This window comes from Bubalus bubalis, chromosome 6, assembly GCF_019923935.1.
Source record: "Bubalus bubalis isolate 160015118507 breed Murrah chromosome 6, NDDB_SH_1, whole genome shotgun sequence".
NCBI classification, from domain to species: Eukaryota; Metazoa; Chordata; class Mammalia; order Artiodactyla; family Bovidae; genus Bubalus; species Bubalus bubalis.
The window spans coordinates 28,340,962-28,462,857 of record NC_059162.1 but is presented as its reverse complement, the minus strand read 5'-3'; the positions used below and the strand labels follow the sequence as shown (position 1 = coordinate 28,462,857).

Genomic DNA, 121,896 nt, shown 5'->3' with positions numbered 1-121,896 from the left:
ATGTATACATATATTCAAGTTATGCATGTATATTCTATATATAGAGAGAGTCAAGATATATATGTATGTAAGTCTACTCTCACTCAGAGGTTAAATTCTGTACTTTTACTCACGGCACATATTTTAGAAAAATTACTCCCAAAAGGTGCACTTTAATCATATATGGAAAAAATCTCTACTCTTCCACTTTTAACTAGACTTCTTTAAGGTTAATTCAGATATAGAATGAAACTCACTTTTGTTGAATCCCAGAGGAATCTGAGCTGGAAGAAACCTAAGTATACCCTGAGGCTTGTTTCTTGTCTTTAGGCAGACAAATGAAGTAAAGCCAGCAAGAGAGATGGACTGCTTGTTCTTTACTTTCAGAGCTCTATTTCTCAACTACCAGCACAGAAACATCTATTTCATGAAATGATTTTCTTAAAATAATCTTTTTGTTACCTATGGACACAGCGAAGTAACCATGCACAATTAAATTTTTAGCTTGCCTCCAACTGGACTTTTTTTCTAGAAATCTTCCTCCATGGTTATTAGCATTAGCAAGTATGGCAGGAGAAACACGGTTCTCCAAGGGAGTGAGATTATTTAAAACGGATTGGCCTTTTCAGCAAAATGTTTTGTGAAAGTTTCTTGAAGTATACACTTTCCTTTAGTGCAGACCCAAAGACTTGTGTTCTCACACGAGTATAAACTTATTTGGGGGTTTCAAAAGTCCCCCATACTTTCATTTTTGTATGGCCTTTTAAAATGTAAATTTTAAAAAATCTATGTTTTACTAGATGCAGCAAGTTGTTAAAAATGTACATACATGTCAATTTAAATTATAAATTTGGGATTACAATGAAGCATCAAGACCATAAAGAACACAAACATTTTATTTTTATAAAGAGACTTGCACAGAAGGAACATGTTTCTGTTGTGTGTGTATTTTTATTTCCTTAGCTTGTTTCTGTTGTGTGCACAAAACTAGGAGAGGATGTTTTCCTTTATTTTGGTTTAGCTAAGGATGCTCATGATATAATCTATTTTAAGTGGTGAAAACTTGTAGTTCTTAATCTATAAAGAAGAATTCTCTAGGTGAATAAATAAGAAAAATACAAAAAATTAGGAAAATATGTAAACTCAAGTTATGAGGTATTTCAAAGATGCAGTGCCAGTAAAAAGTTTCTTTCCCACAATTTGCAACTGCCAGATCTCTTGCTTTAGTCTTTCTATGCTTCCATCTGAAGAAACACAGAAAAGTTTGAGATCAAAGCCCTTTTGTGGATGTGAGGGTGGCAGTGGTTCAGAGAAGAGTCAGAAAAGGAAAGTTATAAAGCAATATTTAAATGTCTTTATATAAGAACAAAAATATTTCCTTAAAAAGTTGTTAAAAGGTTTTCCTTTTAGTCCTGAAAACACTCAGTTTTATAGAGCATGTGATTGTCTGTGTGACACTCTTTCCAGAGTGAGGTTTTTTTTTTTAATACTAGGAAAGTATGACCTATTCAAATTAGATTTTCCATGCTATATTTAGTTTTACAGGTGTATTTAATCCTAAATTCTGGAGAGATTACATATATAAAAATAAATCCCAGGAAACCCTTACACCTAACCCAAACACAGTCGTTTTTACCATTGCACCATGATCTCTCAATTTCTGTGGCTTATTGCTTCCATAAGTTAGAAATCCCTGAATTCTCTATATCTTACTTCCTATGGCTAGAGTCTGAGAAACTGACCTACTATCATTTTTCTTCTAAACAACCAAGTTTCTTTTTTCAAAGCTTTTTGATCTTTTTCTTAGAGTTAAATATGCTCACATACCAAGATTCAGGAATTCCCAGCAACCAGATTTCATTATCCATATACCAGAAACACACAGATCACACATGAACATGCTCTCAGTCAGCATACATAGGCATTCATTAAAGGTGCAAACCAGTCTTGAGCCAAACACACATACATGTGCAAATGTACAGTTAACAGCAAATTATTTTAGATCCTAATGTCCTTTGAATATTAAAAATGAGCCAGGAGACAGCCCCTGTGACATTTGTATATTCTAGATTACACTTTTCATGTAGAAGTAGCTTCATATCACATCTCGTGAATTTCGTATCGCACAGCAAAGGACCATGCTGAATACCATGCCAAAGATCTGAAACAGAAGAAACCACTTGTTAATGACTTCCAAATGATGAAAATTGATTTTAAAAAAAGGCCAGCAAACTGCCTGCATGTTTAACTCAAGTTAACAAGTAATTATAACCAATAATTACTGGTTATAAGTGGCACTTTTATGTGTGATACATAATTATGGCTACTGGTGAAGACTTCCATTAACTGCTTAAAATACATTCCTATTTTATTATTTTAAAAATAACAAGACTCTGCTCTAAGAAAAGGCATCTATTTCTAGCTTATAGGACTGTTCTTAATAATTATAAAAGACTTAATACACTACCAGTTTTGGAATTTTATATTTCAGGTTAACCCCAGATCTCATTTTTATTTTTACTTTGGAAAATGTGTTTGTAACCATTTGTTGTTTAAATACACTTGTGGTCTAAATAGTTTTCTATTGCTGGCAAAGCTTTGAATTTTTGCAACACTGACCACATATTAAAAAATGGAGCATTTTGGGACTTTGCTAGTAATCCAGTGGTTAATACTCAAGGCTTCCACTGCAGGGGGTGTGGGTTCATTCCCTGATCTGAGAGCTACGATTAAGATCCTGCATGACATGCAGCATGGCAAAAAAAAAAAAAAAAAAAAAAGCCATTGATTCATTCAAGAAGTGGAGCATCTCTTCATTTCCAGTCCATTTTTAATTGCAAATGATTCTTAATAAAGCATCATTATTTAACTCAATAGTTTCACCAAAGCATAAACTGAGGTGTGTGAACTATGGCATTACTGACATCTTTTATGTCTTGGATAATTCTTTGAGAAGCTAAATATCTGGCAAAATCAATAGCTACTTAAATGGTTTGAACAGAAGGATGCCAAAAAATCATTTTTGTCCTCAATAACTTCTACAATTTTGTAGAGTCTATGAAACGCTATGTGTAGGTGTGATATTTCTAAACTGCTACCAATGTTTGTTCAAAGAAATTAGAATCATAACTCTCTGACTCTCTCCTCAATCTCATCCTACATCAGACTAAGATCTATAAATGCTGGATTTAAAAAGGCACATGTTAAAAATAAATAAATCAATAAAAAGGCACGTGTTATCAGTTTTTGGAAGGGAAAAGATAAACTTAAGGGAATAACTGGGATCGAGACTCCAAGCTTCTGACAGAATTCAGCAGCAGGGTGTGGCAGGGGAGACACCTAATGGCTATTTTGTTAACTGATTATACGGTAAAACTTACCTTATGAAGAAAAGAATTAAAGAAGGAACTTTAGGGGTGCTGAGTCAAGATGGCCAGCAGAGGGCATTCCCCCTTTTCCGTGGTTGTGAGGCTGGGTGCAACCCATACTTAAGCCACAATGTACCCTCAGAGAGAAACTTCTTCAGTCTCCCCCTGCCACTGTCCTGAGTCAGGGGTGACCACTTTCAGAATGGGCAATCCTTGAGACTGTAAAATGGTTGGCAGGGTCTATTTGATACTTCTGTTAATGCAGATCTTTTTCAAATCTTCTGCTTCAGAACTGTCCTTGGGAAGCCACAGACTAGTCATCAGGCTAGCCCCAGGGTGGGTGGGGAGGGCCCTGAGAGAGGTCCCCAGATAGGGATGTGTTCAGCATAGTATTTTCACCCATTGCCCCAGCCCTCTGTGCTCTAAATACAAGAAAGGAGCAAAGATGACTGCGTGTCCCCTGAGAACTGCCAATTCATTCATTTCCTCACAATTCCATTGCCCTTGCCTTAGCTTAGACCATGAATTAATCTACATAGGAGGACTAGAGGGTAAGTCTATCTTGTCTGCTTATTTGTTCAGTCATGCCTGATTCTTTGTGACCCTATGGCCCACCAGGCTCCTCTGTCCATGGGATTTTCCAGGCAAGACTACTGGAGTGGGTTGCCATTTCCTCCTCCAAGGGATCTTCCTGACCCACGGATTGAACCCACATCTCCTGTGTCTCCTGCACTGGCAGGTGGATTCTTTACCACTGAGCCACCTGGGAAGCCTAAGTCTATCTTGAAGTGAAAGTGAAAGTCGCTCAGCTGTGTCCAACTCCTTACGACCCCCATGGACTATACAGTCCATGAAATTCTCCAGGCCAGAATACTGGAGTGTGTAGCCTTTCCTTTCTCCAGGGGGTCTTTCCAACCCAGGGATCGAACCAGGGTCTCCCACATTGCAGGTGGATTCTTCACCAACTGAGCTCCCAGGGAAGCCCAAGTCTATCCTAGCATTAGCTGTTAGTAATAACTCAACCCCTGGACAGTGGAAATCACCTTTTTAGGGGCCTACCTAAATCTTACTTCCCTCCAACTTTATCTCCACATTGAACTACATGTCCTTCCAAACCTGGGTGGCTCCCCTCTACCTTAAAGGATAAAGCCTGACCTATCAAAAAGTAACACAAAGAACTCAATTATATGGACCCTGCTAAACCATTCCAGTGTCGTCTCTTGCTACATGTACCATAGCTTTCTGACCCTATCGACTCTTGTACATTCTTCTTTTGGGCTTTAGAGGTACTGAGCTCAGTGCATGGGTGCAGTATGCTTCAGTTCACACGTCTATATATGCTTTGCCTGGGTCCTGGGTTTGGGAACACTCATTACATGTAGATCTAGCATTTATCGACTGTTGCATTCCAGACACTTTATATGAATTAATTTCTAATTATTCTTTACATCTATTATCCCACTTAATCGTCACAACAATTTTATGAGGTTGGTATATTAAGATCCCCATTCTGCTGATGAAGGAATTAAGACATAGAGAAATTAAGAAAACTTCCAGTGACCCCAGGGCTTGTAAGTAGTGGGGCTAGCAGTTGAATCCAGGGAGTGGGATGCCAGAGAGCACATTGTTAATCACCACATGGTGCTGCCTCTGAAGATCATAGGTGAGAGAGTTTAACCTATGTTACCTTCTTCTAACAAAGGAAGAGACTCGGAATTAAAAATCACTTGTCTAGTTTAAGCTTGATGGGCTTAAAATGGGAAGCTATTGCAACAATAAACTCAAAGTCATAATTCGTTTAAAATGGAAATTTGTATCACATTTTTAGAGAATTAAGTATTGATGGGTCTAATTAGCTTTGTTCTTAGATATCTTGTCAAAAAGTCTTTGTCTTTTATGAGAAATCTCTCTGAAGACACAGCCACATCACACTTGAAGAGAAGATGCAAAGGTTCAAAGGTTTCTTAGGGGTCAAAGAAGGTACATTCTAGAACTTGCTCACCGTGAGACCTGCGATTCCAATACCGACAATTCCGATGAGCTGGAGCTTAACACTGATTATGCTCTCAATTTCGTCAATGCAATTCTGTTTTGGAAAAGAAAAGGTCAGGAATAACAACTGATGGTATGTGTGAATCATCCAGTTCCAATCCATTCCTGTGAGAGCTGACCTATGTCAGCTTCTGGTCATATTTAAACCATTCCTCCTAGGTACTTAAAATCTCCTTTAGGTTCTGATAAACCAAAAATGTAGTTGGGAGAAAAAGAATAATACTCTCCTTTTGGTGGAATTTTCCTATTTAGGCCAATGGCTGCTTCAAAGCCCTGAAACCTGGCTGGAGGAAGCTATTCTGGAACATGAGGCGTTTAAAAATTTGCAGCTTCTCTTTCCTTTCAGCAAATAAGTAAAATACACCCAGAATAATAGCCCCTTGTTTTGGGTTGCCATTTACAGTTTAAATGATTTTACATACTTTTTAAAAATACTTGGTCCAATTCACTATGCAAGGTAGGTATCACCTAGTGGTAGGTATGTCAGTAAGAAGCTATAAAGTCTGTATAGGTTCAAATTTAACAAAGGAAAGCCAAGTGCTGGGGGCTGGAGGATTGTTTTCTTCTTGGGTGGCTGAGATGGATGGCATTATTTTTCCATCTGTGTCCCACAGAGACTGGGCAGGGCAGGTCCAAAGAAACTTCACAGATGGGGGAATATTGGACAGGGGCAGAATAGATCACTTGTATAATAATTGTAATTACTTTCTCCAACTTCTGTTTGGTCCTCTTAAATACAGAGGTATTCTTGCAACCCAAATTTGCCCTTAGGCTGCCCAGGTCCTTTTACTTGTCAATGATCAGCTCTCTCTGATACTTGCATAAGCTATATGAAACTCTTACCTCTATCTTCACATTTCCTATCATACTTCATTCATTCATGGTTAATTCATTCAACAAACATTTCTCAGCATCTGCCTTACATGCCATGCCACTGGAATGGCATGATGGATTTGGAGAAAATAAGACATGGTTTCTTTCACTCTCAGGGAGCTAATAGTTTAGAGAAGGCCATAGACTCACAAAAATAATTACATTGCATTCTGGTAAAAGTTCGAGAACCACTGCTTTAGATAATGACTTCTTTACTTACTGGAGTCAAGCCATAGAAATTCTTCAAACCTTCCTCACCTGCACCTATAAACTTACACACCCCATTCATCCAGTGCCAGGTACTGCTCTCTGCAGGGAGCATGCAAGGTGAGCAAGGCACACCGCTTCTTGTCACTGCCCTTCTCTGTGGAAAGTTAACCCCTTTCCTGACTCTGGGTCTTATTCTCTCATCACTTCTGGAAGCTTGTACTGCCATATATCTCCCTTCCTTCCTACACATGCAGCCTCTCCTTCTGCCCTGACACTGTCACCCATCATGTAACAGCATGCACATGATCTGCAGTCTAAAGCAAAAATCCCCTCTAATCGTGTCCTCCAGCTCTGCCCGTGTCCCCTCCTTTCTTTCACAGAAAGTTTCTTTCTATGAAAAAGAAACTAAGAGGTAAAGTGAGGAGATAGGATAATGTGAGGACCATGATACAGATGCTTCTAGAAACATCCTCATACTTCCCTCATTTCCTACATTGTTCTTGTGCATTCCAAACTGCTTCACCAAAACTGCATGGCAAATGTCATGAAGAATCTTCTAAGCATCAAATCCCAACACATTATTTCCAGCCTTTATTTCCTTGTCCTCTTCTCAGCATTTGACTTTATGGATAAGCCACCACCTCCCTCACTCTACAGGAGCATTGTCTTTGAACTCTCCCTCATTCTGACTCTTTCTACACAGTCTCATTCTGGCTACTTGTCCTCACGTGTGTGCATGCTCAGTCATTGAGTTGTGTTCAACTCTTTGTGATTCCATGGAATGGACTGTAGCCCACCAGGCTGCTCTCTCCATGGAATTTTCCAGTCAAGAATACTGGAGTGGGTTCCATTTCTTTCTCCAGGGGATCTTCCTGACCCTAGGATCAAACCCACATCTCCCATGTCTCCTGCATTTCAGGCAGATTCTTTACCACTGAGCCACCAGGGAAGCCCACTTGTCCTTAGCTTACCCCTTAAATGATAGTACTTTTGCCCACCTCATTCCTTATTCTACATGCTCTCCTGGGCATTTCCGTCCACTCCTAGGCTTTAGCTATCACCAGCTCGCTGGCTTCTGACACCTGTGTCTTCAGCTCAGATTACCTGCAAATGTCACAGGTACCTAGTGTGCAAACTTGACTGAAACTGAAGCTGTCAACTGCTCCTTTCCCTCTGTTCACCTCTCTTAGTGAGTGAGCCTCTGTCTACCCAGCAGGAGTCCAAAGTCTCAGCTTCTTCCCTTTCACTCCCCATCCACATCTAGTCAGTAACCTAGGGCTGCGGATTCTACCCCTGGACATCTCTGAGTCTGTCACGTCCTCTCCCTCCCCTCTGTCTGTAACTTGCTCTAAGCCCTCATCCTCTCTTACCAGGGTGAAAACAAGCGTCACTTCCATGGCCTCCCTCCATGAATCTCCAGCCTTCTGTTCTACCAGTCACACCCCCAGTCACCTGAGTGCTTTCTACAATGTGAAACCGATTATGTTCATCCTCTACCAAAAGCAACGGCTTCCCTCAAGTTCCAGGTATAAAATCAAGCCTATGTTAGCCTTTCCAAAAATGTCCCCTGCCATTCCCTGTGGGCTCCCTACACTCTTGCAGTCCTGGAATTTCACACTGTCATGTTTTCTGTTCCGGCTACTTTCAGGACCTGGAATGACCTCCCCTTGTTCAAACCTGGCTCAAGAATCCCATCCATAGTCAAGCTTTCCTGACTCCACTGTGTCTCCACTGTATACTGGGCAGATACTGTACTCTGCACGGCACCAGCTCCCTTGACTAGACTGTGAGGCCATTGAGACAGGGACCATCTGTTTTTCATCTTAGAGTTTTCAGAACCTGGCATAGTGCCTGTCATGTAGCATTTAATAAAGGAAGCATTTATCAGTGCCATGACATCCATGGAAGACACTCATGGGGCAACATTCTTAAGAGTGCAAACCCCTGGCCTTGGTGAGCTTAATTAAGGCCACTCTATTTGCATTATTACCGGCAAGTTAGCACACTGTTATTCCCCAGGGTACCAGGAGACTGGGACTCAGCATTGCTTCACTTGTTCTATATAGAATAAAACTGAGACTAGAAGCCACTGTGAGAGGGCCTCCTAGAATCACACCCTCCATCTTGAGAGCAAGAACCATCTTAACACCACAGGCAGGATAGGAATCTGGTAGAGACGCTTACCTTGTGTCCTAGGAGCTCCTTTGGACAGGTGGGTTGGACCTGTTCAGGGCTTTCTTTTCCACAGCACTGAAACTAGAAAGTCAGAAAAGAGCTTTTAGGGAAGGTAATGAGAGGACACAGACGGAGAAGCAGCAGTTACAAGCCCGGGTCTCTCTGTAAAGGACTGGGATTGCTGAGGCCGCAAAACATCTTTGTCGCCTGACATTGCAATCCAACAGCCATTCTGGGGAGAGTGTGGTCATATGGTCATGCTGGCAGAGCAGAAAAATGACTTCACCAAAGTGTCCACCTTTTATGACAGGAGGTGACTAAAGGCAATCCAAACAAGGCAAGAGGCTGACAGTGCCTGTGTAAACTGCTGTTTTTAGACAGGAGTTGGGTCTTTAGATTTTTCCTTTTGGCTTTGCCAAGTAGCTAATGTTTTATGACCTTCAGGAAAGGCTCATTAACTGAAGAGAGCCCGGAATAGAGAGCAGAAGTGACCACAGAGTACCCCAGGGGCTAAAAGACTGGTGCTCAAAGACTGGCCAGCCAACAGGTATCCTGCCTTAGGGCTGCCCTTCAAAGACAAAGGAACCTGTGTGCTGTTTGACGTCCTTAGGGCGGCTGTGGCTGAACAGGATAAATGGTTGGCAACTTCCAGGACAGACCTGTGACATACAAGAACTAGGCTATCTGAAAACACCTGGCCAGGAGTTCACTGCTGCTTCTCTGTATCACGTGGTTGAGAAATCAGGACACCACTGGCCTGGCCCATCTCCCCCGGCAGTCTTTCTCGATTAAACGCTGGCAGCTGAAGAGTGCTGAGCCGACAGCGCGTTCCCACAGGACGTCCTGGGAGAAACGGCACATGCCTCCCTCACGTACCCCTTTGTCTCACACCTGGGGGAGCTGAGTGAGGATCAGGGAGGCAAGGAACTTGCTCCAGGTCATGAAGCTGTTCTGCGGCAGAGCTGCAGCTAGAGATAAGCTTTTCTGACATGAAGGTCACGGTTGTTTCTGTTACACCGCAGGGCCACTCTTGATAGAAGCTGGTATTTACTTGGGCAGCTTTGCCTCTCTGGGTGCATGTCCAGACTTCCTCTTGTCAACTCCGTGTTAGACCTTTTTCTCTTCTAGATTCTGCATATAACGCAAATGGTGACTCCCACGAAGGGAGAAATACAATGCTGCTGCCTGGCTTCACTCAATTTATTCTTATTTTTAATCTAGGTGATTAGAGAGAACCTAGCTTGTGCATAATATTTGTTGCTGTTCAGTCGCTCAGTCATGTCCAACTGTTTGTGACCCCATGGACTGCAGCATGCCAGGCTTCCCTGTCTTTCACTGTCTCCCTGAGTTTGCTCAAATTTACGTCCATTAAGTCGGTGACTCAGTAATCTTTAGAGGATGAAATTTGAAGGAAGAAGTCACTTACCGTTGAGTGGAAGGTGATGAGAGTCCCATTTCCCTTTTCCTTGTCTCTAAGGTAATCATTATAAGCTTCTTCATACATGGTCTGAACATGTCGTATTGCCTGAAAAAAATATCAGGAAAACAAAGGGACATGAGTGGCAAGTTCCAAATGTTCTCCTTTCATCAAGAAAAAAGCCCTCTTCCCCATCCTTCAAGAATATGGCCTTTTCATGTGTTTATTTGGACTTGAGGGTAATTCTATATATATGGACCAGATTGCAGGTTCTGGAATTTCTAAGATGCTTCTGATGGAAGGATAGACTAACCAAAAATAATTTTCACAGAATAGAAAGATTTCTTAGAGTGGAGGTTCTTAGCCCTGAATGGACAGCAGCAAAAACTGAACGCCAGGTTCCTGGGCCCCACCCAGGTGATTCTGATGCACAGCCAGGGTAGAAACCTATGCATTCTTGGGACTCCCTTGGTAACAAGTACTCAAATCTTTTCATGACGTGGTTTAAAAGGTGTTCATGACCAGGGAAAACTGTTTCAGCATTTAAATACCATAGAAAATGCAGAGAATGCTTTTTCTAGTGTAACAGCATGTGACCCCCAAATCCATAGGCTCTCAAGAAGTCATAAGATCCAAGTCCTCTAACTTACATATTTGAGGTTAAAGGAGTTTGAGTAAACTCCAGGAGGTGGTGAAGGACAGAGGAGCCTGGTGTGCTACAGTCCATGGGGTCCCAAAGAGTCGGATATGACTTAGCAACTGAACAACAACAACTTTAGAAAAATTCCAGAGGAGGATATTTACTCATTCTACATATTTACCATTTTTAAAATCTAAAATAAATTCATAAACAGAATTGATAGCATGTGAATTTATAGGAAATACAGCAAAACTTAAGATTCCATTCTTCCTCCTCTTCCATTTCACTCCTCTTTGCATGTTTAAGCCTAAAAAGTTCCCCTCGTCTGTGGGTTCTTCTGATAATCTATCCTGCATACCTACAGTTTGAGCACAAATCTAAACTGGCTTCATGGGCACCCAGAAGGCAGACTGTAGTCTTTGAGGTTGACCTGTCCTCTGCCCAGGCCAAACCCTAAGAACAAAGGACAAGTGAACAGGGGTGCAAATGTGTGTTCTTCCCCATTCCTACTTCTCACACCTGTAATCTAGCTCCTCCCACATTCAAACGGGATCACCTTAAATTAGAGATCCTTTTGTTACAAAAACCCATAGATTCCTTCATGTATCTAATGAAAGCAATTAACTACCTCCCCAGGAATATATGTGCACTTACATGTATGCGCACGCACACACACACACACACACACACACACACACACACACATGCCTGCTTAAGTCTGCACCACATTTCTAGGTTAAAAATTCTGCATAAAAGATAATTCTGGGGTTTATTTGGCTTTGGAATGTCACTGTGGTTGTCAATATTCTCATGTCTTTTGCCATAAAGAGAACACTTTAACCATCATTAAAGAACATTTATAAGTAACATTTACTTACTACATCCTTGCCTATGAAAGCAAATACTCCAGTGGTTATTTCAGCAGCAAATATCACCAATAGGCAGATAAAAAACTGTGAAGGAGAGAAAATACTACCTTCATTAATTCAATAACCTTTTCAATTTATTTAACCTCTTTAATTCTAATTCCATTTGAAAAACAAGGTTATTAGTTTGAACAGAAATATTACAGAAGGAAGCATCTGATCCCTTGGTCCACGTGCAGCTTGTTTGCTCAGTAATTCATTCAGCAATCATTTATTGAGCATTTGCTCTGGGCCAGGAACTGCCCTGGGCACTGGGTATACAGTGGTGAATAAGATAAGATCTCAGTGTCTCTGCTCTTCTGGACATAATATTAATAATAGAAAGAGCAGGAGATGATGAATGAGTAAGCAATAGAAGAGTAAGATCATTTCAGAGTGATATAGAAATCCTACCACCTAGAACAGTGCCTGGCACCCATATGTTCAGTGACTGCTTGATGAACAAAAGAGGTTCTATAAAGATATAAAATCAGACCAGGAGATAGACAGTGACTGGAAGTGCTGGATTTGGGGAGGAGGTGACCTGAGACTGCACGCTCTAGATGGATTCTCTGAGGAGGAGGGAGTGGAGGTGAAGGGTGTCCTTCCGGACAGATTTCTGCTCTGATCTCGTGGGTCTGCTCTGATTAAACTAAGCTCAGTGATAAACAAGACACAGGATGCTCCACAACAGAGGAAAAAGAAAGAGTGGAGAACTAAGGAAGTGAGTTAGAAACCTTACATGGCAAGAGATCAGGAGAAGTGGCCACAGTTCAAACATCAAAGATTGCAGAGAGCAAGCAGAGGCCGCCTAATAAACCTGCTGTTTCTGATGCCTCGTGGAGAAATACAAAAACTTCCTTCCTGCTCCTCTTTTTCCTTTGGTCACACTGGCATTGGATGGATAGCAGTTAACTGCAGTTTTTCTTTTTTTTCTAAACAGAGGCTGCTTGTTAAAACAAACCACAAGAGGGATGTTTGCTTAAATTATTGATCTCAAACAGCAGTACTTTTCTTGTAGATAAGTGTTTCCCTGACTACAGGAATCTTGTAGCTGCCTCAGTCACTATGAGGTGTCATCAGGCACTTTTCCTCCCCAAACATCTTCACACTAACGAACTAATTTTTTTTTTTCATGCTTTCCGTAGACATAGGGACAAAGATAATGCCCAGCTCCAGGCCAAGTCCCTCCCCATCTCTCCCCACTTACAGATCCAAGAACACACTGCGACTCCCTCGTGGCCCCACAGCACCCGAAGAAGCCCACGGCCATCATCAGGGCCCCTGCTCCAACCAGCACATACAGCCCTGTGGGGAGAGGACAGAGAAGATGCTGACCAGTCACGACGGGCTCTCCCCAGCTCCAATGCTGCCAGCCTGGCCTCCGTCACCACCACCCCAGACATCCTGCCTGGCAGAGCCTTCAGTTGTTAATAGATAAAGGTTAACCCTTGGGGAGTGCTTCCTGCTGAGCGCTTGGAACACCTGCACAAGGATCCTGAGAGGGAGGGGCTGCTATAATCCCCAGGGAACAAAGAAAGCTTGTGTTTACAGAGGTGAAGGAAGCCTCTCAGGTCACACAACGAGCAAAGACTGGCCGGTGCATCTGTTCCACAACTCTTAGTCACCTCCAAGTGCCTCCTATCTGCCTGGCACTGTACCTTCCAGCCTCCACTACCCCTGTGAAGTGAGTGTTAGTGCCATTCATATAAACTGGTAACAATGAATCCAAGGGTGGTGAGGAGCCAGTGCCAGAGCTTGGACAAGAACCCACATCTTCCTAGGAGCCCGTGGTCTCTCGTGGCACTCTGGAATTAGTAGCTGTTCCCCCACCTTGTAAAGGCCCTGAGGACAAAGTGTCTGGGAGGGGAGAGGGCTGTTGATCTGCCCAGGCAGAGACAGGGAAGCAGGGAGGAGGTGGGACAGATGAGGGAGGCTTTTAATTAAGGAGAGGGGCGGAAGACACAGTGATGAGGCAGTAAGGCTCTGTGTGAATGATAAACTTTACAGGGCAATACCACATACACAGGACACATGCTAGGTTATACATGTCACAAGAAAAAAGCTGGTGAGGGGAGGCGATAAGGTAATATGCACCAGCAGGGTTATTGTTAATAGACTATTAGCTACATTTGCTTTAAGGGCTTCTTTTCTCCAGGAACTGTTCTAAGCACTTGGCACCAATTTATTCATTTAATCTTCATGAAGCAGATACCATTATTATCTTCATCTTTTTTTTTTTTTTTTTAGGCAGAGGAGCTGGGTCCCGAAAGTTAAGTGATTTGCCCAAGATCACAGAGCTGGGATAAAAATACCCATCTGCCTCTAAAGCCAGCTCATGGCCATCAGCCCATCCTGCCTCCCCAGCAATAACAGAGGCCTCAATTTGAGTGATAATTTTGCTCAGTTCTGAAGTCAAGCCACAGGAACAGCTGTTCTCACAGAGAAAGAAAAGGGCAGAAATGTTCTCGTTGTGAGAGAAAGAAGGGCAAGCCAGGTTCTGACTTCCTTTTCTGATCCTGAGATAAGTTAGAATACAATATGGGGTCTGGAACTTGGCTTGCTTAGAATAATGCCCATTGCCTCAACTCTATTTTCTGCATTTTATTCATGTGAGTCACCTGGAAACCACGCCCATCCCTGAGGGGGTGGGGAGTTGGCACGCCATCCCTGTGGGGAAACCCTGAGGCTGGCCTGCAGGGAGCCTCTGGGGCCCCTCTGGGTGCTGTCGGTGGTTTGTGGGCAGACCTCGCTGCTCCCTGAGAGCTGAGCAGCAGGCGGGCCACCTCCTGCACCACCCAGGCTGTTCTCGGGCCCCTTTCAGAGTCGGGGAAGCCCTGTTCTTCCAAGGTCCCCAGACAGGTATTTATGTATTTCCTGCTAGGCAGGCTCAGCCACTTCCTCTTTTTTCCTTTTCCCTAAAAAAATAATTTCATGGAGAATGGATGTGGTAATGAGAGAAATGAAAACATATTAAAAATAATACTACTGTTGGCCCCACTGCCTAATTACCTTATTGTTCTAAAGAATTTCTTCACTTTTCAAAGCTCGTTTATTTCCGTCTCCTAAAAGCAGTAAGTAAGGCAAGTATTTTACATATTTCTATTTCTATAATGGGGGTCAGGGCAGCAAGAGGGCTCCAGGCAGGACACACAGGTCCGTAGCCCTGATTCCACCCCCATTGAAACAGTTCCCTCACAGAACATTTCCTGGTTGGGCCACCTTATTGGATGGATTTCCTGCTTATGGTGTCCGTTGCCTCATCATTGCTGCATGATACTGTCTACAGATCCTGCTTGGAGTCACAGCCTAGAGACTGGACCCTCTGGGATCTTATCCATCCTACACTCCAGTCACATAGGAATTCATCATGATGAAACTCAGCCTGTGGGTTCCCATATATGTCTTTCTCATCTATAGATGTTAAATCCTTGAACAAACGTTATTCACCCTACCTAGAATACGCCAGGAACAAGATAGAATTCCCAGTCAGTGTTTGTTGGATATGAGGATAAAGGGAGAGCAAATCAGATTGGAAGTTTTGGATGGACTGTCTACCATCACCCATCTTTGCTTAGAGATACATGCTGGGGCTACATTCCAACAAGCATCCAAGAAGCCACCACATGGCTGGGCTCTCCTGAGTCAGGCAGATGAGGACTGGCTGCACAGCCTGCAGAGGCTCCTGAGAGTGTGCAGCCTCGCAGGGAGGGGTGCTCCTGAGGAGGCTCGGGTACAGTGGACAGAGGCACCTGAGTCTGAGGAGGACAGAGCCGCTCCCCACTGTGAACAAGCTCGCTCAGCCCCTTGCCCTTCCGAAATAAGAGCTCCCTTAGAAAATGTGCTTATTTGTACAATATTCCATTCTTCCAGTGGTAAAGAATCTGCCTGCCGATGCAGGAGATGTGGGAGACATGGGTTCAAGCCATGGGTCAGGAAGGTTCCCCTGGAGTAGGAAATGGCAACCTACTCTAGAATTCTTGCCTGGAGAATCCCATTGACAGAGGAATCTGGTGGGCTACAGTCCATGGGGTCTCAAAGAGTCGGACATGACTGAGCACATACACATACTCCATACTCCATTCTTAGGCTATCAGAATCAGAGCTCAGAGCAAACCCCCTGAAACTAACCCAGCAGCTCCAGTTCCTGAGGCCTCTCCCTGACAAACCTCTCCCCAGCACACCTCCTGTGCATGTGTGGCCACGTGACTCAGCCCCATGCCAAACAAGCACTGCTGGTTGGAGTTGATGTGAAAAATCAGAAGAAATTCTACTCGTGGCAAAGGTCTTGGGCCTGCTGAATCCAGTTTCAAATCTGACTGTAATACTCTGAACACCATGGGGCCACTTGTAGCTTCCAAGGATACCTTTTCCTTTTTCTGATCTGGCCCTCAAAACACAGCTATTGAATAGATAGATTGATCGGCAGGCACACTTTAATTCCAAGATGCTTTCTGTAGGTCGGGAAGATCCCTTGGCGAAGGGATAGGCTACCTACTCCAGTATTCTTGGGTTTCACTTGTGGCTCAGCTGGTAAAGAATCCGCCTGCAATGCAGGGAGACCTGGGTTCAGTCTCTGGGTTGGGAAGATGCCCTGGAGAAGGGAAAGGCTACTCACTCCAGTATTCTGGCCTGGAGAATTTCATGGACTATATAGTCCATGGGGTTGCAAAGAGTCGAACATGACTGAGTGACTTTTACTCACTATCTGAGTGTGGGGGCCCTCTTGCTCCCACAGCAGCTTTGTGACAAGGGGATAACCTATACCCAATCCCCTATGCTTCCTGAGTCCTGTTTCCCTTAGTTTGAGAAAGAAAAAACATTTTGATATTGCATTTTTAGCATTAACAGCTGGGCCTTGCCACGCCAATGATCTCCAGGTGACATGCTACCACCAGTTTCCTGACAGTTCCATCACTTGTCTCTGGTTTCAGATCCTTCTTTCTAAGCTAGAAGCATCATCCCAAGTAACACAGAAAGGAGACAGTGACCTCCTAAATGCCTGTCTGAGTCAACTCATTTTTAAATGGCTCACCTTTTAGGGACTGAATAGTGGCATGGTCATCAATTTCAGTGACTTTTTGGCAGCAGATGATTTTACATATCCATCTAATGACCATTTTTCATCAAAAAATATTTTTCTCTGCTTCTGTGCAACTTTCCCTCCCTCCTAGCTTGTTGTGGACACACACAATTATATATTAATTTGGAATACTGGATGGGACTTAATTCATGGAGAAAGTTAGGACTTGTGTGCTCAGTTGCCCAGCTGTGTCCGACTCTTTATGACCCCATGGACTGTAGACTGCCAGGCTCCTCTGTCCGTGGGATTCTCCAGGCAAGAATACTGGAGTGGGTTGTCATTTCCTTCTCCAGGGGATCTTCCTGACCCAGGGATGGAACTTGTCTCCTGAATTGGCAGGCGGGTTCTTTATCACTGAGCCACTTGGAAAGCCAGGTGAGACCTTGGGTCCTCACTAAATAACCATAGCAGCTGTTAGTTACTGAATGTTGTTGTAGGAATTTAACATGCATGAGTCATGGAGTCATTCAACACTAAGAGTGACCCCACCACTCCAGTGCCTCAGGGTCTCTGAGTCTGTACTGTGCCCTTTACGGGCATTATCTCAGGAGTCTGGTGCCCGAGAAGCCTCAGTGCTATCAGCTAGTTTCTTGGCCTGACTATCTGGCATCTAAACCACTCCAACATCTCCCCTTCTCCTCCTCTCCCATGCAGTTGTGCCACCTGCGGCGGACTCCTCCCTTGGCCTGCCCTGCAGTAAGAACAGCCGCTAATACTTATTGAGGGCTCACTGCACTCAAGTACACTCATAGGTTAAATCACCTCCTGCTCACATCAGCCCTGTGAGGTATGTAGAAGTGGTATTCATATTTCAGAGGGGAGGAATCTGAGACACAGAGAGGTAACTTACCGAAGACTGCACAGCTAGTAAGGCTCGAAACTGGAACCAAACCCGGGACTCCACTCCAAGGTGCGCACCCTAACTCCTATGCTGCACTTGCAGTAGGAACCAGAAGAAAGGTGATTTTCTTAACTAGAAATCTGTAACTTTTCATTGGAAGGACTGATGCTGAAACTGAAACGCCAATACTTTGGCCACCTGATGCGAAGAGCCAACTCATTGGAAAAGACCCTGATGCTGGGAAAGATTTAAGGCAGGAGGAGAAGGGGAGGACAGAAGATGGGATGGTTGGATGGCATCACCAACTCAATGGACATGAGTTTGAGCAGCCTCTGGGAGATCATGAAGGAAAGGGAAGTCACGGGGTTGCAGTCCATGACAAAACAACAACAAGAAACAGCAGGAGGGTTCTTTTCCTCCGTCCTTGAGAAAAGTGCCCAAGGAATCTAACACTGATGATTTCTGGGGTTTCCCCTCAAAGCATTTTCTGGGGCGGGAGCCAGAAATCTGGGTCTGCCAACTGTGTCTTTAGGTAAGTCCTCTTATTTCTCAGTTTTGTTATTTGCAATATGGCAATAATGATCTATACTTAAGTTCTTGTAAAAATGCTTTGGAGAAATTGTGTCAACAGTGTAAGCTATATCACATGTCTGTTTTGCAACTACTATGAATCTCAGGTACAACTAAAAATGGAGAAGTGAAAAATATTACCAGAGTGAGTCAGAGTCTTTAAAAAGCCCCAGAACACTCAGCACTGGAACGCTTACCTTACACATGACATTTAGCCACAATCAAAGCCAGGCTCTGCAGCTCTGTATTCACGGAGGGACAGCCACAGACAACCTGGGATTCCAGAGAGTGAGTGGCTGAGTCTGAGCAGGCAGCTCCTTCCCCTTGGGGAGGAACCTGCTGATGCCCTCCATCCTTTACTCATAGACATGACTTCATGTGTTCCAGCCTTCTGAGGGCCCAGGGAATCTCTGCCCACCCTGTGCCTCTGGAAGGAAGACCCCTATGTTGTCTGTACCCCTAACGGGCAGCCCCAGAGAAAAACTGTAACGGGAGAGCAGAGTGGCATGTTAGTGGAACTTGGAAGACATTGGGGGTCTCTCCCAAGAGTGAAGGAGACCAACATAAAGAGGGTCTGGGAAACATCAAGTCACCCCAGCCTTTCCTGTTGCCAGTTCCACTCTTGGTAAGGTCTCCCTTCTCCACCCTAGCAACCAGTGGTCGTGATACCCTAGGTCAGCCTCCAAGTCTTGACCTGAACTCAGAAGTCCTTGAGAAGAGGTGATAGGTGTAGTCAGTCTGACTGCCCTGGCTCCCTGGCCTCATTTCTAACTCTCCTCACAGCTGGATCCTCTCCACACTGGTTCCTCACTATGAAGTCAATCCCAGATCTTTATTATATGAGGGGACATTCTCTCCACCACCAAGGAGGAAGACACAAGGGTCCCAGAAAGGAAAGTATCCCCCTAGAGGAGGAAGTGTGTGTGTGCTGTGCTAAGTAGTGTCCGACTCTTTGCGACCCCATGGACTATAGCCCGCCAGGCTCCTCTGTCCTTGGGGATTCTCCAGCCAAGAATACTGGAGTGGGTTGCCATTCCCTTCTCTAGGGGATCTTCCTGACCCAGGGATGGAACTTGTGTCTCCTGCATTGGCAGTTGGGTTTTTTTTTTTTTTTTTCCACTAGCACCTTTTGAACTGTGATGTTCAAGAAGAGTCTTGAGAGTCCCTTGGACTGAAAGGAGACCAAACCAGTCAATCCTAAAGGAAATCAACCCTGAATATTCACTGGAAGGACTGATGCTGAAGCTCCAATACTTTGGCCACCTGATGCGAAGAGCCAACTCATTGGAAAAGACCTTGATGCTGGGAAAGATTGAAGGTGGGAGAAGGGGGTGACAGGACAAGATGGTTGGATAGTATCATCGACTCAATGGACATGAGTTTGAGCAAACTCCAGGAGATGGCGAAGGACAGGGAAGCCTGGTATGCTGTAGTCCATGGAGTCTCAAAGAGTCAGACACAACTGAGCGAATGGACAGCAACAGCCACTTGGGTAGCCCCAGAGGAAGAAAGATTTCCTATAAAGGGTGGCAGTCATCTGCCCGGAAGCAGGGAGTTACACCACGTGCCTTCCTGAGGTCCCTCTCAGGGGAGGGTTGTGTTTCTTTAAGAGCACTTTAATGGGCCAAGCTTGTTCTCCAGGGCTCTTTAACAAAGTGGTGATAAGAGTTTAATGTGCTGATTGCTCTGGAACCTATTCTGAAAAGAAAATACACAGTTCAGTGCACAGCCTAGGGACATGAAGTGAGATTTTCCAAAAACTGGGCCTGCTTCTTCTTTAAAGTCCTATTACCTCATACTGTTTGCTATGCAAGTCCATAAAATGGTATCCTGGTACATTTTTTCTTCTCATTTTATTACTAGAGATCTGGTGTCTTTCCTATTTGGAAAATTATTTATTGAGGAAAGAAATATCAACCTCTGTAAACACATATATTGCTCTTTCTATTTATAAGAAATATTTGAAGTGGAGAGAAGGTTCCTGACTTCACAAGGACTTTTTCTTGTTGGCACTCACCAGAGAGACAACACAGGGAAACAAACAGAACAAGCACAGGCCTGGGTATTGGCAAACCTGGACCGAGGGCTGAGCCCCACTGTGCAAAGCTGGAAAACCACAGCTGACCACCAGCCCCCTTTCCTGTCTGTTTCACCCCCTGGTCCTTAGTCTCCTTATTCTGTTCAGTGCTAAGACTCTGTGCTCTCTTCTCTGAACTTTGAGCACTGACCATAAGCATTCTCACCCCCAGCCCTTCATGGGTGACTTAGAGAGGGGAGCTGAGGAAGAACCAAGGGTGGCAGACCCAAGCCCACATCCCAGGCCACCAGGAACAAGCGCAAAGGGTTCAGGCCTTGTCGTGGGGGCTGTTGTTTTTCCCACCCTGAGTTCACCTCCTCTTCTTCTCTATTAGACAAAGAGCATCCTTAACTCTCAGTCCATGTGGTCTGAGAGGACTGACTTGCCTCAGCTCCATGGCAGGTATGAGGCCCAGGCTTCAGCCAACAAGCCCATCTCAAGCAGCTGGCCACAATGACTGGTGTGGGAAGGGGCACTGGACCCAAGACCGCCAATGACAGTGAGACCCAGGACTTTGGTTGAATCAGCTGGAAGAAGAGCACACTGTTGCCAGGGTTACTTGGGCGGTGGCACCTGGAGCTGTGGGTGGCCGATTTATCAGAGCTAGGGGGAATCTGCCCCAGACTGGAGGCACAGGAAAACAGAGCTAAGAGATGGCTACAGACTGGATTCTGATCATATCACTTGTGTGCCTAAGATGAGTATTAATCCTGATGTTTCCGTTATGAGTCAAGAAATTTCCATTTTGCTCAAAAGAGTTTGAGTCTAGTTTCTGTGATTTGCAATTGAGAGAGTCCTGACAAATACGTCCACAAATATGTGACATTTCTTGAATCTTGGGCAGTTCATATGGCTTTAGTTTAGATTTGGAAATAGGATCAGGAATGTTTGTTTGGAGCTAGTTCACCCTCCTACTCAGCACAGGAATCTCCTGTATGGATAGAAGATCCATTTGGATTTTTGGTTAAATACCAACGTATCAGAGGGGTCACTTTCTATAGAAGTCTGTTCAGCTTCTTTGATTTATCAAACCATTGAAAAGTTTTTCTTTTTTTGGACCCAAATCTACACCTGTAAACTGCTATCAGTGCTTCATTTCTGGAGAAATACAGACAGAAGCTGCTCCCAGACTGGCCTCCATCCTTCTTTCCACCCGCATCCCTTCTCTAACCCAGCAGGGTCCCTGACTTCTGTAACTCAGGTTTCCATCTGAAAATCATGAGTTGTGACTTCTATGCTTGACTCTATCACTGATACCTTTTTTTGTTTTGATTCCTCTGTCCCTGAGTTAAACAGTGTTTAATAATAACATTTAATAATGCTTAATAAAGTTTCTTGCCTTTCTGTCCTTTTCTTCACAATTCCTACTACCACCACCATGGGTTATGCCCTTATTCCTTCAGGTCTGACTGTATCAGTAATATAGCATAGTCTTTTTTGTCCTCCCCTCTCATTCCAGAATAATCTCTTTAAAATGCAGTGTAGATTGATTGTGAAAGTGAAAGTCACTCAGTCGTGTCTGACTCTTTGTGAGCCCATGACTATACAGTCCATGGAATTCTCTAGGCCAGAATACTGGAGTGGGTAGCCTATCCATTCTCCGTGGATCTTCCCTACCCAGAAATCAAACCAGGGTCTCCTGCATTGCAGGTGGATCCTTTACCAACTGAGCTATCAGGGAAGCCCTGTAGATTGATTGTACCCTCCCCCAAAGTCTAAACTATCCTTCTATTGTTTATTTTGTTCTTTAAAATTGTATTATTTATTTACTTTAGGCTGTGCTGTGTGGGGCTAGTTATGGACCTTCTTTTGTTTATTTTGTTTTTTAAAAATTGTATTATTTTTTTACTTTTGGCTGTGCAGTGTCTTCATTGCTGTGTGGGGCTTTTCTCTAGTTGTGGAGAAGGAGGGTTACTCTCTAGCTGCCATGCACAGGCTTCTCTTGTGGTGGACCACAGGCTCTAGGGCACACGGGGTTCAGCATTTGTGGCACTTGGGCTCTAGAGCACAGGCTCAGTAGTTGTGGTGCAAGGGCTTAGTTGCTCAGAGGCATGTGCTATCTTCCTGGATCAGGGATGGAACCCATGCTTCTGCATTGGCAGGTAGATTCTTTACCACTGAGCCATGAGAGAAGCCCCCCTTCTATTGTTTATTAAATTAACTAGCACTGACATTCAAGGCGCTCTGTATCTGTCTTCCCTCCCTGCTCAACTTTTCTAATTGTAATTCCTTCCATGCCCATATGCTTTACATTCTGGTAAGAGTTATCTGCCCAACCTAGGCTTGCTAATCACTGTCCCATAGGCATGCCTTGGTCCCAAACCTCTTCAGTCCCTAGTTGTCCCCTTCTCTATTGATTAAGGTTGGTCTTTCATACCTAACTCAAATCCGTCTTGCCTCACCAGTTTAGAATGACCCCTGATGCACCAACTGCAAACACCACTAAGCTGGCACTTAGTTACACACTAGTTTCTCAGCCTCAACTCTTCACATGGTCTACATCAGCTTCCCACTCCTCACCCCTTTCCCACTGCTGGAAGAAGGCTGCACTACCCCTCCCATGCTGAGGCCTCTGCCCAGGGAAGCTCTCCTGCCCCTACTCCCTTCCCTACCCTCCCCACCCCACTCTGCTCCACTTCCCCTCCCCTCTGCAGTCCCTAATCATGGAGGGACTCAGAGTAGCCCCTCCACACCTTGAGCTGTCTCTCTTTATTTTGAATTAGGTGTCTCTCCCAGACAATTTAAAATATACAAGATCACAAATACACAAAACCAGAGCTTGACTGGGCAGGGCTCCCCTGTCACCCCAGGGATGAGCAAAGGACTGACTTTGCCGTGTACCCACTTCACTCAGGGGGTGCAGGGGGGGTTTTCCAGTTCTTTGGACATGAATTGTGGTTACGTGCTGGGCTTCTTCCTTGAAGTGGCAGAAAGAAGTGCAACCGTTCAGTCCCACCTGGTCGTCCTCGGTTTTGGAAGCAGAGGGATGAGCCAGGTGTCGGGTAGCAGGGCCCTCTCCCCGCTGCCTGGCTTGGGTGGGCATCTGGGGCTCTGATTTGCCTCCTTTCTTTCCCTCCGTTCCCCTCCCATGGAAGTCTAGCTGCAGGCTCCCCTCTAAGCCCGGGCAACCCCGTCTAAAGAAGGGGAGGCTGCGGTCACTCACCCATGTAGAAGTACTCTGGGGACTTGTCCTCCGAGGAGAAATCCTTCATGGAGCCTCCAAACCGAAACCATAGTCCAAAAGCAATGACCGCAGACCCTGCCAGCTGAAAGGTAAAGAGCCTGTGTTGGCAAGGGAGGGCAACGTGTGTGTGTGAGCTGGGAGACTGGGGGCTGGCAGAGTGGCCCCTGAAAATCCAGCTGGACCCCTCTTCATGTTTCATACAGTGGGCGTGGAATGATGTGCTCAGAGTCCCCACCCCCAGCCCAGGTCCCCGATGGGATGTTAAAGCTGGGCTCTCCTGATTCCAAGCTCAGAGTTTCTCCCTTCTGTCAGGCTGCCCTGCGATTATGGGGCAGGCACAGCCTAGCCCAGGATGCCTCTCAAAAAGAGTTCCCACAACAGTCCCCCTGGAAGCTATCTGCTCCTAGTCCTATTGTTCTCTGCTGGGTACTCTGGACTTCCTCACCAGCACCACAGAGAGAGGTCACCAAGAGCAAGATGAACTCCCAGACCTGGGGGAAACTCACTTTCTAAATAGGAAGAGAACATGCCAACCTCAGAACCCACCCACACCTCCTGAGTGCGCAGTGCCCAGTTAGAAAGCTGCTTTAGAAGCATCTAGAACCTGTCCTGCCCCCAAGGCCACCATGGTCACTGCCCTGCCCTGCCTGAGGATGGTTGTCCAGGAGGGAAACTGGCCGGGGTTTTTTTTGTTTCTTTCTTTCTTTTTTTTTTTTTTTGGTTGCTATTTTGGGTTTCCATGGAAAGCAAGAAAGGAAAAAATAATTTTCTGAAAAAGCCTGGTCTGTGTGTTGTGAGGCTCATGGAGAGGCTGAGTGGCTGGCACAGGTGGTGGCTGGGCAGGCTGGCGGCTTCTGGACTCATTGCCTGCCTCTCTGCTGCTGTGAGGGCCTCTGTGAGGGTCCGCACTGGCTCTGAACGCCTTCCCTACCACTGCAGAGCTGTCCCAGCGGGCTCCCGCCTTGGCGTCCTCTCTCTCTACAACCATCTCGAATTTGATTTCATCAGTTCAACAGTTACTCACCGACACCTTCTGGACTCAAAGCACCACAGGAAAGTGAGCAGAGATGTAAAAAGAGCCCCCTGGTTCAGCCAACCCATCCGGTTAGAACTGGGCTGCCTAAGCCATCCCCGAACCACTAGTTCAGAGGCTGCCCTGGCCCCAGTAGCGAAGAGCAGACACGGAGGCTGGCGACAAGGAGACAGAAGCATGAAAGTCAGATACGTAGAGGTTTAATAAGGAAAATGATGTCAAAGTCGGGGTCAGAGCCCTGTGTATACAGGATCCTTCTTTGGGTATCTGTGAAGGGCTGGGGCTCTCTGACTGCATTTATATGAAGACTTTATCTCTTTTCACCCTTTATTCCCCCAAGGCCCATTCCCTTGGTGGCCAGCTTCTTCAGTAGAGGAGCATGATGTCTGCAGGAGGAACTGGAGGCACAGAGTTCTACCAGCGGACTCTCTGAGGCGGAACAACTAAAAGTTTCCAGTACTTAGAGGAAAGCACTAATTGGATAATGTGAGGGACAGCTAAAGGAACTGGGCTGCTCGACCAGCTTTAAAAGATTTTTGCAGTTTAAAAAACATTAACAAGGCATGGAAAAATATTTAAAGAAGTACTGTTAAAACATTAAGGATATTTTCTTTGAAAGGTAAAATTACAGGTGACTTTTCTCTTTGCACGATCCTCTCGAAGTTTTGTGGGTGAAGCAGGTATATTATAAGCTTAAAAGCCTGATATGGTAGTTTATCTCATTAATCCAAAAAAAGTGGGGTGAGTTTTCTTGGGCTGGGCTTTAGTTTGGGAGGAAACTGGCTTTGAAGGTCATTACTGTTTCTCGTACAGGGAAGAGAGTGATGTCCTTTGGGACAGCCCTGTCCTCGGGGTGCTGCCTGGATGGCTGTGTCCAGCAGAACCTCACAGGCAGCCCTGCCCGCCCCGCCTCTGCAGCCACTCGGTGGAAAGAGTTTCCAAACACAAAGCGAAAATCTATTGACAGAGGCATCAGGCCAAGGCTTGCAGCCACCGAGCAGACGGTGGAGGAGGTGACTGGTCCCAGGGACACCGTACCACGAGGCCACATTTTTGGCATCTCTGTACACAGGCTCTAATTTATAGCCGTCTGGGATCATCCTCCCAGACGGAATACATTTGTCCGCTTCTGGCACAGATGTGTCTGATGCATAATGGAAAATTAAAAGAGAGGTTGCAATTTAAAGCCCCAGGGCCAATGAGGAAAAAAATCTGAGCATGCTCATCCACGGCCCCCCACCCCCAACCCCAAACCTAGGGTTTCCTCCTGGGTCCAGGAAACTGTGGGGGAGCTGGGTGTCGTCACTGTGGAGGGAATCCTCCCAGCATGCCGCCAGGTTGGGAACACTGTGGGTGTGGACCAGGTCAAGCCCAAGGCTGCCGCAGATGACAGCCATGCCTGCTTTGGAAAGTGGTATCAGCTGAGGTGACATAGTCCTTTGGTCCTTTATAACTCACCATTCTTGCAAGACTCTTAAAATACTCTATGTTCACTGGGCTTTGGTTGATCTACCACACACCTGAAGTTGCATGAAAATAATTCCCATCAAGTTCAGTGCAGTCAGGGACAAAGTGAGCAAGTCTAGGGTCAGTAAGACCCATTGCTCTGTGCCCCCCAAACCTAGGAAGAGACGTCTCACTGAGTGAGCATCTAGGCCTATACTTTAACCCTCCTAGACAAACCCACCACCCCTCACGCAATGCCCCCATCCTCAGTCCGTCTTTTGCATTCAGTCACAACCCTGCACCTCAGCCAACATGGGAACAAAGGCTGCCCAGCCATGGTGCTTTCCTTCTCACGCTGCTGCTGCCCTCATCTCCTTTCCTTTCTACATATCTTTCAAAGGTAACTATGGTCCTGACTGGGTACTAGGCTAAGCATCAAAGAAGCAACAATGAAGAAGACAGTCTGGCTTCCAGGGGGTGCTGGTGGTAAAGAATCTGCTTGCCAGTGCAGGAGATGTGGGTTCGACCCCTGGGTCAGGAAGAAGATCCTTTTGCAGGAGGGCAACCCAATCCAGTATTCCTACCTGAAGAATCCCATGGACAGAGGAGCCTGGCAGGCCATGGTCCATAGGGTCACAAAGAGTCAGACATGACTGAAGTGACTTAACACACATGTACAGGCTGACATGGAAGATAATCCCATAAGCTAATAAACGTCACAGGACGCAGGAAGTGTGCTCCATGGGACGGCATCACCACCCAGGGATTAGACCAAACTATGACGACCGGCTGTCAGCAGAAGACATTCCATTTTGATTTACATCTTGAAGAATGAGTTAGAGGAGCAGAGAGGGATGGCAGAAAGAGGGAACAGCATGGGTAAGGGCTTCCTTATGTGGAACCCTGTGCTGGGGAGAGAGAAGCATCTGGGAGAAGTCAGAGTCTGGAGCTTGAAACTGGATTTACAGCACGTGGCTCATGGCTTCTGCTAAGCTTGCTACCATTGTGTAAAGCCCATGGCAGGGTCTTGAGGGGAGGAGGAAGTGGAAGCCTTCACTTTAATGGGGATGAGTGCTGTGTGATGTCAGACAGTGAGGAGCCACAGGTAATGACCTGAGTGGCTGGAGATCAGATTGGGGTTGCTACAGGATGGATGCGGTGATGGGCAAGGACCATGAAGGATCCTCTCTATCAACCAGAGAACTTTGCTGAGAGCTGCTCTGCATCCAGGACCAGTATCATTCCCCATGCCTTTGGAACAATTGCCATTAGGAATATTGTTTTTCCAGGAATGGACATTTTCATACAACAGCATGAGTAGGGCTTTGATGTTAATCATTTAATAAGTATTTATTGGACATCTATTGTGAGCCAGGAGGCAAATATTCACAGATAAGGAAGATCTAGTTCCTTCTCCAGAGGATCTCAGGGGCTTGTGAGAAGCTGATCTCTGTGGCCCAAGAGAGACTCTTAACGCTGTGGGCAAGAATTCCATCAGAGAACCAGCCCCTGAGAAGACACCGGATGTCATCATTCCTTGTGTCACCATTTCTTTTCTGAGTACCTGTTGCGCATTAAGCACTCAGAATGTTATGCAACAGGATTTTGAGGGCAAAAGTGTGTGCACTATTTAAAAAGAGGACAGAAGTAAAATAGAGAAGATAGAAGTGAAAGAAACAGACAATGACATATAAATCCTCGCCATTAGATCGGGGATCACCCGGTACAATTACATTGTGCATTTTCACGGACAAGTTATTTCAGCAGCCAACTATATTCTGTAGAGTCTGCAGGACAAAGTTGCAAACTGTAAGCATATGTCTGTGGAGAAAGTGTGTGTTTTAAAACTAAAGTAGCAGGGGACAGGACTACAGATTTGATTAGAAAATTTTTAATGCAAAGTGGATGGACAAAAAGTTTTCTTTTAAGTAATGCCCATTTGCCAGAAACACGTCATTTAACATGAAGCAAAGCTTGTTAGTGGATTTCAACTGTATTGTACTGTATTTATTTCCACTTTCCTGTGATTGTTGATGAAAGGTTCTATCTTGAGGATATATATTTTTACTTCAGAAATTATTTTTTCATGAATCAAAAACATGGTTCTTAGGAAGGTGCTAATTGAAGGGAAGGGCAGTGCCGAGACAGAAAAATGCAAATATTACTCCCCAGGCCTGGGTCCTCCATTTTGCTCAGCTCCCCCCAACCCCCACCCCCAGCAGAAGGTAGCCATGCTGACCACAAAGAGCAAATACATGCTACTCTATTATCTGATGACTAAACTCTCCAGATAAAAAGCATCACTTAGGGGTTTTCTCAGACAGTTCATGTGCTTTTCCCTAGATAGGTGTGTGTGCTTAGTCATTCAGTTGTGTCCACTCTTTGCAACCCCATGGGCTGTAGCCCGCCAGGCTCCTCTGTCCATGGGGATTCCCCAGGCAAGAATACTGGAGTGGGTTGCCATGCCCTCCTCCAGGGGATCTTCCCAAACCAGGGATGGAACCCAGGTCTCCCGCATTGCAGGTGGATTCTTTACTGTCTGAGCCACCAGGGAAGCCCAAGAACACTGGAGTGGTTATCCTATCCTTCTCCAGGGGATCTTCCCGACCCAGGAATTGAACCAGGGTCTCCTGCATTGCAGGCAGATTCTTTACCAGCTGAGCTACCAGGGAAGCCCCTAGATGGGAGACACAGTAAATTGTCCTCAGATGCTCTCTCTAGTCACACACAGTTCCTCCTCTCACCTGGGGACCCTGCTCTTGCTATTTTCCTCTTCACTCCACCTGGCTCACAGCTTTCAGCTTTGACGTCACTTCCTCTCGGAAGCTTACCGTGGCCGACGTATGTGCCTTCCTCCATGTCTTATATAACCATTTCTGTTTAAATATTTTTGTAACTTAAAGAAAATTAAGGCCTGAGCTGTGTGAGGGCAAGCACAGGGTCTACACTGCTGTGTTCCAAGCTCCTAACCCCTCTCCCTTGAACAACCAGTTCCAAACAGACATCTGTTGAGTGAATGAATGGAGGGCCTTCTTCACAAAAGTGTCATTTAGGCTGTGCTGTGGACTGAATTGTGTCTCCCCCTAATTAATACATCACTGAAGTCTTAACTGGCCCTCACTGTGATGGTGTTTGGAGGTGGGGCTTTGGGGAGGTGATAGGTTAGATGAGGTCATGAGGTGGGGATTCCCTATAAGAGACATCAGAGCCCTCTCCTTGCCATGGAGGACGCAGGGAGAGGCAGCCATCTGCAAGCCAGGAAGAAAGCTTTCATCAGGAACTGAACTGGCAGATACCTTGAACTTGACTTTCCAGCCTCCAGAACTATGAGAAATAAATTCCTGTTGTTTAAGCCACTCAATCTATAGTTTTTTTTCTTTATGGTGACCTGACCTAAGACAGGGTGATAGGAGCAACTGTGAACAACCTCCTTCACAGCCCTCCAAGGGAATACTTTCAGAGTACTAATTTTAAATTCATCTGCACCTGGGAAACACAGGGCAGACACCTCAGATGGCACTGTGTGAAGACACTGTTGAGTCTACTCAGCATAACACTTGCCCACAGAAAAATAATTAGAGCAGCTAGTATCAGGTCTGTGTTTTTCCAGCCTGTAAGGATGCATGCCAGGCATCAGGCATGCACACAAAGAATAAATCTATATACACCTTTTGCAGGCAGAACATATGAAGACTTAACACAATCATGGCAACACACACACTCAGTGCCCTTAAAGGAAAGAATAAACAAACTGAATTCTGTATTTCTAGCTCTTCCAGGGTGAATGCCATTGTGTATATACATACCCAACTCGCTGGCAATTTTCTTTTTCGGGATGACGTCACACAAAGCGGAAAATGACACTTCAACCCTAGAGACTTCATTAAAAGCTTTTAAGCTAATACTTGCTCTTGGAGGCAATTCTCAGCCCAGATGGAATCATGTAATGAACACTCATAATTCTTCATCTGATTGCAAACCACATTAGGAAACCATAAGGGTAATGGAGTTTCATCCTTTTAGCAGGCAAAAGTCAGAAGCACATTTGCTCCAGAAGATGATACTAGTTTTCTCAAAGAGGAAAGCCAGCTCCCAAGATTTTCATCCTACTATGCAGTGAAAGCAAGGCAAGGATTCAGATGGCACGTTCTCAAAATGAAGGATTTTGTCAGAAGAAATTCAAGAGCCAAATACCATATGACATTCAGGTGAAACCACCTCGGAGGAAGGTTGGTGTCCTTGCTTCCACATCAGGACCAGGTGAGGTGGAATTGGGATGCAGGATTGTGGCAGCAGACGAAGACATGGCTGTTAGCTTGGAAATGCATGGCTGTCAGTCTGGAAATACACTGGTTAGATCCCAGTGTTTCTGATTTCCCACATTAGTTTCCTTATAACGATTTCATGAGAGCAAGCTCATGCTAAGAAATTCCTGAAAGACTTCCTTCAGGTAAGGATAGATTTTAAAATCAATGCTTAATTCTCGGTACCATGGAAGGGTATCTGTGTGTGCTTAGTCACTCAGTCGTGTCCGACTGTTTGCAACCCCATGGACTGTAGCCTGCCAGGCCCCTCTGTCCATGGAATTCTCCAGGCAAGAATACTGGAGTGGGTTGTCATTCCCTTCTCCAGGGAATCTTTAAGACCCAGGGATTGAACCTGGGTCTCCTGTGTAGCAGGCAGATTTTTTACCATCTGGGCCACCAGGGAAGCCCATTGGAAGGATTCTGCCATCCAAACCGCGACAGATTGGGACATTATCTATCTATCTAGAAAGACAATCAGGCGATATATTTGTGTTAAACACACCTTCTTCTGTTTGTTTAGGTTGTTATAGGGTTAACTGGTATGGATCAACTGACATTGCTGAGGTTGGGGGGATGCTTTACACAAAAGAACTGGGGAGACACTAAATTCAGGGGAGGAAGTTGAGCCAGGATGAAAAGCTTCCTCTGAATGATAAAGCAGGTAACTTAAATACAGATAGGCAAAGTGTCTGTGTTTATTCAGTGGTTGTACATACTGCATTTTTCTAAAGAAGTACAAGGAAAGGGAGAAGAGAGATCTGTAAGAATTAGGAGACAGATGATGGTTATATGGTTTTCTTCACACATTAAAACAAATGCCACAGACTACTGGCTAATGATTCCAATGAGCAGATGGCTTTATCAAATGAAAATCAAGTACAACTAAAGTAAAAGCCAAACTACCAAGCTACCAAATTGATTTAAACCCAATGTCCGTCTCACATGACCTGGAGGACCAGCTCCAGGAGGACAAAAGTGGTCTTTTGGATGTTGTCTGAACTTCCTCCTAGCAGCATCTAGCTAGCTTCATCCCAGGCTTGCCTCTGAGTAAACATGTGACATCTCATCTGTATGGAACTTTACACAAGCAAATTGAATATTTGCTTATTGAATACTCCACAAATGGAATATTAAACATTACTTATTTTATGGCCTAATATTTTACAAGGTAGTCTGAGAGAACTACTTTTGAGCGGATAGACAGGTTTCTGGAATATCAACCAATAATATCAATCTTCGCCCAGTTTTCGTTGTTGCAGAAAGACAATGGGAGGGGAGAAAAAATGTTTCAGGTAAAACTCACATTAGATTGGAACAAGACAAAACACTTTTTTAGTTAAAAAGTTAGCTTGAATGGAACCCAGTAAGAATCATGAGTCTTGTACTCTAGAGAGATTTTTCTTAACAGCTATTTAACCAGAAATTATTTGGGGTCAGGAAGGCAGACAGCACGAGGCCATTACAGGGGGCTAGACAGATACAGCTAGGGCAAGGAGAGACCACATGGGCTTCCTGGAGGAGTGGCAGCAGCTTCCAGGCCCTGTCCCTGCCCCACTGGGGGGCTCTGTTGTCTCTCCCCATTCCCTTGGCCTAGTTTATAAGCTGACGCTTTCCCAATCACAATTACAACGGAGAGGACAGGGCTTGGCACACACTTTGGAACATTCGTCAACTGCTCTTGTAGAGAACTTCACCTCTTCTGAGCTTTCAGACTGAATAATGATGCACTTGGACAGGTTAGTAATAAAAACACCCACTTGTATATGCTGGGTTGTCAAGGAGCTGCAGCAGATAAAAATGAGGGTTCTAGGCATCCTGGGTTTGAATCAAGCTCTGTCACTTACTAGTCCTGTGACCTCAGGCAAGTCTCTTAACCTCTCTAATCCTCAGCTTCCTCATCTGCAAAGTGGAGGTAATAATAGTGCCTCCCTGAGAGAATTAAATGACTTCATCTTACACACTTAGAACAGTGAGTGCCAGCACTTATGATTATTATGGAGGTAGACAGACTAATGTTACATTCAAACTGAAAACTTAATCCTACTCAAGATAGGAAATACTGTGGCCATGATTCTAATGACTTAGACCTCTGCTGTCTTCTTCTACTAATTTTTACTTTAGCTCTGTCTGTAATAGATGGGAGTTTTCTAAACCTCTACGCTAAGTATGTCATGGCGCCTTTCCAGAAGCTATGTTCCCCCTCTCTCTTTAGTTTAGTTAAGATCCAATAGAGAAAAGCAGGAGAAGAGGACTTATGAGAGAAAGAATAAATTAGGCTCCTGCTGCTGCTGCTGCTAAGTCGCTTCAGTCGTGTCCGACTCTGTGCGACCCCATAGACGGCAGCCCACCAGGCTCCCCCGTCCCTGGGAATCTCCAGGCAAGAACACTGGAGTGGGTTGCCACTTCCTTCTGCAATGCAGAAAAGTGAAAGTGAAGTCGCTCAGTTGTGTCCAACTCTTAGCAACCCCATGGACTGCAGCCTACCAGGCTCCTCCATCCATGGGGTTTTCCAGGCAAGAGTACTGGAGTGGGTTGCCATTGCCTTCTCTGAAATTAGGCTAGAGCTATCCAATAGAACTTTCTCCAATGATGTAAATATAAATGTTCTGCTGTCCAATACTGCAGCCATTGGTGACCCATCGTCATTGAGCACTTGAGATGTGGCTAGTGTGACTGAGAAGCTGAATGTTAAATTCCTTTTAATGCTGGTTAATTTAAATGTGAAAAGCCACATGTGGTAGTACAGCCACCATATTGGAGAGTGCAGAATTAACATGCTCATCCCAGCTTCAAACTTCTCTCCTTATCAGTCTGTAGACTTGGAGTTGTTAAGAGGGTAGAAAGCACACACAGAAAGCCAGCTCTGCCTCTAGTCAGCTCTGAGGCCCTGGAAAAGGCTCTGAACTCTCTGTCCCTGTTCCCTCATATGTAAACTAGGGGTGACAATAGCTGCTATTTTAGAAGGTCATTGTGAGCATTCAAGAAGTTAACATAGAAAAAATGCATGGGAAAGCAGATATCACCTAGCTTCCATTTATATTTTGTTGTTCAGTTGCTCAGTCGTGTCCAGCTCTTTGCAACCCCCGGGACTGCAGCACGCCAGGCTTCCCTGTCATTTATGTAATGTTTCATATTCTTCTTCAATTTTTGCTTATTGAAATTAATTTTAAACACAGTCTCTTGATATCAATATATACCCTTGATCAATTCCCATCTTGCTTTTCCTCTGCCTTAAGCTGATCAGAGGTATTCTCAACTTCTCCCTCTCTCTCTCATATGCCAGAGTGTTTTATGCATCTTTTTTGTACCTGCATTTCTGGAATGCATCAAGATAATATAATCTCTCTGGTCATAGACTTCACATTTGCCAAGTCTGCAGCATTTATTATACCTTACATTCCATGTGCCTTCATAAGTATGTGTGGTGAAAACAGCCCAGTGTTTAAAATCAGAAGACCTGAGTGTGAATCTTGGTTTTGTTCCTCTTTAACTCTTTGATCCTAGACACACCATCTACTGATCCTGCCTTCCAGCTTCCACATCTGTAAAATCGGGGTTACATTATTTCATGGGACTGTTGTGATTCACGATCAAATGGGATCATGTATGTAAGAGCATTTTGTAAGCCAAGGCATCATGTGAAAGTTATTTTTGCCCATAAAAAAATTCAAACAGGATAAAAAAAAAGCAAGCCAAGGTAACCCCTATTCATATCTGTATGATGTGCTCTCAACCCATCAGGTCATCCCATCTTACCCACTTCTTTCTCAATTCCTTCTCATTAATTCCCTAGCAAGAATGACATGATGGTTAGTGTCATGTCACTTGCTCTAGGAGAACAGCCTTGTTGTGATATAAACTGCAGTGGTAAGGTGGGGGTTAGAAGTTATGTTCCTTTTTGTCACGCATGACTGCAGACTCAAAGATACTGCATTTTCTCAGATAACACAGTGAAATGCCATGGACTATGGGCAGATGACCTCCTGGTAATTGTAGAAACCATCAACCCTCAATGTAAAAGAAAAATCTTAAAACAATAATGGTAGAGAGGTAACTGGAAAAAGAACTGCCACATGGAAGCCAGATAAGCAGGTCAAAAGGGAGGACACTCCCTGCTCCATTCAGAAATGAGAGCCACAGGGGCACTTTGATCTCTTAGGGCCACATCTAAACCAGTTCTCAAAATGTGTTTCCTGGACCAGCAGCAGCAGCAACATCTGGGGGCTTCTTAGAAATGCAGACCTACTGAATCAGAATATTTGTTTGAACAAGATTCCCTGGTGATCTGTATGCACATTGAAGTGTGAGAGGCACTGATCGTGGGGTTTTCCTAATTCCACCCAGAGGGCTCTGCTTGGTTGCACAGAAGCATGACAGGCAACAAACAAACAGCCGCCAAGCTGGTGTGTATTAACCAGAGCCATGTCAGTGACTGCTGAAGCTCCTCTAGGTGCTGAGGGATGGGAGGAGGAGGAGACCGGCACAGCGCACTCACACCCTCGAGGAGCAAAGACATTAGAGACATAATGAACTACACTCAAAGGCACACGGGAGTGTGGTTCATTATCTTACTAATAAAATAGGTAACTAATGAGAACCTGCTGTACAGCACAGGGAACTCTACTCAGTGTTCTGTGGTGACCTAAATGGGAAGGAAACCCAAAAAAGAGGGAATATGTGTATACGTATAGCTGATTCACTTTGCTGTACAGAAGAAACTAACACAACATTGTCAAGCAACTATACTCCAAGAGAAAGTTAATTTAAAAAAAGGGCTCAATGAAGCACCAAATAAAGGCCTCTTGAGTGTCTCAAGATCAAGGACTGTATCTTAATCATTTCTGAATGCTCAGGACTTGGCAGGGTGCTGGGCACATGCCAGGTGGTCAGCACATATTTGCTGAGTGACTAATTGCAGGGGAAAGAATCTGTCATTTTGACTCCAGGCCTTCAATAAGCTACAAGACTGTTGCCACTTTGCTTGATTGGTTGGACTTAGGACACCTGTTTCCCACTTTTCCTTACTTTCACGGATCTCTTAGATTCTGGATTCCACTTTCCTACTTGTCTTCTAGTGTTTAAATTGGATTACCACTAATATCTTGTGTTAGTGTTTACTATGCACATGTACCATACTTAATACTTTACATTTATTTACTCTTTTATCAGCACCAAAATCATAGATTGATGTTGGTACTTGATTAAGTCCATTATATAGATAAGAAAAGCCTCAAAGAGGTTAAACAGCTTACTCATTAAGCTTCCCTAGTTAGTAAATACTATGGCCAGGAATAAACTGAATGAGATGCAAGTATCCACTTTCCAGGCTTCGAATCCGGGGATGTGAACGGCCATGCTGCCTAGACCTGGCTGCGGTCTGTAAGACTACTGGGATGATAGCTCTTGCTTCTGCAGGCTGGCCCCTATTATAGGGTCCTTGCCTCTCCCAGCAACACTGAGCGCCCCCTGTCATCCACAACAGGGGAGGCTGGCAGCTGGCGCTCTCTTCTCACCTTGACAGAAATCAAACGTGGAGAGCAGGACTTCCCTAGTGGCACAGTGGATAAGAATCTGCCCACCAATGCGGGGGACACAGGTTTGATCCCTGGTTTTGGAAGATTCCACATGCAGGGCAACTAAGCCTGTGTGCTGCAAGTACCGAAGCCCAAGTGCCTAGAGCCTGTGCTCTACAACGAGAAGCCTGTGCTTTGCAACTGAAGAGTAGTCCCTGCTCACCACAACTAGAGAAAAGTCCGCACAAAGCAATGAAGACTCAACACAGCCAAAGAAAAAAAAAAATTATAAAAACATTAAAGATTAAAAAAAGCAGAGACCATCCAACAACAGGGCTGAGGAAATTCCTAATCGCCTTCTGGGGTGGTCTAACTTAGGGGTGGACCCCAGAGAATACTTTCTTCAGGTTTGTTTCTATAAAACAGTTTTTCTGATAGGTGGTACCTCTGAAGTTACTATTTGAAATAAGTTTGGGAAAGAGGAGGAGGCAACCTCTGTGAGCTTTGGTGGAGTCAAACATCTTTGACTCTCAAGCCCACAAGACACAGCCCTTCTTAAAAGGACCCATTAGACATCACCATGTGAAACCCCAAAGCTGCATTAACAACAGTGAGAAGGAAAGGAGAGCAACTTCAAACAAGCCATATATGGCATCGGACTTTCGACAATGAGCGGTCTTGCTTCCTGTTGGTCGGCAACCCTGAGCAGCTCACACAGCACAATGATAGGAAAATGCTGAACACACAACAAACCAAGGAATAAACAGCGCCCAGGTTTTTTTTTTTTCGTTAAACCAACACAAGTGGCTTGTTAGATGGTGGTGTTTTATTTATATTGCTATGCAACAGAGGGAAAAAAATAAAGGTGATTTCAGTGAAATGCATGGAACTATGCCATGCTATCTGATTGTAGTGGCCGAATTTAGACACGACAGATGTTGGGAAGGGTTACGTGTTAGACATCAACTGTGATAACAAATTAAATTAGTGGGGTTCGGGGCTAGGCTTTACTTGTGTTTTGTTAAAATTCAAGGGTGAACAGAGTCAGCAGCCCTTGGCCAGGCTCTGGTGGGATCTAGTTGAATGTTTATAAAATCAGGAGCATGACCTAGGGAAACTTCAGCCAAGCAGCCAGAAGGAGGTTGCAAATCCATTTGTCAAATTGCAGATCACAGAATATGCCGCACCCCCGCTTGCCTCTGCGCCCGCCTTTGGGCGAGTTCCTGACAGGAAAAGAGGTGCTGCCACCCAGGGGGACCTCAGCCGGGCAGACACACGAGCATCTAAGAGTGTGTGTAAATATTACGCTTCAAGTCCCGGCAAAAGCCAGTCCTTCCAGGAAAATTCTCCCCTGCTCTCTCCCCCTTCCCCAAACTTCCCACAAATTCTCCAGCCAGGAAAAAACAACATAAGAAGCTAGGGTGGGGCTTTTCTGCAGTCAGGTTCCCTTGGTTACAGTGAAGGTAGGTACTTAGACTATGTATCCCAAACAATCGCTTTCCTCTAAATCATTAGGCACTGGTTTCAAGCCCCTCCATTCCCTTTAGTTGTACAGGTATAGACATGAGAGAGCCGCCCGTCCCTGGTCCCCATCCTTGTGGAACTGAGAGTGAGCAAGGCCCTGCTTCCCCTCCTGGGCCCAATCTGTGCAAAGAATCCATCAACAAGTAATAAATAGAAAGAGTCCTCTGGATAAAATTGACAATTGATTATCTGTGCAAATAGCGAAGGCCATGTATATCAAGTTCTCTAGATTCATTAATTTTTTCTACGGGTGCTTTCTGTGTGCTGAGTACTATTAGGCACTAAAGATATATTTGTGAACAAGGCAGAAAAAAATTTTCTGCTCTCAGAATATTCTAAGTTCTAGTGGGGAAAACCCACAAGTACAAACTGAGAAGCTAACGTGTAAATGAAGACAAGCTGCAAGCTCCTTGGCAGCAAACATACACACTTTTCCCAGATATTAAGGGACTCTGGGGAAAGAGGGCTAACTTTCATTAATGCTTTCTGTGTGCCAGGCACTTAATAATAATTTTAAAAAATTGAGCACTTACTGTATAGTGGGCTTGTGGGAAGGCGAAATCAAATACTTTATGCCTTTCCTTTTAATCCTCTCAGCAACTCTTACCCCAATTGTTCAGCTGAGAAAACAAGGCTAGAAATAAGAATAACTTGCTCGAGCACACTCTGCTTGGGGTCTCTGTGCTTGAACCTGATCCCTTTGTCAGATGGCACTCTCACTCTTGCTGTTCTGCTGGGGATGGTGGTGGTGTATCACCCCCTCACCCTCGTCCACCTCCAGTCTTCCAGTCCTTCTAAATTCAGTTTAAACATCACCTTCTTCATGAGAACTGTTTCACCTCATCACTAATGCTATGGACTTTTAAAAAAATTGCTTACTTATTTATTTATTGTGTGTGTGTTTCTATTTATTTATTTGACTGTGTGGCATGTGGGATCTTAGTTCCCTGACCAGGGATCAAATCCGTGTCCTGCAAGACCCTGCATTGGAAGCATGGAGTCTTAACCACTGGACCACCAGGGAAGTCCCTCCTGTGAACTCCTTAATTAGATAAGATATATAAAAGGCCATGCCTAACCCTAGTGGCTAACACATGGTAGGCATTCAAGCATTGCTGGTTTCTACCTCCCTTCCTTCCTGTGTCAGAGGTGTGAAATTAGTCACTTGATTATACACTGTTGTGTTTGTTCTTGCTCTATATGCCTTGGTCATTTCCTCAACTAGATTAGCAGCTCAGGGCACAGTATTTTTATTTACAAATATATATGTGTGATTGTGTGTGCATATAGATATTTATATTTACATATATGCTGCTTTTACAAGTCTCATGTAATGATGGTTTAACAGAATGGTTCTCAAACTTGAACATGCATCAGCATTTCCTGGACTTGTTTAAAAAGATTGCTGGGTCTCTCCTCCAGAATTTCTGATTCAGCAGGACTGTGTTGGAACTTAGAATGTGCCTCTCTGACAACTTTCCCGGAGGTGCTCTGGCTCAGGACTCCCTTTGAGAACAGCTGGTTAACTACATGTACCACAGTGCTCAGAAGCATGAAGGCTGAGCTGGAGGCCCACCTCTGCCTCTCATTAGCTGTGTGACCTTGGGAAAGTGGACCTATTTGTGCCTCTGTTTTTCCTTATTTGTATAAATGGGGATAATAATAGTATGCATATCCAGAGTGTTGTGAGGATTAAGTTAATAATGAATGCAATGTGCTTAGCACTCTCCCTGACACAATGAAAATGCTCAATAAATGTTGCCTATTATCCCTGGAAAGGCTGGCATGACATCAAGCACTAAAGAAGCTGAACCCAGTCTAACAATTCCTTCTCAGACTTAGATAAGACCTCTTTTAAGCAGTGAGAGTGTCACTGAAGCATAACACTTACAATTAACAGCTTTGAAATTAAGCCAGACTATTACAAAGCACAACATAAAAGGCCTTTAGGAATGCCCCCCCCCCCCCTACTATGCTGGATGCAAATGACCAAGGGTACAATAGCCATGTGTATTTTTAAAATTCAGGACTGTCTACGGGGTACCTGCTTCACACCTTACCCTGCTAAAGGATGCTGAGGATGGCCACTTGGCCTCTGAGAGCTTGGAACTGCTGGAGTCACCCAGGCCTCTGGGCTTATGGGTTGGCAGACACCAGTGGAGATCATCCTTCAGTAATTAGTTGGTGTCACAGATGAAAAGCTCCCCAGAGTAGTCAGGACAGCCACCAACCTCCTCTATCCTAATTGTTTGAAAGCCCTTGGCCCCCTGCTGCTCCCTCCCAGCTCTAAGAACTTCTTCACCCAAAGCAGGATCTGTATTTCCTTCAGGGTCTATCTGAGCAGTTAGTGGCTGGCAGTCCCTGGAGGAAGCCCAAGAAGGAATGTGCACAAGAGACAATTCTCAGACCTTGTTTCCCAGTCCTTCAGGGCCTCAGACAGAATATCTAGGAATTCAGGGATGGTCTAGCCTTAATTTTGTTCCAGTAGTACGGGAGACAAGGGTCCTGGCCGTATCAGTCAGCGAACCACTAATCCCTGGAATGTTGTTCATTCAATGCAAAGTTGAATGAGATCATCTCTGGGAGCAGTAGTATTTTGCAGAGCCTGCTGGCAGGGTGTTGTGGGGTGGTGCTGCCGCCCCTTGGAAGCCCTTCCCTTCCTCCCATTCCCTGACAGAAGAACACAACCCCTTCCTTCCATTCCAGCGGTACCCTCCCCTAATATTCAGAAAAAGGATGACCCCGCCAATATCACTTCCACTGCTACCCCCGATTTCCCACATAAGCCCACCACAGCCAGGTGCTGTCTTCACACACTCTGGATGGGGCACCACCTCTGGCAGTCCCGGCGCCCTGGCCAGGCCCAGGCTCCAACGGAAAGGCAGAGCGAGAAGGGGGTGTGTGCACTGGAGGGGGTGGGGGTGGGGGTGATGGTGCGGGGTGCGGGAGAGAATCTGGAGGTAAGGAGAGGCTGGTGTCCCCGCATCTGGTGTCATCAGGCTCCAGATGAAAAGCAAGGCAGAGAGGTTCTTCAACGGGAAGAGCCACACGCACGGGGTCTCCCCGCTTTTCACCATTTTTCGTTGCTCGATCTCTCTCTTGGTTCTCTCCCCCTCCATCCCTCTCTCCCACCCCCCACCCCCTTTTGTCTGCCTTTTTCTCACCTCCGCATTTTTGAACACCCAGCCTTCTGGAGCCGGGATCGGACGCCGCAGCGGTCAGCTCCCTGGGGACCCCAGCCCTGCGCCCCCGCCCGGCCCCCTCCCCTGCCCGGCCCTCTCCGCTCCGGGTCTCACCCAGAAGAGCAGGTTGAAGCCGAGCAGCAGGTACTTGATGCACCGCAGGCCCCCGCGAAAGCGCCCCATGCTGCGGCCCCGGCGGCGGGATCCGGAGTCCCCAGGCCCGGGCTCGGAGCGCCGGGAGCCGGCGGGGAGGGGGCGGAGCGCGATGGACCGTGGGCGGGGCCTGCGGCGGGCGGGGTCGGTGGTGGGCGGGGCGGCGGGCGGGGCGGGAGCCCGCACCGGGTGAGAGAGGATCAGGGATGACCCGAAGTCCCTAGGCGGGCGATGGGTGGGGGCGCCGCGGGCCGGGGGTCGAAAGGACAGAAAGCGGATACCCGGCTCTCCCCCGGAACGAGGAAAGGCTGCCTCCTTCCCTTCCCAGGCCGGGGGACGCGCCCCGCAGGTGCCCGGCTCGCGGTGATTATCGGAGCATCTGCGAGAAAGGAGCGTCCACTGGGAATCCGAGACCCATTTAATCAGCGCTCTGTGCAGACTCATTTGAGGCCTGCGGTGATGGTTGAGAATAAGGACATGGCCCTGGTGGTTATGGAAACCTGGGAAGGTGGCCTCGGGTAGAAGAGATAAGTAGGACCCAAGGCTGCCCAGAAACTATCAGTACCCATCGCGGGACACCCGGCCCGGGGCACCCGGGTCCCCAGTTGTGGTTTCCCAGCGCCTTGCCAGCGCACAGGCCGCGCGGAAGCAGATTCTAGGGGACCCTCCCTCGGCTCCTCCCGCGCTTCTCCAGAACTCTTACCTTAATAGGCAAGAACTGGGAGAAGGCGCGGGATGCGGCTTTGCTGTGTCCAGAAGGCTGTTCCCCGCGCTGCACGGCCTGGCCTGCGGAGGGGTGTCGGACAACCCGGGTCCTGATGGATTGACAATGGAAACCCTTGGAAAGGAATGCAAAACCTCAGGGATTATTGTGATATGGTGATGGTAGAAAAGCGGGAGCAGGTTTTGTTTTGCTTTGTTTTATTAATATAAAACCGCTGGTGGGGAAACCAGGCTCCCACTTCCATTGACTAAGTGTCTGCAATATGTGGTGCCAGACAGTACGGCGGGGGCGACAAGAAAGTGTGAAATCCAGGGAGCCTATGCATTAATTCAGTAAAACTCCAAGTGCCTCTTATAGACCAGGGATAGTAGCAAAGCCTCAGGGACTCGACAATGAGAAGACAGCCAGGCCTGGCGCGATGACTCTGGTGATAGAGACAGATCTGTGAACAAATGTTATAGCAAGACGAGGGCAAGGCTCTGGTAGGCACCTCCTGGTCTCCTGGCATCGGGAAGGGAAGGCATTGCTGGGGAGAGTGGGCCTGAGCAGGTCCTGAATGAGTCTGAATAGAGAGGAAGAGCAGATGGGGCAGCTTGGGCAAAAGTACAGGCTGGAGAGGCAAGGGCCTTCTGTGGGGACTGTGAGAAGTGAGGGAGCCCAAATGGAGCAGGGGGAGGTGAGAGGGGATGGTGCTAGGGCGCAGCTTTCAGTCAGTTCCCCAAAGTGCAAAACTATGCTGGAGTCTCCGTTTCCTCATCTGCAACATGGAGATAATAGTACATACGTCATAGAGTTGTGAAGATTAATAAGTTAATATTTGTAAAGTGCCTAGAACAATGCATGGCACAGAGTAAGAACTGTAAGGGTTAGCTTTTACTGTGTTTTAGTCTTTCAGTCAGTTTCTAACATTTTTGGTACCAGTCAGTTGCCATCTTTGCCTACCTCTGTGTCTTTGGACATTTGTTTGAATATTTCATGCACTTTACTTATGAAAATGAATAGAAGGCAGAAAAATGAGTGTGCAGATTTGACTAATAAGTGTAAGCCCAAAATAGTAAAATAGTTAATTAGGTATGCAGAAAGAGGCACATCTCTAGCTTCAGTCAGACAACTTGACATCTCTGATCTATTAAAACAGAAAAATACTAAATTAAAAAATAATGTCTAGTACATAGTAGATATTAAATAAGTCTCTGAAGTAAATGAAAAACAATATCATTCTTTATATTGTTGAATATTATGTCTCTAAGTAAGACAAACTACATTTAGAGACTATTATAGGCTCTTTAGGAAAGAATCCCTATTATAAATCTATTGTTCTTTCGTATTACAATTTTAGTACACATGTATTAGAGACAGATCATTGCCTACTAACATAACAGATACAGATTTTGAGTGTAGACTTCCCCAGTCACTCCCTCCAACAAAGCTGCGTCTTAGGGGAGCTGACTCTTTATAGGACTAGGGCATTCTAACTGGTAACACATGTTCAAGAGTAGATTATTATATGAAAGCAGAAAAAATCCATTAAATAAGGAAGTTAGCCTTTAAACTAGACGTTATGCAAAGCTGGAGACAGAAACTAAGCAAGGGTAAGATGGTTAGATTTCTATTTTTAGTCAAGTTGGGACTGTGTGGAGGATGCTTTGAAGTGAAGACTTGAAGCTAATTAAAAGACTATTAGAGCAATGCATGGATTCCCTGGTGGCTCAGTAGTAAAGAATCTGCCTGCAATACAGGAGACAGGGTTCGATCCCTGGATCAGGAAGATCCCCTAGAGAAGGAAATGGCAACTTGCTCCAGTATTCTTCCCTGGGAAATCCCATGGACAGAGGAGCCTAGAGGCATGACCAGCAACTAAACCACCACCCATAGCAATTCAGATAAGAAATGAGAACCTGAACCAAGACAGGGGTAGTGGGTCTAGGAAAGAGGCTCAGATTTGAGAGATATTCAGACTTGATGAAAGATTAAGACAGATTGGATATGAGGTGTAGAGGGGAAAGAGAAGAAAGGATGACTGCTGGTTTCTTACTTGGGTAAGTAACCAGACAGATCATGGAATCATTAACAGAGATAGCACTTTTAGAAGGTGGAGCAGGTTTGGGGGAGAATGTTACAGACATTGTAGGTGGACTCACCTGTCACCCAATCCTACATCCCATTTAGAGGATAGGAATGCTAAGAACTTGCTTCCTGGTATCCTTTCCAGCTAGGCATGGTCGTATAACATATTTCTGATTAATGGAATTTATATGAAAGTCTGTTGGAAGGTTTCTGAAAAACCTGAAATTGTCTTGAAAAAAAGGTTCAGCTATTGCTGGCATTGCTCCCTTCCCTTTTTTCCTGTCTTGAACTAAGACATGATGCCTAGAGCTGTAGAACATTTTGTGACTGTGAGGAAAGGCCAAGAGATTGCAGACTTGCTAGCCAGGAGATCACTGAACTGTGGAACCAACACCAGTAGCCACTTATCTCCAGATTTCTTCTTATGTAAGAAAAATAACCCTCATTTTGTTTGATGCATATATTCTGTTATTTGTGGCTGATGATATTTTAACTGACATAGGGAAATAATACGTTCGTATTTAGATCTGTTGAGTTTTAGAGCTGATGGGAATTCCAGATGATGTGGTCCAGGAGACAGATGGAAATATGATTGGGATTCTGGAGAGAGGTTTGGACTGTAAGTTTAGGTTGAAGATTCATCAGCAAATGCTAATAGAAGCCAATGTTCTCCAAACTTTTGTCCACACATTCCCTAAAATAATTATGAAAAATTATATCCTTCTTTGCACATTTCTCCCAATATTTTATTATGAATATTTTCAAACATACAAAAAGTTGAAATAATTGAGCTGTAAACACCATATACTCACTGCCTAGATTCTACATTTTGCTTTAGTTACGTTACTTACCTCTACATCTATCCATTCATCAACTTATCTTATTTTTTATGGACTTATAGGTAAATTTTAGACATTAATGCACTTTACTTCTAAACTCTTTGGAATGAATAACAGTAAGTAGAGTTCTAATATTGGTTTATACTTTTTAAAGATGAAATTTATCTGAATGAACTGTTCACATTTTAAGCATACCAGTCAATGATTTTTGACAACTATGTTTGCCTTTCTAACTCCAAAGCCTGTTAAGGTATAGGATATTACTGTCACCACTGGAAAGTTTCCTTGTACCATTTCCTGGCCAGTCCATGGCCCCATGTCTCTTGGGGAAAACTACTGTTTTAATGTTTTTACTATAGATTAGTTTCTCTTGTTACATAATATCATATAAATAGAATTGTACAGTATTTATTCTCATGCATTAAATTGATGCATAAGATTATGTGTTATAAACTTGAGTGTATGCAAAAGATGTCATTATGATGTATTTTAAATATTTTGAAAGAAAATGATCACGTCCCTCATTTTAATGCATTCAGTAGAAACTAGTGTGATCTGCTACCTACCATCATCCAAGTTTTCTTTTTCAGATTTAATATCTGAAATGACAACATGAAATTTTTGATCAAAACTTTCAGATGATGTTCTCTTCAATTTTTAAACATTTATATTTATGAGCAGCTTAATTCAAAATAATTTCTTAAATTGAGATATAATTAACATGCAACATTAATTTTTGGTGTAAAAACATCATGATTTATCATTTATATATTCATCATCTGTTAAAAATACATGCACAAGCTCCTTGAAAGTTTTACGTCTTTCTTTTTTCTTCTTGAACTTGTATTTTATTTCAATGAAATGTAATCCTAAAGCAATGCATTTTTATGCTTGAAAGATTTTTCTTGAATATTCTTTTATACTTGTCTGAACAAATATTTCTATATGTTTATTAAAAGAGATTAAATGTTTCCTCCTGAGACCATAAAGCTTCAAGTTTTAATTAATTTATTCTAGACTATTATTAAAATTATTCTTAGTATACAGTTGACTACAATAATAAATACATCTTAAATAAGCAATCATTAAACATAGAAGTAAAATATTCCTGGAAGTGTATCTGTTAATGAGATTGGTGGGGTTGGGATTTTTTTCTACTAGTTCATGTATCCATGAATGAGAATATTCCTTATTGCTAGAACAACACAGGTCCCAGTGTAAATCCCCTTAACATTTTTTTATTGCTTTGATATTAATGCTGAGAAACTTTGTTTAGATAAATGAATAGATGAGGATGGAAGGAGTTGTTATAGCAATGCCAATCAACTCTTTAAACCCCTTCTGAATTATATGCCCCAATTTGCATACTGATCTATCATCAAAAACTATTTCTAATGATCAATAGCTGACATCTTCATTTAGTGTTTCTTCAAATTTTTTGAAAGCATAGTTGGAACTCTTCTAACTTACAAGAGCATTTGTTGCCCATATTATAGTCATTCACTATATTAATGTCATTGTTAGTGGTCTCAGTACCTACATGAGGTTTTCAAGATGCTGGCCCAGAGAATTTTATATAAACTCTGGGGAAATGTACTGTGATTAGATTTAGGAGGAGTGAGCAGTAGCTTGTGAGGGAAGACACCTTGATTACAGACATATTCTCAGACACATCGATTCTAGGAAAGAGTACGTGTGGAAACTGAGGATCTGGAAATGGAGTCTTTAAAAACTATTCGTGTTGGAGTAGCCCTGGAAAGATTTCTTATACTGCCAGGATATGCATGCCCGAGACAAAAGGCTGTTTTAGGCCACCAGAATGGATAATATGGCCAGGGAGAATGTGAGAAGGGTTGAGAACAGAAACTTTAGAACAACAGCATTTTAGAAAGTGGGCTTCCCTGGTGGCTCAGACAATAAAGAATCTGCCTGCAATGCGAGAGACCCGGGTTCGATTCCTGGGTTAGGAAGATCCCCTAGAGGAGGAAATGGCAACCCACTCCAGTATTCTCACCTGGAGTCTATTAGGAGACAAGTACATGGACAAGTACAGAGGAGCCTTGTGGGCTACAGTCCATGGGGTGGGAAAAAGTTGGATACGATGGAGAAACTAACATACACACAAGAACATACAGAGATGTAACACTCAAAGGAGACTGGAAAGAAATGACCAGAGAGGTAAGAGAAAACTCAAAAAAAGTGATGTCACAGAAGCCGAGGGAGCAAAGGGCTGCTGAGGAGGGAATGGCCACTGTACAAATACCTCAGCAATAACAGGCGAGATTATAGTTCCCTGGAATTGGTGTTATTGAAATTTAGGGCCTTGACAACTGGATAAGAGCCATTTCAGAATAGCAGGGCGGTGTTCCTCCAGAATAGGTATACTTTGACTTCTGCAAATTATCTCAAGGTACTACCACAGTGTATTAAATCAGATGACAAGTGCATTTAAAGGTTGGTTTTACAAGTTGCCAGGGGAGTTCCTCACTAATCACCATGATCAAAATATGTACATCTCCTTTTGCATGATGGTTATTTCCTGTATACTCCTACCTTGAAGGTGTAGCCCTTGGGAGGGGGGACCAGGTTTGGGTGGGGTCTCCCAAAGACTCCTTACCTTAATGGGATTTCAGGCTTTACTTCATGAGCCCCAAGTCTTTGCAGCTGTTGAAACAGAAACTAGGGGCCAAAGATGGCCTTGGTACCTGCTTAATTTCGAGGGTTCTTGCTTTTATTTCATTATGGGCTTTGTAGATTCTCTTGCTTTTGTGCTAGCTAAGCAATGTGTTTTTAAAAAGATGCTTATATATTTCTAGTGTTTAATTTCAATGGAGAATGTAGTTTAGGGTATCAAGTCTGCCCTAGTGCTAGAAAAAGAAGCCTGGTGTGCCCGCTGTCGTGACTTTCGTTTTGATAAGCAGGACACGGGCAGTGTTTTGACTGCTAGGTTTGCAGCATATTAATCCTGTTGCTATGCAGTTGTTGCTGGAAAATAGTCTGTGGGCGCAGGGTTTCTAAACCAACCATGTCTTGGATGCCCAGAGAAGGAAGGAAGGCGAGGGCCTTGGCTTGCTGATTACAAACCATCTCCATGGTCACAGGTTGCTGAGCTCTCCTGTCATGACGTTTTCCCAGCAGCATGCAGGCATCTGTGGCTTCCTCTCATTATTTTTCTGCTTCTGGTGTTTGCTGGTGAGAGGAAGGAGTGTATACCTGCTTGTGTAGGCATGTAGGACGCAAGAGAAGGGGCTATGAGACAGGAGCAGAGCACACTCAAAAGACAGTTGTCTTCACAACCTTAGGAGTTGGGGAATAACCTAGGCATTTTAATTTTCCCTTCTGTAGGAGGTTGGGGAAAGGAGAGGAACATAACCCATTCAGGTCTAAGTTCTAAGTCTGAATATTTACTGTGTCTTCTAGATGATCCTCATTTGAATGATCTGAATTAGGACATTAATTAGATTAATTAAAAATTACAGAATAGGTAGGTAAAAAAAAAATTACAGAATAATAATCTGGTGTTATTTTAATGTGATTTTTCCTTTTGTTCCTAAGTTTCAGCAGAGGCCCCAAACACTGAGAACAAAATCATAGCTACCTAAGGACCTTTATAGTCTAAGGCAAAGTGCAAGACTGTCTGCATAGGCAGGGTTCTCTAGAGAAACAAAACCAATAAGATGTACTTGTATACATACTAAAGGGATTACTCATGTGATTATGGAGGTTGAAAAGCCCCACAGTCCAACGTCCACATGCCAGAGACCCAGGAGAGCCAATGGTATAGTTCCAGTCCAATAGCTGGCAGGCTCCAGATCCAAGTAGAGCTGATTTTTCAGTTGGTTCTGATTTTTCGGTTCCTGAAGGCAGAAAAAGACCAATGTCCCAGCTCAAGGAAGTCAGGCAGAAGGAATTCTCTCTTACTCAGCCTTTTTGTTCTATTCCAGTCTTCAGCTGATTGTGTGAGGCTCACTCACATTAGGAAGGCAATCTGTTTTACTCAGTCTACCCATTCAAATGTTAATCTCATAACAGACATATTCTCAAAGACACGTCCAAATAATGTTGGGCCAGATGTCTAGGTCCCCTCAGTCAAGGTGACATGTAAAGTCAATCATCACACAGTCTATATAGGACTTGCAAAAGATGGAATGAAACATGATTCTGCCAGCCAAGGGCACCCCTTATCATCTTGGCTAAGAGAAGGCTAAGAGTACATTGACAGATTAAAAAGAGAGGGTCAGTCTCACCCCACCAAGGAGAGGGGTGATGGATGGGATGCTGTCCCTTCCCAACTTCAAGTCACCTGTAAGAGGCTTCAAGAAAACCCCTGGAGGGGTGACAGATGTCCCCGGAGTTTTGGGGACAGAAGAACTGGTACTGGATTCATGTCTGGCCCTGTCCCCACACGATGGCAGAGTACAGTTGGCCCACTCTGAGAATGACAGACTTCATGACATGAGTGCTTCCTGGGGACCAGACGTGAGCCCTTTGGAGAGACTTGCACTTGGGATGTCCTAGAAGAGACCTTGGCAAGAGGAGTTCCCGGCAGATGTAGGGGGTGGTGGGGAATAGTTAGAAATCAGGAGCTCCAGGGATAGTCATGATTACACAGCTAGAAGGGGCATTCCCCAACTCAAGAGAACTAAAGATGGGGCAGGAGCTTCAGAGACCATAAAAATTTATTGTCACTTATGGACATGGGAAATTTATGGGATATTCCATGTTCAAACCAGCTATGCATGCATTACATGAGACATCTGGCTGCACAGCCTTTGATGGGAATAATGGAAATAATAGACTCTATTGAGCATTTAACATGCAGAGCTCTGTTCTGAGCTCATTATAGTTATTAGCTTCTTTGACCCTTAAAACAACTCTAAGAGTTATTACCATTTTAAAAATGTGGCATGGAGGGTTTAAGTAACTTGTCCAAGATAAACTGTGACAATGTTTGGTTTCAGGTCCTAGAGGTCTGACTAGAGAGCTTACGTTTTCACTCTGGCTTTGGTCACTCTTCAAATCTTGAGTGCCTACTATTTGCCAGGCACTGTGGTAGGCACTGGGGATATTGAATGACACCTGCTTTTGGGAGCTTATGGACCAATGGAAGCAACAGTCATTTAAACAAGAAATTATAATATCATTGACAAGTGTGTCAATAAAAAATGTCTAGAATGATTTGGGAAAACACAGAGGGGGGACTTAAGACAGCTGGGAAAGGCTTCAAGGAAGAGATGCCACTTTGGCTAACACTTGACGAGCTAGAGTTTGACAGACAGAGAGGAAGTGTATTTCTTGGGTTGATCATAAGAAGACTAGCCAAAGAGACAGTAAGAAGTTGGGTGTGGCTATAGTGTGGTTGGGGTGGGGTGCTGGCTGGGAGGAGAGCAGGGAGATGGCAGAGGGGATAAAATGACATGTGGGGCCAAACTGTGAGAGACCTTGTCTCTTTGTGTCTGCTAAGTTATTGGGACTTTATCTTGTGGGGAGCAGGAGAATGACTCGTTTGTATTTTACACAGAGGGGACTGAGGAGTGAGGGAGATACATTCATTCAGCTAGTCTTAATTGTGCCAGACCCTCTGCAGTGACCAGATGTGGTCTCAAGAAGCCTGCAGATGTTCTGAGAGGGGAGATGGCATCTACCCAAACCTCCCATTTCAAGGAGACCAACACTGAGTCCCAAATGAGAAGTGCCTGGTGCTTCAAGGGCAGTGAGGGTTCAGAGGAGTGAGATACCCTTCAGGCTGGGGGAGTCGTCGAAGGCCTCAAGAGGTGGGGGGGCGTCAGGGTTTCAGGCCTTGAATGATTGTGTGATTTAAAAGGCAGAATGGTGGTGCGACAAACATGGATGTGGGTGCTGTGTGTGGGGAAAGGTGAATCATCCCCTTCGGCCGGAGTGCAGGGGACATGAAGGGCACCTGGCTGGAGCCGTGGGCAGATCTTGAATTGTGTTTCCCAAAGTATGGTGCCAGTAGGGAATTCACAAGATGACTTTTGGTGGTACATGATGGACGTTTTAAAGTTGGGTGTTTATATGCATGCACACTAAAAATATTTAATCAGTAATTATAGTATTGCTTACAGTGAAGCAAAATAAATGAGGCAATTTAATCAACATTCAGGAAGTAATAATATAGATGGTATTCAGATAGGACAAAATCATCAAGGAAATAAAGATTCAGGAAAATTGGGCTAAGGTGTTTAGAATGATTTAGGAGGGTAGGCACACCAGAGTGGGGATTCAATAGAATGATCAATCTGAGAGCTGGTGTATAGTGGATCAAACTGGAAAAAGGAATCTGAGCTGGAGAAACCAGTAAGGAAACAATTATAGTGAATCAGTAGTAAGAGTTTCCTCTTTAGGGAGCCTGTGCTGCTCCAGTTCTTGTAAATTCATCTTCTGGCTGTACATGGAAGTAACATGTGCTGTCGGAAGTGGCCACGATGTCTCCCACTGCCTCTCTGTAATGAGGCATCTCTTGGTTTTGGCAGTGGCGCTGTGAAGATTTGACACATTATACATCACAGTTTCATCTCTGAGCTCTTCCTTGGAATCATTGCCACTCTTTTTCCACCAGAAACTTTTCATCTAATGCAATGGAAGAAGTCTTCTGTGAAAGAGGGGAAAAAACGAGTCTTTCAGAAACTGTCAGGCCAATGCCTCAACACCACATAAGAACCTTGAGCCCTGTTCCAACAAAGCAAAACAGCATGAAGGCAAGCCAAGGCTTCCTGTCCCACTTCAGTGTCCAACTCTTGTGCAATTTTTATCTTTAGGCCTTTTGCAATGTTGCCTTAAGATACTGCAACCCACATTTGAAATATTCTTCCTGTGAGAAATTTCATGTTAAATTTACATATTTTGAGCAAAGCTTGCCTGTCTGGGAAGGAAGTCACAATGCGACTCCAAGAGATGTATCTCCAGGGGCAAGGAAGTGGTCTGGCCCACCATGGGTGGTTCCTGACTACAGGCATTTTAGCAGATCCCTTGTCTTACTTTCCTTTTGTCCTGCACACCCGAACTCTCATCTATAGGTAACACTTACCTCTTCCTTCACCCTCCAAAGCAGAGGAGAGGGTCAGAGTCAGATATACATGTTTCTACATAATGATTGGCAGAATGAGTAAAGGTGGCTTGTGTATTTAGTGGTTACCTTACCTTTCTGAAGGCTACAGATGACTCAGAGAGTGGGGCCTGGGGGAGCATTATGTGATGTGTGCCCTGATATGAGGCGATGTCTGGTGGCTCTTTCTCTACTTCCCCTCTCTCAAGCCTCCTATATTGTCCACCCTCTTGATGGGATGTTGCCCGAGTTTGTTTCCTAGGCAAAACCACAGGAATCCAGTTTGTCCTTAATGATCCTCCTGCCTTTGTTTCAGAATCTTTAGTAGATCTCTGATTTTTTTTTCCCCCCAGAATTCTTTCCCATTGGTCTTGGTTGCCTCTTGTGGGATCTAGTTCCATGACCAGGGATTGAACCCAGGCCCTCTCCATTAGAAGCAGGGAATCTTAACCATGGACCATTAGGGAAGTCCCGCCACAGATTTTTTGGTGATTTTCCCTTTGGGGGAACACTGGTCCCCCTTTGGAAGCTGTTTTGAGAGAGGCTGGCACTTATGTGTGTTGTCTTGTGGCCAAGTTGAGCCCACATGAGTTTGGCAGGTTAGTTCTGATGGTGGTGAAAGTGAAAGTTGCCCAGAGTTGTGTCTGACTCTTTGAGACCCTATGGACTATACAGTCCATGGAATTCTCCAGGCAAGAACACTGGAGTGGGTAGCCTTTCCTTTCTCCAAGGGATCTTCCCAACCCAGGGATTGAACCCAGATCTCCCTGATTGAACCCAGGTCTCCTGCATTGTGGGCAGATTCTTAACCGGCTGAGGCACAAGGGAACCCCAAGAATACTGGGCTGGGTAGCCTATCCCTTCTCCAGCGGATCTTCCCGACCCAGGAATTGAACCAGGGTCTCCTGTATTGCAGGTGGATTCTTTACCAACTGAGCTATCCCTTAATCCCCGCTGCCTGCCTCTGTGGCATTTCCTTTGTTCCTGTCCTTTTCAAGGCTCAGTTGTTTAGCCTTTCCTTTGATGCTACAACATCTGCTGCCCATAAATTAGTTTTTTTCTGAAGCAAGTCAGACTCTGCTACTGTTGTTTAAGATCAAAGAACCTGAAAAGGCCACTGTCTGCTCCCTTTTCTCAGGGCTCATTTAACTTCCCCCCTGCTTAAAGCTCTACTGTGGCCGCACACTTTTGTTAGATCAAGACCCAGATCCCAACCACCGCCTGCAGACCCAGCCTGTCCTGCCCTTGGTGGTCTCTCTGTCCCACCTTCTGCATCACTCTCTCTGCCGCCTGGCTTGCCACCTTCCCTTATCTTGAGTGTTCTGTGTACTATTGTGTGGGAGTTCACACGCGCTGCCCTCTGCCTGCCCAGCTCTTGGAGTGGGCCTTCCTGTGTGCTTCCCAACCCACAGCCGGGTTTATAGGTTAGGTGCTCTCTCAGCACACCTGGTACTTCTCCATCATGACACTTATCTCAATTTGTATATGTGCATGTGTGCTAAGTCACTTTAGTCATGTCCTACTATGCGACCCTATGGACTGTAGCCCACCAGGCTCCTCTGTCCATGGGATACTCTAGGCAAAAATACTGGAATGGGCTGCTGTGCCCTCCTTCAGGGTATCTTCCTAAGCCAGGGATCAAATCTGCTTCTGTCTCCTGCATTGGAAGTCAGGTTCTTTACCCCTAGTGCCACCTGGGAAGCCCTTGTATATATACACATGTGAATCTATTTACAGCCTAAGTAAGTGAAGTAGCTCAGTCATGTCCAACTCTTTGCGACCCCATGGACTGTAGCCTACCAGGTTCTTTCCTCCATGGGATTCTCCAGGCAAGAGTACTGGAGTGGGTTGCCATTTCCTTCTCCAATTTACAGCCTATGTGATCCGTATTTATCTCCTTCACCAGATGACAAGTTCCATGAAGACAGGAAATATGTTTTTGTCCCAGACTGTATGCTGGTGTCTAACACAGCACCTGCTATGTGGTAAGAGTTCAAAACATTTCTGTGGAACAGATGCATAGGAAGATGCACAGTCTGACCTTGTCAGATGACCTGGGATGTGAACTGTGCTGCCAGCCTGCCCCTCACTGAGATCTCTGTGCTTCATCTGTCCTCTTTAGGGCTCTGGTCTGCACTGGGCAATGGTGGCTGCAGCGGTTTAATCACACACCTAAACATGGTTTTTTGCTAACAAGCTTCTCCACTGCCTTCTTTTCTCCAGTCTTCTCTCATACCCTCCTCTCCAGCTTATCCTACTGAGCTGTATTCTTCTGCGGAGGCTGTCAGTTCTCCTATGGTTGGATTATTATACCCATGAAGGCAGGAACTAGGGGTGTGAAGACTAATTCTTTCTCTGGCTCTGCCTGAGTTGCTGGGTGGACATTAGCTAATTCATTTAATCTCACTGAACCTGAGTTTCCTCATCTTTAAAATGGAGAGAGTATCTGCTCCACTATACCGTACCATCCGTCACCCTTCAGTATCCATGAGGATTGGTTTCAGTCTCCCTGCTCCCCACTTCCTACACATCCCCAAATCCAAAGATGTTCAAGTCTCCTATGAAAATAGGAGCATAGTATTTGGATATAACCTACCCATATCTTCCCGTATACTTTAAATCACCTCTAAATTACTTATGATACCAATATAGTGTAAATGTTACGTAAATAGTTGCTCATGTGGCAAATTCAAGTTTTGCCTTTTGGAACTTTCTGGAATTTCTTCCCCTGAATATTTTCAATCTGCGGTTGATTGAAAGTGCAGTTGCTTGGATCTTTGGATATGGAACCCATGAATACAAAGGACTGCTTGTACCTTGTGGTTGGGAGGATGTGAAGAGACGATAAATGTCAAAGCACTTGGGAAAATTGCTCAATGGACAAAAAGTATAGGAAACATTTTTCATTACCTTATATCATTCTGATACCCTTTATAATATTTGGTCTTTTACAGGTACTCTCAAAAATTACAGTGCCTCAACCTATCTGCCCTTATTTCATCTAGTAAGTAAAATAAGATGTACTAACAGCTAGACATGGAGTTAAAGCCTTCATATATGGGAATCTCATTTCATCCTCTCAAGACTGACATTAGTTTTTCTCAACTGACTGGGAGAAAACTGAGACTGAGAGAAGTTAAACAACTTATTCAAGGTCACTCAACAGGTCGGGGAGCCGGGGTGCAAATCTACACCCACTGACTCCAAGGTCAGTGCTCTTCACCCAGACCCACAGGGCCTCCCTTGCGCATTCCTCAGGTGGCTGCCCAGAGGCCGCACTATGCTGAGTGTCCCACACTTTGGGGACGGTGTTGGCTGACTGACATCCTTTGTTTCCCTTCATGTTTACACTACCACCATCATTTCACAAGTGAGCAAAGCAGAAGCTCAGAGACGGAACCTGGACTTCTGCTTCTGGGAAGAATAGACCAAGTTGCATCAGGCCACCGCCACTACCACTCAATGACAAAGTAACAAGGAGAAAACCGGGGAAGCTGTCAAAGTCATCTACTGAAACAAGGAGAGCAGTAGAAGCAAAGAGTAGGAGGCAAACTGACCTAGAGAAGAAATGGCCTTTCCTAGAACAGCTGATCCCTACTTATTTTCTTCCCTGGGGGCATCTGCATATTCTGAGCATGGGTGTGGACTTGACCTGAGCGAGCAGACTCCACAGAGGGAGAGAGAAACCACAGAGGCTATGGCCATCTTGAGGGGCTGGTATGACAGATGAGAAACCATAAAGGCTGGACTGGTTTTCCCCCTGGGACTCTGGCTGAGCTCTGGGGAAGCCGGTAAGAGGGCTCAATAAGCTGGGAACTAAATCTGAGGCTGATTATCCTGCATCACAGGTTAGTTTTGTTTCGGGTTTCTTTTCTGGGGCCCATGTGGCCCAAAGGATCGTTTCTACTTCTTCCCTTTAGCCTCTGTATTCCTCTTGGACCAATCATGTCTAGATTTTCTGCGACAAGTAGCTTTCCGAAGACACTGGCGCCCCCTGCTGTCAGAAAGCATCTTTGCAAGGACTTGGAGCCTGCCCTTAGCATCTTCTTATACCCTTCTTCCAAGAATCAGAGGTTTAACCTCCATGATTAATTTCAAAGTCTGAGATTTTGTCTCACTGGTCTCTTTTGAATGCTGACTGTCTTGACTTGTAGATGCCCACGGCATCTACATGTCAGTTTCTCTTCTGTAAAACAGAGTCAAGAGGGACCACTTCCCAGGTTGCTTGTGCATTAAAGGCGGCAGTGGATAAAGTTTTAAACTTTGCCTGGACCCAGAGGGATGGTATGGGGAGGGAGGAGGGAGGAGGGTTCAGGATGGGGAACACATGTATACCTGTGGCGGATTCATTTTGATGTTTGGCAAAACTAATACAATTATGTAAAGTTTAAAAATAAAATAAAATAAAAAAATAAAGAAAAATAAAATAAACATTGCCTGGTATACAATTAGTGCCAGGTAGACACTTATAGTAGCAGTGATGATTGCTAAGGCTGCCTTAGGCTCTTCTCAAAACTCCTCAAAGCAGGCAGCCCTAGCTGTCACTCTCAGTGGTGGTAAGAGCTACTCTGGCTCTGAATGTTCCAGGACGTTCAGATGTTCTCAGTTCTTCTAATAGAAGGACACCAAGGACCTGGAGGCTGGTGGTCAAAACTAGGAAGAGGAAGGCTTGAGTTATGGCAAGGTGAGTGCCATGCAGTTCCCCTGACTTCAGCCTCTAGTCTGTTAACCGGGTAGCCTTGGCGATTCTCAAGTCTCAGGCCTCTGGGAGCTGAGGTTACTAAAACTGTCTCTGAAAAACTGCCTTTCACAAGGTTGCATTTTGGTCCCCTCTTAGAAGATGAAACCTCTGACTTCCCTTACGTGGAAGTGCTCTTGAGTTGACTTTGCAGGGAGTTCAGGCCTTCGGGGTTTGTGGCTTCACCTCCGCATCATGCTGTTTCCCATTTTTCAGTTTCTCCACCTCTCAAATTTCTGTGTCACCAGTATCGCCAGCAGCATAGGTCTCATGGAGGCTTCTTCCCTGGCAACCAAGAAGAGTTAGCGTCACTCTTCGTTTCAAAAGCATGCACTGTCCCTTGGGTGGCGACCTGCATTTCCTAGATCTTGGCACCGCCTCTCCTCGAGGCTCCGCCCCTGACCCGCCCCCTCCCAGAGTGCTTTGTGTCAGCTCTGGCCGAGTGGACAAGTGGACGCAGCTGGCTGCCGGACTTCGGGACTTCTCTCTCTGGATCCCATCCTGCCTGCGACACAGGGACAGGAATGCAGCTGGCAGCAGCCTGTGGGGGCAGTCAGAATCTGAGGTATTCCCGATAACTCTGCCACTGCCGGGCAGCCCACAGATCCAGTCGCCTCCTGCTAACTCTGAGCCACTACTTTTCCTCCCTCAGCATCTTTATTCTTTGACCTTTTAATTTCTCCCTGCTCACACGTTACTGCATATACGAAGTTAGGTTTGGGCCTTGTGGTTTTGTTCAGTTCTAGAGTTGCCAGATATAATACAAGATACCTAGTTAAATTTCAATTTCAGATGCAGAAGAAATCATTTTTTTTTTTTTAAGTTTAAATATGTCTGAAATATTGCACGGGACATATACTAAAAAAAAAAAAACAAAAACGTTTCCTTGTTCATCTGAGATTGAAGTTTCACTGGATATCTTATTTTTTTCACCAAATTCACATTTTATTCTGTTCTGTTCTGCCTGGTCACGGGCCTCCCTGCGATGAGGAGCTTTCTGGAGGAGGCGCTTTACCTGACATCAGGGACTGCACCACCCTTCAGATCAAGTGCATCGTTAGCATAATTTTTTCCTTAGACTGGAAGCTCCTTGGAGGCAGGACTTGTGCTTCCCCTCTGTGGGTAAACCAGTCTGCGTGTGGAGTCTCAAGCGAGGGCCTGAGGGCAAGCCCTCTTATAACAGTTTGAATGTGGGGCTCCCTTTCGTGAAGCTACCCCATAGGGCTGGGACCACATTTCCTGAAAGGCCGAGGGGCTTGTGAGCAGCAGGGAATCCTGGAGGTGGAAATCCCATGCTCACAGGTCTGATGATGTCTGCAGGGCTGGGGGATTGGCACTGAGCTTCTGCCCAGTGGGATTCTTCTGGGTGCCTTGTGCCATTCTGCAGGACACAGAGGTTTATTTGATACTTTTCTGTGGCATGCGTTTAGGATAAAGGGCAGACCTGGACTCCCTTCTCTACCTGATAGCCTCTCAGTTTCCTGGCTTGTGCTCCCTTTCAAAACAAGGGGAACAACTCCTTTGTTATGTGCACGAGGAGAAACATTTGAGCAGGCTTTGGCTCTTTTGCCTCTCAGTCCAGTGCTCAGCACTGCCTGTCTCCCCATGGATTTGGTGAGGGAGACGTAAAGCAGGAGGTTTACCTACACCCAGAACTCTGGCAGCTGTGACTGGCTTTGCTTCCCTTCTCAGCAGAGATGACAGGAAGTATCAAAGCCAAATATTCACTGGAGGCAAAGTCTGAACACTTGAAATAAGATTTAGTGACTCAATCCATTGTGGGCAACTTGGGACTCTGAAAATCCCTGCAGGTTATGTGCTGATGATAGCTGAGCTAATCTTAGGGAGGTGGACAGGGGCATCTTCTGGCGTCTATGTTTTCCAATTTCCTCTTTTCTCCTCCATTCAGGAAAAATAAGCTTTATTCTTGGGTTGTGAAGCCGAAGAAGCCTCTGGAAGCCTGTCATCGGTGAATGACAAGGTCAAGGTCTGAACCCTAGAAAGCCTTGGCCTCAAGCAATGCCATTCCCTTCTCTGTCCCTGCCCATTGATGTCCGCTCATTTCCAGGAACCTGTGCGGTGTGCGGATCACACCAACGCTGGTTCTCTAAGAGGCACAGAGGTTACCCTAACTGTCCCCTGCCTCAATGGGGCCCATCTGAAAGGGTGTCCCATTTTGTAAAAAAGTGCAAAAAATTTTCTTGTTTCTGCTTTAGCCAGAGCTCTCCTTAGTTCACTACCCCCACCTCCCATTCTTATCATCATTTTTTGCTACATTTCTCATCCCTAAGTGCCCCTTGGAGCCCTCTGTTGGGACTTGTCCAATCCTCTGGCAGGGGGAGGGCTACTCCTTCCCTTGGGCTCTTTTCCATTTCCCCCCACCTCTTGCCCACCGGGCAGCTCTTAGGGAGTGATTGATGGTGTTGTCTCTCATTATGTTGCCAGAGGGGAGATGGTGAAGAGGCTAAGTGAAAGAAAGGGGCCTGGGTCTAGGGGTAGGTGGGTTTGTTTCTCTGGAGGGGTTCAGAGGTCCTTTTTCATACCTTAAATTTCATGAATGGATCTCCTGTGGTCAATAAAATAAGTTTTTAACTAAAAAGGAAGTTTTAGAAAGGACTGCTCTGCCTCCCCCAGCATTGATGATCTGGCATGAGAATAATTTATTCTTAAACAAAACATAAAAGAAATTTACTATAATATTGATTATATAAAAATGAGGAATTTCTGTTTATTAAACATCTTAAAGACAGGTTATACACTGGGAAAAGATATTTGTGATACATGTAACTTGCAAAGGATCAGTATGAAGATTATACATGCAGAATTCTTGCAATTCAAAAAAAAAGGAGATGGATAAATAGGAAATGGATAAATGACATGAACATGCTGCTGCTGCTGCTAAGTCGCTTCAGTCGTGTCCGACTCTGTGCGACCCCATAGACGGCAGCCCACCAGGCTCCCCCGTCCCTGGGATTCTCCAGGCAAGAACACTGGAGTGGGTTGCCGTTTCCTTCTCCAATGCATGAAAGGGAAAAGTGAAAGGGAAGTAGCTCAGTTGTGTCCGACTCCTAGCGACCCCATGGACTGCAGCCTACCAGGCTCCTCCGTCCATGGGATTTTCCAGGCAAGAGTACTGGAGTGGGTTGCCATTGCCTTCTCCAACATGAACATGGGTTTCACGGAAAAGGAAATTTATGTGATTAAGAAACATATGCAGAGGTATTCGGTCTCATTAGTTATAAAGGAAAAATAAGACAATAATGAGTTAACATTTGTCTGACTAATTGGCAAAAGTTACAAAGTCTGTTGATACAGGGAATTGGAAAAGATGTAGACATTCATTTATTCAATAAAAGTTCATCCACTTCTCCTTTGTCCTAGATACACATTTAGTGCTCAGGACATAGCAGTGAAAAAAAGACAAATATGCTGGTTGTTATGATAGCTTACGTTCTTCTGGGAGGAGATGGACAAGAAGCAATAAATATAATAATTAGCTAGTTGTATAGTATGCTAGGAAGTGAGATATAGAAAGATGTGAAGACAGTTGAGCATAATGTGGGGGAAATTTCAGTTTAAATGGAGTAAGTCAGAGTATATCTCATTGAGAAAGTGACATTTGAAAAAGATTTGAAGGGCATGAGGCAGTGAATTGTGCATGCCTAGAGAAGAGCATTTCAGGCAGAGAGGATAGCCACTGTAAGAACTCCGAAGTGAAAAATCAGCAGGATTTCTTATACCCTGTCGATGGAATGTAACTTAGTATAACCTCTCTGAGAAACAATTTGGCATTATCTTGCAAATTTGAACAGCAGTTCTGCTCCTAAGTATATATCCCAAAGATGCTTTTTCAGATGTTCACTAGGGGAAATGTGGGACTTGAATCTGCCTGTTCAATTCCTGGGTTGGGAAGATCCCTTGGAGAAGGGACAGGCTACTCACTGCAGTATTCTTGGGCTTCCCTGCTGCCTCACATGGTAAAGAATCCACCTGCAATGTGGGAGACCTGGGTTCGATCCCTGGGGTGGGAAGATCCCCTACTGGAGGGCATGACAACCCCACTCCAGTATTCTTGGCTGGAGAATCCCCACGGACATAGGAGCCTGGTGGGCTACAGTCCTTGGGGTTGCAAAGAGTTGAACATGACTGAGTGACTAAGCATAGCACAGCACAGCACAGGGAAAATGTACAAGAAGCGTTCATAGCAGTGGTGTTCACAATTGCAAAAAAATTAAATAACTCAAATATCCAGGCATGGGGTTTTAACCATATTGTCAAGGTATATGTTCCAGTTATGTGTTGCTGTAAAACAAATCATTCCCAGACTCAGTGACTTAAAACAATAAGAGTATTTTATTATCTCTCATAGTTTCTGTGAGTCAGAAATTTGGATAGGTCATAGAAGGATTGACTTGTCTCTCCTCCACAACATCTGGGGACTCAGCTGGAAAGACTTGAAGATTGGGGGTGGCTCAATAGCTTGGATCTAGTATTATCTGGAGATGTCAGGAGTCGCATGGTTTGTGATTGATGCTGGCTGTTGGCTAGAATGTAGACTGGGCTGTTGGATAGAAAACTTTACACATGGCCTCTCCGTGTGCGATAGTTTGGACTTTCTCATCACTTGGTGGTTGAGTTCCTAGAGTATGTGCCCGTGAAGAGTAAGGTAGCAGCAGTACATGGGCTTTTTTTTATTTAACTTTGAAAATGACAATGTTCCTTCTGTCTCACTGTGTTGATAGAGGCAGACACACTTAGGTGCAAGTTGAAGGCATATGGACATCACCCCTCAATGGGAAGAATAGCAAGACAATATTGTAAGAAAAGCATGTGGAATGGGAGATCTTATTGTGACTATCTTGGAAAAATGCAGTTTGCCACAGTCTACTCTCTGGCCACAACAATTCCCTCTCATACACAAAATACACTCATCCCCTCCCCTGCGACTTCCAAGGCTTATCCCATTATAGCCTCAGCTTGCAGTCCAGGATTTCATCATTTAAATCAGGTTCAAATGGGAATGAGGCTACTCAGCTGAAGTCCTTAAGGATCAACTTGAGTATATTCTTCTCAAGAAGATCTTTGGACTAAAGACATGTTTTCTCCCCACACAGGCAACGTACAATGGTAGGTTAGGCATAAGTTCTAGATCTTTTGGTTCATAAAGAGGAAAATAGAAGACATATAGCAAGCAGTCACTGGTCCATAGTAATTCTGAAATCTATTTGAGCTCATATTGCAAGGTTGTTCCATTATGAGGGCTCAATTCTGCTCTCTGGAAATTTTATGAATCTCTTGGCTCTCTCTTCTGGGATCTTGGAATTTTGATTTTACCTTCTGAGCCACTCTTCTTTTCACATGTAAAACAGCTCTTTTACAGCTGAGTTATTTTCTGAGCCTCTCGTCTGCTTATAGAAGCTTGAGGGTTCAAAGATCCCTTCATTTTGTAGTGTCTGTCTCCCTCAGTTGAAACGAGTATAATCCTTTGTGGCTTTTATGTATCCATTTGTTATCTACTCCATTAATCAGAAGCCTGTGCACAGTGATGTTTGAGATAAGATCCTCTCTACACTGGGCTCGCAATGAGACTGCTGTGAATCAATGCCTTTAAGATATTATGAAGCTCTGTTTTTTAACAGAGAATCTATGAGACTTGCCTTTCAAATTCTTTAAAGGAGGAAATATTTTGGAATGGTGGAATAAGAACCTCTGAAAATCAGTTCCTGTGTAAAAGCAGCTTGAACACTGAAAAAAAATGCCATAATAAGTTTTTTTTTTTCAGAATTCTGAAAATTAATAAAAGACTTGTAACAATTAGTTGAGTGTTTAAGAAGCCATCTTGGCAAGAACCAACTTAATTTCGACAGTATAAAATTTGCTCTAATTTGGTTTTTGTTTACTCTTTGCCTCCTTTGTGCTATAATTGTCATAAAAATTATATCTTTTTACATTGTAAGCCCATCAACACACTTTTATTATAATTATTGATTTATGCATTTTCTTTAAAATCAGATAGGAAAAGAAAAGAGTTACAAATAAAAGTATATTTGTACTGCCTTTTTATTTATCTATTAGTTACCTTTATGATGTTCTTTAGGCTTCTCTGATAGCTCAGTTGGGAAAGAATGTGCCTGCAATTCAGGAGACCCCAGTTCTATCCCTGGGTTGGGAAGATCCACTAGCGAAGGGATACGCTACCCACTCCAGTATTCTTGGGCTTCTCTTGTGGCTCAGCTGGTAAAGAATCCGCCTGCAATGCGGGAGACCTGGGTTCGATCCTTGGGTTAGGAAGATTGCCTGGAGAAAGGAAAGACTACCTACTCCAGTATTCAGGCCTAGAGAATCCCATGGATTGTGTAGATAATTCCACTGTGTAAATAACCAATGGGTCGAAGAAGAAGTCCCAAGAGAACTTAGGAAATTCTTTGAGATAAGTGAACATAAAAACACAACATACTCAAACTTATGGGTCACAGTGAAAGCAGTGCTTAAAGAGAGATTTGAGCTATGAACATTTATATTAAAATGATGAAGATATCAGATCAATAATATAACCTTCCATCTAAAGAAACTAGGAGAAGAAGAGCGATCTAAACCCAAAGCCTGCAGAAGGAAGGACATAATAAAGTAGAAATAAATACAATTGGGAATAGAAGAACAGCAGAGAGAACCAGTGAAACCAAAAATCAGTTGTTTAAAAAGATCAATAACTAAGGTGGGGGGGGGGAGTAAAAAAGGCTCAAATTTCTAAAATCAGGAATAAAAGAAGAGACATCACTTTTGACCTTCCAGAAACAGAAAGTGTTGTAATGGAATACTGTGAACAACTGTAGGCTGATAAATTGGATAACATAGATGAAATGGAAACATTCCTAGGAAGACACAGACTACTGAAATTGACTCAAGAATAAATAAAAAATCTGCATAGACCTGTAACAAGTAAAGAGATTAAATTAGCAGTTTAAAAACATCTCAGGTCCAGATGCTTAACTGGTTAATTCTACAACATATTTGAAGAATTAATACCAGTACTTCACAAACTATTAAAAATAGTAGAAGAGAAAGTCAGACTATTAGGCCAGTTTTACCCTGATACCAGACAGAGACATTACTAGAGAACAAAACTACAGGCCAATACCTCTTATGAATATAGATATATATCCTCAACAAATTACTGGCAAACCAAACCCAGAAACATATAAAAAGTATTATACACCCTGACCAAGAAGGATTTATTCCAGAAATTCAAGGTTGATTCAATGTATGAAAGTTAATCAACTGTAATATACCATATTCATACACTAAGATCGCATGATAATCTTGATAGAGAAAAGCATTTGACAAAACTGAACACCCTTTCATAACACTAACTTGACACTTCATAGTGAAAGGCTGAGAGCATTTCTCCTAAAATCAGGAAGAAGACAGTGATCTCCATTCTTTCCACTTCTGTTTAATATTGTAGTGGAGGTTCTAGCAGAGCAGTAGGCGAGAAAGTGGCCAAAGGATTTGAATACATGTTTCTCCCAAGAAGACACGCAAACAGACAAAAAAGCACAGGAAAAGATTCTCAAAATCATGAGTCATTGAGAAATGCAGATCCAAGTGCAATGAAACAGCAGTTCATGCCCACTAGAATGGCTTTTAAAAAAGAAAGACAAAGCCATTGTTGATGAGGATGCGCAGAAACTGGAACCCTCATACATTGTTGCTGCTGCTGCTGCTGCTAAGTCGCTTCAGTTGTGTCCGACTCTGTGCGACCCCAGAGATGGCAGCCCACCAGGCTCCCCCATCCCTGGGATTCTCCAGGCAAGAACACTGGAGTGGGTTGCCATTTCCTTCTCCAACATTGTTAGTAGGAGTGTAAAGTGCTGCAGCCACTTTGGAAAACGGTTTGGCAGTTTCTCAAAAAGTTAAACATAGAGTTATCTTATGACCAAGCGATTCCACTCCTGGGCATATATCCAAGGAAACTGAAAATATATGTCCACACAAAACCTTATATATGACTATTCATAGCAGTACTGTTCAAAATAGCCCCCAGAATTGGAACAACCCAAATATCCATTAACTGTTGAGTGGATAAGTAAAATGAGATATATACATATAATGGAACATTATTTGACAATAACATGAAATAAGGTACAGAACTGATACCATTTTTATGTATCTTTTTCTTTCAGAATTGGAAACCAAGGCTGCCAAAGATCACACAGCTAGTTTAAGTGGTGAAGCTGCAATTCTTACCCAGGAGCAAGCCATCAAGGCTGGAGCTGGTGGGTGAGAACAGGAACTAGCGGGAGATGGAGCTGGAGGCATGTGGAGGGTCTGGGTCATGTCCAGCCTTGCAGGCCATGGGAAAGGAGTTTGGATTTTATTCTATGTGCTTGAGAAACTATCAAAAAGATTTAAGCAGGAGAGTGCATGATTTAATGTACGTGTATAAAAAGCCAATGATGAACTTTGTTTCCATAAAAAAATTGTGTTTTATGGTTATAAAAACTAAAATTATTCGTTTGGAAAATTCAGAAAAGCATGAAGTTGAAAACAAAAATCATCTCTTAATTCCACCCTTTGCAGACAATAGGTAATCACTGTTAACCTTGGAATATAGTAACCTTGGCATATTGTTTTCTAGTCATTGAAAATATTTATATTTTCGCATAACTGGAATAATCACTCTATACATATTGTTCTGCCAACCAGCACTTAAGAAAAGTAGAGTGTCGAGTGGTAGTTTTGTTCCAAGGTTTCTCAGGAAGAAATGGACATTAGTTGGGGTGGTGGGAGAACCTGAGGAGTGGGGTTGGGGTATGGAAAGAATCCCATTGTGTTTTCAGGGGATTAACCCAACAGGAAGTTGGGTTGTCACATTGGAAGGCTGCCTTTGAACCACATGTGAGTTCACTGAAAATTCCAATTTCTTTGAGTTCTCCGAGAACCAGACTAGAGCCCACACCTCTTCTTCTCCTACAGGCCTTGGCCACAAAACCCCAGCTATCCTATGCAGCTCCTAAAGTGGAGAGATTGTCCTTCTGTGAGGTTCTGTGGGCCTCCCCCATCCTCATCTTCCCTTCTGCTTTCACAGCATCGTAATTCTGGCATGAGAGGATGGATAGGTCATAGGCTTCAGCCTGCTCCTCTTATTTACAATTGCAATACATCACCAATTTTGTGTCAGGCACAGCGATAATTCCTTTTTTATGTATCGTTTAAATGTATCCTGCCCCATACTCTGAGGCAAGCTCTTTCACTGGTGCCTGCGTGCTCAGTTACTTCAGTCATATCCGACTCTTTGCAACATATGAGCTGCAGCCCACCAGGCTCCTCTGTCCATGAGATTCTCCAGGCAAAAATACTGGAGTGGTTTGCCATGCCCTCCTTCGGGCGATCTTCCTGACCCAGTGATCGAATCCACATCTCCTGCTTTGCAGGCTGATTTTTTACTGCTGAGCCACTGGGAAAGCCCCTTTCACTGGGGAGGAAACTGAAACTCAAAGAAGTAACAACAGCTAAAAAGTGGTAGAGCCAGTTGAATCTGAATATGTCAGATCCAAAAATTCCATGTATTTAACCACTTCTTCATATACCCCGTGTTCCCTCAAAACCCTCTGTCATGAACCTGTCTTGCTGGTGGCAGAAGTTTACTCTCCACGTCTCACTAGGATTAGGCTGGGCTGAGGTATGAGCACAGGTTATCGGTGAGGCCAACCAGTGTTAAAGCCTAAGGTGTTTCAGTTCAGTCGCTCAGTCGTGTCCGACTCTTTGTGACCCCATGAATCGCAGCACACCAGGCCTCCCTGTCCATCACCAACTCCCGGAGTTCACTCAGACTCATGTCCATCGAGTTGGTGATGCCATCCAGCCATCTCATCCTCTGTCGTCCCCTTCTCCTGCCCCCAATCCCTCCCAGCATCAGAGTCTTTTCCAATGAGTCAACTCTTCACATGAGGTGGCCAAAGTACTGGAGTTTTAGCTTCAGCATCATTCCTTCCAATGAACACCCAGGACTGATCTCCTTTAGGATGGACTGGTTGGATCTCCTTGCAGTCCAAGGGACTCTCAAGAGTCTTCTCCATCACCACAGTTCAAAAGCATCAATTCTTTGCTGCTCAGCTTTCTTCACAGTCCAAATCTCACATTCATACATGACCACTGGAAAAACCATAGCCTTGACTAGGCAGACCTTTGTTTGCAAGGTAATATCTCTGCTTTTTAATATGCTATCTAGGTAGGGTATTTAAGATGTGCAAATAATAACCCAGGCTGAAGAACTGCCATGCAGTTCCAGCAGGGAGAGGAAGCCGGTTTGAGGGCATCAGGACCACCTACTGTTTAAATATCAGTGCTAATAGTCTGAATCCTCACACCCATCAGGGCCTCCACCACAGCTGGACTGGATCAGGTTGGAGTAACTTCCCCAAAGCCAGCTGGGAAAACCTCCAGGATGCCGTTCCCGGGGAAGCCGACCCTGCTGCCACCCCCCCACCCCCCCCCGCCTCCTTCCATTCATGGAAAAGTACAGGCAGTACTGGTGCCCCACAAGCCTTCAGGCAAATGCCTGGCTGCCCTCTGGACTCACAACGGCAAGCTCTGACTGGTTTGTCCTTGGTCCAGGGCTGGAGGAAAATCGCTTCCCAAAAAAAGCAGTTTAAAAAAAAATGTGGAAAATATACACAGCCCAAGTGTCTGCACAGAGCGGGGGCGGGAAGTCTTCTAGACAGCCTTGCAGAGAAGATTCCATGGTCCTCCTGCGAAGAGGCTGGAAGGAATGTGAAACCCTATCACCCGGAGGAGGGGAAATGCACACTACGCCTTTCACTTTCTGCCCGCTCTAGGAAGGCGTCAGGGGTGTGGACCATGCTGCACAGTCTGCTTCCTGAGATGCTGCCTCCGACAGCTGTGGTTCAGCAGGTGGGCGAGGTTGGACCCCTGGTCTCTGGAGTGTCACTCAGGTGCTTGGGAGGAGCTGGGCCACGCATCAGTTTCCTTCTGGATGCTGAGGTTGCCCAAGCCTCCAGGTACTAACCTAACTCTGTTATCTATTCCTCTCTCCCTCCCTTACATAGGGATTGTTAGTTTTACATGGGGGCTTCTCTGGTGGCTCAGATGGTAAAGAGTCTGCCTGTAATGCAGGAGATCTGGGTTTGATCCTTGGGTCGGGAAGATCCCCTGGAGAAGGGAATGGCAACCCACTCTAGTATTCTTGCCTGCAAAATACTCATGGATGGAGGGGCCTGGCGGGCTACAGTCCATGGGGTCCCAAAGAGTTGGACACAACTGAGTGACTTTATTCAGTTTTACATATGCTCTCATTTGACACTTGCAGCAAGTAAGAAAGTGGGATATAGATATTACTGGACTTACTGGACAAAAGAAGCGATCAAGGTTCAGGGATGCCATCTTCCTAAGGCCACATGGATATCAGTCTTCTGTGAATCCAGTGTCCTCACAGCACACCTCGTTGCCCTGTGCCCTTGACGCTCCATGGGTCCCTGCTGTTGTTCTTTCAGAAGCAGGAGGTGCTGGCGAGTGTGTGTCTGGGAGTCAGGAGGCTGACATACTGTGGCACTGGACTTGGCCCATAGATGGCTTACTGAGTGTGTGAAAGAGTGAATGTGTAACCCTGGGCAAGACCTCACTTCTCTATGCCACGGTTTCCTCACTTTGCATGATGCAGGTGTGGAGTTGGGTAATCTCTAAGCCCCTTCCCATTTCCAAAGTTTTGAGGTACTCCCTATACTTTCTGATCAAACACAAACTTTCTGGGTCTTGCCACCGAAGCCACCACGTTCTTCCTCGTCCACTCAGTCACGTTTCCCAGCACAGACCCTGCCGTGACCTGTCTTGATACCCACTGCCCAGGTGCAGTGGGCCGAGTGTGGACTGAAAGCTCAGACCTGCTTTAGCCTCTGTACAGACACAGACCCAGGCCAGGTGGCCCACAGATGTGTTTTTGATTCCCTGAATGACTCAGCCCTGGGATACCTGAGTGAGGCTGGATTTTGGGTGAGAAAGTGAAGGTGTGGGAGAAACTCATGTGTCTTAGTGTTTAGGGGTGGGTGGTGAGGCATTATGCTAAAGATCAGGGTGAGGGGCTAAGGTTTTTGACCAAGAAAGGGAGAGATGCTCTGACTCCGTCACTGTGAGTCAGATGTCTTCTGGATCTAGATTGAGTATTGGAGGGTGTATTTCCTTTTCCTAGTCTTAGATGGCTGGGTGTCCTTGATTGGACTAATAGTATGGGGCACAGAAAGGCAGGCAATGGCTCTGACAGGTATCAAGGAGCTGAGCCCTGTAGCCCCCAGGGTGGTCGAGGGCCTTGGAGGGCTTGTTTTTCATGCCCTGTGGTTGGTCAAGCTTCATCCTTCTGGAGGTTCCATGTACAAGGCTCCTCTGCCTCCTGGCCTGAGCTGAGAGGGTGGTGCTGGTGGTGTGGGGAGGGCATGTAGAAGCTACTTGGGAATGGGAGGACTGGCACGGGGATGCGGGTGGGGCTGCCTTTCCGTCTGGGCTGGAACGCCTACCTCTGTGTGAGCGCAGATGGCAGAGGGGGCGGAGGGCGGCAGAGTGGCTCCAGGCTTCCCCAACCCAGGCACCATGTTTGAAATCCAGTTTATTGAATTTACAGTAAAGGTTTTATGGGGCTTTCCTGGAAGCTTCTCATTATGGAAACTCTTGTGCTGGCAGTTTGGTGGCTGGTGTCTGGTTTGCTGGGGAGAGGTTGAGTCAGGCCCTGCCTTGATGGAAAGTTCCTCTGCCTGGGTCACTGGAGAGGAGCAGGCTGGGGGCCCGAGCAGGCCTGTCAGGCTCTTGGAGTGGACGGCTGTCCTGCAGCCGGGTCCCGAATGGGCCCCTACTTGTTTCCTGTGTGTCCATCCTCTGGGGGTTCCAAATATCTTCTCAGAGGAAGCTGTGCTGAAAGCCATCTCCGTCATTAAAGCCATTTTCATTATTTTTCATGTGTTTGAAAAGCATGAGATGCCGGCCCACTCACCAAAAAGAAGCCAACTCCATAAGCATGGATTTGCTGATGATAAACAGCAGGAACACACAGGCACAGGGCACATCTGGATCCAGAGCCTGGCATGGAGTGCCACCAGCTTCCCCGTACCAGCTTCTTTGTCTGGCTTTTCCAGCACCCTCTTGGACTCCCACTTTACACCTTCCTCACCACTCGGCTCCCGTTCTGACCCCGGGACCCCTGATTTCATGTGGAGAAGAGCAGGGGTGTGGGCTAGGGATCTTTGAAGGCCCAGAAGCCCAGTCTTGGCAGGTTCTTTCCTGCCAAGGCCCTGCATGGACACTGATTCACGAGTCAGCAGCCTTCCTGTGGCTGCTCATGAAACTATCAGTTCCTACGGTGCTGGCTTACTGGTCCTTTCCCGTGTGCCTTTTATTTACGCACTGATGTCACTGGTGTTCTGTTCTTTAAAATGCAGGGGCATTCAGAATGTGCTACCTGGCATTTGAATGACAATTGTGAAAATCAGTTAGGTTGCCAAGGTTTCTCAGGGCACTGATATGTGACCAGTGTCCTTTTCTGTAAGGGTGTTGAGGAGGATTCCCCCAGAGTGAATGTGGTCGCTCTGCAGTGCTCGTGGACAGCCCCCTTTCTGATGAGCTCTGGTCTGGCACCCAGCGAGCTGCCCACTACCAGAGATACCAGCTGTGGTTTGCACGACTGCTCTGAATGTGGTTGGTCTGATAATCTCTCAGCTTTCTAACCCGAGGTTCCAGGGGGAAGCCAGTTGGAATAAACAGTTATTAGCTTTAGAGTTCAAGTCCCAGTTCTCATACATGCTTGATTTCCTTCTCTGCAAAAAAGGAGATAATAATATCAAGGCTGCTATGAGGCAGAAATGAAACAACCTGGAGCTGGGATGGGAGCTCACTATTATTCCCTCCTCTTCATTTCAAGTCAATTATGTGCTTAGGGTACAGGCGCCACACTGTAAACAATCCTGCATTTAAAAATAAACAGCTACTTAGCTTCATCTGATACATGATATATACACACATGAGTGTCTGCATCTTGTTTTGATTTCTCCCCACTGTCTGTGTCTCCGACACGTATGTCTGGGCGAGTGAGTGTGTCTGTCCAGGATGGCAGAGCTCCGAGCACCACCGGGCACAGTTATCTGCCTCATGATGGTGATGGTGGTAATGACACCTGTCTTACATTTGTGATTGCATTTGACTCTCATGGTAACCCTGGGAGGAAGGAAGGACTAATGGGATGAATGGTCACAGTTGATTAGACTGCCTAAGGACACACAGTCAGGATAGCACCAGGACCAGACCTAGGACGCAGGCCCTGCTGTGGATTGAACTGGAGACTTCTTAGGATTGCCCTCTCTCTGCCTCCCTCCAACTCCTCCCCAGATGTTCTTCTTTTTTAAAAAAATATGCTCTGGACTCCCTTTTTCCTGAGCTTGGATTGAGTTCCAGTAGTCAAATAAATGGCTAGTTTTCCATGTGGGCTCAAAGCAGCATAAACTAAAAGACAGGGAAGGCGTTCCACAGACCCTGCAGGTCTGGTGTCTGGGGTAGCTGAGGGCTCAGTTGCCTGCAGCCTGAAGATCCTGGGGAAGCAGAGCAGTGGACCCTGCAGCCAGAAGAGTTCAGGGGAACGTGGCCTTTTGTCTAGGGATCTGCAGGCTAACTGCTTTAGACAGCGATGCTCAGCCCATCCATCCTTTTCTCCCTAAATTAATTAACGTGTTCATTCATTCACATCTCTGGCCTGAGTGGCATGTTACACTCAGTGCTTTGTCATACACAGGAAAGGTGAGATCCTCCCTGGCCTTGAGGATTTTGCAGTCAGTTGATGAGTCAACTAGACAATGGAAGTAGACAAATGGAAGCACCAGACAGTAAAGATTAATAAAGAAAACTTTCCTGGCAAGACTGGGGTTTAAATCCTGGCTCAGTGTGGGAAGCAGGGGCTTGGCTGAAGGGCTACTGAAGGGCTACCCAGGTGTACAATAGAAAGGGTCACCTGTGGAGGGGACCGGCCAGGTGAGTGTGAGTGACACAAGGCTTACAGCTGTGCACCAGCCTAGCCCCTGATCAGACAGGGCAGCTGCCCCAAGTGCAACTAACCCATGGGCCTGCCGGTGACTTGGTTATTTGAAATGGTGAGCCACGCCAAGTGACATTCCCCTCAGACTGTTATGAACCGGAAAACACCGAGAGAATGAAATAGCCATGGGAGCTGAAGCTGCAGGCTCATGATGTGGAAGAGGAGAGCTGCCAGGCTAGATGCATGCAGGCCTGCATTCGAGAGGAGCAGTGCTCTGATGAGCAGGAGCTGGAGGTGGGAAAAAGCTCAGCTTAGGGAGTCGGAGAACTGCTCAGTGAGAAACGAGAGGGAGGCACAGAAGGAAGTCACATCGTGTTAAAATGGTGGAGATTCCACGGTTGGGGGCCCAGGGCTGCTGCACAGCCAGAGCCCAGCTCCAGTGCTGAGCCTGCCCCCAGTGCCTGCTTGGTTCCTCTGGGTTCCTGTGTCCATGGATCTGTCAAGAAACCCAGTGACCAGAGGAGACGCTGGTTAGTCTCAGGCTCATGCAAACAAAATATGTATTAGCTTAACTAACATGTTTGAGACCTGGAGAGTGAGGATCGGTGGAATGGCCATGCACACACGTCCTCACGTATGCACACTTGTGTATGTTCATTGAGATGGACGTGCAGGCTGAGTTGCGATGTAGAAGTTCTGTGAGTGTGGAGCACCAGGGCTCTGGGGGCTGCCGAGCCGTGGGACGTGGGTTGGGGCAGCAAGGGAAGCCAAGCCTCCAGCCCTGGTGTCCAGTGGGAAGAACGAATGGGTCATGGCAGTAGAAACTGCTAATTTTAGTTTCCTTCAAGATGTAGATGTCATTTAAAGTCAAACTATTTCCTGCTACTGGTGCCCAGAAAATGATTTATTGGATAATGCTAAAGCTGTTCTCTGTGTCCGACGTGGGCAGCGTGATGCTGTCCCAGAGCAGAGGACTTGTGGCCTGAAGGGCAGCAGCTCAGTGCTGTCCCTAGAGGCCATTTCTGGGTGGTGTTTATTTTGTCCATCCCAAGGCGCTCCACTGTGGCTGACTCTCCCTCATATTAATTCTTCAGATACCTTTAATGTATCTGTACACTTTTGTACCTACACTTTTGTCTGTTGCCCTTAGAGGTTTGTGTTTGGGGGTTTATTGTTTCCTTTGCTTCCCTGAACCCTGGTGTCAGGATCTGGGGTCAGGAGTCCCTGTTCTGACACTCTGTGCTGTGTGACCTTTGGCAAGGCATGCACATCTCTGAGCTGTGAAGTGGGACAATGATATCCCACCAGGCTATCTTAAAGGGACAAGGATCAAATGCCAATGTTTGAGAAAGCTTTTAAACTCTGAATTATAGTTCTAAGTGAGGAATTGATATGATTTTCTTCTTGTAAGATCTATGCTTTATAGTTTTTAATGGCTTTCTCACAACCCCAGCCCCAGATCAGCACACTGATGAGCAAATAGGAGGAGCCCAATAAATAATTGTTGAATGCGATCATCGTTGTTTTCATCTTTACAAATTCCTTATTATGCCTATCTGGTGCTGCGCAGAGAGCTCACCCTCTGTGCACCGCTGATAAGCAGGGACACCCACATGACCATGGGAAAGCATCAGGGAGTTACATAACTTGCCAGTAGAGAATAAACATCAATTACACATAAAGGTTAAGAGATTTTGGAGGTTAGACAAAGCACTGAGTGAATAATTGAGGTAAGAAAGTAGCTTGTGGGAACGACTTTTAAGATATTTCCTACAGATTGAGGGAGGGTGGAGCTGGGGAACTGCTCTTATGTGATTAATGTAAGAAGACCTTCCAGGGGAAGTAGGTTCTCAGGAGGAGGTAGACTGGAAGAAGGGATGGGCTCAGTGAAGAGGTAGGGAGCATTCCAGGTGCATGAGTGTTAATTCTGCAGGCTAGAGTGCTGAGATAGCCTCAGAGTGGCAGCTTGGAATGTTTAGAAGTGTGTGTGCATGTGTGTACACATGTATGTGCATGTGTTTGTGTGTGTGTGTGTGTAGATGGTAGAGTAGGAGGAGGGCAAGAGACACTGAGAGTGTAGGAAAGAGAAGGAAAGGAAGACACGGTGGGACAGATGGAGAATACAAGAGGTTGATAAGCTGAGGGTGTGAGATGTTAGGGGAACCCCATAAAGAGATTTCTTTACATTATATCCAATAAAGATGCCCCAGCTTCGTTGTTTGGATTTAGAACTTGGGACCTGATTAGAATCAGGGGAAGGGATGAGGTTAGATATGATGGCAGAGGAAAGAACTCAGGTCCCGAGATCCGCACGGTCTTGTGCAGACCTCACCAGGGTTCAGTTGAGCCTTGGCCAGTTGACCTGGTACCTTTCCTTTTGAAGGTTTATCATGGGACTTGAGCTTTCATTTACTGGCAGTCATTGTGGAGAACCGGCACTAAAGCCCCCAAGTTCCTACTTGTTTTCTGCCTCAGGAGTGAGTGATGTGATCAGGCAGGCGCTGTGCCATTGGTCTAGACTTCTGAATGTGCACGTCCCCTTCAAGTGAGGAGGAGGACTGGGCTTCCCTCTGTCCAAGCCAAGAGTCAGACATGATCTCAGCAGAGCCGCTCCCTAGAGGGAGGGGCAGGCACTGTACTACTTTCCACTTCCAGATGGAGAAACTGAGGCCCTGAACAGTGAGAGGAGCTTCATGAACTCAGGATAGTGAACTAGCTGCAGAGCTGAGAAAAAACTGGGCTTCGGCTCAGAGTGGCTGCCATCCAATATACTTAATGGATGTGGGTGTGCCTGTTCCTCTCTGGTTCTCCTAAATCTTCCAAAGGGACATCAGAGATGACATAGTTTAAAAACAGACCCTGTTTCTTGAGAAAGAATGTGTGGCATTGGGAGAATTACATAATCCTTATAAGTCCAGTGTCCTCATCTGTAAACAGGGAATAACGGTACTACCTACCTCATACCACTGTTGTGATGGGTGATTGAGGTCAGAAATGGATTGAAATCTCAGGGTCCAATTTCTGACCCCCCCTAGCTGAATGCATGAGCCGCCACACTGTCCACTTGGTGGTGATCATGCCCACCTGACCTGAGCCCACTCTCAGTTACCCAGTTCACTGGTGGGAGACATGGCCTTGTCAGCCTAGACACCAGCCAGTCTCATGCAGGTCTGTATCCTGTTGGATTTACTTTGCTAGTTATGCTATCACAGTGGGGGAGGGAGCTAGCTTTGAGTGCCTACTATGGGCCAGGTAATTTTCTAGGTGCTCTACATAAATTATTTCATTGAATCCTTATCAGTCATGTGATGGGAGTTATTATACCAAGGGTTTGTATTCCCCCCCCCCCCCCAAATTGTTTACCTAGGTAGTCTGGACCCTGAGTGGTAGAAAGAAAGGAAAGACTGACATTTTCAGCATCCAAATTGAAGAGATTATGAAGCTGAGTGTCTGTAAAACCACATGCCTTCTCTCAGCTCTGCAAGACTTGTAGACTTGGTGCTCTTTGGAGGAGGTTGACCTTACCCTTCTTGAAGCTCTCTTCCATGGTTTCAGTGCTTTTCTGGTTTTCCCTCCACCTCAATCTTTCCTCTTCTGGGAGGGGGTGGGCAGCTCTTCTTCTGCCCGTTCCTTAAAAATTAGCTTTCTCTCAGGGCCTTCCCTCAGCTTTTTTTCTGTTTTCATATTGACTGCCCCCCCTTAAGAGATGTTTTCCCTTACAAGGCCATAGATTACTCCCAACCCCAAAATTATTTCCCAGAGCTCCAGACTAAAGTCAACTAGCAGTCACCGCCCAGACAACTCTTGGTTGTCCCTCAGGCACATCCAGTCCTACACGTTCAGAACTGAGCTCTCCATCTTTCTTCCTCATCAGCTCCTTCTCATAATTTCTGGTTTGATGAATGACATAACTATCAAGATAGCCACCCGAGCCTGAGGCTGGGAATTTGTCTAGACTTTCCTGTTTCCTTTAATCTCCACACCCAATCTCCCAGGTCTGGAGACCCTCTCGCCTTCACATCTCTTCCTCCTTGCTTTCTTGACCCTCAGTTTAGACCCTCAGTTTTCTGTTTGCAGTTCAGCTTCTGTTCCCTCTGCCAGAGAAGTCCTTTTCAATCTGTAAAACAGATTTGTGCCTCAGTGGCTTCTGTCACCTTCAGGATGAAGGTTAAACCCTCCTCAATCTGACCCAGTTGACCCCTCTCCAGGTAGCTCTCTGGCTGGGACCCCATGTTACCTCTCTTTCCCAGATGGGGTGAGAACACTTCCAGTTTGTGCTATACTGTTTTGGAAGGCCTTTCTCCCACTGATCTGTCTGGTGGCAGACATCTTGACTGGACAGTCACCTCTCTTTGGAAGACCTTCCCGAATCACCACTTCTGCCTCTGCATGCCCACCGTCATTGACACACACGTCTACCATGATTGGTGGGACTTCCCGGCCAGGCTTAAATCTGCTTGAGGTTTCATTTTAGCCTCACGTCTCTCTAGTGTCCATCGTGGTGTTTAGCACGTAGTGGGAATCCAACCAATGTTTGTTGAATGAATGCGGATGGGAGGTAACGGAACATTGAAATCCCTGCTGCTCTACGCAGAAGTGAGGTGTGGTGAGCGCTTGTTCCTGCCGCTAGAGGGCACCCTGGCTGTGTGCTTCATGGAGGCCGATTGAAGTTGGGCACCTCTTCAGACGGCTTCTTGCTGCGAGCTACACGCCAGATTGGTCACTGAGTGTGCCTTGTGGGCTGTGCCGTCCCCTTACCAGGTTCTTGTCATTCCCTTTAGATGTGTCCTTTACTCCTCTCATCACGCCTCCCTCCCCTCCTGCTTCCCCTGGATGTACACAACCTTCCACTGTGGCAAATTTCAGACCTTTCCTTACTGCCTTTAGCAGTAGCCAATAAAAACTTGAGCTGAGACACTAACTGATAACAAGTTCTGAGGATATCATCTTCCTGGTGGCACAGTTGCATTGTAACAACTGCTTTTAATGCCTTTGAGTAGCATGTTATGAGCGCTGCTGGTGGGCATTTCCTGGTGGGAGGGGTGGGGAAGCTGTCAGAGCCCCTCAGATGATGCCATGTGGGGGCCTGCCCTGTGAGCGCTCCATTCTGCTGATGTCCTAAGGCATGCATCCATCCCCCTGCCACTCATCTGGCCCATTACTTACATTTAGCGGCTATTTCTCAAAGTGTGTCCAGTTTTGAACTGGGCTGTACTTTTCTTTTATATAAAATGTTGTGAAAGCAATGCATTCTGTATCTTCATTAATAAAATTTCTTCTTCACAGAAAGTTCTGCAGTGCTTTGTGTCATGAAACCACACTTGAATTATTATGTCAGTTATGAGCACTTCTTTTTAAAGACAATGGGAATTATTTAAGGATGTGAAGAGCCAACTCATTGGATAAGACCCTGATTCTGGGAAAGACTGAAAGCAGGAGGAGAAGGGGATGACAGAGGATGAGTTGGTTGGATGGCATCATCGACCAATGGACATGAGTTTGAGCAAGCTCCAGGAGACCGTGAAGGGCAGAGAAGCCTGGTGTGCTGCAGTCCATGGGGTCACAGAGAGTTGGACACGACTGAGCAACTGAACAGCAACAACAAATATCAAAATGATGGAGGCTCTTGGAGGGTCAAATGAAGAAATAGGGGCTGTGTAGAGTGGAGAGGAAATGAAGTAGGGAAAGTGTGATGGCTTCCTGTCATGAGAGTGCTTCTGTTTCTGCCAACATATAATGAAAGAATGAAAAATAGGTTTTCAATATCAAGGAAGCTCCATTACAGTCTTTTGTAGTGCAGAATCTAGGGAGTGGGGTAAAAGAGAAAATACAAGAAAATTTAAAAAACTAGAAAGGCTGAGATTATCCACAATAATTGTACTACCAGAGAGCAAGATGGGGTGGGGCACTGTGGAAGGAGTTTGCAGTCTGCTCCTAGGTTGGCTGGGAATGGTTAAAAGAGGGAGAGTTTTGGGGAGTGTCTGTAACTGAGTAGGGCATCAAGAGAGAAATATGGGGAGAGAGGACTGTGAGAAACTGTCTCTAGTTTATTATTTGATTGCCTTTTAATAATATTTGAGAAATTCCAGGACATTTTAAAATTTCATCTTCACCTGTTTTTGATTGTTAGACTGTTTAATTATTAATAGACTGAAGCATTATTGAGACAAGAGCACGGGGGATGTTGGGATTATATGGGCTAACTGAGGAAGAATTTTCTAATAACCAGTTAAGAATAGGATAGACTCCTTCATACTGTAGTGAGTCCCACTGAATTTGGATGAGCAGCGGTCAGGGGTGCCATGTTGAGGGGCTCTGCCGCGGTGGAAGTTTGCTGTGTCTTCTAGGATTCATTTTAATTCTGAGTTTGTAGCTTCATGACAATGACATTGCTGGGCAGGTTTGAGAAGCCCACCTTCTTACCTGTCCTCCCATTGTCGGGTATGGAGTTCATGAAAAGTTGGGAGTATACAAGGAGATGATGGGCCTCCAGTCATGCTAGATGGTTCTTTTCTGGGAGGTAGTTTAGCTCTAGGAGACCCTGGTTCCCAACACTATTAAGGGGTCAGTGATCCTGTATTAATGTACCTACAGTCAGAAAAGTTAATAGAAATGCAGATAATCAGTTTGAAAAACATCTGCTTACAGACATCTGCTGTGTCCATATATAGTCCCAGGATCTGGGGTACAAGAGTCACTGAGACACAGTCTTCATTCTTGAGGAGTTCCTCTTCTGTAGGGGAGAGCCACATAAGGCAGAGGCTACATTCTGCGTCCCAGACATGGATAGAAGTATGCACAGGGAGGGGTGATGGGAAATGAGGACAAGCTTTGCCAAGGAAGGTCATTCTAGAGCAAGTTTTAAAGGGTGAATAGGGGTTTGCCAAGTGAGCAAGGGGAGGGAAAGGGCGTTCCAGGCAGACGAAGCCACATGGGCCAAGGAGCAGATATATGAGGCCACATGATACTTTAAGGGAGTTGGGGTCAGGGTGATGTGGCATGATTTGGAGCCTGAACGTCTAGTTATAAAGTTTGTGATATGAGACTATGGGGTTATGAAGGGCTTTCTCTTTCATGCTGAGGACTTTTAGCTTTATCCTTCAGGCACTGTGGATCCCAGAAGCATTTTAGTCCTATCACTTTTGGGTGAGCAAATGGAGGATGGCTCGGAGGGGTGTGACAGAGTGTGCACACATGTGAATAGGCATGTGCATGACCAGATCCAGTTAATCAAAAAGCCCAAGGATGTGGGGGGCCTGCCCCAGCAGACAGCTGCATAGTCTGCTTTGTAACCATGCTTCCATCCTCAAAGTGTTTCACTTGCCTCTCATGGAATAAAAGATCATTCAGCTCAGTTCTTTCATTCGACAGAGGAGGAAAGTGAGACCCTGAGCACGGCAGTCCCTTGCCCAAGATCGCAGAGCTCTGAGATGGCAGATTCCCTGGTTTCTTGGCTCTTAATCCAGAGCTCCCTTCATGATGTCATTCTGCCTTCTGAGAAGCTCCACCACCACTTCAGAGCTGGATCTCTGAAGAATGGTAAATAAAGCTTTGGCAGTCAGGGCACAGCTGTCCTTCCTTCCCAGCTAGGTCCCTAGCACATAGAGTGCCTAGGAATACCTCTCTGACTCACTTAAAAAGCTCCCGATTCTCTTCTTCCTGAAGAACTCCTGTTCCTTCTCTAGGATCCTGGCAAATGTCAGCTTTCATCTGAGGGAGTCTGTTGCCTCAACCCTTTTGGGCAGAACCAGTCGTGTTTCCTCTCTGCACAGCACCTAAAATGACAGGTTTACAAGCCTCCTACCCCACAAGTCTTCAAGCTCTTCGGAGGAAAGCACCATGTCCATCTGGTTCCTGGTTATAGCTTCAGTATCTAGCATGGTACCTGGAGTAGCATGATACAGATCATTGAAAGACTAAATTGATGAGCTGATGAAGGTATGAATCAGAAGTCTGACCCGGAATCCTTGTGTGTGGCTCTATTGTGAGACTCTCAGGGGTCTAACAAAGCACATGGTTTTCTTATGTTACAGTGGCTGGTGCTGGTGTTCTAAATAGAAATGCATTAGGGATGGAAAGTTTTCTATGTGTTTCTTTTTCCTAATGCAAAATGAAGGTGGTGACTCTGGGTTTATTGTTCCTTTGTAATTCCTCTGTGTTACATTGACCACAGGAAATGAATTTCCCTTGGACACGTTCAGCCTGGAAGATTTATTTATTTACTTTTTTAGCTGTTAAGAGCTAAGGCTGTTCTTGCCATTTAGATTTGTTTTGGGTCTTTTGGGAAAAAAAATTCTCTTGCCTTAAAAAAAATTTTTTTTTCTTCCTTCTCCCTCTCAAATTCCATGCTTGTTTAATCTTGTTTAAACGATTAGATTCACCTTAAGGAAACCAAAAAATGGAACACCTTTGGGGAGGGGGCTGGGGAACCCAGCATTCTTGCCCAGCCAGCTTTTCTTCTGTCTTCTAGGAGAGCCTTCCCATCCACATTCTTATGCCAACTGATTAACAGCTTGTGATGAAGCAGCAGGCTGTGCATCTCCAAGGGGTTAGCTCTTACTGGATGGAGAGGACTTGTTCTTTGCGTAAAGAAGAACTATTTGCATTTATCTTTTCTCATTTGATTAAAATCCCTGGGCCTGGTGCAGGCAAAGCTGTGAGCAGGTGACCTGGGGGCTGGTGGTGGTGGTTTAGTCACTAAGTCGTGTCTGACTCTTACGACCCCATGGACTGTAGCCCACCAGGCTCCTCTGTCCATGGGATTTCCCAAGCAAGAATGCTGGAGTGGATTGCCATTTCCTTCTCCAGGGAATCCTCCAACCCAGGAATCAAACCCGGGTCTTCTGCATTGTAGGCAGTCTCCTGCATTGCAGGCAGATTCTTTACCAACTGAACCACCAGAGAACCTACCTGGGGCTGTGGTGGACGGCATCTGAAGAGCTCTGGGCACTCCTTTGGGGGATCTGCGGGGTTTGGCCTAGTCAGGAGAGATCCTCTTTGGTTGTAGGTGTGCAGATACCTTCTATCTCTCTGGCTTTATTTTCGCCTGAGTTTCAGGTCCCTAGAGCTTTCTGGGGGCTGTTTGTGGCTGTGGTCAGCTAGTGGCGCTGGGTGGGAGCTTACACACAGCCTTGAAGCCCTGTGTTGTGAAGCAGGGACTGACATGTCTTCCTGTGGCTCTGAGAAGTCTGAGGGCAGAGAAGCTACAGAGTGACAGCCCTTTGGGAAATTTGGAGAGTGATTAAAAGGTAAGCGAAAGGAAGGCCGTTGGTGGATCACCTTGCAACTGTGAAGAACCGAGCTGGGTATATTTAAAATGTACAGTGCACTGGTAAAGCATCGTCCTTTGCAGGAGATGCAAGAGCCTTGGGTTTGATCCCTGGTCGGGGAAGATCCCCTGGAGTAGAAAGTGGTAACCCGCTCCAGTATTCTTGCCTGGGAAATCCCACGGACAGAGGAGCCTGGCAGGTTACAGTCCATGTGATCTCAAAGAGTCGGACACAGCTGAGCACGCATGCAGACAGATGCATGTTCATTTAGTCCTAGGAATAAGAACTCCTTCACATAGGCACATTGCATACATGATTATGTTTAGTCCTCAGAATGTTCCCCTATGAGGTGCTTACTGTTATTTCCTCTTTACTCATGTGGAAACTGAAGCTTGGAAAAGTCAGGTGAGTTAAAGAAATTGCCCAGGGGTGGAACTCAGACCTGACTGAAAAATACCCTTTCACAGTACCCTGTCATGGAACCTACCCGGGTTGGGGGCTGGGGCCTGAGAGTCATGAGGCTTTTTTCAGAATGCCATAAAATACGGTCTATTGAGCTCACTCAAATGAGAAAGGAACAATTTCTCCAGCAACCAATGATCATATCAAACCACAAACATAAGCAGCCCAGGCTAGGAGAAAGAAAACTGTTGAAGGATGTGTGAGTGTTTGCTTTTGTGTTTTCTCCTTAATAGTTTCTACTCATTCATTTATTTTGTCTTATGCTATCTCTGGCTAACAGGCAAGTGGTAACAAGCACCAAGGGTGGAACAAAAATTTATGGGAGAAATGCCTACAAATTGAGAAAAGGCTACATGTTCACATATTTTCAGTATATTAGAAAAGCTGCTAATATTTGATTCACTGGTGCCCCCTGCCCACCCACCCCCACCCCCCAGGCATGCTTCCAGAGCACCAGCTGTCACAGAGGCATTGATTCTGAGCCTTACTGAGCATGGTTGGAAGAAGTAGGTGTGTGCAGTGGGAGGGCTTATCTCCAAGTATGGATCTGCTCTTGTGAGCTCCAAAAGCTGTTGTTTACCATTTTACAGGCAGACAACTCACCTTCCATGTCCTTTTTGCTTAGGTCACCATCAAGATGATGGGAAATGCTCAAGCACGCTAGCAGGCTTGAGAACTTGACCTGAGCGTGCTGGAGCAGAGGTAGGAGTGGGAAAGGGGTATTCGCTCAGAATTTTAGAAATAGTTGGTAATAATGCTGTAAGTGGACCACTGCCCTTCAGAAATCCCCTAGGTGATTATGCTCTTCTTTCCAACAGGCTCAGGGACCATAATTTTCCACAACTTGCAGATATTCTCCAGGAGAGGAAGCAGGAGTTCTCTGTGCCTCTTCCCATCAGCATTCCTCACTGGGGCCTGAGGGTGTGAACCTCACAGATTCCCACACTCTTTAGAAGGATCAGAGCTCTGTCTGCTTTTACTGCACTAAGTAACTATTATCTTCATGTGTGAGGTCGACTCTATTAACAAAATCTCATGTGGATGTCCGGCCAATCCCTCCCTCCTTTTGGATGGTAAGGATAGGTGGATGGGTTGGTGGGACAATAATACCAAGCTACAGCAATATCAATATATTTCCCCAGCTTACCTCTATTTCTAGCCTCTGCAGAGGCTAGAATAGAGACTGAGCTCCAGATGATAAGATACTAGTGAAGTGATTATGCTGCACTTTGCGCTTGTAAAAAAGAACAAATGTTGAATAACAACAATAGTAGTAATATGATTTTGATTTGGGGCTGGGGCCCCAGAATTTCAGAGATGGAATGCATATGGAATACATTCATAGCTCTGTGTAATGCCCTATAAACTGATTGGGTTCAGTTGAGAAACATTTGTCAGCCAAGTTCCCATTATGGGGTGTGGTGGGCTCTGATTTGGGCTCTTACTGGAGGGGCTGCCTTAGAAGACAAGATGCTGTTGTTAACTGTGGTAGTGAAATGTCTTGCAGGGAATTTTCCTTATCTTTGGTAAACTTCCAAGGAACGGTTGATCTGGTTTTAATTGCTCATTTCAGTCTGTTATACAGAGGTATGATGGATCAAACAGGAAATGTGCAGTATAGGAGACCCGCTCAAGTCATAGGCCATGAGAATTTCAGATTTCAAGTTTCTCCTCTTAAGGCCCTTGCTATTCGGGAATACCAGTAATGGGATGTGATTGGTCAAGTTATTGCAGGTTCGAGTAATCTAGAAGACCATGGATGATGAGTCTTAACATACTGTTGGCTGTTTGTGGTACATTGCAAGACTGCTGGGGTAGGGTTTACAAAGCCCCTGCCCTTCTCGTTTTGGGGCTGGGCACCCTTTTCATGATAAGATAAACCACCGTATGACTACATTTTTGTTCTGGAAAAGAGAAAACCAAAGGTTTTCCCAGAGGGTTTTGTGCCCGGAGTTTCTTGCTCTCTGTGGTTTGGCTTCCCTACTTGGGTGGCCTTAGTGGTCGGCTGTTTTTACCCAGTTTCCTCGCTGCTGTTTTGATCATCGTCATCGCCAGTCACTGTTGCATGTTCTAGTGGAAATTTTACAAATATGTAAAAATGCGATTCAGTTAGAGGTTTATCAAATAGAAATCTTTGCCACACTTAGGAAGTAGTAGTTTTAACGTATGCGAAAGATTTAAAAAGCCAAAGTCTGTTTTAACAAAGGTTTATCCTTTGTGGCATGAGTCTGTTTTTTAAGTTTTGTTTAATAAAACTCAGTTTTTGCTGGAATTTATCAGGGATATGGATAGATAAGAGAGCTGAAAGGAGCCTGGAGAGGATGGAAGGGTACTGGGCATGGAGTCTGAGAGGGAGCTAACAGTGGGAAAATGGGCAGTTACTGGAGGGGAAATGTATAGACGGATGACCAAGCAACTCTCAGTGTCATCAGAAAATAATTATCACTAAGTGCCCATGTATGCCACCAACAGAAACATGGGGATGACTGATATGCCCCAATCTAGAAACTGAGGCAGGACAGCCAGTGTTTCTCATCTTATCAAAACAGGAGGGCTTCCTGAGGGAGGTGGGCATTGAGAATGATGCTCAGGAAGAATGCTGGCTGAGCAAAAGGGCAGGGGCTGGCCTTTCCCCTGAGGTAGCCAGTGTGGGCTGCTGTTTTTTAATATCTTTGCCAGTCCTGGGTCTAGCTGAAATATTCCAAAGCAGTGGGAGAATTTTAGCAGGGAGCCCTGCTAACTTCCAGCAAGGCAAGGTCCCTCTCCACAGCTTAAACCATCCCCCTCTACAGACTCTGACCTTGACTCCTGCCCGAGTCCCACCTTTGCATTTCATGCTGCTTATTGGACTCCTCCAAATGTGCCCAGTTGGTACCTCACATTTGAAGGGTATAAAATATAATTTTCTGATTATTCTCTTCTTTTTTTTCTTTTCCTGACATCCAACTTTACTTTGAAACACATTCCACATTTTTTCCTATGATTTTCATTCCTTTCACCACCACAGTCCTTTTTTCACCGATTACATCATGACTAGTGTACTAGCTTGGCCGTATTTCTCATCATCCTGCCCCCATATCCTCTCCTCCCTCATGTGCTGATGATAGAGGTGCCTCCCAGATACAGTCCAGCTTAAGAAATATTGACCAAGTACTTTATATGTGCACAAGGCCTGTCACTTACAGAACTCAATAAATATGTCCTAAATTATACCAAATGGATATAGTCTCTTTCATGAAGACAAACACAAAGTCATTAATCAGAAACAACTGAACAAAAGGGAGGAAAGATTTGTATAAAAGAAGGGGATGGAGAAGAACTTTTCCAGACAGCATGAGATAGAGGACTATGTCCTGAAGAAAGAGCCAGGAGCCACGGCTGGTCAGTGATGGACTTGCAATCAAGTGCCACCCTGTACTTACTGGTTACAGGGCTCTGGGCACTGACTGTTTATCAACCTGTGTTTTCTCCCTTTCAGTGTGATAATTTAAAACTGTGTCATCACTGAGGTCCTTTCTAGGGGACAGTTCTTTGACCATTTTGTTGACTTTTGGTCATTTTCCAGTTCTGCCCAAGGGCTTAGGGTTGGGGTGATGCCTGATGACTTAGTTCTGAAATAAGTAACTCAGTAACCTAATTGTAAGCATGGGTCCCTGAGACAATAAGTACAAGAGTAATAATTACATAAAATAAAATAATTACAAAAGTAATAGGCCTGCCAATTTACTTTGAGCCAATAGACAGAGGCCCATGAGCGGTGTGCTTCTGGAGGGCTTTAATCTGCATGGTCCTTCTTCCTGGTTGGTAATGATGCTGATGTTGTTGGCTGGCCATCAGGGTGGGTATGTCGGCAAGTTTTTGCCCTGCCTCAGGACTTAGTCACCACCCCTTGCTCCTGTGAGAGTTCACCTTACTCTTTACTCTCTTATTCCAAAGCACTACAGTCCTTGTTTGGAATGATCTGAGCCCTGCTTCAACAGACCCAGGCACTACCCCATGCTGGGCCATCAGGTAAAGCCTGGGACCACAGATATTTAAGGTCATTAAACTGTGTGGGATGCAGGGAGGGTGCTCTCACCCTGAACACAGGCTTCTGAAAATCTGGTTCCAGAGTATATATTAACTCAAAACTCAAATGTTAGAATGTCAGGAGAGAAGTTATGAGATCAAAACAATTCTAACTTTAAATATTACTAATTTTTTTCCCAACTGGCTAATGTGGAGCACATGACCTAATTTCCCTGGCTTATTAAACAACAAAATATTAGTTTTTGAGGAGCAGCACTATGGGCCTGATCTCAGGAAAAATATATGATTTATATTTGAATTCTTCTCAAATCTGGGAAAGGGTAATAAATTTGGTCAGCTTAACAAGTCTAGGAAAAGATTAATTCCAAGGATAAGGTTAATAAAAGGAAATGATTTGCCAAATGCATTCTTTGCTCTTCCAGCGAAGCTAATTTTTCTCAGCATCCTCTATGTCCATGCAGTTTTTTAGTCCTTCACCTCTAACAGGGTGTGACCCTTCTCTGTAATGACCTTCACCCTCTTCACCCATGATAGAATTGTGTCATGGGAGTCCTCCCAAACTCATTCCTTTCAGAAGTCTTCCATTATCAGTTCAGTTCAGTTGTTCAGTTATGTCCAACTCTTTGCAACCCCATGGACTGCATGCAGCATGCCAGGCTTCCCCTGTCCATCACCGACTCCTGGAGCTTGCTCAAATTCATGTCCATCCAATTGGAGGCTCCCAGAGTTGCATGATAGTGGGCAAGACTCTAACCTCTGTGCCTCATTATTTTTTTAATCTTTGAAATGAGTCAATAAAATATTAAGGATCTCTCTAGCTGTGAGAGCTGTGGCTCAAGGTAACCTGTTTGCATTTGCCTTTTTTTTGTCAGAAATAGATTGCAGATCCAGACATAGGAAGAACAGAGAGAGATCTGTGTTTCTGTTTGAATAGAAATAAGACATAGAGAACACATTTCATCCCTCTCTGAAAAGCTAACTTTCCTCCTCTTCAGACTAATGTTATCTCCACCCTTCCTGACATCCACCTGTAGGGACAGACTCATGTTGATTCTTCCTGGTCCTGTAGGCTGCTTTCCCATTTAAGGTCATCGTAGTGTGAATCCTATTCTTTACTGAACCACAGGAAATTGCCTTTTATTTTTTGTGTATCCAGAAATGGTCTAATATTGGTAAGTTCGTATGGTCAACCTAAGGCAAAGCCCTTTGTAAAAGCTGTTCCCTCAGTCTTGCCACTCTTGCCTCCTCCTCCCTTGATCATAACCTTTGACTCCCTTGATCATAACCTTTGACTGACTGACAAGTGCTTGCTCCTCTCTCAAGGCTTTGCTCAGGTATGAGCTTTATCTCTGCAGCTTTCTTGGATCTCTTGGGCTCTCACAGAACTTCTCTTGGGCTCCATGAGGTCAGGATACCAGTGAGAAATAGATGGCATATTCAAGTGGGGAAATCAAGGGAAGCCTCATGAGGATACCATTTATAAAGCTGTGGGCAGAATGAAGGAAAACCAGAAGGTCACTTGGGTTTGTGACAGCAAGAAGCCGTGACACCACTTCAAGGCTGAAGAAGCAGGGCAAGGAAGGATTGCTGCAGCCAAGAGAGAGCCCCGTGGGAATCTGGGAGCGGCCTACACATGGCGATGTGGCTTTCAGCAGAGAAATGGAGCCACTTCCAACCTAGGGCCAACAGGGAGGAAGCCAGGGAATAAATATACGCTTAGTCCTTTCTTTCTTCCTGTTGGGCCATCCCTACTTCTGTCTCCTATTTATCAAACCCAATCAGAAGCCAGAGTCTAGGCACTGTACAGACCTGATATCCTTCCAGATGAGCTGCATGGGGCATGGGGCAGGGTGGAGGTGAGGCTGAGGTCAGGAATGGCCTGGTGGAGAACGAGTGACCCTACTACCAACATTTGTTTGTCATAAATTTCCATTTGCATCTTGAGGAAGGAGAAAAATCTGACAGAATTCAAGAAATGATCCTTTGTGAGGGAGACAGGAGCCTGGAGTATGTTTTAAGAGAGGTAATTAACTTTTTTTTTTAAGTTGGATAGTATTTCAGATATAAGAAAACACAATAATGAAGCCGACACTTGATATACCCACCACCAGACTTAAGTAATTGTAACTATTTTATCATATGTTTCAGATACTTATTTAAAGTAATAAAATACTAGAGATTCAGCTACAGCCATCTCTCCCAAGTCCCATCAACCTTCCTTCTCATGAATAACCACTTTCCTGAAGTGTTGCTTCTGCATAATTTTGTTATACATCTGGAAACAACATGCCTGGTCTTGCATGCTACATACCTTTTACAACTGCTTTTTTTTTTTTAGTCAGCTGCATATTTTTGAGATTTAGCCATATTAGTAAGTTAGATCTAGTTCATTCTTTGCAACAACGACTTGTTGTGTGACTGTTCCATAATGTGTTCACCATACCTGTGTTGGTGGCTGCTGAGGTTGTCCCAGGTTTTCCCTTCTTTCTCTTTTTGCTATTACGAATAGTGTTGCATTAAACATCTTTGTACCTGTGTTCAGTGCAGGAGCACCTCTGAGAGGAGTTGTGTTTCTGCGAGTGGAGTTGGTGGGTCCCAGGGGATGTGCATGTTGGCTAGCAGTGCAAGCGACCGTGCGCTCAGTTGCTCCATTGTGTCTGACTCTTTTCGACCCGGTGGACTGTGGCCTGCCAGGCTCTTTAGTCCATAGAATTTTCCAGACAAGGATACTGGAGTGGGGTGCCACTTCCTCTTCCAGGGTATCTTCCTGACTCAAGGATTGAACCTGCGTCTCCTGCATCGGCAGGCGATTCTTTACCATTGCACCACCTGGGAACCCTAGCTGCTGCTGCTGCTAAGTCGCTTCAGTCGAGTCCGACTGTGCGACCCCATAGATGGCAGCCCACCAGGCTCCCCCGTCCCTGGGTTTCTCCAGGCAAGAACACTGGATTGGGTTGCCATTTCCTTCTCCAATGCATGAAAGTGAAAAGTGAAAGTTAAGTCACTCAGTTGTGCCCTAGCAGTGCTAAGTAATTCTCCAAATTGGTTGCACCAGTTTACAGAGTCGTGGAGCAGAGGGCAAGGGCACATGAGGATAATCGTGAGTTTTCTCTCAGACTAGGTCTGGTAGAGCAATGAGGGACTCTGCTTCCGGGTCCCTTCCTATTATCTATAACCTTTGTCCCAAAGGGAGAAGGAGAGGAAGGTCAATTTTTGCCTGTGACAGCTTGTAATTTTCCTTGGAGAGCCCTTAGGGAGAAGAAAGTCTGTTTTATGTGCTCAGGAGTGAGAAGGGTACTGTGAGAATAATAGTGAAGACTATTTCCTGAGTGCCTGCTGCATGACAGGCACTTTAATTATTGTGTTTATTTTTATCTGTTTTTGGTTAATAAATAAAACCTACATACATAAATATATATAACATAAATGTGCTTAATAAATGATGATAAAGCACATAACTGTATAACTCCCATCCAGGTCTAGAAAGAGATCACAGCTAGGAGGTCCTTCATGTTCATTCCTCTGTCTCCACACTTGAAGCTCCCTCAGAGCTAATCATAATTTGACTTCTATTGCTATAGTTTAGTTTTGGCTGTTTTTAAAGTTTATCTGACTAGAACTACATAGTAATTTTTCTTTTGAGTCTGGTTTCTGTGACTCATTCATATTATTAAATGTGCCTGAAGTTTAAAATTTCATTGCTATTATATTATTGTATTGTATTATATATACAATATTATATATTGTATTATATTTTTTATATACACTATAATTTATTCATACATTTTTACTCTTGGTGGACATTTGGGTTGTCTTCAGTTTTGAATCTTAAAAAGAAAGTTACTATGGACATCCATGACCATGTCTCTTGGTGCCCGTATACATGCATTTCTGTTGGGTATACATATGCCTGGGTTATGGGAGATGAGTACATTCTTCTTTAATTTTTGACAGTGCTGCGGGTTGTGGGATCTTATTTCCTCCACCCGGGATTGAACCTGGGCCCTGGGCAGTGAAAGTGTGGAGTTCTAACCACTGGACCATCAGGAAATTCCCAGGATATGACTATCTTTAACATTTAATGTCAAACTATTTTTCACAGTGACTCTGCCAACTGATGCAATCACTAGTAGTGGATAAAATTCCACTGCTCCAAATCCTCACCAATAATAATTATTTTCAGTTTTTAAAATTTCAGCCAGGCTTTAGAAATGTAGAGCTACTCATCTCACTGTGGTTTTAGTTTGCTTTCTTTCTTTCTCTTTTTCTCTTTTCCTTTGATGACTAATGAGATTAAGCAATTTTTCCTACAGGGCCATTTGGGTCTTATCCTTTGTAAAGTGCTTGTTCAACTCCCTTTCACATACTTCTATTGGTCTGTATTGTTTTTTCATTTTTTATTTATAGGAATTTTTAAACTTTTCTGAATAACAGTCCTTTGTCAGTTGTGTAAATTGCCAACGTGTTATTCTATTTTGTGACTTGTCTATGTATACTTTGTTCTCATGTGTCTTTTGACATTCTTAGGTCTAATGTATTTCATTTCATTAATCTTTTTCTTTATGTTTGGTACATATTTACTTCCCGCTTAAGAAATATACCCTTCTTCACAGTGATGAAAATATTCACATATGTCTAGAATTTTTATTTTGCCTTTAACATTTAAAGTTGCCTTCTTTTTTAAAATAAATTTATTTGTTTTAATTGGAGGCTAATTACTTTACAATATTGTATTGGTTTTGCCATACATCAACATGCATCCGCCACGGGTGTATATGTGTTCCCCATCCTGAACCCCCCTCCCACCATGCTCCTCCCATCCCATCCCTCTGGGTCATCCCAGTGCACCAGCCCCAAGCATCCTGTATCCTGCATCGAACCTGGACTGGTGATTCATTTCATATATGATATTATACATGCTTCAATGCCATTCTCCCAAACCATCCCACCCTCGCCCTCTCCCACAGAGTCCAAAAGACTATTCTATACATCTGTGTCTCTTGCTGTCTCGCATACAGGGTTATCGTTACCATCTTTCTAAATTCCATATATATGTGTTATTATACTGTATTGGTGTTTTTCTTTCTGGCTTACTTCACTCTGTAAAATAGGCTCCAGTTTCATCCACCTCATTCGAACTGATTCAAATGTATTCTTTTTAATGGCTGAGTAATACTCCATTGTGTACCACAGCTTTCTTATCCATTCGTCTGCTGATGGACATCTACGTTGCTTCCATGTCTTGGCTATTATAAACAGTGCTGCGATAAACATTGGGGTACATGTGTCTCTTTCTTAGAACTGATTCTTGTGTATGGCATGAGATAGAGTTCAGATAAGACTTTTTTTTCCCCATGTGACTATCCAGTCAACTTAGTACCTTTTATTAAAAATATCATACCCTTCCCAATTCTCTGCAGAGCCACTTTGGTCACAAACATCACATATAAAATGACATAAATGGATTTCTGAAATTTCTCTTTTATTCACTGGTATGCTTGTCCTTACACAAAACCACTCTCAGTTTTTGTGGTTTTAGAATAAGTTTGATATCTGGAAAAAACTTCTCCTTCTTTGTTTGTCTTTGTCAAAAGTGTCTTGTTTCTCTTTGGCCTTTGTTTTTCCTACATATCTTAGAATTAGTTTGTTCAGTTCAGTTCAGTCGCTCAGTCGTGTCCGACTCTTTGCGACCCCATGAATCGCAGCACGCCAGGCCTCCCTGTCCATCACCAGCTCCCGGAGTTCACCCAGACTCACGTCCATTGAGTCAGTGATGCCATCCAGCCATCTCATCCTCTGTCGTCCCCTTGTCCTCCTGCCCCCAATCCCTCCCAGCATCAGAGTCTTTTCCAATGAGTCAACTCTTCGAATGAGGTGGCCAAAGTACTGGAGTTTCAGCTTTAGCTTCATTCCTTCCAAAGAAATCCCAGGGCTGATCTCCTTCAGAATGGACTGGTTGGATCTCCTTGCAGTCCAAGGGACTCTCAAGAGTCTTCTCCAACACCACAGTTCAAAAGCATCAATTCTTCAGCACTCAGCCTTCTTCACAGTCCAACTCTCACATCCATACATGACCACAGGAAAAACCATAGCCTCTATTTCCCATGAAGTGATGGGACCGGATGCCATGATCTTCGTTTTCTGAATGTTGAGCTTTAAGCCAACTTTTTCACTCTCCACTTTCACTTTCATCAAGAGGTTTTTTAGTTCCACCAAAAAAAAAAGTACTGGAATTTTTATTGGAAATGTGCTTAATTTACACAGTTTAAGTTACAGAGCATTGATAACTTTACATTATTCATTCTTTGAAACCATGAACCAGACCAAATCTTCTTCAGTTTATCTTGATGGTTTATATATTTTTCTCTGTGAAAGATTTACACATTTTTTATTAGAATAATTTGTAGGTATCTGATATTTTTAGTGGTTTTATAAATGACATCCCTGTTTTAAATTGAGGTTGAATTGATAAATCCTAAAATAATAGGCAAAGTGTACAGTTATATGGATTCTGACAATTGTATATACCCATACAATCAAGGCTTCCCTGATAGCTCAGTTGGTAAAGAATCTGCCAGCAATGCAGGAGACCCCGGTTTGATTTCTGGGTTGGGAAGATCCCCTGGAGAAGGGAAAGGCTACCCACTCCAGTATTCTGGCCTGGAGAATTCCATGGACTATATAGTCCATGGGGTTGCAAAGAGTCAGACATGACTGAGAGTCTTTCACTTTCATACAGTTAAGGGCTTCCCAGGTAGCTGTAGTGGTAAAGAATCTGCCTGCCAATGCAGGAGACACAAGAGTCTTGGGCTCCATCCCTGGATCAGGAAGATCCCCTGGGGAAGGAAATGTCTACCTGCTCCAGTATTCTTCCCTGAAAAATTCCATGGACAGTGGAGCCTCAAGGGCTACAGTCCATGGGCAACAAAGAGTCAGACACGACTGAGCGATTGAGCACACACACACATATACAATCGAGATAAAGAACATTTCTATCATCTGTGAAAGGCCTCTTTTCCCCTTTTGAGTCAACCCCTGTCCCCTCCCCAGCTGGAGGTAAGCACTGCTCTACTGTTCTGATTTCTTTCATCGTGGATTAATTTTCCCTGTTTGAAATGTCTGGATTCTCTAACTCAGCATCTTTTGAGGTTCATCTATATTGTTGTGTATACTGGTTACTCTCTTTTATATTGCTAAGTGATATTCAATTGATTGAATGTACCACAATTTGATTTTCCATTTTCCTGTTAATGAAAATTTGGGGTAGTCTAGTTTTTAGTTCCTATGAATAAAGCTGCTCTGAACATTCTTGTGTGAATGTATGTTTTCATTTCTCTTGGGGAAATACCTAGGAGTGGAATGGCTGAGTCATAGGGGAGGTACATACCTTTATGAGAAACTACCAGACTTAGGTCTCAATGAACGTTCTGTCAGTAATGTTTGAAGTCCCACTTGCTACGTATCCTCACCAATGGTTAGTATTGCCATTCTTTTAAATGTTAGTTATTCCAGTGGGAAGGAATTAGCAACCCACTCCAGTACTCTTGCCTGGAGAATCCCGTGGACGGAGAAGCCTGGTGGGCTACAGTCCACGGGGTCGCAAAGAGTTGGACAGGACTGAGTGACTTAACTTTCACTAACTTCATTCCAGTGGGTGTATTGGTATCTTATTATAGTTATAATTTTATTTCTCTGATGATTAATGATGTTAAGCATCTTTTCATGTACTTATTGTTCATTTGTATATAACATCATTTGTCAAGTATCTGTTTGAATTTCTTGCCCATTTAAAGAAAGGTGGATTACATTTTTAGTTTTGAACTGAGGAAACAGGTCTGTCTCCTGCCCAGCCAGCAAACAATAGTGGCATACCAGAGGATAACCATTACAGACATTCCTGCTTACAAAGGGGAAAGTGAGGCACAAAGGAGTTGCTCAATGATAGCAGTTCTGAAATCCAGCCAGGCAGATGCTGTAAGTTCCTTGATTAGGGCCCAGTCCTATTCCTGGCTGGCCGCGGCTTTCCATAGCTCTCGATCCTGTCCTCTGGGCTCCTGGTCCACCTTTGAGCCATTCTTTCTCCTTCGTGGAAGTGTCATGTTTGCAGCTGAGTTGTTTTCTCAGACTGTTTTCCTGCTGTAGAAGTTCGGGGGTTCAAAGATCTCTTTTCATTTTATACTATCTCTGTCAGTCTCTGTCAAAACTGGCAGTACTTCTGGTCTCTCAAATCCTCCATGACCCTCCATCAGACAAACCCAGACCTTCAGATGTCTTTGAGATAAAGCCTTTCTCCATGGGCTTCTGCTGAAATGGCTGAGGAACAAGGTCTTTTAGCCTTTTAGGACCTCGATTATTATTTTTTAAATATATTCTCCATTTCCCCTACTATCTTCTTTTCCCCCCTCTTTTAAAATTTTATTTTATTTTTTCAAACTTTAAACTTTTTATTTTGTGTTGGGGTATAGCCAATTAATAATGTTGTGGTAGTTTGAGGTGAACAGCGAAGGAACTCAGTCATACGTATACATATCCATTCTCCCCCAAACCCCACTCCCATTCAGGCTGGCACCTAGCGTTGAGTAGAGTTCCATGGGCTATACAATAAGGACCTCCATGATTTTATTTATATGTCCTGTGGGGCAAACTTGTGAACTCTTCAGAGGGCCTTTTGTCTGACTGAGTGTAGTCTGAGCATTGATTAGGAACTATCACTGTTTAACTTTCTGAGGTCTTAAAGAATTTTATAGTTACCCCCTTGGCCTCACCTTTAGAACATTGTTTCCTTAGAGTGTCCTGAATTTGGTCTTTGCTTGGGAGCAATTTCTTATTTTTAGTATTATTTGCCATCCAGGAAATTTCAGGATCTTCAAGACCAGTAAGTCCTGTCTTCTTTTGATTTAACAGTACTTTCTTTAGCTTCTCTCTTGCCTTTAATATTTTAATATAAGCAGCAGCAGGAAGCCAGGTAGCCCCTTCTGCACTCTGGCTGGAAAACCTCTTAGCTAAATTACCCAGTGCATTAGGTACCGTTTCTACCTTTTACAATACTGCAGGAGAGAGTGTTGCTAAACTTTCTGTCACAACAACACAAAGATTCCCTTCCTTCAAGTTTCCAACAGAATTTCCCTCATTTTCCTTTAAGATATTAGCCTCCTCAAAGTCTGATTCTAACAGTCTGTTCTAGATAATTTACGCTGTAATTAGTACTCTCTGTAAAGTCCTTTGAGAAAGGAGCTAACGATGAGCATGTGTGAAGGGATCTATGTCTAGGTCACTGCTACGTGTTTAAGAAAATAAACAGAGAAAATCTAAGATGATCTCACTTTTACAGATGAGGAATCTATGATTTAGAAGGGTAAAGTGACTTGCCCAAGGTCATGTGGCAGTTAGTGGTAAAGAAAGGATTAAAATCAGTTCCTATAATTCGTTATCTGGTAAACTTCTCAGGTATCATGTAACCTCAGATTCCTGTCATGTTCTGTAGCCCTGAGAAAGCAGCTTTTACCTGAGAACTAACTGGCTGGTGGTGGCAGCGTGTAGGAAGGCAAAGGGAAGATGGCTAGCGTTTTCTGTCAGCATATTCATTGTTTCAGTGTTTTGTAATACGTCAGTAGACTGATGCTTGGACAGCTAATGCTGCTCATGGGAACTTTTTCATTGTGATTCTGAAGATTTGAGAACTTGACAGTGACATCTTCAGAGATCAAAGAGTGAAGGATTACTCCTGGCTTCTCCTCTTGTCTTTGATTAAAAAACAAACAAACAAACCTGATTACTCTTTCCCCAGAATTATTGAAACATAATTGACCAATAAAATTGTCTTATCTTTGCTTTTGTTTCAGGAGTGATAAGGCAGGGATCTTTGAAGATAGTCTTCATTTTCTTGTTTACTTTTTCTTTGGAAATAAAGTTTACAGCATGTGTTCAAAAAAGTAGATTTTGAGTCATTTGGTTGAGCTGCCTCTGTGAATGACTCTGAGTAAAAATCAGCCAGTTAACTCTTCTGAGGTCCTGATGTATGTGTCCAGTTGTCTACTGGACTTGGGGATGGTGGCCCACAGATACGTCTAACTCAACATATTCCCAACTTAATTCATTACCTTTCCCTCTCAACCTGCCCAGTCTCTTGTATTTTGAGAGACCTTAGAGACCTATTTAGTCACTCAATATGGAAACTTTGGATTTTTCTATTTTCTTCAGACAAAATTCTTTAGAATCTATCTCAGACCGATTTTTTGAATATGTCCTTCTCTCGGCATCCCCTGCTCTTTCCCTTAAGTCCACGTTCATTTATTCACCCATGATGGGTATTTATTTTCTGCTTGCACTGCATCAACAGTTATGCTCTGTGCTGGGATTCGAAGGTGAACAAGACATGATGCTTGTCCACAAGGAGCATCTCTGTATGTGGGGGTGGGGAAGGAGACAGAAGCAAAGAATAACAAGAACATGTGAGATGTTTCATATACATCATCCCTCTTCTCGCTGTTAGAAAGATCCTGACCACTCTCTGCCTTTCTTCTCTCCCTCCTGATCCGTTTGCTTCACTGCTCTCAGCATTACCTTTCTAAGGTACAGATTTGATCATGGTCAGCATGGTGATCTTCTTTGTCTTCTTGTTGCCTAAAGAATAAAGGCCAAAGTCCTCACCTCAGTAAGCCATTCCTTCACAAGTTTTTAAAAGCTGGTCCAAAACTATTTGTCCACCTCTTCACCCTTTTGTTCTCTGGTTTGAATCCTAGTCTTTAGCTACATTAGGCTTCTAGTGGATCTCCAGATGCTCCACTTGTAATCTCACATTTTTCTGTCTCTGCCCCCCCACTTCCTTTTGTCTCAAATATCTTTCAAATCTCATTCATCACCTGGCTAGCTCTTACTCATCTTCAATCTCTTACTCATCATTTATCTTCCTCAACTTCCCTACCCTGAGGCAGAATTAATTATATCCTCTTTTTTTTTTTTTTCATACAAGGACTTCCCTGGTGGCTCAGACAGTAAAGCTTCTGTCTACAATGTGGAAGACCTGGGTTCAAGCCCTGGGTTGAGAAGATCCCCTGGAGAAGGAAATGGAGATCCACTCCAGCACTCTTGCCTGGAAAATCCCATGGACAGAGGAGCCTGGTAGGCTACAGTCTATGGGGTCGCAAAGAGTTGGATACGACTGAGCAACTCACTTTCACTTTTTCATACCACTATCTAATATCACTATTATTATAGAATTTATTTTTTTATTATAGTTAATTCATAGCCTAGACATTGAGTTTCCTTTCCTTCTAGCACCTAGAGTGCACATTGTAAAGGGTGATTTTGTTTTTACTGGTAATACATTGTGAAAAAGTAAACAGAGAGTCTCTAAGTGTCTGGAAGCGGTCATCAGAATTCCTGCATTTGGAAATCAAAAGAAGTTCCCAGGCATATTTTTCATCCTTTGTCTTCCATGTGAAGTTTGAGGGTATCAGTTGGGACATTTCTGTTAGATTATCCTGGGTTTCCAAAATGTAAGATGAGACTTAAATAACCTTAGGAGTTCCCACCAGTGGTGGTGAGAGGGAGGATTCCTCAGGGATGCTGGAAGTTAGGAGAAAGTCCCACTTTCACTTCATGATGTTACTAATGTTCTTTCACAATCTGTCTCATGCTTCTCGTAGCGAGGTATATGTAGATGTGCGTGTGGCAATACTTGCAGATGGCTTTAAACCTTAGACATGAGATGACCTATGCATGACTCACCCATTGCTGTCAGTGCATCTTCCTTAACTTTATGAGTAAGTGGTAAGATATCTGGGCACAAGTGCTTTTTCCTACCAAACCCTGTCTTACGAATGTGAACAGGATGCTTTGGAAAAGAATCTGCCACACATCCAATTGAATAAAGATTTCTCATACATTTGGGAAAAATCAGTCTGAAAATTTTCAGCCTTTATTGCAGATTAATCCACAGAATTTCACTTCATGGAATGTCCACTATTTCAAAACATTTCCCACAGAGTATTCTATCAATGAATAAGAAGTCTGCAGAAGGTTACAGATAAGGGTTGGACTTGTTTCCTTCTTTTTTTCCCCTGAAGCTAAGAACTAAACCACATGGTCTCTAGACCTGGTTTAGAGATCTGGGTTGCGTGCTTTCAGGCTCTTAGAATGTTGGAGCTGGAAGGGACTTGAGGGAATATTTGGCTCGGCCTCCTCACTTTACAAATGGTGTCAGGAAGGTTAAAGACTTTTTAAGGTCACATAGCTTGTTGGGGTGAAGCTAGGACAAGGACCCAGGTCTCCCAACTCTAAGCCCAGGGATCTGTCCTCTACACCAAACACAAGCAAATTCCCATACGAGATGAATGGAACAGCTTTAAAGTTTACATGTAGGACTGTAATGCTTTTGAATATGGCTATGTCTGCCTGTTTTCCTGAGGCCTGAACCTTACTGCAGGTGGACTCTCAGAGACAACCCTGTAGGAGGCTTGTGCTGTCAGTTCTTACCTTGGGCCTGCTCTCAGAGGAGCCGTGGATGTTGATGTTAATGACGGATCAATATTAAACTTAGATTTGGGGAGCTGGCTAATTCAATGGTGTCTACTTGTCCTCTCCTTGCTTTCAGGGACTGCCAGCCCATCCTCAACCTCTGGCCCTCTCCCCGGACCCTGCCTCCTTTCCCCAGGGACAGGCCCACCGTCCTTGTCCTTGCTTCCTCCCCAGCTCAGCCCATCACACCTGGGACACCTCTGCTCCCGCTATGGGAGTTGTCCCCAGAGCCCAGTCAGAACCCTTGCTGATGGGAACAAGTTCCTTCTCCACCTTTCTCTAAAGCCTCTTCCTGCCTCCTTATCACAACAGAAGCTTATCTTTCCCTTGGATACTGTCCCTGCGACTTTCTCCAACAGAGGTTTCCCTTCTTCCATTCCCAGTGGCTTAGAGTGTGGGGAGGCTGAAGAATGTGGGTGCCTTCATTTTCCTCCAAATTGTGCTCATTTAGGCATCCTCTGGCCCTCTCAATCTTTTTACTCTTATTTAAAAAATTCTTACTGACTCACCAAAACTTTCTCAAGGAGTCTACTTCTTCCAAATTCTTTCTTTAAACCTTGAACAATAGTTCTACTTCCTCAGGTTCCATGTCCCTCCTGCAGAGATGATTTAGGCTTTCTCTTTTTATCTCAAAATTTCTGTGTATCTTTCCCCATATTTTTGTTCTTCCCTGTTGTTTCAGAGAATGGAGTCAAAACTTCAAGGTTTCCACATGGTTCTTGGATTCTGGCCTCATCTACCTGCTCTGGGACCATGAAAAGAAAGTGAAAGTGTTAGTTACTCAGTCATGTCTAACACTTTGTGACTCCATGGGCTGTAGCCTGCCAGGCTCCTCTGTCCATAGAATTCTGCAGGCAAGAATACTAGAGTGGGCAGCTATTCCCTTCTTCACGAGATCTTCCCAACCCAAGAATTGAACCCAGGTCTCCTGCATTGTAGGTGGATTCTTTACCATCTGAGCCACCAGGAAAGCCTGCTCTGGGATATAAAGACACATATCTCTGAATTGCATCTCTTGGTATTTCCATTTCACTGAATGCAACCGTTCCTTGCCCATCTTTCCCAAAGAGTGTTCTGCAGTTTCAATCTCCAGTGCCTAAATAAAGATCTTGGGGCCTGGTGCCTAGAATCTGCCTTTTGTCTTAAGGTTAAAATTTGAAACTAGAATCATGTGTAGAAATTTGAAATGAGACATGGGTAGGAATCATGCCTGCTTAGCTACCTGTTTTTTGTCATTTTGTTGTAGTTCGTGTCTGACTCTTTGTGATCCTAAGGACTGTAGCCCTCCAGGCAAGAATACTGGAGTGGGTAGCCCTGGAGAAGGGGATCATCCCAGTCCAGGGATCGAACCCAGGTCTCCTGCACTGGCAGGCCAACTCTTTTACTGTTGAGCCACAAACTCTTTACTGTTGAGCCTGCCTCCTTTCCCCAGGGACAGGCCTGCCATCCTTGCTTCCTCCCCAGCTCAGCCCCTCGCACCTGGGACACCTCTGCTCCCGCTATGGGAGTTGCCCCCAGAGCCCAGTAAGAACCCTTGCTGATGGGAACAAGTTCCTTCTCCACCTTTCTCTAAAGCTAGCTACCTTTTGTCATGTAACAAATTATCCCCAAATTTGGTGGCTTAAAACAACATTCCTCACTACATCATGTTCTATAGGTCAGGCGCCAGGATGTGGCTTAGCTGAGTCCTCTGCTTCAGAGTATCACAGGTTGCAAAGTGTTGGCTGGGGCTGCTGTCCACATTAGGCTTAGCCAGGGAGGAGCTGCTTCCAGTTGCATTCATATGATTGTTTGCAGCACTCAGTTCTTCAGAGGCTGTTGGTTTTAGTTCCTTGCTGACTGTTGGCTGGAGGCTGCCCTCAGTTCCTTGGCATGTAGGGAGCTTATAACATGGCAGCTCATAATATCTGAGTGAGCAAACTGAGGAAAGCCAGAGGAAAAAAGAGTACAAGTATGGGACGGAATCACAGTCTCTTATAACTTGGTCTCAGACATGCCATCCCATTATCACTCTTGTAGTTTTCTGTCTGTCAAAAGTAAATCATCTGTCCAGCTCATGCACAAGTGCATGTGTGTGTATGTGTGGGTGTGTGTGTGTGCTCAGTCATGGCCGACTCTTTGTGACCCCATGGATTGCAGCCCACCAGGCTCTTCTCTCTATGGAATATTGGGAAGATCTCCTGGAGTAGGAAATGGCAACCCATCATACACAAGGGGAGGGGATTAAACAAGAGTGTGAATATCAGGAGAGTGGATTTTTGGCAACCTTTTAGAAGCTGACTACTGTATACCCCAACCCCAAAGCTTTCTCTCAAACTTCTGCTACCTATTTAAGGTGTCAACTTATTTTCCTCCTTATATTTATCACTCAGCTTCTCAAGAGAGGAGTCTAAATTGGTGGCCTTTATTTTTCCAGCCACATATTCACTCTTTAACCTATCCCACTGTGGCTTCCACTCTCACCACTCTATTCCTGAGGGTTGCAAGTGAATTTGAAAAGGAGCAGGACCCTATGGTCCTTGGCCATATGACCTCAGCCTGCCTTTTGTCTGTAGAAAAACTTTAGCCAAAGAGTAAGTTTAACCAGAGAATTGAGAAAATGCAGAAACAAAGGCAAACAGTCAAAGGAGACCAAATAATAATTTAGTCATTAAGTATAATCAAGGACCCTAGTTCCTTCTCAAAGGCTATAGATAGTATTCTGAATCAAATTCTGTGAGCTCTCTTGTAGATACTGAAACCCCCACAAGGTGGAAGAAGTTAACTACATGATGGCCAGACAATAGCCATGATATAAGCTGCCATAATTCCAAAAACAAGCTCAAGGAATGGGAACAAACTGGCCCTGGAACTGGAAATTAACTCTACTTAATCAAGACAATGCTGGTCAGACCACCGATGACCAATTTCAAGATCACTGCCAGAGCTGTTGATGCATGTAGCTCCCTCCCTCTGTGTATAAAAACTCTCCCCACCCCTAATTGTCTGTGGGGCAGGGGGTGTGAGCTTTTGGACAGGAGTCTGGCTTCCCCCACCCCATTCAAAATAAAGCAAATTTTCCTTTCTACCAACCTGGCCTCTTCGTTGGCTTTTGAGTGTTGAGCAGCCAGATCGCACCTTGGGCTGCAAACTAATTGCCAAGTCTTTTCCTTCTCCTCTCCAGGGACTCTGCAGCATCTGATTGCCCTTCTTCCTTAGGATTCTCTCCTTTTTTGGCTTCTGTGATACTCTGCTTTCCTGGGTCCTCAAACTCTTCTGCTCACTTCTCTGTTTATTCTTCTACTGACTCTCCCCTCCCCCACCATTTTGACTAATTATTAATTTTGTATTTGGATAGAACATATTATCTAAGAGAGACTGAAAAAGTTTTAAGACCAGCTTAAGATTTCATCGAGGGTCATAGAAATGACCAGTCCACTAAGCCTGTTGGGAGCAACAGTGTAAAAACAAATAAAGTTGCTTTAAAAATGATGTCTCCTGTCAGTCAACAGGAACCTGAGGAGACGTGATGACTGAATGTACGATGGTGTCCTCGAGGGATCCTGAAAGAGATAAACTAAGTTAGAAATGAAGGCAATCTCAATGAAGTACAGGCTTTTGTTAATAATAATTAAGCAATATTCATTCATTAATTGTGACAAATGTACCATACAAATGTAAGATGTTAAAAATGGGAAACTTGGATGTGGGGACTCTGTGCTCTATTCACAGTTTTTATGTAAATTGAAATAAAATAAAAAGTTTATTTTAAAAAAATGCACGCTGTCAAGCTCTGCTCTTCCAGGTAAAGGTCACACTGGTATTTGTACATTTATATATATGTGTCATGTCTCTATAGATTCTACCTCCAAGTTTGTGCTCACCTTTCTGCCTCTTTAGAACTAATCTCAGGGCCCTGCATATTCCAGAAGTAATTATTGAATGAATGACTGAGTGAAGGAGTGAATGACTGTGAAATACCAATGTGAACTTTGAAACAGGCTGTTCTATAAAGACATAATTAACCCAGCTGAAGTCAAGGGTGATGGGAACATTTTACTGGCCTTTGTCTTCAGTTCATTCAGTTCAACCAAACCTCTAAAGTGGTGGGTTCCCACTTCTTCAAATTACATGTTCCTGCTCTGTTTTTATCTCTGTCACTTCCTCTTCTTTCATCTTTCTCTCTCTATTATTGTTTCTTCTACTGTGGTGTCCTTTCCACTCATTTTGACCCAAACAATGGTTGTCCTTCCTAATGTGTTGTGGTTGAGTGGGAAATTTCTAGAGTGTCAGTGATGAGCTAGGACTGAAGCAACAGGAGAACAAAGATGTTTGGTACTGGATGTGTGCCACCCAGGTAACCACAGATCCCGGACAGGAAAGCTTGGTGCCACTTCCCATGGAATTAGTCAAAGTGAACTTGTTTTTACTAGCATTAAACAATCAGACTTAATTCCCAGATTTCATCATTTTGGAACAATTGTTTTGGTTTCCATTAGGTTCACTTTTAGTGTTTGCTCATGGCTATAGTGCGGGCTTCCCTGGTGGCTCAGAGGTTAAAGCATCTGCCTGCAATGTGGGAGACCTGGGTTCGATCCCTGGGTCAGGAAGATCCCCTGGAGAAGGAAATGGCAACCCACTCCAGTATTCTTGTCTGGAGAATCCCATGGATGGAGGAACCTGGTGGGCTACAGTCCACGGGGTTGCAAAGAGTCGGACACGACTGAGCAACTTCACTCACTCACTCATGGCTATAGTCTGTAGGGTTGCAAAGAGTTGGACATAACTGAGCAACTGAGCATGCATGCATGGATATTGTTATCAAATAAAGAGAAAAGTCTCCTTTAATGTCACTCATAGCACTCCCATTTCTACATCATAGTGAACAGTTGCATATTTAGAAATGTTTGACTCCTCCCTCTTCCTTCTTCTTCTTCCTGTTCCTCCTTCCTCTCCTTCCTCCTCCTCCTCCCCCTCTCTTTCCTCTTCCTCCATCTCCTTCACTTCTAGATAGGTGGCTTGCTTATTCATGGACTTGAACTTTCCCGGGCCTTTCAAAGTGTCTCCTTTCTGTTCTTTCTTCATGTTTCAAAAGTAACATGCTATTCTCTGTAAAGGAAACTAATACTATTGGCTGATTCTAAAAAATTGTAGATGAGCGTCAGCTGATTTGTATTGGTTTTAATCAGTTGTTCAGGGTTTAAGTCCAGGATGTGACATGAAAATAAATGGAGTTAATGAGATTGCAAAGTATTGACCTTAGCAGTGCACTTTTCTGATCCTCTGAGCTAACTGGTTATAGTTTACAATTAAAAATGTCTTGCATTTTTATGATGTTTCATGCTCTTCATTTATGTGAATTTTATCTGATTCTCATATCTTAAATTTTTTTTTTTATTCTTAAGACAGTTCTTTCAATAATTGTAGTTCTTGGGTTTTCAGACCAGCATGGCACTGGGTGGAAAGTGTGACTGGGGAGACTAAGCTTGGGGTGGACTGTGTTTCAGAATTTGAAGGCTTAGCAAGGCCTAGGAGGGAATTTATGGTCTTTCATCAACACAGGGCCATCTGTTCCTTTAATGCTGTATCCTCTGTGCTTACAACAGCGCATGACACAAGGTAGACACCCAGGGAAAGTTGGCTCAATATCACTTTCTTTTGGTGGAGGCGAGAAAAAGGAGCTGGAATAGGCAGAAGGTGTGATTCAATAGGCAGAAGGTGTGATTCATTCTCATCATCCAGTTCCCAAAATGGAGATTTCAATCAACAGTCCTGGGGAGGTTGTGGTTCCCAAAATATTCCTATTTGTAAGACAGGGATGAGCTTAGTCCTATTCCTACTTCCCTTTTTTCTGCAACAGAGAGGATGACATGGGGCCACATTTACTAGTGGGTGGGACTTGAGGGACGATGGACTGAAAGTTTGCCAGCTCACACAGGTTTGTGAGAGCTCATCTATTTGATCTTCAGTTGACCAGACAGTGGTAAGACCCTTCAGCCATTAGACTGGGACACATGTATCAGCCCAGCTAACTAGGAAGCTCTGCAGTGGACTTTTAGGCCCAAATTCAGTTAGATGGTTGGAGAGGTATGTTGGTTTTAAAATCCTTGTGCTCCCACCTCTTAGGAACTCACAGGGAGGAGGGCTTGCTGAACCAGATCAGGTCCTGAGTACCCCTTGGCCCACTGGCAGTACCCCAATTAACAGCCCCGACTCCAATACTTTGGCTACCTGATGCAAAGAGCTGACTCATTGGTAAAGACCCTGATGCTGGGAAAGATTGAGGGCAGGGGAGAAGGGGACGACAGAGGATGAGATGGTTGGATGGCATCACCGACTCAATGAACATGGGTTTGGGTGGATTCTGGGAGTTGGTGATGGACAGGGAGGCCTGGTGTGCTGTGGTTCATGGGGTCGCAGAGTCGGACACGACTGAGCGACTGAACTAAACTGACCCCTACCTAATGCTACTTGGAGGCATTCTCCTTCTGCTTGGCAATAGGTCTTTAATCTGAATGGACACTGGCTGGATACAAACGTCAGTCACCAATGAAACCTCCCATGTATAGGAGATCTTACAGCCTATTAGTCCTACTCATCCCTTCTTTTACCTCCATCTCTAGGTTTGTCTGTAGTGGTTCTTATACATACCATGTATTCATTTCCTGTAATTGCTGTAACAAACCAGCACAAAGTTGGTGGAGTAAAATAACAGAAATTTATTCTGTTATAGTTCTGGAAGCCTGAAGTCTAAAACCAAGTCAGCCAGACTCCCACCAAAGGCTTCTTCCCTCTTCAGCTTCTGGTGGCTACTAGCATTCCTTGGCTTGTGTCTCCATCCTTCCAATCTGTTTCTGTCATCACATGGCCCATTCCTCTTTTTTATGTGTCAAACCTCCCTCTACCTCCCTATCAAAAGGATGATGATATGTGATGACATTTGGGGCCCACCGGGGTAATCTAGATGACACCTCCATCTCCAGATCCTTAACTTATTCACATCTGCAAAGACACTTTTTCCAAATAAGGTAACATTATAAGTCCCAGATATTAGGACCTTGTATCTCTGGGGCCAGTATTCATCCCCCATTAGTAGACTCTAGAATCTTATATTCATCTATCTTTTCCCCCTTCTTCTCCCCTTTAAATAGAGACTTATGTGTCCACAACTAAATCTCTTTGAGCAGATTAAGCCCCCAGGTCTTGCTCTTGGGTGTAGTACTGGAAAAGACAAACAACATCTTACTTCTTCTAATTATTGTGACTAATTCCAAATCATAATAGAAAACACAATTTCCAGCCATGGCTCCAGGACTTCCAGGGAGGGTCTACATGATACCAACATCTGGATGAAAAGTTAAAAAACAAACCAATAACCCCCAGCCAATTAAACAGATGCTTGTTTTCAAGTATCTAGATGTTTGGTTCTCATATCTGGGGGGGAGGAAACATCGTGGAGGCAGTTCTGAGAGGAGGAGGCACCTGTTTCCCTTCACCCCGACGTGACTGAGGAAGGTGGTAGGTGGTGAGGCCCTCCTGCTGGCAGGGAGGCAGGATGTTCAGGGTCTGGCGTTGAGAGGGAAGGAGGGGAGATTTCTGAATGCAGAGTTGCCAAATTGTGTCCAAGAATGTGGGATGGAGGCAGAATCAGTGGAGGATGAAGACAGAACTAGCTGCAGTTGCTGGGATCCTGGCCCTCCAAGCAGCCATATTAAAGATCAAAGGGATGAAGTCTGTGCATTCCAGACAGAATCAGGCGCAGCGCACAACTATGAAAGCATTCTTGGCTGTCATACCCCGGAGAGCGGTGAGCGGGCTCCGCACGGCACTCTGGGTTCTGCCGGCAGAGTGGAGGAGCTCCTTTTAGTCTTCATAGGGTCTGGGCTGTGACAGTGGATATTTTCAGTGCAATCAAAACAAGATGCTTCAGTTCTGTGTTGTTCCCTTCTCCTGGGGACGTTTGGGGGCCCCTAAGGAACTGGAGGATGAGGGACCCGGTCTCTTTGGCTTCTGACCTTTCAGGAGTGATGAACAAATTCACATTGAGGTCAGGGCTTTTGGAGTCATCACCTGGTTGGTAGCTCCTTTTCCTTTTGGAACCTTCCTGAGAGCCCAGGATTCCAGGATCCTGGTCAGAGGAGACTGCCAAGCCTGGTGCCTGACCAGAATGTGCTTGACAAAAGGCTGGCAGGAATGTTGCTTGGGTCTAAGCCCCTGGGCCTGTAGGCTGGGGTGGTGATGTTTACTTCCCCATTACTCTCTTTACTTCCGCAGCGCCTGGCCCCGATCTTAGATGGGCTAATGGACGTGGGCCATGTAATTTGGTCAGAGCTCAGCTGAGACAACCAGCATCTAGATGGGTCATATGAATCAGTGTAATTGGGGATGAAGGGCCCAAGCTCTGAACTTAGTGACTGCCACTTACTAGCTGAGTGACCTTGGACCTCAGCTTCCTTCTCTGTGCAAGTGTGAGGATAATACCCACCTTTTAGGCTGTGTGTGAGGATTCCATGAGGTAACTTTTGTAAAGCACCAGCTCAGTGACTAGCCTGCAGTGAATGCTCAATAATCTAGCTATTTTTACTGCTCTTACAAAAGCACGTCTCAGAGAATGTCCATTCTTCCCTCCTTCTCTTCTCTTTCCATCCCCACTTCCCTTTCCTTCTAGGATTGCACATCTAGGAACCAAAACCTGAGAGAGAAGAAGAGACAGACCATCGATTCTTTCATAAGTCCTATTGCCTTGGCTGGGAGCTTATTTGTCTATATAGTAAAACAGTTTAGGGGTTACTTATACTCTGAGACAATGAATCCTTTTAAAAAATATGTAAGTTTTGATTAAAGAAAAAATTATGAGCCACCATTAAGGTTCCCAGATGGAGTTAAATCTAATTAGTCACTTAATATAGCTATTGATTCCTGCCTTTCCTATGAGGAGTCTTGGTGGAAAGATGTAGACTGTCCTCATTCTCCACTATGTGCTACCCTGGCTCCTTCCTAAGGCCCAGATTTCCAGACTCTCTAATATTTCAAGCTTGTTCTTCATGTGTGGTTCGTTGGAAATTCTGATGATAAAATGAAGTAGACTACTCGGCCCCTAGTAGGTGCTCAGTAAAATTAGATTGAGTTTGTTGAGTAGTTTGTATTGCTTTAGAGGCAGCTTATCAGCCTTACTAAAGTGAACTTCCTTCTTCGTGTGAGGTAGATGTGCTCAGGACGAATCGCTCAAGTCAGTACGTGATTGCCTAAGTGGCGTGATTCAGTGATGTGAGAGAAGGCCCCTCCCCACACTTAGATACAGAGCCCATCCCTTCAGCTAGCGTAGAACGAGTCAGAACACCCTGATTTCTAAAACTAGATGTGCTGTGAACTGTGTGGTCTTACTTATCCTCTGAGTACCTTAGTCACCCTACCTATAGAATAAAGATCAAATGATGCTTGTAAAGTTTAAATAAGATAAAGTAATGTATGTGAGTGAATTTAAGTGAGTATTTGGCCAAATGATTCCATGGGCGCAGCCTTGTACTTGAGGCCACACCAAAGCTTTCATATTACAGGGAACTCTCTCCATTACTTTGTTTTGAATAATAGGGTAGTGCTTGGTAAAGGCCCAGCCTAAAACAATCTTAATTAATGCTCTTTTGAGATGCTTTTGAGTTCTTTAGATAGAAACTATGGGGTAAAAAGGCGGATAAATTTAATATAGATTAAATGAATCTTCCTGGAAATAGGGTTTCCCACTTGCAAGTGATGGATGTAATTGTAAATCAGCCCTTTGAAAGACTGTTTTTAGATCATGATAATAATCACCTATCAGGAGAATGAAAAACAACATTTCTGTTGCTTTAAATTGCCTTCTTTTCTTTCCTTTCTTTTGTTTTCTTCCTTCCAGTGTTCTTTCTTTTCTTCCTTTCTGTGAATATGGGAAAAAATTCTAAAATATTATGTTCTTTTATATATGATGTGTTTTAAATATTTTTATAATTAAATTTTCTATTGTAAGTGGACACTTAACTATTTCCTCTAACACCTTTCATGTTTATACAATTAGAACTGGAGAAAGTCAATACATTTTGGACCCTGGGAACTGGGAACTGTAAGGGGCCTGGGCAGTGCATTTTCCTCCCACCTCTGCATCTCAGCCTCACCCTGCCCTCACTGTGGTCCTGCTTTCTAAGTTTTCCTGGTCACATTATGGGAAAAATGCGCTCCATCCATCACTCTTTACTGTGGCTCAGACAGTAAAGAATGTGCCTGCAATGCAGGAGACCTATCTTCAATCCCTGGGTTGGGAAGATCCCCTGGAGGAGGGCATGGCAACCCACTCCAGTATTCTTGCCTGGAGAATCTCATGGACAGAGGAGCCTGGTGGGCTACAGTCCATAGGGTCCCAAAGAGTCGGACACGACTGAGCGACTAACACACTTTCCACCTCTCTTGAGTCTTTACAGCTTATTTAAGCCTTTAGCCTAGACTAAGACTGAACTTTTTGAGCCTCTATTCAGTTTCTCAGGATGAGATTCAGACTGGCCCAAGTTAGGGCTCACTGCTGGACACTCAGCTATGACCAGGGTCACATGGTACAGATACGGCTGCCAGGAAGCTGTCTGCCTCTCACCCTGTATGTGGCTGGCAATGAACTAGACAGTGTTAGGGGGAAGACATTTTTACTGGATTCAGTGTGAGGTGGGAGTTTTTGAGCCATGAGGTACCTCTGAGGAAGATTAATCTGGTAATAATATCAGGCATGATTTTAGTGGCGAGAAGAATGATTACTAGAAATTCTTCTGGCAGGGTGGGGGAGGGGAATTGGAAAGGCTTAGGAGCTTTCAAGATTTTTCTAGTAATAAATTACAACAGGCAGGGGTGGGGAGCTGTCTTTTCTGTAATTATCCCCGTAGGAGCTGATGCGATGCAGGTGGCAGCAGGAGAAACAGATGATGGGGGGCTTTTGGAAGAGAGGGGAAGCTCCTGGTGGGGATTGCCGTAAGGGTCAGTGCTCAGCCTTGGGCAAGCATCTGACCTCACTGGGCACTCACAGGGAGCCTGGAAACACATGGCTCCTGAAGACAGAGAGAGCCTGATGGTAAGCAGGTCTCATGGCCCCTGACATACCATGAGGTATGCCGAGCTTCACCTCTCTTGGAAGGCATTTCTCCTGGGAGAGGACTAGTAAGCAGTGAGTCATATCAGCCCAGCGACATAGCTTCAATGAAACGTGAGAGAAATCTTGACTCATCTTAGCTGGTGGTGTCTGCTGAGTGTGTGGGCATAGATATAAACACATGGCCATGCACACACCCCCAGGCCCCTTCACGCATGAGGCAGGCCCACAGGGGGCCAAGTGGTGACTCAGAAGGTAGCAGCACGGATAACCCGCTGACTCATGGTCTTACATTCCTTGGCTCCCTCCTCAGACAGGTCCTGGGTTTGAAGGACAGGTGACTCACAGGCTGACCTGCTCTCTGGTCTGGTTTTTGCAAGTGCTATTCTTACTTCTCCGGGTCACCCCAACTTTTGGGACATCCCTTGTCTGGAGGCCAACCCAACCATGTTAGATCCTCAGCCCCCTGCTTAGTTTACTCACTGGGATGCCTGTCTCATCAGCCTCTCCCTTTCTAATCATTCATCAGTTAACAAATATTTAGTCAGTGTCCTCAGTGTTCTGGCTCCATGCAGGGGTGCTGGGGATCCAGCAGTGGCACATGAAATGACCCCTTCCCCAGGCGACTGTAGCCATCTCTTCGAGACTGTCCTTACTCACTTCCTTTAGAAGTTGCTTCAATCAGGAAAGAGGCATCTCTTCAAAGTCTCTTCTCCGTTGCCTCAGGGAGCTCGTGCTTCTGGGTGGTGACAAGTGGGTTCCCACGTGTGGCTCAAGGGGCTGGTTCCTTGCCTGTGTCCCTACTTCAGACTTGCTGCCACCTGAAGGGAGTGACTCTTCATTCTCTCCCCAAGTGTGTAGCAGGTTGGGACTATTTTGTAGGCAAAGGGTTTCTTGAGTGTGTACTGAGCTGCCCCAGCCTTGCTCCTTGACTGCTGATCACTGCCCGTGGATGCATCCTGAGAACAGCAGCTGCTTATTTATGGAGCCTTAGACTTTTGTGTATAATCTGAAAATTGCAGGGACTCTCTGAGGTAGGCTTTTTGTCATCAAGTTGTATTATCATCATTATTTTACATGTCAGGAAACTTAGGTTCAGAGTGGTAATTTCCCTTAGATCACATAGCTTATAAGAGACAGTCCTGGTTCACCCAGACCCTGCCGCTGTCTATGGCTACAAAGATGTCTCAGACCTGGGGTGACTTCTCTGCCTTATTTGGGGGCATCTTCATGTTGAGACTGGGAGCTATTCATCTCTTGGCTTCTCCAAGTGTCTGACCACCATTGGCCCAGGAGGCACAGGCGGGCAGCAGAAGAAGGAAGGGACAAATGTATGTGAAAACTTGTGGGTGTAGAAATAATAAGAGTGGCAATTTCAGTGTCATGTGGGTCTGAGATTAGAGCTTGTGACCACACTGCAGGATGGTCCTGAGCAAGATGGTATGGACAGAATTTATCTTTAGGCTCCATCCTCTTTAGCCTTCTCATGGTCCTGATTTGGTGGTTAGATTATCAAATAATTATATTTAAATTATATTTATATTTAAATAAACATTATATTTAGTATTGAATATTTTTCAGTTCACATGAACTTGAATTTAAATAGAGCTCATTAATTTCATATTATCCAAAAACAAAGACATATATTGAGACATAGATAATTTTAGATAGACAGGCATAGTTTTCCGCTTGAAATTTAAAATATCTTTTTACCTTTTTTGGGGGGGAGCTACATTTCTGTGGCCCCATCAAGAATGTGAAGAGAAGGACACTAGAGTCATGATCACTTGCTTTTACACTGGAAGGATCTCAGAGGTCACCTGGTCCAATTTCTTCATGTTATGGACAAAGAAAATGTGAGCAGAGGAGCTTCTGTGACTTTCCTAAAAAGGCAGCAGGACCAGGACTTGAACTCAGGTCGCCTTTCTGTCCAGCGCTTTTCTCTGACATCACCTTTCAGCACTCCAGCACAATCACAGGCAACTTGAGGGTCTGTACATTTAGCCGTGAAATATGATGAAGCTCTCATCAGTCCACAACAGTGGGCTCTTCCTTCTGCAGACCTCCCCTCCCCAAGCCACCTGTCTTGCGAGTCGACCCAGAGCCCTTGGGGCCTGTCCTCCCCTGCACTTTATGTATGTTGTCATATTATAAAGCATCCTCTGCATAAGAGTTTCTCTTTGACCATGGCATCTGAGAGTGGAAAGTGATTGCCTGGAAGAGCAAGAATTGTATTGATCTGTAGATATTCTTTATCTCTCTCTCTGGCACTGATAACTGTCTTTTTTCCTTTTTTCTTTTGCAGAAGAACCTGTGTTGGCAGCATAGATATGTCAACGTCCCTGTAAAGTACACTTTTCTTATTGTGAGAGCTCTTGGATAGTAGGTCCTTGGTTTTCTTTCCCTGGTTACGACAAGACATCCCCTCCTGGGAACATCACTGTTCCCTTCTGCTCTGTGGTGACGTGGTGGGTCTTATGGAAAGACTTTATTCATGAAATCGCGTAGAATCTGGTTTGAGCCCTGGCTTGAGCATTTTAATAGCAGTGAAACCTTGGAAAGGGTACTCAACATCTCTGAATCTTGATTGATTTCCCACCTGTAAAATGGACATGTTGGGGATCACACATGAATAGGTGAGTGAAGGGGTCTCATATGTGAGACAATCCTGATGCCTTGTGAAAGATGCGGCTGTATATTTAGTAATTAGAGGAGGGTTAGCTGCCAGTTGTTGCCTGAGAACGTAAAAAGACTAATTTCAGCTAAACTCACAGCAGTGTCTTTTGTACACACACATTTGTGAACTGATCTTTCCCCTGCTGATCTCCATGTAATTTCCTTTGGTGGTGTCATGGGGAGATCGCTTGCTGATGCCGTGAGCTGTCTATGGGGAGCAGCAGGCTGGAGTGGTGGGAAGTGTGACCTGGAGGGTTCTAGTCCTGTCACCAGCTGCCATTAACCAACAGGCAGGATATTTAACTTCAATTTTCTCATCTGGGCATGTGTGCTAAATCACCTCAGTCATGTCTTTGTGACCCCATGGACTGTAGCCTGCCAGGCTCCTCTGTCCATGGGATTCTCCAGGCAAGAATACTGGAGTGGGTAGCCATGCCCTCTACCAGGGGATTTTCCCAGCCCAGGGGTTGAACTGATGTCTCTTATGTATCCTGCATTGGTAAGTGTGTTCTTTACCACTGGAGCCACCTGGAAAACCCCTTTCTCATCTGTAAAGTAAGAGTAGTACTTATATTGTGTTGGGCTGATTAGAGCATTAAACGTGATGGTACTTGTGGAACATTAGCCCAGTGCCTGGCCCACTGTAAGTGTTGCTGAGTAAACTGGCATCATTTCTGGGGATCTTTATTTTGAGGGTATCTTTATATTATTCATAGGACAATAACTTCTTATAGGAGCCTTCCTGAAGAGGTGATCATTTCCCTGGTTCCCCCTGAAGTTTTTCCAGTCAGCTGAGCTATGTTTTTGATTTTGGGAATGTAAGGCCTCCTCAACAGTTGGGTCCTGGTGCTCAAAGACCCTGGCCTATGTAATGGCTATTATTTATTGTCAGTTCCCTCCACCTTCTGGAGCTTGGGGCTTCATATCCTTGCTCTTGATATGAGTCTGCTGCTGCTGCTGCTAAGTCACTTCAGTCGTGCCCTACTCTGTGCGACCCCATAGACGGCAGCCCACCAGTCTCCCCCGTCCCTGGGATTCTCCAGGCAAGAACACTGGAGTGGGTTGCTATTTCCTTCTCCAATGCATGAAAGTGAAAAGTGAAAGTGAAGTCACTCAGTCGTGTCCGACCCTCAGCAACCCCATTGGGCTGCAGCCTTCCAGGCTCCTCCGTCCATGGGATTTTCCAGGCAAGAGTACTGGAGTGGGGTGCCATTGCGTTCTCCTGATGTGAGTCTAGAGAACAGAATTTGGTCCATGGTGTGTTGTTCATCTTGGGCCCCACCTGCGACTGGGGGAGAGGATGGGGTTAATTTTCAAAGTGCAACATGGCTTCCTTTGCCTGGAGCAATCTTCTCATTTCTTCTGGTAAATGCCTACTCATTCTTTAAGAGGTTTTTTTTTTTTTTTTTTTTTTCCCCAAAGCCTTCTCCAGCCATCCTCAGCAAATTTCACTGCTCCCTGCTCTGTGCACCGTAGCCCTCCTACCTGCCTCTGTTAAGCTCCTGTGTGTGCCATACGTGGAGGCCTACCTGCTGCCTAGCTTTCTCTCCTATCTTTCCCCTGCATTCTATGCTCAGCCTGACTGTTCCTCTTATTTTCACAAGTGTGCTGTGCCTCCTCTCGTCTGGGCTTTCGCATGTGTGAGTCTCACTGCAACAGCAATGTGCGTCCCTCCTCTGTGCCCGTTCCTTGGCCCCCAGCCCTGTGTAGTGAACTCCTGCTCATCCTGGGTCGTAATTGAACACCCTCCCCTCCAGGAAGATGTTCCTGCGCATACATGTCTAGGTGGCCCTCCCATGGGCCCCCCGAGACACCTCCTCATCGTCCCTGGCACATTGCATTCATGTCTGTCTCCCTTGCTAGACTCTAGCATCTGGACAGTTGGACTGTATATCTTGTCCCTGCTTGTACATCTAGCACTGTCTGATGGTAATTGTTCATCCTATTCAGCTATCAGTTCTGCTTTCATGTTTGTCTCTGGCTGCTGAAGGCTCACTCCTTGACGAGGGGGCTTGTCTTCCTTACCGTCACATCTGCAGTGGTTTGCCCTGTGCCCGCCCCAACAGAATTTCTCATCAAGGTTGACGCTCCTAGACCCTGTCCCAGTAAGCTCCAAAGCCACTTTTCCCCAGCAAATTTCTTTTTAGCCTCAGAAGCCAGGAAACGAAGGAGTCCTAGAGGCCGAGCTCATGATAGAAAGCTTTGTCTCCCTCCTCTTTCCGTGGCAGGTGGTTCTGTATGCCTTCCCTCCCACCAGTCTTCACTTCTACTTACCGCCGCCCCCATGCCCTAACCAGCTGATCTGTTACTCAATTAATGTAATGTTTCTGGGCCATTCATTAAGCCGAGACTCTCTGGTTGTACTTAAGAACATGAGTTGGTATTGTCCAGGCTTGACCTGCATGTGTTAGTAAATGCCCCCCACCCCCAAATCCGGTCGTTGCAAACCTGTCTCCATCCTCTTCCTTTGATCAATATGCTGAGTACCCAGGTCAATGGATATCATCCCTTGGGTTCCTGGCCCATTTATTAAAAATGTGGAACAATTTAAGTTCTTGCTGCTTTGACTGGGAGTCATTGAACATGTGTTTCCAGCAGGCTCTGAGGCTAGGAGGTCAAGTTTCAGATGCAACTAATTCAGTGTAAAGGTGAACCTTCCATGCCTGGAAGAAAGAAGAACTGACAACTGATTTATGATGTGGCTTTTAAACAAATCACCCCTAAAATCCAGCTTGTTTCCTTATGGAAGGGGCTCGATTTGTATCAAAGTGTCATCCTTGGACACTGCATGCAGCCCCTGTAGTCAACAGCTGGTGGAATAAAATGGGGTTTCAGTGATTCCAAAAGCTGTCCCCATGATGTTTGGCTAAAGAAATGCTGGTGTTTTCAGGTCTCTCTTATGACAACACATACTTTTGGTGCCTGGGGGTGTGCATGACTAACAAAATAGCTCTGTGAGGCTCATCCTTGGGGCTGAGGGTGACCTGGTATGTGGGAACACCCCACACAAACCGCCCTTGGCATCTGTGACCTGATGTGGTTTCTGTCCCCAGAAGTGAATGGGATCAGGAGTAGTGACAGGTCCCCAGAGGAAGCTGCTCTGTGCATTTGGGAAGTGATGCCTGTCTGGGAGTGTTTACGGGGATCCTGTCCCTAATTAATGTTTCAGTTTACTGCATTCTATGCAGGAAGTAGAAAGCCTGCATTAAAGATGAGCAAATTGAGAGTGTAACTAAAGCCTTCTCGTAGGTCTAGGGACAAAGTAGCGGGGAGGGTGGGGTAGAGGTGGGTAGAGGCCTCCAGATATTTTAGTATTTCTGCATTTAATGACAGGGGGCTTCCCATGTGGCACAGTGGTAAAGAATCCACCTGCAATGCAGGAGACACAGGAAATAAGGGTTTGATCCCTGGGTCGGAAAGATCCTTTGGAGTAGGAAATGGCAACCTAGTCCAGTATTCTTGCCTGGAAAAATTCCATGGACAGAGGAGCCTGGTGGGCTACAATCCCTGGGGTCGCAAAGAGTTGGACACACTGAGCAGCTGAGCACACGCACACATTTAATGACAGCACGTCTTGGTTCTCTTTGTCCTTTCTATTCCAAATAGGAAAAGGAACATTTTGCCACCCTCTGGGAACACAGGCTCAGGTGGAGCGCCGAGTGTGGTGATGTAGGGAGTGGCCCTCTTCACTAAGACTCGCACTTTCATAGGTTTTGGTCTTCCTGTCCAACCCCAATAACAATGACTCAGCGACAGAGAAAGTAGAGTCATTTTTGAGTTCCAGACATGCTGCCGCGGGGGCTCCTCGTTAGTGGTCAGTCCAGGCAGGAGCTGGCGGGAGCTGAGAGGGAACCATCTGTGTGGGTAAGTGGGAGGGCAAAACTCAGAGCCAGGGGCCCTGAAAAGTGATATTGACAATGTAAGAAAACCTCTCTGTGACGGGTGCAATTGCAGCTAAATAACGCCAGGTAGTAAGCATGCTCACATCCCGGGTCTCCAGGCTGAGCTCTGCTCTCTATTCAGACTGAGGAAGATCTGTAACAGAAGACTGCTCCTGGAGGCAGCCCTCATTCTGGGTGTTTGCAGACAAATGTCTGCTGGTGTCTGGAGCCATGAGATGCCAACTGCTTCTGTCTGGTTGGGCCAGTGACTTCCTGGACTTGAGAACTGTGGTCCATAAAAGGAGAATTTATGAACAAACAAGGGCACTAGTCTCTTTTCTGGAACATTAAAAAATACCTTTTCAAGGTGAAGTCCTCATTGCTGCTGTTTTCTGGGAAACCAGTCAAATTAAGTCAATATACTGCTGTCCCACATTTCTATCACTTGCCACCTACCTGCTGAACTCCCCTGGCAAGCTGTTTGTACTTCTCGTCTCACATACATCGTGTAGTGCCCAGTGTTTTGGGTATTTATTCATTGATCTACGTTCAAGTATGGCTTGATGGAAAGAACTTGAACTTTGGGACCAGAGAGATCCAAATTTAGATCAAAATTCAACTTTCCAGTGGCTGTGTGAGCTTGAAAAATTGACTTACCTTTTCCTAGCTTGGTTGTCCTCTGTGAGAGGGAGACAATTCCTCTTTCACAGTGTAGTGAGGATTAAGTGGGGCAGTGTGTTATAATTCCTGTGTGTTAGTACCCATCTCTCCACTCCGCCTGTAATTTCCTTAAGGGTAACGTATCACATTTATTTTTTTTCTCTCTCTCAACCCTCCACCTGTTGTCTTGTCTGAATTTTGTTGTTTAATCGTTAAGTTGTGTCTGACTCTTTTGTGACCCCATGGACTGTAGCCCACCAGGATCCTCTGTCCTTGGGATTTCCCAGGCAATAATTCTGGAGCGGGTTGCTATTTCCTTCTCCAGGGGATCTCCCTGACCCAGAGATCGAACCCAAGTCTCCTGCATTGGCAGGCGGATTCTTTACCACTGAGCTACCCAGGAAGCCCTATGTGTAGTAGGTACTCTAATAAATAGTGAATGATCTTATTTTACTTTAGAGTTGAAATGGAGTGAGAAATGGACCAGAGTTATTGGGTTAGAACCTCCCTACTCAAAGCATCGTTCAAGGACCAGCAACGGCATCACTAAAGAGCTAATAAAGAAATGCAGAATCTCAGGCTGCACTGCAGGCCTGTTGAACCAGAACCTGCATTTTAACCACATACTGGAGTGATTCATGAACACATGAGAGTTTGAGAAGCCCTGGTATAGGATATTGTGTCAATAACCTTGTACTAAGTAAATAAACGAAGGAGTAAGATTAGGAAACTAGCAGAAGAATAATGTACTAGGATGCTACTGGTTTTGTTTAAAAGGAAAAACCGATTAAAATTGAAACAGTACTAAGAATTTGAAGTCCATCAGCAGTTTTCCTCCACTTCCAGCAGCCCCTGTTCCTGGCTATTATTCTGTCACCATGGACACTACGATGCCCCTGGGTTCCCCTGACTCGTGTTTCCTTCCTCCTCTGAGCCCCCGTGAACTTGTATGCTGTGTATCTGCTCTCAGGCAGCTGGGTTGTTCCTTTGGCCATCTCCTCTCCGCAGCTCTGCAAGTCTGGACATGGTGTCTCATCCCAGGACACCCTCAGTAGACCCTCAGTCGCCATGTTGCCCATCTGACTGTGAGCATCAAGGATGGGGATTGTGCTGGGCTCTCCACCGAACAGCTGTTGCTCCCGTTTGGGTCACTGCCCTAGATTCGGTTTGCTGTATAGCAGAAAGTAACACAATGTTGTAAACCAACTATACTCCAATTTAAAAAAAAATCAGATTTGTTCAAAAGCATTTGAGAGTATCTGGCTCTCGCATTCACCTTTCAGAGTCGCATGTACCTAGGGAGCAGCTTAGGGACTGCTGATTCCAAGACAGAGCATCTCTTTGTGTCCCTCTATCCTTCCCACCAGTCAGTACCTGCTAAAGAAATGCTTGATACTTCTTGCCCTTTTCATTCTTTATCTGATGGAGGTCTAAATCCTGCTGCTCCAATGGTAGTAAGAACAAAGTTATGAGCACCTGTTGATTCTGCCTGTAAAATACATTTCAGATCACACTCCTTCTCCCCATCTCCATGGCCACCACCTGTCAAGCCACCACCCACTCCTGCCTGGATAACAGGCAGGATAGGATCCCTGCAAGCTATTCTCACAGTCAGCCAGAGGTTTTGTCCTAAAATATACTTTGGATAGTGTCTATTCCCTGCTTAGAGTCTAATAATGTCCCTTCCACTGCACAGCACTCCCCTCCTCCTGGTGGCCTGCACTCACCTCTGTCACCTCTCCCTCATCCCCTTTTTTCTAATTACACTGGCTTGCCACTTTCTGGCACACACCCAGCTCTTTCAGGACTCAACTGAGATGATCCCTCCTCAGACCAGCCTTCCTATCACCCTAGCTAAAATAGCCACCCATTCCTTACCCACCAGGTTTTCCCTTCATACAGCTCATCACTTTTCTAATTGTTTTATTCATTTGTTGGTTTTCTTTTCTGTCCATCTTGCATGCTGAACTCTGTGTGTGTTAGTCCTTCAGCTGTGTCTGACTCGTTGAGAACTCATGGACTGTAGCCCACCAGGCTCCTCTGTCAGTGGGATTCTCCAGGCAAGAATACTGGAGTGGGTAGCCATTTCCTTCTCCAGGGGATCTTCCCAACCCAGGGATCGAACCTGGGTCTCCTGCATTGCAGGTATTTTCTTTACCATCTGAGCCACCGGGGAAGCCCTAACTAGACTCTAGGTTCCATGAAGGCAGGGAGGGCGTCTGTTCACTCACTACTGTGTCTTCTGTGTCTGTAATGGGGCCTGGCATATGCCAGGTACTTACCAAATTTGGATGAATGTAGAATTGGATAAATGAACCCACTGGGTGCTAAGCATTTTCATTCCTAATTCTCTTTTTTTCCCCCGTCTCCATATGGATCTTCTTCACTCCTCTGGCCTTTCTCTGTCAGGTGTGTGGAATCAGTCCTGCTTCCTGACTTCCTATCTCACTGTAGCCTAGAATCATCTTCTGTCTTAGAATCCATGTGGTCCCATTCACCAAGAAGTCTCTCAGTTCATTGAAATCAATTACCTCCTCCCCAAACACATGATGCACATGCGCACATACACACACACACACACACACACACACACACACACACACACACCCCTGTTCTTTTTGTGTTACCAGACACCATCCTTCTTAGAGAGAGATAAGGAATAGTGGTTAAGGGATCAGCAGATTGCCAGGGTCCAAATCTTGCCTCTTTTATTTACTTGTTTAGGCAAGGGGTTTAACCTCTATGCTTCCATTTTCTCATCTGTAAAGCTGAGACAGTGATAGAACCTTCCTTACCGGGTTGTTGTCAGAATTAAATGGATTAAAACATATGAAAATATATAGGATAATACTGGGCATGCAGGGAGTGCTATATATGTGCATGTGTGTGCATGCTAAGTTGCTTCAGTTGTGTCTGACCCTTTATGACCCTGTGGACTGTAGCCCGCTAGGTTCCTCTGTCCATGGGATTTCCCAGGTAAGAATACTGGAGTGCGTTGCCTGCCCTCCTCCAGGGAATCTTCTGGACACTGTGATGGAGCCTGCGTCTCTTACATCTCCTGCGTTGGCAGGTGGGTTCTTTACCACTAGTGCCACCTGGGAAGCCCCACTATATAGTATTAGGCGTTATTATCATTTAAATGAAGAAGAAACCAAGGACCACAGACATGATTTTGCACTCGAGATCCTTGTGAAAATGGAGTTTGAACCCAGATTTCTCCTAGACCAAGAACCTTTCCACCTTCACCATGGCTGCTAGAGGCTTCCTTTGGGACAAAATACCCTGAGGTATCCTAGGGCTCGGTTATAAATGCAGCTGGATGAAAAAGAAAAAGGAATTCAAGTAGTGAGCAAAATCGTGTGCCTGTTTAGCAACTTAGGTCACTTTGCTGCCCACTGTGACCCTCACCTGAAACCAGGAGGACAGGGAGGGCCGTGTCCCCAGGACAGGCTTGCAGGCAGAAGTGGGCACTTCCCCCGCGAGTGATGCTGCTGCAGCTGCCTGCCCGCTGTGTGCGTCTCCTGCCACCTCAGGACTGGGCAGATGTGAGCCAGGATTCCTTTCTCCCCTGGAGCCTTCCTGCCCGTCATCTGCCCTGCCGCCTGCTGACTCCTTGCAGTCCCTGCCTGTATTTTGGAATTAAGTCTTCCTTTGTTATCTGTCTTAGGGCTTCCCTGATGGCTCAGGTGGTAAAGCGTCTGCCTACAATGCGGGAGACCTGGGTTCGATACCTGGATTGAGAAGATCCCCTGGAGAAGGAAATAGCAACCCACTCCAGTGTTCTTGCCTGGAGAATCCCAGGGACAGGGGAGCCTGGTGGGCTGCCAGTCTATGGGGTCACACAGAGTCGGACACGACTGAAGTGACTTAGCAGCAGCCAGTACTCTTGCCTGGAAAACCCCATGGACAGAGGAGCCTGGTAGGCTACAGACCATGGGGTTGCAAAGACTCAGACACGACTGAGCTACTTCACTTTCTTTCTTTCTTTGGTATCTGTCTTAATTTATAAGTGTCAGTTCCTTCAGTCCCTTCTACCACAGCCTCTGCCCTTTCCTTCCCCTCTCACAGCACACAGAAATGCTCTGCAGCTGAGCGGGTCTCAGCCTCTGGTGCTGACTCAGGCTTCCCACTGCTCCCAGTCTTCCCTACAATAGGGATCACCTGGGGCTCAGGTTAAATACTTGGTTTTCCAGGCCTCTCCCCAGAAAATCCCAGTTCAGGATTGAAGTTGAGGAATTTGTATGTTTAACAGGAGCTCCTGGTCACTTGTCTTTAGAGAATTTGAGGACTCCCTGCCCAGGGCTAGCTCGTGTTCCTTCCTGACAAAATCTCCATGGTTCTGTCCCAGACCAGGATGCATTTCATGCCTTGACAATGCTGACGCCTCTTGCTCCGGCACCCTATGTTGGTATCTAATCCTCAGAGGTCTATAGCTTTTCTACCCGAGCATGATACATTTCTTGGGAGTAAGCATCAAGTTTTTTCTTACAAGGAGACTCTCAATAAATGCTTGGTTAAATGTTTACTCTTTTCCTCTCATTATATTCATTTTGGATGAACATTGGAATTGTTTTACTTAAGCACCATCAAAAGGGATGAATGGAGAAAGTAGCATCAACATATATACACTATCATGTGTAAAATACTAATAGATAACTGGTGAGAAGTTGCTGTGTAACATAGGGAGCTCAGCCTGGCGCTCTGTGATGACCTATGGGGGATGAGATGTAGGGAGGGGAGGGAGTCTTCAGAAGAAGGGGCATATGTATAATTAAGGCTGATTAGAGTTGTTGTATGGCAGAAGCCAACACAACATCTTTGTAAAGCAATTTTCCTCCAATTAAAAAATAACGTCTATTGAATTTGTTACCAAAACACAAAAAGGCAATGATGAGGGCTTCTCTGGTGGCTCAGTGGTAAAGAATCTGCCTACCAATCCAGAAGATGCGAGTTTGATCCCTGCTCCAGGAGATCCCACCTGTTGCGGAGCAACTAAGCTGGTGTACCACAGCTACTGAGCTTGTGTTCTAGAGCCCATATCCACCATAAGGGAAGCCACTGTAATGAGAAGCCCCAACAATGGCACCCCACTCCAGTCCTCTTGCCCGGAAAATCCCATGGATGGAGGAGCCTGGTGGGCTCCAATCCATGGGGTTGCTAAGAGTCGGACACGACTGAGCGACTTCACTTTCACTTTTCACTTTCATGCATTGGAGGAGGAAATGGCAACCCACTCCCAGTGTTCTTGCCTGGAGAATCCCAGGGATGGCAGAGCCTGGTGGGCTGCCAGTCTATGGGGTCGCACAGAGTCGGACACGACTGAAGCGACTTAGCAGCAGCAGCAGCAGTAGCAACACTGCAACTAGAAGTAGCCCCTGCTCGCTGCAACTAGAGAAAAGCCGGCATGCAGCAACAAAGACCCAGCACAGCCACAAATAAATAAAATTAAAAAAGTCCACGAGGGAAGAGACTTAGGAATATGCTAGATAAAGAGCTATGTTTGTGTGCAGTTAACCACGTCTTATATACTCGAGGTTTGATTGAGTAAGGCTACATGAAAACATCTCTGCTCTCTGAGATAGTTTGCTGTTGGCAGTTGGACAGAGCAGGACTGGGTTTCTTATCTGAAGAGTGATTCCAATTCCTGGCTCCACCATGGGTGACCTTAGGTGACATGTGTCAGCAAACCCAGCCTCAGTTTCCTCATTGTAAAAGGAAGGTTAAATCCCTGACTCATGGAGTGGTGGTGGAGTTAAATGAGATATCACATGTGGAATTATTTTGCAAACTGTAAGGTGCTCTGCTGACAGTAACAGTTGCTATGAGTCATCTTTACACTTCGTTTTTTCAGCTCACCTGTTTTTTTCTTCATTGCCTTGCAGCTTTGAGGCATATAACCCGCATTTAAATGCCATGCTAAGGAGTTCAAAAAATCTACTTCCCAGCAAGAATTATAAAACATCCACTTCTAATTGAGAGAGACAATGGGGAAGGGTGACTCAGCGGCAGCTCTGGGAGTGGCCAGCTCAGACAGGAGGTTTTGAGAGCCTCTTCAGGTCTTAAAAATGTCTTCTTGCATGGGTGTGCCAAGGGAACAGACCCATTGTATGCTTTGTTTGTCCAGGGAGAAATTTGTAACCAGACTATGATTGGATAACATCACTGAAAATGGACAAAATTTGAAAATGGTAATACTTAGAAAGTCTGAATAAGAGCAGTAATAATAATAAAAAAATGATAAAGGTATTATGGCAAAACAGTACTGTTGTCCTATAAGTGAATTCTTAGGAAATCAGATTTTCTGAATTTGATAAGAATATATGACA

General features: G+C 44.8%; 1 protein-coding gene and 1 long non-coding RNA gene across 3 annotated transcripts; one reads left to right on the top strand and one right to left on the bottom strand.

Annotated features, from left to right (window-relative positions):
• Window positions 1-1,310: 1,310 nt before the first annotated feature.
• Window positions 1,311-40,651, bottom strand: TSPAN2 (tetraspanin 2). Of its 2 annotated transcripts, XM_006058690.4 has the most exons (8): window positions 40,494-40,651; window positions 23,354-23,456; window positions 12,830-12,927; window positions 11,593-11,667; window positions 10,084-10,182; window positions 8,667-8,738; window positions 5,350-5,433; window positions 1,311-2,140 (listed from the first exon to the last, which is right to left on the bottom strand). In XM_006058690.4, the coding sequence occupies exons 1-8, from the start codon at window positions 40,560-40,562 to the stop codon at window positions 2,075-2,077; spliced, it is 666 nt and encodes a 221-aa protein (XP_006058752.2). In that variant the 5' UTR covers window positions 40,563-40,651; the 3' UTR covers window positions 1,311-2,074. The 2 variants fall into 2 exon arrangements, with proteins under 2 accessions (XP_006058752.2, XP_025143828.1); XM_025288043.3 differs by lacking the exon at window positions 11,593-11,667.
• A 14,982-nt stretch (window positions 40,652-55,633) lies between these two features.
• Window positions 55,634-68,301, top strand: LOC112585584. The gene is made up of 3 exons (XR_006552070.2): window positions 55,634-56,531; window positions 64,150-64,242; window positions 66,344-68,301. It is a non-coding gene; the product is annotated as an uncharacterized LOC112585584 (long non-coding RNA).
• Window positions 68,302-121,896: the final 53,595 nt, after the last annotated feature.

Excerpts from the sequence above, each read along its gene's own strand:
- TSPAN2 (XM_006058690.4), bottom strand. The coding sequence starts at position 40,562 with ATGGGGCGCTTTCGCGGGGGCCTGCGGTGCATCAAGTACCTGCTGCTC. Across the intron at positions 11,668-12,829 it reads CGCAGTGTGTTCTTGGATCT|TTTTTTATCTGCCTATTGGT; the intron begins GTAAGTGGGGAG and ends TCTCCTTCACAG. Across the intron at positions 5,434-8,666 it reads AGGAGCTCCTAGGACACAAG|AATTGCATTGACGAAATTGA; the intron begins GTAAGCGTCTCT and ends TTTCCAAAACAG.